Source organism: Bos mutus, chromosome 19 (assembly GCF_027580195.1).
Source record: "Bos mutus isolate GX-2022 chromosome 19, NWIPB_WYAK_1.1, whole genome shotgun sequence".
In the NCBI taxonomy this organism is placed as follows: Eukaryota; Metazoa; Chordata; class Mammalia; order Artiodactyla; family Bovidae; genus Bos; species Bos mutus.
Window position 1 is genome coordinate 7,186,897 of NC_091635.1, and position 110,895 is coordinate 7,297,791.

General features: G+C 56.5%; 4 protein-coding genes across 16 annotated transcripts; 3 read left to right on the forward strand and 1 right to left on the reverse strand.

Annotated features, from left to right (window-relative positions):
• Positions 1-13,013: 13,013 nt before the first annotated feature.
• TMEM94 (transmembrane protein 94) lies at positions 13,014-48,941 on the forward strand. 6 transcript variants are annotated; one of them, XM_070389066.1, is made up of 32 exons: positions 13,014-13,173; positions 26,080-26,212; positions 35,752-35,871; positions 36,579-36,706; positions 36,984-37,120; positions 37,280-37,482; positions 37,848-37,999; positions 38,505-38,607; positions 38,832-38,918; positions 39,125-39,241; positions 39,616-39,672; positions 39,921-40,025; positions 40,121-40,285; positions 40,466-40,681; positions 41,206-41,521; positions 42,077-42,250; positions 42,610-42,712; positions 42,825-43,042; positions 43,968-44,149; positions 44,239-44,407; positions 44,623-44,738; positions 44,849-44,948; positions 45,292-45,400; positions 45,568-45,757; positions 45,986-46,063; positions 46,314-46,399; positions 46,829-46,910; positions 47,128-47,276; positions 47,359-47,453; positions 47,551-47,644; positions 47,803-47,973; positions 48,135-48,941. In XM_070389066.1, the coding sequence occupies exons 2-32, from the start codon at positions 26,189-26,191 to the stop codon at positions 48,205-48,207; spliced, it is 4,119 nt and encodes a 1,372-aa protein (XP_070245167.1). In that variant the 5' UTR covers positions 13,014-13,173; positions 26,080-26,188; the 3' UTR covers positions 48,208-48,941. The 6 variants fall into 6 exon arrangements, with proteins under 6 accessions (XP_070245167.1, XP_070245170.1, XP_070245166.1 ...); XM_070389069.1 differs by having other exon boundaries at positions 44,239-44,377; XM_070389065.1 differs by lacking the exons at positions 13,014-13,173; positions 26,080-26,212 and adding an exon at positions 30,054-30,201 and having other exon boundaries at positions 43,971-44,149.
• Positions 48,942-49,142: 201 nt separating this feature from the next.
• On the reverse strand, positions 49,143-63,279 carry CASKIN2 (CASK interacting protein 2). Its single transcript, XM_070389070.1, is given in 21 exon segments — positions 49,143-50,058; positions 50,444-50,666; positions 50,759-51,419; positions 51,421-52,208; positions 52,347-52,485; positions 52,564-52,665; positions 52,744-52,854; positions 53,052-53,143; positions 53,257-53,317; positions 53,429-53,550; positions 53,679-53,940; positions 54,383-54,477; positions 54,699-54,807; positions 55,126-55,234; positions 55,421-55,551; positions 55,640-55,735; positions 55,838-55,983; positions 56,346-56,443; positions 56,989-57,040; positions 61,455-62,005; positions 63,130-63,279. Coding segments are annotated over 20 exon segments (3,582 nt in total). The 5' UTR covers positions 61,549-62,005; positions 63,130-63,279; the 3' UTR covers positions 49,143-49,967.
• A 614-nt stretch (positions 63,280-63,893) lies between these two features.
• TSEN54 (tRNA splicing endonuclease subunit 54) lies at positions 63,894-70,857 on the forward strand. 5 transcript variants are annotated; one of them, XM_070389075.1, is made up of 11 exons: positions 63,894-64,278; positions 64,623-64,787; positions 64,899-64,962; positions 65,048-65,131; positions 65,484-65,582; positions 66,665-66,717; positions 67,628-67,720; positions 67,915-68,558; positions 69,365-69,425; positions 69,750-69,866; positions 70,348-70,857. In XM_070389075.1, exons 4-11 carry the CDS (start codon positions 65,066-65,068, stop codon positions 70,496-70,498), a joined length of 1,284 nt encoding a protein of 427 aa, XP_070245176.1. In that variant the 5' UTR covers positions 63,894-64,278; positions 64,623-64,787; positions 64,899-64,962; positions 65,048-65,065; the 3' UTR covers positions 70,499-70,857. The 5 variants fall into 5 exon arrangements, with proteins under 5 accessions (XP_070245176.1, XP_070245172.1, XP_070245173.1 ...); XM_070389071.1 differs by lacking the exon at positions 63,894-64,278 and adding an exon at positions 64,364-64,463; XM_070389072.1 differs by lacking the exon at positions 63,894-64,278 and adding an exon at positions 64,364-64,463 and having other exon boundaries at positions 67,915-68,419; positions 69,365-69,437.
• Positions 70,858-71,873: 1,016 nt separating this feature from the next.
• On the forward strand, positions 71,874-108,529 carry LLGL2 (LLGL scribble cell polarity complex component 2). Of its 4 annotated transcripts, none has more exons than XM_070389076.1 (26): positions 71,874-72,015; positions 83,579-83,669; positions 95,429-95,526; positions 96,735-96,816; positions 97,022-97,137; positions 97,425-97,583; positions 99,316-99,478; positions 99,612-99,744; positions 100,071-100,125; positions 100,692-100,846; positions 102,325-102,542; positions 102,621-102,688; positions 102,809-102,962; positions 103,052-103,156; positions 103,770-104,062; positions 104,177-104,327; positions 104,608-104,758; positions 105,402-105,518; positions 105,620-105,786; positions 106,218-106,482; positions 106,743-106,896; positions 107,080-107,108; positions 107,332-107,379; positions 107,593-107,635; positions 107,750-107,811; positions 107,978-108,528. In XM_070389076.1, exons 2-26 carry the CDS (start codon positions 83,595-83,597, stop codon positions 107,983-107,985), a joined length of 3,069 nt encoding a protein of 1,022 aa, XP_070245177.1. In that variant the 5' UTR covers positions 71,874-72,015; positions 83,579-83,594; the 3' UTR covers positions 107,986-108,528. The 4 variants fall into 4 exon arrangements, with proteins under 4 accessions (XP_070245177.1, XP_070245180.1, XP_070245178.1 ...); XM_070389077.1 differs by lacking the exon at positions 71,874-72,015 and adding an exon at positions 81,339-81,390; XM_070389078.1 differs by lacking the exon at positions 71,874-72,015 and adding an exon at positions 82,768-82,885.
• Positions 108,530-110,895: the final 2,366 nt, after the last annotated feature.

Genomic DNA, 110,895 nt, shown 5'->3' on the forward strand with positions numbered 1-110,895 from the left:
AATATAGAAGATAGACATCAGTACTCAAAAAAAATTTTTAAGGAACTTTTCTTATGGTTCAGTGGTTAAGACTGCATTTCCAATGCAGGGGGTGAGGGTTGGATCCCTGGTCCAGTAACTAAGATCTCACATGCCTCAAAGCATGGCCGAAAAGTAAAAATAAATAAATCATTTGAGAATGTGTGTGTTTTTTTTTTAATTGAAAAACTAGTGGGATCTTGACTAGGGGCATGTCAGATTGGGAGTCAGAATCATCCACCCAAGCTGCTCCCAGATTCCTGACTCATATTAATAGAAACTGTCTGAGATAATAGATGCTTACTGTTTTTGAAATACCAAGTTTAGGGGAATTCCCTGGAGCTCCAGTGGTTCGGACTCTGTGCTTTCACTGCCGAGGGCCTGGGTTCAGTCCTTGGTCAGGGAACTAAAATCCCACAAGCTGCATAGCAGCGTGACAAAAATAAAAAACCCACCAAACTGCAGGCAATTTGTTACACAGTAACAAATAGCTAATACATCATAGTGAGCACCTGAGATTTTAGTCTAAGTATGATGGGAAGCCGTGCAAGGATTTCAAGCAGGAAAGTGATGTGATGTGTGTCATGCTATGAAAAGATCCCTCAGGCCACTGTGCAGATTGGATTGGTGGGCTGGGGGGTTGCTGGAGAAGAAAACAGGGTCCTAATTAGGAGTTGTTGCAGTAGTACAGCAGGTGTTGAGAGTGGCCTGGACCAGAGTGGGAGAGTTGGAATGAGAGAAGTGGATGAATTAGGATGGCAGTTTGGAATTAGAGCCCGTAGAGTTTGCTGATAGTCGAATACAGAAAGTGAGGAAAGGGAAGGGATGAGAGACAGGTTTTAGCTGGAGCAGCTGGGTATTGCTAGTGCCACTTACTGTGCAGCGGGGACGTGGAAGAAAGGAGCCGGTAAAGGAAAGGGGCGTGAACTTGGCTTTGAATGCTTTAAATCTGAGATGCCTGTGGGGCTGCCCTGGTGGTCCCGAGGCTAGGGGTTCACATGCCTTGCAGCCAAAAAAAACAGATCGTAAACAACAGAAGCAATACTGTAACGCGTTCAATTAAGACTTGAAAAATGGTCCACATCAAAAATATTAAAAAAAAATAAATTTGAGATGCCTATTAGACATCTAAGTGGAGCTGTTAAGTAAGTGAATCTGGGGTGAAGAGGAAAAATTAAGCCTGATATAAGTGTGGGACTCACCAGCATATACATGGCATTTAGGATGGCAAGACTGAATTTGACCAAGTGATGTGACTTACATGAGACTCGAGCAGAGAGAAGGTCCTCCCTACTCTGATATCTGGGGTGCTGAACAGAGGAGGAGCTAGTAAGGGGGATTGAGAAGGAGTAACCAGTGATGTGGGAGGTGAACCAGAGTGACCCAGAGGCCAGCAGAAAAATGTATTCTTCCGAGAGGGGCGGAGCACACCAAGAGTAGCTGTTTATGTTTCAGGAAGCACGTCTGTTATCCTCTGCAGTCCTAACTGCTCACTGACAAACAGCACTCCTCTGCAGGATGTTTTACTGTTTCTGTAAAGCGCTCCATCCTGTTTGATTAACGTGCGCGCTCTGTAGATAAGCCAGTGTTCTCCTGCACTGGGAGGAAGCTGGTTGCCTCCTCCCGTCGGCATATGCCAGAGTAGAGGACCCCTGTGACAGCTAAGTAAATGTTGTTCAGGATCAGCAGGGATTTCCTTGGTCTTTTTAGATCTAGACAACATTAACTTGAACCCTGTTGGAAAGAATTCTCTGCAGAATCTTGTGTTCTCATGAGCTTTTCTGGTTCCCAGCTGAACTGGTTACCTTCAAGGATTCTCCCACAATTCTACTGGTGGAGTTCCATTGTCCATACCCTGCCCCTTAATTTTCACTAAGCCAGTCACTCACACAGGCATCTTTATGAGTACATCTCTCTGTTGAAGGATTGCAGAGATGCAGGGGTTTATATTGTAGAAATACCAGCAACTGTATTGTATTTATGTACTAGCCGCCTCCCACAGCTTGCTGGATCTTAGTTCCCTGATCAGGGCTGAACCTGTGCTCTTGGCAATAAGACCATGGAGTCTAACCAATGGCTCACCAGGAAATTCCTGAAACACAGGCAATTTTAAATCCATACCAGGGTATATTTTTTCCTAAAAGTGCTTTGCCATTTCCACACTTCAGGCTTCAACCTCCCTTCATATCACTCAGCCTTCCTCTCTGCTCCTTCCTTTCTTTCTCATGCAGCTCCAATTTTGGGGTTCCTTTTGTCATGCAGAGCATTTGGGCTCATTCTCTTACTGCTTTGGCGCTTGCTGACCTAGGCCTTTTCGGTCTTGTCTTTCTTGAAAATATTTATCAAGTATTTTCCTAAACAAAGAGAGTTTCCTTCCTTTTCAGGACTTTTGGTACCACTTTGAGGACATGAAGGTACATGTAAACAGCCAGCACTCTGATTATCTATGAGGGATTACAGAGCAGTAAAGTGCTGTCCACGCTCTCACAGAGCTTAAAAGCTGGTTAATGACATGATATTCATATCTAAGGTGCTAAGAAACAGTGCAAGAAGGAGTCCAGAATGCCAGATGAAGAAGCCTCGAGTTGGTGTTTGGAGATAAAGTGCTGGCAATAGTTCCTGGGGATGGGGTGGGGCATAAGGATGCCGGCTGCCTTGTCACTTGGCACCTGGACCATATCCTATGGCTTCCTGTCTCCACTGGCTCCTCTTTCATCTGCAAATTCATCTTTCTTCCTTCCAAACCTGTCTCATTTCTCTATTTATAAGCATGGGGTGGGCAAGGGAGCATTCTCCTTTTACTTCAGGTAATAATAACTTTCGGAGAAGGCAATGGCAAGCCACTCCAGTACTCTTGCCTAGAAAATCCCATGGACGGAGGAGCCTGGTGGGCTACAGTCCATGGGGTCGCGAAGAGTAGGACCCGACTGAGCAACTTCACTTTCACTTTTCACTTTCACACACTGGAGAAGGAAATGGCAACCCACTCCAGTGTTCTTGCCTGGAGAATCCCAGGGACTGGGAAGCCTGGTGGGCTGCCGTCTATGGGGTCGCACAGAGTTGGACACGACTGAAGCAACTTAGCAGCAGCAATAATAACTTTCATGGGTCCCCAGAAAAATGCCTCTGACCTCCTCTAGCAGGATTCTCTGCCGCAGCCCCTCCATGAAGTGCACCAAACTCTCTGACTACAACAGGCGGAGCACGTGTGTGCTAAGTCGCTTCGGTCGACTCTTTTCGATCCTATGGACCTTAGCCCACCAGGCTCCTCTGTCCACTGAATTCTCTAGGCAAGAATGCTCCCAATCACTGATAAGCGGTGAAATGTGGCTTTCATGCTGGAAGATTACAATGGCTGCTTTGGCGGCACTCAGAAGATCTGGCTGTCAGTGAGCTGCTGTTATTTCTGGAAAGGAAGCAACACAGAAGCCTCTCCTACCTGGAATCCCAAAGATCAGTAAGAGGACACAGTGATGGTGTCTCACCTGAGGCTACACAGGGTTTCTCAACCTTGGTGCCACTGACATTTTGGACCAGGTAACTCTTTGTTGTGGAGGCTGTCCTGGGCCTGTGGCTTGTTCAGCAACAATTCTTTAGCTCTACATATTAGATGCCAATAGTAGTCTTCAATCTGATGACCAAAAATGTCTCCAGATGTTGCTAAATGACCCTGGGGAAAACCTTACCCCGTTGAGAGAGGAGACTGTTTTATACATATGAAAGTGAAAAGTGTTAGTCGCTCAGTCGTGTCTGACTTTTTGTGACCCCCGTGGACTGTAGCCCGCCAGGCTCCTCTGTCCATGGGATTCTCCAGGCAAGAATACTGGAGTGGGTTGACATTCCCTTTGCCAGGGGATCTTCCTGACCCAGAGACTGAACCTGGGTCCCCTGCATTGCAGGCAGATTCTTTACTGTCTGAGCCACCACCTCTCTATATCTGTAATGATATATGCGTATATCTATATATAAATAGCTATTTATGTATGTTTATCTATAGATACATATATATCCTGGACATGAATTTGAGCAAACTCTGGGAGATAGTGAAGGACAGGGAAGCCTGGCGTGCTGTAGTCCATGGGGTCAGAAAGAGCTGGACACAATTTAGTGGCTGAACATATATGCATATATATCCATATATGCGTATATATATATTTAATATTAAATATAGTTCAGTAAGAATATGTGCCTATATATGTATTTCTTACTGAGGTATAATTTAAATACATGAAAACATACAGATTTTAGGCATATAGTTTGATGAGTTTTGACAAATAGATAAACCTATGTAAGTCTCACTCTAATCGATGTAGACAACACTTGCTTCATCCTTCCAAATTTTCCTCATGTCTCTTTTTAAAAACTACTTATTTGGCTGTGCCAAGTCTTAGTTGTGGCGCGTGAGATCTTCGATTGCAGCATGTGGGGTCTAATTGCCTGACCAGGGATTGAACACAGTCCTCTGCATTGGGAGTGCAAAGTTGTAGCTGCTGGACCATCAGAGAAGTCCCCCTCAGGCCCCTTTGATGTCAGTCTTCACCTACACCCCAATCCCTGTCTGAGGCGTTCATATAATGGCATCACGGTGTGTAACCCTCTCTGACTCCCTGCCTTTAGAATAATGTCTGTGAAATTCACTCATGTCGTGATGTGTATCGGCGGTCTGTTTATTTTATTGCTGTGGGGCGCTCCCTTGCATGGATATACCATCATTGTTTGTCCATTCTTCCGTTGATGCACATTTGAGTTGTTTGAGGTCATTATGAACCAAGTCTTTATGGAGATATTCACGTCATCCAGAGATTTAAATTTCAGAAAGAGTGGGAGCTCCCTGGTGGTCCCATGGTTAGGACTCAGCCCTTTGGCCACAAAACAAAGATTCTGGAAATGGAATGTAGCCAGGTGCTTGCATTTTGTTGTAAAGTCGTGCCCTTGTTTCAGGACTGCTCTTCAGGAGAGCAAATGAGTGTTGCCTCATTCTCAGCATCATTTACAACAAAGTTCTCCCAGAAGACCCCTCAAGGGAATCAAAGGGTTCAAGACAAGGCCTTCATCAGTGAGACATGACTACCACTTTCTCCTAAAAATGTCACTTACAGCTTAGAGACAAACGGCTCCTGCCAGCTGAGGGAGGAACATATGAGCTGCCCAGTCAAGAACCAACATCCCAGACCATTTCAGCTGCCTCACCTCCCAGTTATCCTCAGGCCCGATTCCAAATGCCAGGGCCTGTCATCAGTGCCTCTTTCACAGCCTCTGGGCCATTTCCTCCACTTCCATCCCCTCCAAACCTTCCTCCTGAGTTACCTGAAGCCCTTGTTTGTTTGTGAACAAAATCTCCAACAGCCTCAGCATCTTCAGAGGACTCTGGCTACCCACTCCTTCACCCGAGAGTGGCTTTCCCATGAAGGGGCCACTGCTCCTGAAGCTCTTGAGTGGAGGGAGAATTCTCCCAAATCCAAGTTGGGAAGGGAAGCAGCAGCATAGTTTTCTATGCTTTCATGGTTCCTTCCAGACCATTCTGCTTCTTTCATCCTGAAAACTCCCTTTTTTGAGGTGGTCCTCTGGGACCCCACCTTTCACACTTGGCTCCGAGTTCTACTATAAGCCTGAGTGGACACCCCATCCAGGAGCTTAGTTGCTAAGTTGTTGTTGTTGTTTTGTTAAATTGAGAAATCCTTGACATACGACATTGTGTAAGCTTAAAGGGTGAGTTTTCCTGGTGGCTCAGTGGTAAAGAACCTATCTGCAACACAGGAGGAGATGTGGGTTTGACCCCTGGGTCAGGAAGATCCCCTGGAGAAGGAAATGACAACCCACTTCAGTATTCTTCCCTGGGAAATCCCATGGACAGAGGAGCCTGGCAGGCTGCAGTCCATGGGGGTGCAAGAGAGTAGGACATGGCTTAGCGACCAAACAATAACAAGTTTAAAGGGGAGCACATTTTTTTTTCTTTTGACCACACTGTACCACATGTGGAATCTTAGTTCCCAGGCCAGGAATTAAACCCACGCTCCTTGTGTCGGAAGCACAGAGTCTTAACCCCTGGACCACCAGGGAAGTCCAAGGGTAGAACCTGTTGATTTAATAATACATTTTTACGTATTGCAATGATGATCGCCATAGTAGTATTAGCTAATACCTCTAACATGTCTCTTAATTATCATTTCTTTTTTGTGTGTGGAGGACATTTAAGACCTAGTCTTTTAGGGAATTCCCTGGTAGCCCACTGGTTAGGACTCTCCACTCTAGGATCCCACTAGCCAAACGGGTGCAGCAAAAAAAAAAAAAAAGACCTAGTCCCTGGTGGCTCAGCTAGTAAAGAATCCGCCTGCAATGCGGGAGACCTGGGTTTGATCCCCGGGTTGGGAAGATGCCCTGGAGAAGGAAATGGCAACCCACTCTAGTATGCTGACCTGGAGAATTCCATGGACTGTATAGTCCATGGGGTCACAAAGAGTCGGACATGACTGAGCGACTTCACTTAGCAATTGGAAGTATGTAACACAGTATTGCTGACTATGATCATGATGTTGTGTTTTCCATCTCGAACTTAACTTTCTTGTAGTTGCAAGCTGGCTACTAAGTTTCCTGCCCTCTTATGTGATAAGAATCCCTAACAACCAGGTTATTTCAGCCCCTGACTCCCATGCCACCCTCTGGACCTTGTCATCATTTGAATGAACAAAGAAACAAGAAAACAAATATATTTAGTAGTATTTAGAGATATTTAGAGAAATATCAAGCCCCTGCTTATACTACAAGGCCCCACTCGTATCCACCCCACTCTGCTAACAGATTCAAGGAGTGGGTGTTGGCCATCAGATCCTGCAAGAGAACCAACTATGTTAAAACATACACACACACACACACACATTGCTGAGAATAACTTCTAACAAAGTACAGAGGGTTGTACGTGTTATCCAGAGAATTCGCAGGTCGGGGCTGAATTATATTTCCAAAGTCCAGACCAACATCATCCAGAGACCTGCTGTGTATACAATAACACTTACAGATGAGTGCGTGCGTGCACACTAAGGCGTTTCAGTCGTGTCCGACTCTCTGTGACCCCATGGACTGTAGCCCACAGGGCTCCTCTGTCCATGGGATTCTTCAGGCAAGGATACTGGAGTGGGTTGCCATGCCCTAGTGCAAAATGCATTTAATTAGGTGTTTGCTCAAATATATGTTCTCACTGAAGCTTTCTGTGGTCTCCGCATCTCAAACGAACCCAATCCTCGGCATTCTCCATTCACCTCCCCAGCTATTTTTCTGTATATCATTTACCACCATCTGACACACTATTTTACTTACTTTTTTTTTTAATCTGTCAGCAACTCCCCTCATGCCTCCAAACTACAATGGGAGCTCCTAGAGGGGAAGGATTTTTATCTACTTGTTCATTGCTGTATCTGCCACCCCCCCCAACCCCCATACACAAAGGGTTGGAATTATTTCCTAAAGCAGTACTATCATAAAAAGAGATAATCAAGAGTTGATCCTTTTTTGGTTCTTTATCACCTGCTGTCAGATTGCCCAGCACAGATATTATAACAATGTAGATTGCAATAAAAAATTAATGTTTAAACTTACCAGTTTCACTACAGTTTCAGCATTATTAAATTTTATTATTTTATTTAACAGAACAGATGAGAAACGGCTCCTCTGGGTTTGTTTTAATTTAATGTTCTTTGGTTATTAGCGAGATCGAAACTTTCTGCCAAAGTAACAATTCCTGCAACGTGGATGGACCTAGAGATTGTCGCACTAAGTGAAGTAAGGCAGAGAAAGACAAGTATCTGTGATGCCGCTTATATAAGGAATCTTAAAAAAGGGTACAAACAAATTTATCTACAAAACAGAAATAGAGTTACAGGTGTAGAAAACAAATTTATGGTTACCAGGCGAAAAGTGGGGGGAGGGGCAAACTGGGAGGTTAGGACTGACATATATATACACTGCTGTAGATAAAAGAGATAACTTGCAAGGACCTACTGTATAGCTCAGGGGACTCTGCTCAATACTCTGTAATGGTCTATATGGGAAAAGAATGCAAAAAAGAGTGGGCGTATGTGTATGTATAACTGATTTACTTTGCTGTACTCCTGAAACTAATACAACATTGCAAATCAACTATATTCCAATAAAAATTGTAAAAGCCCTAATATGTAGTTTCTTATGTAAACTGTCCACGTCCTTTGATCATTTGGTCCATCCTTTCAAAGAGCCTGTAAGTGTCCATAGCGTGGTCTGAGACTCTGGCAGCAGCTAACCATTTGCAGAAGGTGGATCCCGAAACTGTGATTTCTGGCAAGGGACTCATTCCAATTGTGGTGTTTAGCTCAGACAAGTTAAAGCTTAAACAATTTCACCCTGTCACCTTTAAACACCTGATTAGGCTGAAAGGATGGCGCAAGACGAAGGACGCTCCAGTACGAGCTGGGAGGAGCGCGCTGCCGTGTGGCTGGGATTGGCGCGTCACTCCTTATTCAAAACCCTGAATCAGCCCTGCTGATTTACTCACATTTCCTGACTCACCTCTTGTATCTCCATCTAGATGAAGCGAAGTCATAAATAAATAGAGGAATGTTTTCTGGCTGATGTTTTCAGTACTTTGCTCTAAATTACCCGCTTTGGAGGCAACTGGAGCTGAACAAATACTTCGTCATTACAACTGACACCATATGCGAAACTTCCCTGGCGGTCCAGCGGTTAAGACTTCACCTTCCAATACACGGGGCGCGCTTCAGTCCCTCGTTGGGGAGCTAAGATCGCACGTGCCTTCTGGCCAAAAAAACCAAAACATGAAACAGAAGCAACTCTGTAACAAATTCAATAAAGATTTAAAAAAATAATTGACAGTCATATGAAATCCAGGGTGTAGAAACCTTCTTTCTCCCCAGACCTTCAATTGATCACTAAGTTTTTCCTAGTCTACCTGTAAAGATCTCTTGTCTACTTCTTGCCGCCCAGCTGCCACCACCTTAGCAAGGGGCTGCTCGGGTTAGTGCCATGCCTCCTTTCTGGGCCTCTCAAAGCCACTCTTGCTTCCTTATGACCCATTCTCTACTCAGCAGCCAAACTGAAGATTTTAAAAATGCCAGTCAGATCGTGGACACTCTTTCACTTAAAACCCTCCAACGGGGACTTCCCTGGTGGCACAGTAGATAAGAATCCACCTGCCAATGCAGGGAACATGGGTTCAACTCCTCATCCAGGAAGAATCCGCACACCTCAGAGCACTAAGCCTGTGTACTACAACCACCGAGTGTGTGTTCTAGGGCCCTTGGGTCACAACTACTGAGCCCTGGCACCAAGAGCCTGTGCCCCGCAACAAGAGAAGGCATTGTAATGAGAAGTCTGCATGCCACGGCAAAGAGTAGCCCTCACTCACTGCAACGAGAGAAAGCCCACCAAGACTCAGCACAGCCAAAAATAAAATAAATTTAAAAATTCTAAAAATCCATAAAACACTCCAGTGGCTTTTTGATCTCTCAGAATAAAGCTCAGATTTGTTGAGTGATGTTCATAAAACCTAACAGAAGAGAGAACTAAGTATGGGCAGAGGTGACTGGGGTACAATGTGGAACAGGGCAGGATGACTGTGTCACATTTGCTAACCTTCCAAATGAAACAGAGCAGGACCCTACGGTCCTTGCCCCCCATGTCCTCTGCCTGCCTTTTGTCTGCGGAACACTTTAGTCAAAGAATAAGTTTGTCAGAGAAGTGAGAACATGTAGAAACAAAGGAAAACAGTCAGAGGAGGCCAAATAATAATAGTCTAGTCATTAAGCATAGTCAAGGACCTTTAGTTCCTGCTCAAGGGCTACAGATAATATTCTGAGCCATATCCTGTGACTTGTCTTATAGATGCTGAAACCCTCACCAGGTGGAAAAGTTAACTACATGATGACCAGACTGTAACTGTGGAATAAGCTGTCACAGGTCTGAGATTTGGCCTCAAAGAAATGGAAACAAGCTGCCTCTGAAACCGAAGGTTAACTGCACATATAACAACCAAGATGACGCTGGTCAGACCACCGATGACCAATGTGAAGACGACTGTCAGAGGTGACTGTGTGGTTTCTGCATGTAGCCCCCTCCTTTAGCCTACAAAAGCTTTCGCTCCCTGCTTGTCAGGGTTGGGGAGTCAGCCTTTGGACAGACCTCTCCTCTCCCCAGACCACCTGACCTGCCTCTTGAGAAACCTGTATGTAGGTTAGGAAGCAACTGTTAGAACTGGACGTGGAACAACAGACTGGTTCCAAATAGGAAAAGGAGTACGTCAAGGCTGTATATTGTCACCCTGCTTATTTAATTTCTATGCAGAGTACATCATGAGAAACGCTGGGCTAGAAGAAGCACAAGCTGGAATCAAGATTGCGGGAGAAATATCAATCACCTCAGATATGCTGATGACACCACCCTTATGGCAGAAAGCAAAGAAGAACTAAAGAGCCTCTTGATGAAAGTGAAAGAGGAGAGTGAAAAAGTTGGCTTAAAGCTCAACATTCAGAAAACGAAGATCATGGCATCTGGTCCCATCACTCCATGGCAAATAGATGGGGAAACAGTGGGAACGGTGGCTGACTTTATTTTTCTGGGCTCTAAAATCACTGCAGATGGTGATTGCAGCCATGAAATTAAAAGATGCTTACTCCTTGGAAGGAAAGTTATGACCAACCTAGATAGCATATTAAAAAGCAGAGACATTACTTTGCCAAGAAAGGTCTGTCTAGTCAAGGCTATGGTTTTTCCAGTAGTCATGTATGGATGTGAGAGTTGGACTATAAAGAAAGCTGAGCGCAGAAGAATTGATGCTTTTGAACTGTGGTGTTGGAGAAGACTCTTGAGAGTCCCTTGGACTGCAGGGAGATCCAACCAGTCCATCCTAAAGGAGATCAGTCCTGGGTGTTCATCGGAAGGACTGATGTTAAAGCTGAAACTCCAGTACTTTGGCCACCTGATGCGAAGAGCTGACTCATTTGAAGAGACTCTGATGCTGGGAAAGATTGAGGGCAGGAGGAGAAGGGGACGACAGAGGATGAGATGCTTGGATGGCATCACCGACTTGATGGACATGGGTTTGGGTGGACTCCGGGAGTTGGTGATGGACAGGGAGGCCTGGTGTGCTGCACTTCATGGGGCTGCAAAGAGTCGGACATGACTGAGCAACTGAACTGAACTGAACTGCTCTCCCCACCACTTGCCCGTATCTGAAATAAGCAAATTTTCCTTTCCAGCAACCTGGCTGGTTTATTGGCTTTTTTGAGTGGCAAGCAGCTGAACCCTACATCTTTCAGGTAACACCAATGAGGCTATATAAGCTTACGCTGGAGGGGTGGGGTGGGGGCTTCCCTGGTGGCTCAGTGGTAAAGAATCCACCTGACAATCCAGGAGATGCAGATTCAATCTCTGGGTCGGGAAGATCCCCTGGAGAAGGAAATGGCAACTCACGCAAGTATTCTTGCCTGGGAAATCCCATGAACAGCAAAGCCTGGCAAGTTACAGTCCACAGGGTGGCAAAGAGTTGGACATGACTTAGTGAGTGAACAACAACAAAGCCTTCTAGGATGAAGTAAAAAGAAGTAAGATATAGACAGTGGACTAGTTCAATTCAGCAAACATTTACTGGGTACCAGGCTTCAAGTAAGGTGCTGTGGAGACTGCCAGGATAACCAAGCTGCCTTCAAGGAGCCTCAAGTCCTACAAAAATTATTCTGCGCAAAGCACACTTTTGTAAAGGCAGCGATGCAATGAGGGTACAAAAGCACAAGGCTATAGAGAGAGTTTCAATGACTAAAAGTCTGGGAAGGCTTTTGGGCAGGTAGTGTTTGAGGTAGACTTTTAGGATGGGTGTGTATTTGAACACTGGCTTTATTGGTAGGAAGGAATCTGCAAAGCACAGGAATCCTCTTGGGCAAAGGAGCAGAGGTGGGAGAGTCCCAGAGGCATCTAGGGGATAGCGGTAAATCTGTGGCTGCAGGAATAGTTCAGTTTGTGGGAGTTAAGCCTGGAAATGTATGTCTGAGTCGATTTATGAGGGGCTTTGAACGTCAGGCAGAGAGATTTGGACTTTTTCTATTTGCAGAGATAAACTGCAGATTTTTGTTTGCAGGAAAGTGACACAATTCCACCAGTTTTAAGATTCAAGTCTACCAGTTCTAGACACAGATAAAACAGTTCAAACATACAAGAGTAGGCACCGAAATGGCACCATCTTGTCCAGCTGCAAAGAAAGAGAGATTTTAATTACATAATTAAATTCATTAATAGGGAAAAGGGGCTCTTACTTCCCAGGGCCAGCCATGACTGTCCTTCAATTTTATAAACAGACACAAAACCAAAAAACAAAACCCTAACTCTCCAGACTTAGATCTCTGGGAAAAGAAAAGCAAATACTGACACAGCTTGCTTTGTTTTCCCAAGAGAGGTCTCCCAGGCGATGTCTCTAATTATCTAGAAAAAAAAATTTTTTTAACTTGTTTTTCCCCTTAGAGTTCAGTTAAGCTGAGGAGAAAACTGCAGGATTGCCTTAGATTCTCCAGCTTTGATTGGAAGCAGTAGTGGTCCCCAGGGACTCCCTCCAAGGTCTCTGAGCGTCGAGGTGTCTCTAGGCATTTGTTCCCAGCAACAAGGAGGGTAGTTAGAAGTCGGAGACACAGGCGCTCTGCTCTGCAAAGGGCTTATTTTAAAAAGAAAGGCGGGGGGCGGAAGGTCCTGTCGATCTTCCCAGGATAATTCCGTGGGAAAACGAATCGAGCTGAAAGCCGTGCCCTCCTCCCTGACTGAGACCGCTGGCTCAGAAACCGCCGGAGAACGACGCTCAAGGATGGACAGCGGTTGTGAGCTCTCCCGCCGGCAGCATTTGGCACTCAATTCCGCCAGGCTCCCAGAGGGGCGGTTGTGGCTACAGCCTCGCGCTCCACTCTGCCAATAAGAAGCTGGAAATCTTCCCCGTCTCAGATTTTGACCAATCGGCGCCCAGGACTTTAGCGAGCGAGCTAGCGGTCTCCATTGTCGGAGAAGGAGGCAAACCCCTTTGGAGTTGCCAGTAACGGACATGGCCGCGGCCCCTGGAGGAGGGGACGTGAAGTGAGGAGGGGGCAGGGAGGGGAGAGGACGCGGGCGAGGAAGACCGGTCCCCCGGCCCCGGTAAGTACGAGAAGGCCCGTGGCCCGAAGCAAGGGGAGCACAGGGGCGTGGGGTCCGGCCTTCCGCCTCCTCGGGATTCCTGGCCGAGGGGAGGGGAGTCTGGGGTCTGCACCCAGGGAATGGCCTCGAGGGAATCCCTTTCGGTGGAGGAGTCAAGGAACTGGCTTTTGCCTCCAGCTCTTGGCCATTTCCTTCCTCTCAGGGGCTCACACTTGCCCCTCGGCCCTGGCTTGGCCCCTTGGGGGTCCCGCGTCAAAAATCGAAGCCTCCAGCCAACAAAAGACTCCCTGCCCCGGGAATGACCGTGCCTGGGCCCTGGCCCGGACGGCCTCCAGCGCTGGCGTCCAGTTTATTCATAGGGTCTCTGGGAGTGCCCCCCTCCCGGCCTCAGTTTGGACGGTTGTCTCCCCTGCGCGCGCTCTCAAATGCCGCCCGGGCCGTCGTGCTGATCACGACCCCGATGTCCAGGTGGACGGAGCCGGAGGTTGCTTCTCCGCGCAGAGCGGCGGCGACGTTGCATTTTGGAGCGTGCCTGGCCTCCCCCTCCCCGCCCCTTTCTACCTTTCCCGAAGGTTTCAAGACTCCTTGGAAGCAGCAGGAGTCACTGCCACCCTTTAAACTGCTGCCTCTGCTGTGCTCTGGCTCCTCAGCGGCTCACCGCTGAAGCCAGTACTTAGAGTCCCTCGTGTGCAGCGTGAGCCCCTGCCCGGTGCCAGATACGAGGGAAGCCCTGCTCTTTGACTGGTGTGTAACCACCGGCTGCACTTGGGCGTGCTCATTGATATGGTCACGTGCTGCTCCATCCCACCCTCTGTGTGTGTGTGTGGCTCTTGGGGAAAAAAAAGGCAGGGAGTTCTGTGTCGAATCCTAATTTCCTTCTTGGTGTGTTGTTTTGTCCACCGGGACAACGCTAGTTTTCTCATGCTTTAACCAAGACACTCACTTCAGTTAAGCCTGGGTACTCTTAGAAGATGGAAGTCAAGAGGGAGTTTTAACGTTTTATTTTACAGATGTGGGGACTAACTGTTGTTTAGTCCTTAAGTCGTGTCTTACTCTTTTGCCACCCCATGGACTGTATAGACCGCCAGGCTCCTCTGTCCATGGGATTTCCCAGGCAAGAATACTGGAGTGGGTTGTCATTTCCTTCTCCAGGGCATCTTCCCCACCCAGGGATCGAACCCATGTGTCTTGGAATTGGCAGGTGGATTCTTTACCACTGAGCCACCTGGGAGGCCTGGGACTAACTGTTGAGAGATGCAAAGGGCCAGGGCCAGGGTCACCAGGGTCATCAAGTCCAGATTCTTGAGCTCTTTACCCATTAGAGCATGTCCTTTCCTAGGTGTGATCTGAGAAAACCAAGTTCCGTATTTTTTCTCAGCCTCTTGCAGGGTGGTTGTGAGCCTTAAATGAGGTGGCCTGTATGTATAGGATCCCTTGCATGGGATCTTTGTGTGTATGTGTGTTAGTCACTCAGTCATGTCCGACTCTTTGTGACCCCATGGACTGTAGCCCACCAGGCTTCTCTATCCATGGGATTTTTACAGTCTAGAATATCAGAGTGGTTTGCCATTCCCTTCTCCAGGGTATCTTCCCACCCCAGGAATGGAACCTAGGTCTCCTGCATTGCAGGCAGATTCTTTACCATCTGAGCCGCCAGAGAATCCCTTTTCATGGGGTCTAGCATTTACTTAATATATTTTGCATTTATTAATTTTAAGTAACCAACAAGTAGTTCACTGGCTGATTAATAGTTATTGTGGTATATCTTTGTGGGTGTAAATTAGTGATTCTCAGGGGAGGCGGGGGTGGGGCGGGTGGAGTCAGGGCGAGGTAGCACTTTCTTGGTTTCAGGGAACTTGGCAGTGTAATTAGAGGTGTTATTAAGAGAGTGTGATTGTGTATAAGAGCAGTGTGGAAACAGAAAAAAGTCAAGAAGCACTGAAGAAGAAATATTATGGTGGTATGTCTTTATGGTGATCTGGGCAAAAGAAGAGCAAGCGTGTTCCAGTGAGGTAGTTTTAAATAAGAAAAAAGGGCACCAGGTTCATTATCTAAAAAGTTGGGTAAAAGAAAAAAAAAGAAAAAGGTAAAAGTGATCCATGGAATAGAAAAAAAATCACTATAAAGATCAGAAGACACCAGAATGTAGACTGTCATTAAGTGTGAAACTGGGGCTAGATGTTCACATAAAATCCACATACCCTGGAAGGCTTATTTCAGCTGCAACTTCCTTTCTCACTGATTTTTGTCAGAACGACAAGTAGGGAAACTGGCAGAGACCATGGAGAAGTGCCTTGCCTAGGGAGGTGAAGTACAAACCATCCCGTTGATAACCAGCTGCCAAAGAAGTGAGAGTTAACTGCCCTTGAACCGCCTCCACCCCCTCCTTGTTTGTGGTGACCCGACCGGGAGAGCCAGGGCTGGGCGGTGAGATGGAAGCCAACAGAAAGCCCTTCACATTTCTATTTTGAGAAGTTGCTAGGGAGTACCAGCTCCAAGGGTTGAGAATCAGCCTTTTGGAAAGCTTAACTCCTGCGGAACTCAAGAGAAAGGCAGGTTGCAATCCTTTGGTTCCTCCCACTGGTCCTTCCCTAATGTTGAGCTTGGGAAACGATTTCTGTATAGAGAGGGAAGCATGCTATTGTAAACATGAGCTACCCAGCCGTCCCCAACCGTTTTGGCACCAGGGACCAATTTCATGGAAGACAGTTTTTCCATGGATTATGGGGGGATGGTTTGGTGGTGGTTCAAGTGCATTATGTTTATTGTGCACTTTATTTTTATTATTATTACATCAGCTGTACCTCAGATCATCGAGCATTAGACCCTGGAGGTTGGAGACCATAACCTACGACCCAAGGCGCAACTGAACCTCACCCAACTCAAGTTTGAGTTCTGATCATAGCTTTTCCCAAATCCACTCACTCCTGGTGTTTAAGTGTCAAGGTTCCCAGTCGTAGTTGGCACATCTCTGCTGATCAGTGGGTGCTGATCTTTTAAATCTGATTATTGTGTCAGCGTTTTTGTTTTTATTTACTCATTTATTTTGACTGCACTGGGTCTCTGTTGCAGTTTGAGGGCTTCCTCTAGTTGTGGCAAGCAGGGGCTGCTCTCCAATTGCTGAGTGAGGGCTTCTCAGTGCAGTGGCTCCTTTTGTTCAGAGTGTGGGCTCTTGAGCACTCAGGCTTCAGTGGTTGCAGTCATTGTGATACATGGGCCTAGTTGCCCAGAGGCATGTGGAATCTTCCTGGACCAGGGATCGAACCCGTGTCCCCTGCGTTGGCAGATGGATTCTCAACCACTGGACCACCAGGGAAGTCCTGTTTTTTTTTTTTTTTTAATCCATACATCATAATTTATTTCATTTTTTCCAAAAGTTGCTAAGTGCTTTTTGTTCTCCAAATGAGATTTTTAATTAAAAAACTTTTATTATTGGAGTATAGTTGCTTTACAATGCTGTGTAAGTTTCTGCTGTGTGTCAGCCTTGTTTTCATGAGAGCATCTTTTTCTACCTGAAAGATAGGCTCCTTTAAAAACATTCTTTGAACCCCGGTTTCTGAGCAGGCCCAGATTTGTTTACAGTACACAGGTGAACTAAAGGCTAAGCCGCAGCAGGAATGTTTTTCTTCCGAATGGACCGGCCAGCCAGAATGTGTGGTTTGGTGACCAGCTTAATAATAAGCTTTGCCTGTGGCTGCCGAGCCAGTAGTAAACAGGATCACATGGCATGGCAAGTAGGTTAAGGGCCAGATTAGACCTGAGCTGATGCCTGCATCCAGAGGCCTGAAGTGATGGGGAATGAGGGGTCCCCAAGGGAAGGAGACTTTCAGGGCTCACAGTGGCCTTTGGGAAACTAGAAACATTACAGTTAAGAATATGAATATTATAGTGTGAATAGTATATGAATGAATAGTATGAATATGAATAGTATAATTATATAATATGAACTTAGTTTTCTTAATGTCAGTATCTTCTTTTTTTTTTTAAGCCTTTATTGAATTTGAGCATAAACATCCCTAAAGTCATCATGGAACGCACTGCTTGTAATAAAAGCCAGAGCCAATTGCAAAATCAGAAGTTGCTGACTTTTTTAATATATTGTGGTAAAATATACATAGCACAACACTTAGCATTTTAACCAGTTCGGTGTGTTCAGTACATTCATATTGTTATACAGCCATCACCACCATCCATCTCCAGAGCTGTTTTATTTTCCCAGACTGAAACTCTGTCCCTGTTAAACACTTACCCCCCATTCCCTGCTCCTTAGTCCCCGGAAACCACCATTCTACTTTCTGTCTATAGGAATTTGACTCCTTAGAAACTTCGTGTCAGAAGAAACATATGGTATTTGTCCTTTTGTGACTGGCTTATTTCACTTTGGGCTTCCTTGGTGGCTCAGACAGTAATGAATCTATCTGCAATGTGGGAGACCTGGTTCAATCCCTGGGTCGGGAAGATCCCTTGGAGAAGGGAATGGTAACCCACTCCAGTACTCTTGCCTGAAGAGTTCCACAGACAGAGGATCCTGGTGGGCTACTGTCCACGGAGTCAAACAAAGAGTCGGACGTGACTAAGCGACTTACACTCACTATTTCACATAGTGTAGGCCTTAAAAGTTCTTTGATGTTGCAGCACGTGTCAGAATGTTCTTCCTTTTTAAGATGGACTAATATTCCATTGTATGCATCAGCCACATTTTGTATATCCGTTCGTCTGTTGATGGACGCTTGGGTTGCTTCCACTTTTGCCGTTGTGAATAATGCTGCTGTGAACACGAGTGTACACATACCTGTTTGGATCCCTGATGTCACATCTCGTGGGTATATACCCAGAAGTGAGAGGTTGCTGTTGTTTTTTTTCTTTTTTAAAGATACATGTGCATTCACGAGGTACATTCAAAAGGCACAAAAGTATATACAGTGAAAATTCTTCCTCCCACTCCTGTCATCAGTTACTCAGTTCCAATTTATTAATATCTTTTGTAGGTTGTGCTTTTGGTATTTGGAGAAGGCGATGGCACCCCACTCCAGTACTCTTGCCTGGAAAATCCCATGGACGGAGGAGCCTGGTAGGCTGTAGTCCATGGGGTCGCTAAGAGTTGGACACGACTGAGGGACTTCACTTTCACTTTTCACTTTCATGCATTGGAGAAGGAAATGGCAACCCACTCCAGTGTTCTTGCCTGGAGAATCTCAGGGACAGGGGGGCCTGGTGGCTGCCGTCTATGGGGTCACACAGAGTTGGACATGACTGAAGTGACTTAGCAGCAGTAGCAACAGCAGCTTTTGGTATTGACTCTAAGAAACCCAACCCAAAGTTAGCAAAGGTTTTCCTCTTATTATTTCTTCTTTTTACTTTTCCATTTAGCTCTAGGAGCCATTACTGGTTAATTCTTGTATGTGGTGCAAGCTGTATTTACAAACTTTGGGTTTTTTTTTTTTTAATATCTGATTATTTAGTTCCAGCATGATTTGTTGAAAAGACTGTCTTTTCTCCACTGAGTTGCCTTTGTACCTTTCTCAAAAATCAATCAACCATATTTGTCTGGATCTATTTCTAGATTCTATTACCAGGCCAATACCACACTGCATTGATTAGTGTAGCTTTACAAAACCTTGAAGTCCGGTGGTGAAAATATTCCAGCTTTGTTCCCTTGGGGTAGTCTAATTTGAATGTCTCTTCCTGTGAGTGGAGTTGAGCATCTTTTCATAGGTAAATGCTCCTGGATTTCTTGATTTCATAGTCTCTTGGAATTAGAAGAGACCATAGAAGGTCATGTCTTTCTTATTTGCTGCCTGATGTGTTTATTAGCTCCATAATTTCCCGCCGTTGCTTGGATCCCTCTGGTGATGGGGAGCCCATTGCCTCTCAGGTAGCCTCTTCCGTTTTTTAAATGCAATTTTAACTATGTAATGAAATTGCTCGAGAGTTTCCTGGTGGCCCAGTGGTTAGGATTCCAGGCTTTCACTGTCGTGGCCCGGATTCAGTCCCTGGTTGGGGAACTGAGAATCCCACAAGCCTTGTGGCCAAAAAACAAAAACGAAGAAAAGATATTGTCCATGTTAAGTCCCAGTCTGCCTCCCTGTAGCTTCCTCACCCTAGCCTAGGCCCTGTTGTTGGAGCCTCCCAGAGTGAGCCTGGCCCTTCTTTCCCCTGGCAGCCATCAGGCCCTTCTAGCCCTGCTCAGACCTGAAATGTTTTTGGTATGTGTCCTGGCTAAGGGTGTCTAGCTCCTTCCACTATTTCTCATGTCACAGATTCTCCAACCTGGCAGTTTCTGCCTGGAAACCTTCCGCTTTTGTCGGTGTCCTTCTCAGTGTATGATATACAAATGAGCAAATTATTTCAGGTGTGCTCTGAAATGTGCAAGCAGGAGACTTACTTTTCTCTTTTGGGGTACTTAGCATGTCTATTGGAGAAGGCAACGGCACCCCACTCCAGTACTCTTGCCTGGAAAATCCCATGGACGGAGGAGCCTGGTAGGCTGCAGTCCATGGGGTCGCTAGGAGTCGGACACGACTAAGCGACTTCACTTTGACTTTTCACTTTCATGCATTGGAGGAGGAAATGGCAACCCACTCCAGTGTTCTTGCCTGGAGAATCCCATGGACAGAGGAGCCTGGTGGGCTGCTGTCTATGGGGTCGCAAAGAGTTGGACACGACTGAAGCAACTTAGCAGCAGCAGCAGCATGTCTATTGTTATCGTTGTTCCGTCTCTTAAGTCACACCCGACTCTTTGCAACCCCATGAACTACAGCACACCAAGCTTCCCTGTCTGTCACTAGCTCCCAGAGTTTGCTCAAACTCATGTCCATTGAGTCGGTGATACCATCCAACCATCTCATCCTCTGTTGCCTCTTTCTCCTCTTGCCCTCAGTCTTTCCTAACATCAGGGTCTTTTCCACTGAGTCGGCTCTTCTCATCGGGTGGCCAAAGTATTGGAGCTTCAGCTTTAGCATCAGTCCTTCCAATGAGTATTCAGGGTTGATTTCTTTTAAGATTGACTGGTTTGCTCTCCTTGCTGTCCAAGGTACTCTCAAGAGTTTTCTCCAGCACCACAGTTTGAAAGCATCAGTTCTTTGACCTAAATATGAATGAACTCTGGGTGGCCATGCCATTTATTTTGAAACTGCTTCCCAGGTGGCGCTGGTGGTAAAGAACCTGCCTGCTGGTGCAGGAGGTTCGATCCCTGCGTTGGGAAGATCCCCTGGAGGAGGGCATGGCAACCCACTCCAGTATTCTTGCCTGGAGAATCCCATCTTCCCAGGGAGAGGCCTGGCGGGCTATGGTCTATGGGGTCACAAAGAGTCAGACGCGACCGAAACAACTTAGCACACAAGCCATTTGTAGTAGTTTTATACAGTAGTTTTTTTAAAATTTTTAATTAATTTATTTTTAATTGAAGGATAATTGCTTTACAGTGTTTTCTACAGTAGTGTTTAAAAAGTTTTTTTTTTTTATTTTTAACTGAAGGATAATTGCTTTAGAATGTTTTATACAGTAGTTTTTGAACCTAAGGACAGAAATTAATATTGAATGTCTTACAGTTGAGTTGAATCTATTACATTTGGCCCATCATTTCTGCCTGTTGAGATCTTCTTGGAGCTTGGCTTTGATCTCCTTTCCAGGCTTGTGCTACCCGAGAATTTGATTAGCATACCGTCTGTTTCCTTACCCAAGTCACTGATGAAACTACTGACTAGGATGCCACCAAGGATAGAACTCTGAGACTTGTGATTAAAAGCCTCCCTCCCTCCCGCATCAGTCAGTACACTTTGGGCACCGCTGTTTAGCTGAAGTCCACCAAATTATGCTTTTGATGGGTTGGGTGTGCCTAGAATGCCACCATAGCTAACAGAGAGATATGGACAGCCAGCTCCTCAGCTAGTCCTCAGCCTGAACGCTGGGTACCCACTTAAGCTCTCTTTAAAAAAGGAAACATTTCGTGTACTTGTGGCTGCGCGGCCTTCGCTGCCGTGTGCAGGCTCTTCTGTTTTCTTCTCTAGGCTGGTGCGTGGCTTCTCCTGTTGTGGAACACGGGCTCTAGACGCACTTAGTTGCCCTGAGACCTGCGGGATCTTCCCGGAGCAGGGATTGAACCCGTGTCCCCTGCGTTGTCAGGAGGAATCTTATCCACTGGACCCCCGGAAAGCCCTCATCACTTACTTGGCTCTTTTTGACGCTGGTTCTGAGCCAGGAAGCGTCCACCAGGTCACTCTCTTTGCCTCCTTTGTTGAGACACTCGTTATAGTGAACCAGGGTGACTGTCATTTTCTTCTAACTCTTCTGCCTGTAATTTCTTTCCCTTTCTCCTCTGATCCATTCTCTACCCTCTTAAAATCCCGAGGCCTACTCAGAAACCTCCAGTGACTCCTCAGGGCGCCTTGTTGCAAGAGTTCCCGATTTCCCTGTCCTGTGTGATCCTTCATTTACTTCTTCACTCTGACCTACTCAGGCCTTCTGCTCTAACCGAATAGGTCAGATCTCTGTCTTTCAAAAAGGCTTCTGCATTTCTTCCTCGTGCCTTGGTTGGACTCGTGACCCTTGCTTAGGTAAGTCTTCCTCCTACGCACCTGTTAGCAGTTCTCATTTAGTGTTTCAAGGCCAACTTGAATTTTAGTTATCTTTTTTTCAGAATAGCCCAAACCACTGTATTTTAAATCCCTCTAGGGAAGGGACCTCATCTTACAGTTCTTTGAAAACAGGACCATTCCTTAGACTTACCAAGTATCTGCCATTGTCGGCCCTGGATAAATGCTTCATTAGCCTTCTCTTTTAGATCAGCCACATCTGGCATGTGCTAGGCATTTTAAAGATCGGCTGTACCTCAGATTCCACTGTACTTTCTGAGAATCAGCTCTATGGAAGCACTCTATTTTCATACAATAAAACATACCTGTTTATCAGGTTGGCCAAAAAGTAAGATGTTGCGAAAAACCCGAACAAATATTTTTGCCAACCCATTAAGTATATAGTTCAAAGAATTTTGACAAATGTATACATCCCATAACCACCACTCACAGTCACAATATTAAACAAAAGATCTCTATGTCATTTGTGGTCATTCCCTCTCCCTGACCCCAGACAACTCCTGATCTGCTTGCTGCCATGATTGATTAGTTTTGCCTGTTCTAAAGTTTGTATGGGTTTCCCAGGTGGCTCAGTGGTAAAGAATTCACATGCAATGTAGGAGAGACAGATTCAATCCCTAGGGCTAGAACATCCCCTGGAGAAGAAAATGGCAACCCATTTCAGTATCCTTGCCTGGGAAATCCCATGGACAGAGGAGCCTTGTGGGCTACAGTCCATAGGGTCACAAAGAATCAGACACTAGTTAATGACTAAACAACAACAATAAATTTTATGTAAATTGAGTCATACAGTAGGCACTCTTTTGTGAGTGGCTTCTTTTACTCATCAGATGTTTTTCATATTCAGCCACATTGTTGTACGTATCGGTTGCATGTATGTATTTGTTGCTGGGTAGAATTCCATGATACGCATTAACCATAACACATTCATCCATTCACCTGTGAGTGGTAGTTGTTCATTCACTCGGTCACGTCCGGATCTTTGCGACCCCGTGGACTGCAGCACACTGGGCTTCCCTGTCCATCACCATCTCCCGAGGCTTGCTCAGACTCATGTCCATTGAGTTGGTGATGCCATCCAACCATCTTGTCCTCTGTCAACCTCTAATTCTCCTGCCTCCAACCTTTCCCAGGATCAGGGTCTTTACTAATGTGTTGGCTCTTCACATCAGGTGGCCAGAGTATTAGAGCTTCAGCTTCAGCGTCAATCCTTCCAATGAATATTCAGGATTGATTTCCTTTAGGAGTGACTGGTTTGATCTCCTTGCAGTCCAAGGGACTCTCAAAAGTCTTCTCTAACACTGTGGTGTTTGAAAGCATCCATTCTTCAGTGCTCAGCCTCCTTTATGGTCCAACTCTCACATCCATACATGACTACTGGAAAAACCATAGCTTTGACTATATGGACCTTTGTCAGCAAAGTAATGTCTCTGCTTTTTAATATGCTGTCTAGGTTTGTCATAGCTTTTCTTCCAAGGAGCAAGCATCTTTTAATTTCATGGCTTCAGTCATTGTCAGCAGTGATTTTGGAGCCCAAGAAAATAAAATCTTTCACTGTTTCCATTGTTTCCCCATCTATATGCCATGAAGTAATGGGACTGGATCCCATGATCTTAGTTTTTTCAATGTTGAGTGGACATTTGTCCACCTGTGAGTGAACATTTGCATTATTCCAATCTGGGGCTACTTTGAATGAAATTGCTATGAATATTTGTGAGGGTGTATATTTTGATTACTTGGTCATGTAATAAGTGTTTATAGTTGGCCCTTGAACTGCATGAGTCCACTTATATCTGTATTTCTTTCACTGAATACGAACCAGAGTGCTACATGATCCATGGTGGGTTGAATCCATAACGCAGGACTGTAAATTGGAGGGCTGACTATAAAGTTACATGTGGACTTTCCACTACACTCCGAGGGTGCGGTGGTGCTGTCAGAGGTTGGTGCCTCTAACCCCCGCCTTTTTCAGCAGTCATCTCTACTTTATCAGAGACTGCCAAAACGTTTTCCCAAGTGGTTACACCATGTGATAGTCCCACCAGTGATTTTCCAGTTCGTGTCCTCACAACAGTAGGTACTGTCGGTATTCTTCATTTTAGTCATTTTTGTGGGTGTGTGTTGGGCTTCCCAGGTGGTACTACTGGTAAAGAACCCGCCTGCCAGTGCAGGAGACGTCAGAGACGTGGGTTCAGTCCCTGGGCCAGGACAATCCCCTGGAAGAGGGCACTGCCATCCACTCCAGTATTCTTGCCTGGAGAACCCCATGGACAGAGGAGCCTGGCGGGCTACAGTCCATAGGGTCGCAGAGTTGGACCTGAGTGAAGTGTGTCAATATTAATACTGTGAAATAGGCATCATCACTCCCTTTCATTGAACAGGTACACTGAGGCTCAGAGAGGCAGGTGATTCGCCAAGGTCATTTGGCACTTGGCACATGATGGAGCCAGGATTTGAACCCACCGGTGTTTGGCTTTGAAGCCTGTGGGTTTTTTCACCATGGGCGGGGAGTAGACCTGGCCCTTTAAGGACACAGCTACTGGTTTCAGATTAGGCAGTTAGGGCCGGCTGTCTCCCAGAATCCCATGTATGGAGTGATGGGAACACAGAGACTCACAGAAGAATGTCGTGCTCCTGGCTGCCCTTTCGGAGCTGCTGCGGTTCCAGCTGGCCGCACAGTCGTCTTACCCTGGTAGTGTTGGCGGAGAAGTTGAGCGGAATCTCCGCATGGCTCCTGATGCCTCTCTCTGTGCAGTGACTGTCTCTTCCAGCCCCCGCTGGGATGGGCTGTCATGGGGACCTTGAGCTGTCCTTGTAAACAGGGCCTGGGTGCCCGAGTCAGAGCGGCCTCTGGGAGATGCACACTCAGCCTCCCCGGATCCCATGTCAGCTGGCTGCCTCTGACCTCTGGGACTGTGAGCCCTGCTTGGCAGAGCAGAGGGACGGGCAGACTCAGCCATGCAGGCCCGTGAGGGATCGGATGGGATTGTGGGTCGGATTTAGTGCCTGCCACGCCTGGGCCTCCTGCCTGGGGTCCTCTGGACACAGCTTTTTTTTTTTTTTTTAATTGTTTCTAGACAGTTCTCCTGGGCTTCTGACCAGCTCCTCTTAATAAGGCTGTGCTGTCGGCCCCAAGAGAACTGTTAGAGAGCAGGTTAGTTTGCTCTCTCTGCAGCTAATTGGCCTTCCCAGGTGGCACTAGTCGTAAATAACCCGCCTGCCAATACAGGAGACATAAGAGACACGAGTTCAATCCCTGGGTGGGGAAAATCCTCTGGAGGAGGTTATGGCAACCCACTCCAGTATTCTTGCCTGGAGAATCCCATGGACAGAGGAGCCTGTCGGGCTACAGTCCATAGGGTCGCAGAGTTGGACACGACTGAAGCAACTTAGCCTGCACTCACGCATGCACGCACTCTTCACCCAAACACTCGTCTGAAATTATAAAGTGTGTATGGGTGAGGGTCAGGGGTTATATGGGGAGGGAGTAGGAGGTGGGGAGGTGAGACTAATCTTCATTTTCCGCATTACTGTTGCCTTGGACCCTGCAGCCTGGGGCACCCGCCCAGGTGCCTACTGAGCACTGCCCCATTGACCAGGTGCAAGAGAGGCCCGCGGCCCTGGGCGTGCACGCATTTGCTTACGGTGTGTGTTTCCCACAAGGTGGAGCAAGCATGTCTCTACCCCAATCATCTCTGCTGCTCTCTCCACCATTTGCCTGATTATTCCAGTTGTATCTAGATTCCAGTTTACCTTCACTTTTTGGGGGGAGGGGCTGCACCGTGTGACATGCAGGATTCCTAGTTCCCTGACCAGGGATCGAACCCACACCATCCGCAGTGGACGCGTAGTCTTAAACACTGGACCACCAGGGAAGTCCCATACCTTCTCTTTTAAAGAGCCAAGGAGGGACTCCCCTGGTGGTTCAGTGGTTAAGACTCTGCACTTCCACTGCAGGAGGTGCGGGTTCCATCCTTGGTTGGGGAACTAAGATCTCGCATGCCATGCAGTGCTTCCAAAAATAAAGAACTAATAAGCCATGGCTTTTCCTACTCGCTGAAAGGCAGCAAGTCAAAGAACAAAGTGTACATGCCTCCAAAAATGAAGGTTAAAAGAGGGGAAGCTTACAGCCCTCCAGCATCCCCTCTGTAGCCTTCTCCCTCTTGACTTCACAAAGCTGCCAGCTGCCAGGACAGGCTGGGGCCCAGCGGTCAGGGCACCATCTCCTCCATGTCCTGCTCGACTGTTGAGGTGATCCTCTTGTGTTTCACAGAAACAGCCCCATGGAACCTCTTTCTTCTTTTTCCCCCAGATGTCACGGTGACTGTGACAGAGTCACTGGGGTTCGTACATGTTGCAGAGGAACCTTCCTTTCGGGGGTGACCACCGTCCTCTGGGCATGCCTGCAGTACTCTGGGCCCATGGACCTGAAAGAGAAGCACGAGGTAGGCCGTGATGGTTGCCCTCCTGGGGACTGTGTGTGTTTCTGTTGGACTCTCCCGACTGTGTTTGCCTGGGAGGTCCTCGTGAGGGGGCTTGACACTGAAAGTGAGAGGCGGGGTGTGTGGCTCTGGGGCTTGTAGCACGTGATCTGATCCCTCGATGAGGCCATTGACGGCCGGAACGCACGGATTCCAGGAGCTGTGACTCAAGGGCAGAGGGTGGACCAGTGAACGTGGCCGCATGGAGCCAGTTCTCGATCAGGGGTTGGCTCCCAGCCAGTCTCCACTCCTCGCCCAGGGCTGTGTAATTTCGCTTGTTTGCTCTCTGCCCAAGCCTGCCGAGCCCTGTTGAGTATTGTCCGGCGCCCTCTTTCTGGTTAGGGAAGAGCTCCCCAGTCAAACTCCAGGCACAGCTGCTGAATCAGCTGGGGGTGAGCCCCCCAGGGGTCCAGGTGGCACCCCCCAGCCTGACTTGGGCACCCACAGCCTCCACATATACCATCTTTACGCGGAGGTAGATTTGTCGTCGATCCGAGTACCCCTCTCCTGGGACGAAGATTCCCCTACATCTCTGCCTGGACTCCCATCACACATTCCTAGCAGGTCCCCCTGTCTCTGACTCCCTGTCTCCACTGGGTGGGCAGGGAAAGCTACCCAAAATACAGAGCTGACCTTTTGTTGCTCCTGCTTAAAAGTCATTGTGTCGCCTGCCAAAACCTTTACTATGGGGTCCAGAGCCCTCCACACGCCCACTTCTGCCCATTGGCCCAGCATCCCACACCTCCCCTGCTGTGGTCTTTACCACTGGTAATTCTTTTTCTGGGGGGTGTGCTGTGCGGCCTCTGGGATCTTAGTTCCCTGAACAGGGATCAGATCTGTGCCCCCTGCTGTGGATACACAGAGTCCTAACCACTGGACTGCCAAGGAAGTCCCACCACTGGTAATTCTGAGCGCTTTAGAGTCTGGGTACACACTTCGTGTTTAGGCTGTTACCTAATCCCCTCCCCCTCCTTTTCCTGCCAGACTTCTACTTTTCTTTCATTCAAGATCTGGTTTAAGCATGACCTTCTCCAGATACTTCCTCCTCCCTCCGGAGTCCCTTCTTCCAGCATTCACAGCCCCTCCACCGTCGTCCTTGCTATGCCGTGTTGACACCATCTGTCTGTCCCGCTTTATCTCAGCGTCCCTGGCTCCTTGCATAGAGCCTGGCATGTAGAAAGAGCTTAGTAAATATTTATTGACTTGAACTTATGATAGTGATCTTCCTGCCAAAGAGACCTTGGGAGGTCTGGGGAAGGAGCCGTGGGTCCACACACTGGAACCTGGCTGACTGCTGACATGTTCCGCTCCAGGATTCACGTGCCTCTGGATGGGCTGTGGAGCAGGCTCGTGGACCTGAGCTTAAGGCAGGTGTGTTCAGCCTCCTGCTCACAGAGGCCTCTGGCTGCTGTGCAAGTGTCCATCCTAGCAGGGATTGGCACGCAGGCAAGGCTGCACTTGTCCCACCCCCAGCCTGGGTGCAAGGCTGCTGCGTACAGTTGCAAGGGCCATGCACTGCTCAATTCCAGGGAGCGCCCTCCCTCCGAAGGTTACGATGTGGTGATGAGGTGGCCTGCCTGGGTGAGGTTGAATGTCCCCAAAACAGAGGACAGTATCTTCCTCTGGTTCCAGCCTGTGGCTGAAACATCCATTACTATTGAATCAGGGAAACAGATTTCTGTGGTCTAGGGGCTGGCTTCTCTCTCAAGCCCAAAGAACACTTGTGAACCCAGGCTGGATGCCTTTTGTTGGGGAGGGTTTGTTTTCCTTCATCCTCTTCTTTTTCTTTCTGGATAGATGCTCTCCTGTTCTAGAAAGCACCATCACCACCATCATCAGTTGTATTCATGGAATGCTCCCTGTGGTTGGTAGAACTCTAGGCCCCCAGGGGATGGCCTTTGGCTTACAGACAGACTAGTTGAGGAATTTATAGGGTAAGCAGCTAAGTAATAGATCTGATGACATTTCTACCTGAGGTTCCTTGTGAGTTGTGTAAATGTAGGCTTATAAAGTGGATCCCTGGGGCCTCCAACGGGAGTGGGTGAGCTGACATGCTGGGAGTTGTTGGTGAGGCTGCCTGTCGTTGCCTGGCAACCGTTTGGCTGTTGCCGGTTGATCCTTTGCATCTTGCCTCCCTCCTCTTTGCGACCTACCTGTCCTCAGTGTGCTCTGCAGGCACCGCTGTCCGTCTCCAGCCTGTGGTGGATGTGCCGTTGGCAGTGACGGTCTGGGTCTCTCCTTCTCAGAAGTTCCCCTTGCACTTGCTGCAGCGGACAGTGTTGGAAAGGGGGGACCGGACACCAGAAGGCTGTGCTGGGGGCTGTGGAGCACCTGAGTTAAACCCTATGGGCTGTTGCACAGGAGAGACAGTGCTTGCTTAGTTGTGGTTCCCCCAGAGCAGTGTCTTTTTAGAAAGCTAAAGGGGAGTGTGCCCTGGGAGCCGGGGCTGGGGGTCAGAAGTTTCCTGGGCACTTTGCTAAAGCTGCTGCCCAAAATCAGAGTGACTGCCTCTGAAGCCAACCCCTCCTCCCCCGTCCTCTGGGAGACTTCCTGCCCTTAACCCCTGGACAGCCCAGGCCCTTCCTTTCCTATCCCCACTCAGCTCTGGGTTTGGCGGGGCCTGGGGTGGGCCCCCCCGGGGAACTGTGCTAGAGAATGGGGAGGGGAGAGGCTGGCTGCAGAGGAGATGGTGTTGTCTAGGAAGCAGAGCCCTGGAGAGCCTGTCTCAGGTCCAGCCCGCACTCAGGTTTTCGACCTGTTAGACCGTTTCATCTCCGCCGAGGTGTTCCTGCCCCAGCCTCAGGGTAGCCTGGAGGGAAGCAGAGAACTCTCCTGTCCACTCCCAGGGTCTTTTGCCCCTACATCATCCAGGGGGTCCGTTCTGACAGCTTCCTGTGTGTCAAACTCGGGGTCCCGGAGTGACACCCAGGCCCTGAATGAAGCCCCAGGAGGTCCGCAGCCTCACTTTCTTCTGGGGACGAGGCCCGGTGTCCTGTCCCAGCAGCACCTGGGCAGGAGCGTCTGCATGCAGTCGGCGGACGGCTGCTGGCTGAGCTCTGCATGGCACCGCTGAGTGGCTCTTGGAGGCCCCCCCACCTGGCGGGAAGGAGTTTGGTCCGTTGTTGGGATCCGCAGAGGCTTCCTTTCAGGGGCTCTTCCCTCCCTCTCCGGTCCCCCGGTTTCTGCCCTCCTGGAAGTCACTGCTCCAGTTTTCTCACTTGTCAGTCCTCTCCCCTCCTCTAGGATGTGCTGCTATTAATAACTCTCAAGTCCCCCCTCCCCTCCTTCCTGCAGCTCTAACAGAGGAGAGGGCTGCAGTTGGTGTGGCTCCATGCTGGAGTGTCAGGGATCTGGGGGACTTCCCCTGGTAGGGCCCCTCACCTCGCCCAGTGACACGGGCCCCAGGAAAGGGATTGGGGCGGTGAGAGGCCAGGTCCTCCTTGATGCGGCAGCTGCCTTGGGGGCTGCGGGCCGACAGCAACGATTTCCTGCCCAGCCTCTCCTCTGGTGGGCGCCTCCCGAGCTCCGGGCTCCCCACGGTGCCTCCCCTGCTGAATGGGCCAAGCCCCCGACATCTGGCAGAGCCGCTGCCAGCTTTCCCCTCTCTCCCACCCCTGCCCCGCCCTCCTGCACCGGCAGCCCGGTCTCCTCCTCCGCCTCCTCCCTCCCTCGATCTGCAGCATGACTGGGAACAGGCTGAATTAATCAGCAGATTGAAGCTCCACTCCGCTGCTGCCACCGCTGCGCAGGGTCCTCCTCGCTCACACGCGCTCCAGCCCTCTCCCCTGTTCTCCCCTGCCCTCCCTCACCCTCTCCGTTTCCCCGTCTCCTTCTCGCCCTCCCTGGAGGCAGTGTTGGCAGCCCGGTAGCTGACTCGCTTGTGACCCAGGTGCTGCCCCATGCTCTTTAAGCGGGCAGAGCTGTGGACGGCCCCTCAGGGCAAAGGCGGCAAAGTGAGTATGCCGGCTGGGCTTGACAGCCCCGTCCCGCCCGCCCGGCTTCCCCGCTTTGTGTTGGAGGCTTTGGATTAACGGTGGGGTCGAAGGTGGAGGCTGGACCTGCATTAGAGGGAGCAGGGACTGTGGAAGGAGCCTGGGAGTGGGAACCAGGAAGCCGGGGTGTGGAGCCGCCCACCCAGCCCCTGAGTCACCCATGGTCACCCAGAGCGGGACGGGAGCCCGCGTTTCCCTGTGGGGCACCCTCTCACGGCATGCGGGCACCCAGGTCACCACATACAAGGCTTGGATGCCAGCCCGTCCTCGGGGCCGTGAAGGAGGCGTCTCCCCCTGGACCACATGGGTCTTGAGACAGGAGCCACCAGGGTTTCTTCCTGGGTCTTGTCCGCAGGAGGTGGGTGAAAGTGCCCGGTCCGTATGAGGAAGAGGAGGAGGGGCCCCTGCTTAAAGCTTTGAGTTGCTTGTCGGTGGAGTCGATTCGGGTCTGTCTGGCCCAGCTCAGATGAGATTCGTGGTGATGCTTGTCATCTGTCCTGGAGGACAGTGGCCGAATCTCTGCTCCGGTGATTCCAACATCTTGAAGTCCAGCTTTGGGTCCCCTGCCCGCTGCACCGGCCATGAAGGCTGTGACCCAGGGGACCTGGCAGAGGGTCAGCTGGTTCTGACTAGTGGCTTTGTGCTGTGGCCGAGGCCAGTTCATCGTTGGTCCCCCTGAGTCTAGGGGACCTTGAGTCCACTTTTTCCTGAAACAGGTCAAACAGGAAAGAAGATAGCTGCTTTGCTGAGGGAACCTCAGAGGAGTCCTGACGGGTCTGGGGGCCGGAGAGGGTGGGCGGCTGAGGGCTTCTGCTTCTGGGCCACCGGAGAAGCCTGACCATGGTGGCACAGGGCAGCCCAGGTGTACTGGCTCTTGAAGCCTCATTAGACTGACCCAGATGCTTAGCTCTGGGCCCTGGGGAGCAGATTCGGTTCTGGAGCAGGTTCCTTGGGTTCTGATTGGACCAGACAGAGATCCGTCACCACCTGCTGCTCCCTGAATCCCCGGGCCTGACCCGTCTCCTCCTTTGGTGATGAGATGGAGAGGGAGTGAGGGGTGTGGTGGCAGCCCTCCTGAGCCCACCCCTGCTGGGGCCTCGGGAGTGGAGGCTGAGCAGCTCAGAGAGTGGGACATGGTTGCTTCTGCCCAGAAAACCTCAGTGTCGGGGAAGAAGCAGGGCCGCCCCTCCCCTCTGGCGTGGAGACCTGGCTGCTGACCCCCGAAGCCTCCTGGAGGTGCCTGGGGGCGGGGAGGAGGAGGAGCGTCTGAGCATCCCTCTGGGACAGGTTCTCCTCGCCCTTCTTGGCCTTGGTGGACGGAGAGGAGCAGACCTTAGATGGAGTGCGTGTGACCTGGGTTCTTATCTCTCACACCAGCCCCAGCCTTGCACCGAACCCACTGTGGGTGCCCAGCCTCACTCAGTGCTTTTGAGAAGGGCTGCCAGGAGCCTTTTCTTTCACCAATTTCCTCCGCTTCATTTCTCACACCTCGTGGGTGGAAAGCCTCGGGAAAAGCAGAGAAGCAGTGGTTTTCCCCACACCCGGGCTCTCCTGCTGGAGAGGGGGTTGTCATCAAGCCTCGTGTGCAGCCACAACAGTTGGGTTTGCGGGCCGCGGAGGGTCGACTGAAGGGCGGTGTCGGGCCCTGGGGCCTCTGTGCGGGCAGGTGCTTTCCTCAGGAGGCATATAATTACAATGGCTCATTTTCCCCTTGCTGTGTTGCCTTTAATCGCCAGTCTGGAGTGGGTGCTCCAGACCAGACACAACATGCGGGGGGCTGACTCACGGGGGCTCCGTGCTCACCTCCCGCTGCCCCTGGAGCTTCTGCCGCCCTCTGGCCCCTCCTTCCACCCCGGGAGGGGAGCAGACTCTAGGTTCCAAGAACCTGGAGGCAGAGAAGGAGCTAAACGATCGCTGGGTGGGGGACTCAGGGGGTTTGGGGTGCCTGAAATAAGACAGCGGGTACAGGCCAGCTGCAGGGCAGGCGGAGGGCAGTTGCTGAGTGTCCATGGTCTAAAGGCCCGGCCAGAGGAAGGCTGCGCCCCGGCTGCTCCCTTAGCCTTCCTGAGCCTGGCACCTGTTCCGGCCCAAGCCGCTCTCCGGGTGACCCCGCAGCCCCGTGGGCTTTGTCGCCCTTGCTTTCTCCTGCCCTTTGGCGCACAGCCTGTCCACCTCTGCCAGCCAGCCCTCCCCTGCCCGCAGGAGGTGTACTCACTTTAGTTTCTGGAGACCTGGCCTAGGCAAGTCTACCCTGGGAACTCGCAGTCCCTGCTGGGGAAGGGAGTTCGGAGGGTTGAGCCCGGGGGAGGACGGGGCAGGGGGAGGACAGGCGGGCCTCCCAGACTCTCTTCTTCCGGGGTTTTCCGGGACGAGAGGGGCAGGCATCCCCCTCCGGGGCCAGCCCCTTGGCCCTGGACAGACCCCTGGTCACCCTTTGCTTTTCTCTTCCTCCTTCTTGCCCCTGGAGGCTTTCTTCCCTCCAGCCAGGAGTCTAGGCAGAGGTGCTGGCCTTACCTGGTACTCCTTTGTTCTGGACCATGGGCTCTCGGCCCAGATCCCTGCCAGAGGGAGGTGTTTACCCTTAAGGGGGTGCCAGCTCCCTGCCTGGAGGCCCATTTCTTCCTGAGCTGAAATGACCAGTTCTTCCCTCTTGGAAGAGGCAGCTCTCATCTCATAATCCCCCAGAGCCTCTGTGGAGAGCAGGGATGGGGGGTTGGGGTTCAAGTGAAGGAGCTGGGAGGTCTTTGGGTGGGACCCACTCTGGGGTCCATCCTCACCCCTCAGGCTGAGAGAGCTGGCGACAAGCCCCCGGTGCCCAGTCTGCAGCCAGGGGATGCCACCTCAGGCCATCAACCCCTAGTGGTGGAGATGTGTATCTGGTGAGGGGCTAGGCTGCCATGGAATATGGAGACCCGCAGGGAGGAGGAAATCCAGAAACATTAGTGGACAAAGTCAGGGCAGGACCCCGAGGGTGGGAACGGAGAGGTAGGGCTGTGAACCCGGGCAGCCAGGGCCCCATTGGCTTAGTGACGCTTGGCCGGGACCCAGTGGATAAACCCAGACCCTTTCTTGGCGCCCCAGGGCTAGGCCTTCCCTCTCCTTGCTCAGAACTTTCCCTGGTGAAAGCCCACGTTGGTGCTCTTCAGGTTGCCCTGGGAAAGACTCACTGCTCCCCCAGGCCCTGTCTTTCCCGGGGGCCTTCTTTTCCCCTGGACCGCCAGCTGGGGATCTGTGCCTCAGATCCACCCAGAGTGGGCCTCACCTCCAGAAGCGTCGATTGGGTAGGTCTGGGGTGGGGACCTGGACTTGCACATTTGTAAAAGCTCTAGGCAGTTCTGCCGTAGGTCCTGGGTTGGGCTTGCCAGGTGGCACTAGTGGTAAAGAAACTGCCTGCCAACGCAGGAGATGCAAGAGATGCGGGTTCTATCCCTGGTTCGGAAAGATCCCCAGGAACAGGAAATGGCAACTCACTCCAGTGTTCTTGCCTGGAGAATAATCCCATGGACAGAGGAGCCCCGCAGGCTGCAGTCCATCGGGTCACAGAGTCAGACACGATTGAGTGGCTGAACACTTGACAACCCTCATTAAGGTGTCCTTGATACCCGTGAAGCTACACGTACGTTCGTTCATTCATTCATTCAGCAAGTATTCATTGAGCCGCTGCCCTGTGTCTGGTGGGAGAGTATAGACATGGAAGAATTCACCACCTGTTTTCAAGGAACTGGCTGGCTGTCTGGTGGGGGAGCCAGACAAGCAGACCTATGGCGACAGCGCTCTGCGGCGCCGCCTGTGAGCCAGGGCGCCCTGGGGTGCCTTTGGAATACCAGCCTCCTGCAGTACGTGCAGCCCTGGGCTTTGGGAAATTTGCCAGAGCGGGTGGTGTTTGAGCCGAGTCTCAGAGAAGTAAGAGTTGTCTGGGGCAGGGAGTGTGTTCTTGGCTAGGAAAATGCAGGAAGATGTTGGCACATGAGCTCACGGAGCTGGGCATGTGGCAGGAACAGCAGGAGAAGAGGCTGGAGAAGATCCCAGACCATGCTCAGGAGTCTGGGCTGGATTTTAAAGGGAAACAGGGTCAGTTGATCAGATGCACGCTCCCTGGCTGGGATAGAAGGTAGGCACTGGGAGGCGGGAAGGGGAGGCAGGGGTTGAGGGGAGGGGCTGAAATGCCTGGGTGAGGTGGTAACTTGCAGGAGGGCTACTGGCTCTGGTGGGGAGAGCTGGGCGGCAGTTTCGGGGTTTCGCACGTGTCAACTCACAGATACCTATGAAAGAGCTGTGGATCAGTTCAGAAACAGGTCAGAATTTAGGACAGTGGTCAGGCTACAGGTCAGATTTAGGAGTTGGAAGCTTATTGCTGGCAGGCGAATTCCTGTGGCTGATGTTTCCCTGGAAACGTACACAGTGTTGTGGAGATGTCACAGGAGGGACTGCGGGGTAGGTGGACAGGACAGAGGAAGCGAGAAGCCCAGGAGAGGGGGTCTCGATGGCAGAGGTCAGGCTGTGGGGCCACAGAGGAAAATGTGCCACCAACCACCCTGTCCGTGCCTCGTTCACCCACCCTCAGCGAGCGGGAGTGCGGGGTGTGGTCGGTACAGGCCCTTTCCTGGGAGCGGCTGCTGCAAGGAGCAGCCTGGGAGCAACCTTTTTCTGAGCTTGTGTTCTTCCCGCCATCAGTGTTACAGTAGCTTCCCTTTAATGAACTGGTGATGACAGAAGTTGGTGGGGTTTTCCTCCTTCACGTTTTTACTAAGGAGAACTTTAAGCTAGTACCTCTAGATTAGTTCTCTTCTCCCCACTTAGAAAGCGGAAGTTGGTCTTTGCAACTGACCCCACAGACTGTTCAGTCCATGGAATTCTCCAGTCGAGAATACCAGAGTGGGTAGCCTTTCCCTTCTCCAGGGGGTCTTCCCGACCCAGGGGTCAAACCCAGGTCTCCCACATTGCAGGCGGATTCTTTACCAGCTGAGCCACCAGGGAAGCCCCTCACACTTAAACAATCCACATTTTCCAGCCGGAGAACTGGGAGAGATGGCCCCAGTGAAGTAAGGGGAGCTGGGCGGTGAGCACGGCCCAAGTGGTACTGGGCTGCTGATGGCAGTGGGTCAGGAGTTGAGTGAAAGGAGAGTTAGAAGACGCTAAGCCTAGAAAGGTGTTTCTGGTCCTGTTTATTTTACTTTTTGGCTGCGCCAGGTGGCCTGCGGGATCTTAGTTCCCCGACCAGGGATCAGGCCTGTGCCGTCTGCATTGGGAGCGTGGTGTCCTAACCTCTGGACTGCCAGGGAAGTCCCTCTAGTTTTGTGTTAAACTGGGCTTTGAAGAGCAGGGACTGTGTACCTGCACATCTTTTCACTCGGTGGGGAACATGCTCATGACCCCTACCGGTTGCCAGGGGCTAGTGAAGGGGAGGGAGGGCGAGGCCTTGGGAGGAGGGAGGAAGGTTCTGGTGAGGCCGGAGGGGAGGGGGCCTGGGCCTCCCGTGGGATGCCGAGCGCCACCCCCTCTCCCCTCCAGGGCGAGCCGCCCTTGGCCCTGGGCCTGTCCACCCGGAAGGCCCTCAGCATTCTGAAGGAGCAGCTGGAGGCAGTGCTGGATGGACACCTGAAGGAGCGGAAGAAATGTCTCACGTGGAAGGTGACGCGTCCTCCCGGGAGCCCAGAGCCTAGCTGGTGTCCTGGTCTGTGCGCGGGTGGGAAAGGAATTTGCAGACGTGAGGCAGAATGAGAGGAGAAGAAAGTTTTCTAGAGTGGGAGCTGCTGTTAGCACAGTGGGCCGGCTCGAGGGAGAGCCGAACCCTTTCAAAGGCTGGCAGCCAATTTTTATAGCCTCAAGACAGAGAAAATTCCTACTGGAGTGATGGCGTTAGGTGATGGGACGCCATAGGACTGATAATAGGGTGGGTATTTGACCTAATACAGGGTCAGGGGACTGGCAGGTTTAGATCCGGAGGCTCGTGGCAACAGTTGCTATGGGGCTTGGTCAGTCCCAGAGATTTTTATCCTGTGACCCTGGTCCAGGGCTCCACACCTGTGGCCGTGGTATAGGGCTGTACAGTTGGGGTGGCGGAAAAGCTTGAGAGGCCCATTCTCAGGGCCGGGACTCACCCTGTCCTCCTGGGCAGCATGACCCGACCGAGGCATCCCTAAAAATCAAAAAGGAGTCACGGTTCCTTTCAGAGTGGTGTCCCGATCCCCCAAGCAAGATGACGGAGGCAGCCACGGGGGAAGGATCGGGTAGGCTGGGGAGGAAGGCAGTCAGATCCTAGCAGGTCGGAGAGTCCCGGCCCCTTCCTGCCCCCCGCTTGTCCCCTGGCCTCTCACTCCCCGGCTCCTCCCCTCCAGGAGATGTGGAGAAGCAGCTTCCTGCACCATGGGAACCGCTGCTCCTGTTTCCACTGGCCGGGCGCCTCGCTCATGCTCCTGGCCGTGCTCCTGCTGCTCGCCTGCTGCGGGGGCCAGCCAGCCGGCAGGTACGCAGCCCTCGGCCCTGGGTGGGTGGGGTTTCTTCCTGCCTCTCGCAGCACAGGGTCTGGGCTTGTCCTTCTCCTGTCCCCGTACCCACCCGGGAGACAGGGAACTGCCCCCCGCAGTCAGAGCCTGGGTCAAGAGAGAATCTGCTTGGCCAGCTGCTGTCAGAAGCAGAAGGGAGTGGGGAGGGCAGTGTGGGGCCCTGGGTTGGCTGGGCTGCAGAGCCCCCCAACCCCCGCTGGCCAGGACCCCCAGGACGCCCTCCCCTCTTGCTGCCAGCCGCGGGGTGGAGCTGGTGAACGCCTCAGCGCTCTTCCTCCTGCTGCTCCTCAACCTCGTCCTCATTGGGCGGCAAGATCGGCTGAAGCGTCGGGAGGTAGAACGGAGACTGCGGGGCGTCATTGACCAAATCCAAGGTGAGGCCAGGCAGGGCGCGGACCTACAGAGGGGTCAGTGCTGGAATGAGTGGTGCGGGTTGACACAGGCCTTCTGGGGAAGCGAGGAGAGCATGCTGGATCCGGCTGGTGTGTGCGGAGCTCTGGGTGAGGCTGTGTCTGTCTTTCCACCTTCATCAGATGCCCTCAGGGATGGCAAGGAGGTCAAGTGGCCAGATGCCATGTATCCAGACCTCCACATGCCCTTCGCACCATCTTGGTCTCTGCACTGGGCCTATAGAGATGGACATCTCGTCAACCTGCCGGTTAGCCTGCTGGTAGAAGGCGACATCATAGCTCTGAGGCCAGGCCAGGAATCCTTTGCTTCCCTGCGGGGCATCAAGGTAGCTGGGGGCTCCTCTCCTTCCCTGGAAATTTTGTGGGAACGTCCACCAGCAGTGGTGGGAGGGTCCCAGGGCTTAATCCTGACGCTTGCTGCCCAGCTCACGGGTTTCCTGGCATGTGCTATAGGAAAAATGGAGAAAAGCTGGGACATCTTTCTCTTCATCATGTTCTTCCTTCCCTGTGATCCTTAAGTTGCTAGGAAACCCATCCTCCAGGCTCTGCCCAACCCACCCCAGGTGACTCCTTGCTCACTGATGGTCCTTAACCTGGTGAGATGTCTCTGCTTCGCTGGAATGGTCAAGGAAGAGTGGCTTCCCCGGAACCCACTGATTACCCTCCGCCTGCTCCCCTTCATCTCTGGCAGGACGACGAGCACATCGTCTTGGAGCCGGGAGACCTGTTCCCCCCTTTCTCACCACCCCCGTCCCCCCGGGGAGAAGTGAAGAAGGGGCCGCAGAACCCCCAGCAGCACCGGCTCTTCCGTGTCCTCGAGACCCCCGTGATCGACAACATCAGGTGGGGGCGCTGCGCTGTCCCCCAACCTCTCCCCCCAGAGCCTCCCCCTGTGAGCCGTGAGCCGGCGATGGCGACAGGAAGGAGCCTGGTTCGTACCCGGGCCCCTTAGAGCAGGCATCTGCGGGGCCTTCACTTTAGCTTCTTGTGAGGTTCTTTTTTTTCCAGTTTGTTGGGCTGTGTCAGGTCTCAGTTGTGGCTTGCAGGCTCAGTAGGTGTGATGCGCGGTCTAGTTTCTCCAAGGCATGTGGGATCTTAGTTCCCCATCCAGGGATCGAACCCATGTCCTCTACACTGCAGGGTGGATTGTTAAGGAAGTCCCTTTCGTGAGAATTCTTCGACTGGGTGATTGACCCCTTCTCAGTCTGGACTCTGAAGGGACAGCTTCAGAGGTGGCCATGGGCCACAGTGGCCTGGAGGCCATTCTCCCAGGGCCAGGGCCTGGGAGGGGAGCGGGGAACTGCAGGACCCAAGGCTCGCCCGAGTGTAGGACCATCTCTTTCTGCAGGTGGTGCCTGGACATGGCCCTGTCCCGCCCGGTGACCGCTCTGGACAACGAGAGGTTCACAGTGCAGTCGGTGATGCTGCGCTACGCGGTGCCCGTGGTCCTGGTGTGTGCGGCCGGGCCGTGGCGGGGGCAGCTGGGGGCTGGGGGCTCGGGGACCCTGGGAGCCAGACTCAGGCAAGCCTGTGAGCAAAGACAGGAGGGTCCAGGTGTGAGCCGGCCAGTGCCAGGGGTGGGGGAGTGTGAGTGGTCAGAAGGTGGGGTGCCTTAGAGCCTGAGTCCCCCCTGGGAGGGGTGGCGTTAAGGCAGTGTCTCTCCTGTCCCCAACAGGCCAGCTTCCTCATCACCAACGCCCTGCGCTTCATGCTCAATGCCCCAGGTGTCACCACCTGGCAATACACTCTCCTCCAGCTGCAGGTAAGACTGCCCTCTCCTCTCTTTCCCCAGAGACTGGGTCCCCTCGTGGTGCCCTGACTGCCCCTCCCACCCCCAGCCCAGGGGCCTCCCAGACTTCCGCTTTGGAGCGCCTGCTTTCCTTCCCCACTTCCTGCCTGCTGTCCCCAGCGGTCCTTGTTGCTCAGGGGAGGGCCCCAGGCACCTCAGCGGGGCTCGCTCTTTCCCAGGTGAATGGCGTCCTGCCCATCCTCCCCCTGCTCTTCCCGGTCCTCTGGGTCCTGGCAACCGCCTGTGGAGAAGCCCGTGTCCTGGCCCAGATGAGCAAGGCCTCCCCCAGCTCCCTGGTCAGTAGTTCCCGGGCCTCAGGGAGGGGGTGTGGGAAAGTGCAGAAAGAGCCAAAGACAGGAACAGAAAGACAGAGGGGGCTGTGCCCCCAGCAAAGAGGGCAGAAGTGCAGCCACCCCACCTCCCGCCCTGCGGCCCAGCACACGGCCAGCCCTGGGCAGCTCTCTGAGGGCTCCGCCTCTCTAGCCAGCAGGGTCTCCAGACTAGGCCCCGGGGATGGCCAGGCATCCATCCACCCTTGCTCTCAGCAGACGGGTTCTGGGGCTGCCCGGTGTCCTTCATGGAGAGGTGCGAGGCCCCCACCCGCCGGCTCCAAGGCCTGCGGGACGGTGGCAGTTTCCTTCCCAAGTCTCACGCCCTCTTCTCTGTGCAGCTGGCCAAGTTCTCGGAGGACACTCTCAGCAGCTATACAGAAGCCGTGTCCTCTCAGGTACCCTCACCCGGATGGATGCTGGCCCTGTACCCCCAGCCCGAGCTCCCCAAGGCCCCTTCTGGAGCCCCCAGGTGCCCCTGCATTATGGCCTTGAGCCTCCCTCTCAGAGCCCCTCTGGCCCCCCGTCCCATGTGGGTAACGTGTCACTGCTGGGGGGGCACACACTTCCCCCAGACCGTTTCCTCTGTCGGTCCCCAAGGCCATCTCCAGGGAAATGTGGCCGAGCACCTTGTCTCTGCCCCCAGGAGATGCTGCGCTGCATTTGGGGCCACTTCCTGCGGGTGATCCAGGGGACGTCGCCCACACTGAGCCACAGCTCCAGCCTGCTGCACAGCCTGGGCTCCGTCACGGTGAGGGCGGCCCCGTGGGAGGACCCCGCCTCGGCAGGCGGCTCTCCGGAGCACCCCGGCAGCCTGGGAAATGCCGCACCCCCATCCCCCTGCAGGTCCTGTGCTGTGTGGACAAACAGGGGATCCTGTCGTGGCCCAACCCCAGCCCGGAGACCGTGCTGTTCTTCAGCGGGAAGGTGGAGCCCCCGCACAGCAGCCACGAGGACCTCACAGACGACCTGTCCACCCGCTCCTTCTGCCATCCCGAGGTGGAGGAGGAGGTGCGGCCTGGGCCAGGCTGGCGGCCTCCCGCTGGGCGAGGCGAGGCGGGAGGAGGAGGAGGGCTCAGGCCTCAGGAGCTGCTGTCGAGACGGGCCCCGGGGGGCCGTAACTGCCCGGCCTCCTGGCCCGAGGCAACGTCAGGAGCGGGGTCCGAGGCCTGTGCTCCTTGTTCTCCTCAGCCCCACGAACGCGACGCCCTCCTGGCCGGCTCCCTGAACGCCCCGCTGCACCTTTCCAATGAGCAGGAGCGCGGCGGCCACTGGCCAAGCGACGGTCCCAAGGCGTCCGAGCCCCACCCTCACCACCGGGCACATGGCCGCAGCAAACACCTGTCTGGCTCCAGCGTGAGCTTTAGTAGGGACACCGAGGGCGGCGAAGACGACGACCCCAGCAAGGTGAGGGGAGCCCGGGGAGCGGCCACCTCATCCGTTGTGAGGCACCCTGGCCTCTTCTGCTGGGGGTGCTGCAGAGGCACCGCCCAGCCCGGGTGGGCGGAGCCCGGGGCTCAGACATCCCGGCCCCTGTTCTCAGCTCCAGAGGCCTTGTGCCTGGTTCTCCCGCAGAGTAGACCCCTCCCCCTTTTTCGGGTTTGGTGACAACGGTGGTAATTGGTTGGGGCAAGACCCTTCCTCCTTCCTCCGCCTTCAAGAGACAGAAAGCCAGTAAAGATATCCCTCTAAAAATACTTCCTCTGGCTGAGAGAGAGGCTTCGCCGTTTCTTGCCCAGTCTCGACAGCCTCCTCTGAGCTGGTGACAGTGTGGCTGAGCACAGATGGGTGCAGAGGGGTGTGGGGAGGGTTGGAAGAGCGTGAGCAGGAGCACGCCCTGCTTGGGGGGGTGCCTTCTCTCAGGGGAGCTGCCTGTATCACCCCCTCCAACTTCAGTCTAAGCTCCCTGCCTTCCTCCTCCTCTCCTCCAGACGCAGCACGGGCCGGAGGGCGAGCCCTACGAAGCCGAGGACTTCGTGTGTGACTACCACCTGGAGATGCTCAGCCTGTCCCAGGACCAGCAGAACCCCTCCTGCATCCAGTTTGACGACTCCAACTGGCAGCTGCACCTCACCTCGCTCAAGCCGCTGGGCCTCAACGTGCTGCTGAACCTGTGCGACGCCAGCGTCACCGAGCGGCTCTGCCGGTTCTCAGACCACCTGTGCAACGTCGCCCTGCAGGAGAGCCGCAGCGCCGTGCTGCCCGTGCGTGTGCCCTGGGGCCTCTGTGAGCTCGCCCGCCTCATCGGTATGCAGCCTGGCGACTCTTCCCAGGGGCTGGGCCACCGGGGCCAGGTGTGGCCTCGGTCAAGAGCACCGGCAGCCCTTTGTGTTTCTGATCAGCCTCTTTATCTATTCATCTATGTATTCGTTTATTTACCCATCCATGCATTTATTTATTTGTAGCTGTGCCATGTGGCTTGTGGGATTTTAGTTCCCCCTCCAGGGATTAAACCTGTGCCCTCAGCAATGAGACCCCAGAGTCTAAGCACTGGACCACCAGGGAATTCCCTGATCAGCCCCTTTAACCAGGCGCCATCGCTTGATGGTGCTCCCTTATCTGGGAAGATAACTGCCGGTGGGGTGGACGGACGAAGGGAAGCAGCCTGGCCTGACTGGGGTTCTCTCCCCTCCAGGAAGGGAGGGAGGTGTGTGGGGTGGGGATCCCCCCCAGAGACCCCAGCTCCAAACACACCGGGGCCAGGTGTGGCCTTGGTCAAGAGCACCGGCATCCCTTTGAGCTTCTGATCAGCCCCTTTATCTGCATGTTATCTGTTTATTCATCCATCCACCCATCCTGCAGGCTTCACTCCCGGGGCCAAGGAGCTCTTCAAGCAGGGGAACCACCTCGCACTCTACCGTCTCCCCAGCGCTGAGACCATGAAGGAGACCTCGCTGGGGAGGCTGTCCTGCGTCACCAAGCGGCGGCCCCCGCTTAGCCACATGATCAGCCTCTTCATCAAGGACACCACCACCAGTGAGCCTCCTGGGAGTGTGGTGGGGCGGGGCTCTTTTCAGGGTGTCTTCTCTCTAGGGAGCATTAGCTCTTCGCCGAGACTTCACACGTGGCAGAGATGGGCTTTGGGGACGGGGGCTGGGACGGTGGACGCCGTGGGTCGTGGGACTGTCTGGAGGACCGGTGGCCTCGTGTCCACGTTACGCACTCAGTGGCCTTGCGGATAGGTTTGTTGCCATGATGCCTGGGGGATTCCCATGGCCCGCCCCCCACCCAGGGGCTCCTTTTAGCATCCTTCTCAGGGGTGGCGGTATGTCCTCGGAGGTCGTCGGGAGGGGCGGTGGCTTGGGGCACTCAGGGCTTGGTCCTCCACTGCTCAGGCACAGAGCAGATGCTGTCCCACGGCACGGCTGACGTGGTCTTGGAGGCCTGCACAGACTTCTGGGACGGAGCTGACATCTACCCTCTTTCAGGTTCCGACAGGTAGGTGAGGAGGCACATGGCCAGTGGTGAGAACCATCGGCTCTGGCTGGGTACCCAGAGGTCGGGACACCCTGGGACTGCTCGTTTCACTTCCGCCCTGCTTCCCCGGCAGAAAGAAAGTGCTGGATTTCTACCAGCGAGCCTGCCTGTCTGGCTACTGCTCTGCCTTCGCCTACAAGCCCATGAGCTGTGCCCTGTCCTCCCAGCTCAATGGCAAGTGCATCGAGCTGGTGCAGGCGCCCGGCCAGAACAGCATCTTCACCACGTGCGAGCTGCCCAGCACCATTCCCATCAAGCTGAGCGCCCGCCGCGGCAGCTGGAGCTCAGACGGTACCGTGGGCCCCGTCCCCCGGGGCCAGGGGCCGGGAGAGCTTGCGGGGGCCTGGGTGAGAGCCTAGCAGAGGGGACAGCGGGCACTAGACCTGGAGCGCCGTGGTGGCTCCTGGCGACGTGGGCAGGTTCCTTAGTGTCACCTGTGTCCCGCTCACGGCCGCGGTGCTGCTGCCGCTGGGTGACGTATGGAAAAGCGCTTTCTCTGAAGGCTGGAAAGCAGTAGTGTTGGCTCCCCACTCCAGTGCTCTCGCCTGGAAAATCCCACGGACGGAGGAGCCCTATGGGCTGCAGTCCATGGGGTCTCGAAGAGTTGGACACGACTGAGCGACTTCACTTTCACTTTTCACTTGCATGCATTGGAGAAGGAAATGGCAACCCACTCCAGTGTTCTTGCCTGGAGAATCCCAGGGACGGGGGAGCCTGCTGGGCTGCCGTCTATGGGGTCACACAGAGTCGGACACAACTGAAGTGACTTAGCAGCAGCAGCAGCAGCAGTGTGTATAGAGCCTTAGCCTGATTGGAATCAGACAAAAGACCTGGTCGCAAACACTGCTACAACAGAGGGATTCAGAGCTCCATGCACCCCTCCCCACTCCGTCAGACACACAGCCTTCCGGGGTCTTGTGACCCAAGAGCCCGTGAACTGAAGCCAAAGCTGAGGGTGGGGCCCGCCTCCTGGCCCTAGACCAGGGATGGTCACCTGACTGATGAGTACCTTTCCTTGTCTCTCCCCCACCGTCCCCGTCCGCCCCCGTGTCTGTCGGCTCCTTTTCTGTCTTGGTTGTACATGTGTGTGGTCCCCTGGGGCCCGTGTGCTCGTTGATCTGGGCGTGGCGCCCACGTGTGTGGCCCCGGGCTGCCTCCTGGAACCCGCCGGCTCCTGGGTGTCCTGGCCGGGCTCTGCACCTGCTGCCTCCTGAAGAAGGGATCGGGGAGGTGCTGGAGAAGGAAGACTGCATGCAGGCCCTGAGTGGCCAGATCTTCATGGGCATGGTGTCCTCCCAGTACCAGGCCCGCCTGGACATCGTGCGCCTCATCGACGGGCTGGTCAATGCCTGCATCCGCTTCGTCTACTTCTCATTGGAGGATGAGCTCAAAAGCAAGGTTGGGGAGCCACCGACCCCTGTGCTCCCGCTGCCCCTTTCTCCACGGCTTCTGGGGCCCCTCTTGTCATCACCGTCTGCCTGGTGCAGGTGTTTGCAGAGAAGATGGGCCTGGAGACGGGCTGGAATTGCCACATCTCCCTCACGCCCAATGGTGACATGCCCGGCTCCGAGATCCCCCCCTCCAGCCCCAGCCACGCTGGCTCCCTGCACGACGACCTGAACCAGGGTGAGGGCAGAGGCTTGGTGTGGACACGAGGTGGGTGTGGGCCGTCCCCCTTCCTTGGAGCTACAGCTAGAAAGAACCTCCCGGGATCCCTCCTGGGAACCTGGCTCTGATCCCCTGCAGTAGCTACAGTCTATGGGGTGGGGGGAGAGGAGAGCTCGAGAAGGAAGTTTTGCGCCATCTTCAGGGCTAGGAAAGGCCCCCAGAAGGCTGGCCCCATGATGAGGGACAGGCTTTTGTCCCTGCAGCATCCCGAGACGACGCGGAAGGACTCCTTCTAATGGAGGAGGAGGGTCACTCGGACCTCATTAGCTTCCAGCCCACGGATAGCGACCTCCCCAGCTTCCTGGAAGACTGCAACCGGGTACTACTGTGCCCCTGGAGCCTTGGGGTTGGCAACGGGGCTGGTCCAGGGCAGGGGAGCCAGTGAGGGAGGTGGGGCCCTGAGGCCACACGCATCTCTGCTCCCTGCAGGCCAAGCTGCCCCGGGGCATCCACCAGGTGCGGCCCCACCTGCAGAACATCGACAACGTGCCCCTGCTGGTGCCCCTCTTCACCGACTGTACCCCCGAGAGTGAGTGCTGTGACTGGGCGCTCGTCCAGCCTGGGCCTGGGTGGAGCACTGCCAGCCCCTGGCACCCCACGGGCTCCGGAGGGGTGTTGGTTTCCCATGCAGGGAGCAGAGGAAGCTGGGCTGGGAGGAGCTGGGGAGTCTCGTGGGTAGGAGCCCAGCGTAGCCCATTCTAAGGACTCAGAAGTGACAGCGTTCGTAGAATGTTTATGACATTGGGGGTAGGATGGCTCCAAAGAGGGGCCTGATTTCTGTCGTCTCCTGCCCTGGCCTGTGGGTCTCTGCCCAGCGCCCCAAGTGGGGCTCCACGTGCCTGACCCTTGTGCCCCCAACTCTGCCCCCTCAGCCATGTGTGAGATGATCAAGATCATGCAGGAGTACGGGGAGGTGACCTGCTGCCTGGGCAGCTCCGCCAACCTGCGGAACAGCTGCCTCTTCCTCCAGAGTGACGTCAGGTCAGTGCAACAGCCCAGAGCCAGGACTCCCCATAACCGGCCTGGGCCTGGTGGGGAGAGAAGGAAGCGGGGGAGGGGGGGGGTGCTGGCTCCGTCCCCTGGGAGATGGATGGGGTCTTGGCGGACCCCAGCTGATGGACACCCTTTCCCCTTCCCATGCTGAGCAGCATCGCCCTGGACCCCCTGTACCCGTCTCGCTGCTCCTGGGAGACCTTCGGCTACGCCACCAGCACCAGCATGGCCCAGGCCTCGGATGGCCTTTCCCCCCTGCAGCTCTCGGGGCAGCTCAACAGCCTGCCCTGCTCGCTGACCTTCCGCCAGGAGGAGACCATCAGCATCATCCGGCTCATCGAGCAGGTAGGGGCTCGCGCATGCCGGGGGGCAGAGGTCAGAGCCTGCTAGGGTGGGGAGTCGCTGTGCAGGACCCGCCTGGGCTCCCGGGGGCACTTCACCTCCGGGTGCAGCTCTCCCAGGAGGTTTAGTTTGCCCCGGCCGCTCGCTAACGTGAACATCTGCCACATCTGGCTGAAGCGTATCAGCTGCAGGGTCTGATCGCGGCCACCCCCTGCCCTTCCCACTCCCTAGGCCCGGCACGCCACGTACGGCATCCGCAAGTGCTTCCTCTTCCTGCTGCAGTGCCAGCTGACGCTTGTGGTCATCCAGGTGAGGTGGGGCTGGCGTGGGCATTGGCACCGCACCCCCCTCCCCACCGCCAGCTCCTGTGCCCCGGGACCAGTTGAGAGGCTGGGAGGAGGCAGCACAGCCTGAGGGGCCCCCAGAGCCTCTGAGAACCTCCGCTGGCAGAATCGTGTCCCCTCCAGCCCTCTGGGTACAGGGCGAGGCAGCCCCGGGGCTCCTGGCATCTGACTCTTCGCTGGAATCTAATCGGGCTTCCCGGCTCTTCCTGGCCCAGTTCCTCTCTTGCCTCGTCCAGCTGCCGCCAATCCTGAGCACCACCGACATCCTGTGGCTGTCCTGTTTTTGCTACCCTCTGCTCAGGTGAGAGGCCAGGCCGCCCCCCATGTCCAGGATCAGGATGTCCCCGAGTGTCCCCAGGAGCCCAGGTTCAGGAAGCCATGCTAGTGCCCCCCACCGTGGGGGCCGCCCAGCTCCAGGGGGCTCCCTTCCTTGTTGTAGCCTGTCTGCCCAGCAGAGTTGCCCTCACTCTTGGGACTCCTGAAAAGCTTCTCCTAGGGAAGAATTGGACGACATGGGGACTTCCCTGAAGGTCCAATGGCTAAGACTCCATGCTCCCAACGCAGGGGGCCCAGGTTCAAATTCCAGTTGAGGAACTAGATCAGCTGGTGCAGCCAAGTACATAAATAAAAGTAAATATTAAAAAAAAAAGAAAAACGTAATTAAAAAAAAAAAAGAATTGGGGGACACAGGGTCACAGTCCCTATCCTTCACCGAATCCCTGTTTTTTAGCATTTCTTTACTGGGAAAGCCCCCACATAGCTCCATCATGTCTATGGCAACGGGGAAGAACCTTCAGTCCATTCCTAAGAAGGTAAGCGACACGGAGCCCATGGGCCTGGGCTTTTCCCAAGGAAGGTGAGTGTGGAGGGGGCTGAGCCCTGGGGGAGCGAGGAGGGATTCCATCAGGCCAAGGGGGCGGGAGGTATGGAGTTGGGAAAGCTCCTTGCTCTTATCCCCCCCGGGCCTGCCCACTTCCCGAGGACCCTGTGAACCCAGGCACCTGAGTGACGGGTCTTCGCTTCCCGCAGACCCAGCACTACTTCCTGCTGTGCTTCTTGCTGAAGTTCAGCCTCACCATCAGCTCGTGCCTCATCTGCTTTGCCTTCACACTGCAGAGCTTCTGCGACAGGTCCCGGGCCCGCAACCTCACCAACTGCTCCTCCATCATGCTGCCCAGGTGGGTCCCGCCCCTCACCCTCACCCCTGGGGCCACCTCCCCGGGGCCCCGAGGAGGCTGAGCCCACACATTGCCTTGGCAGCCACGTCGACAAGGCCCCAGCCTGGTTTGACAACTTCGCCAACGGGCTGCTGTCGGCTCAGAAGCTTGCCGCTGCCCTGATCGTCCTACACACTGGTGAGGGGCGCCCTGCAGCTGGGTGTGGGCCGGGGGGACTCCCCGGGGACAGGGCCTCTGGCCGTGGGAGGTCTGACATGCGCCACGATTTCCCCAGTCTTCATCTCCATCACCCATGTGCACCGCACCAAGCCCCTGTGGAGGAAGAGCCCCCTGACGAACCTGTGGTGGGCCGTGACCGTGCCCGTGGTGTGAGTCTCGGGTGGAGGGTGGGAGCCAGGGAGGGGCTGTGATGCGAGGTGGGCTTTGGGCCAGGGGCTGAACGGCACCCTCCGGGTGCGCCTCCTGCCGAGAAGGGCAGGGAAGGAAGCAGGGCCCCCCGGCTGATGTGGGCTGCCGCCTCCTGCAGGCTGCTGGGGCAGGTGGCCCAGACGGCAGTGGACCTGCAGCTGTGGACACACAGGGACAGCCATGTCCACTTCGGCCTGGAGGACGTGCCTCTGCTGACGTGGCTCCTGGGCTGCCTGTCTCTGGTCCTTGTGGTGGTCACCAACGAGGTCGTGAAGCTGCACGAGATCCGGTGAGCCACCGGCCAGGCATGTGTCCCCTCTGGGCTCGGGCGTGTTCCCTGGTCACCTCCTGCCTCACCCCTTCCTGCTGCCCGCGCCCCATCCTCTGCGTCCTGTCCATCCCTGGCCTCGGCGTCTGCGCTAACCTGGTCTTCAATCTCCACCCCACCAGAGTCCGCGTCCGCTACCAGAAGCGACAGAAGCTGCAGTTTGAAACTAAGCTGGGCATGAACTCTCCTTTCTGAGCCGCTGGCCGTGGCGGCCATAGATGCCGTGGTGTCTGGGGCTGAAGCCACACCCATTTCTGTGTCTGGGGAGTTGATATCATGAATGTTTCAGGGTTTGCTCTTGCGCCGCATGGCCCTGGAGTCCCAGCTCCCGGTGTCAGACCCAGCTGTGGTTCCCGCCCCGGGGCTTCCTCAGAGACACGGAGCTGCAGCCTCAGTCCAGGACCGTCTGGCTCTTCCTCGCCAGGGGGAGACCCCCGGGCTCTTGAATGTATGACCTCGTGTGCTTAGCAGAGGGGCCCTAAGCCCCCTCCACCTGTGGGCTGCCCCCCTCCAGGGCCCCCTGGCCTTTAGGCAGAGCCGTGGACCATGGGGCCTCTGGTGGGAGGGCAGTCCTGGGATGTGCCCACGGTCCTCCAGGGCGCCGCTGGAGGCCGGGGCTCCAGCCCCTCCCCGGGCTCCCATCGTCCTGTCTTCCTGGGGCAAAGCCCGCTCCTCCTCTGTGGGGGGCCTCATGCTGGGGCCCGAAGACGGAGCCAAGCCCCCGCCTGGTCCGAGAACCTCCTCCTGGGCCACCCTTAGGCAGGCCGTGGAGCCAGTCCTGGGGGCGCAGCCCGGGACCTCCTTCCAGCCTCAGCCCCAGTTACCCTGTGAGAATGTTTTTACTGGTGTATATTTTTTACTGGAAATGAGCCTTTTGAGAATGAATACAGACTGGTTTGTATTAAAACTTATAAACTCCTGAAGCAAAACCTGTGGCTGATCCCTGAGGCAGCCACGAAAGGGCCCACCCAAGGGTTGGGCCAGTGAGGGAGCCCCTCTCTGAAGGTGAGATGGGGGGGCCCAGGCCTTCTCCCCACCCTGCACATTGGCGGGGGCGCTTGGGTCCGGCTCAGGCGCGACCCCTGGGCTCAGAGGTTCACGGCGCACATCCAAACACACAGAGCACAGTCTGGTGGAATGACACTTTCATTGGTGTTAGTTGGGGGAAGAGGTTAAATGCTTACAGAGCTGGGGCCTGGGCCAGGCAGGTCAGGCTTGCAGCCCCGTGGCGGGCAGTGGGTGCTCTCGCTGTGGTCCGAAGCCCCTCCCCCACTGTGTCCTCACAGGCAGTTATAGATAGAATAAATTCCATTTAAAATATACGCATTTCTCTCTGCTTAAAAAATAACATTTACAGTTGGAAACGTTCGGACTCTGGGGATCTGTTCGAGGGACCGGTTAATCCACCGGCCCCGCTGCAGACAGCTTTGCCTCTCTGAGGGCAGGCAGGGGCGGGCCCGAGGCTGGCTGGGTGCCGCTGACAGTGAGAGCAGACCCCTGGCCCTTGACACGTCCTGTGCGCACCTGTGGGGGCCGGGCCAGACGCACTGCCGCCTCCAGCCTCTCGGTGCCAGGACCGCACGGTGGACGGCCAGGGGACCTTGGCACAGGCACTTGAGACACTGGGAAGGTGGGGGGGTACAGAGAAGGCACCCCAGAAGCCCGGCCACCACTCTTCCAGGACAGGAAGCTCTTACCAGGGTCCCTGTCCGAGAAGCAGGGTCCTCCCCTCAGATGACATGCTGGGGGTGGGGTGGGGGTGCTTTGCTGAGACGTCAGGTTCTGAAAAGTCCCCTCCGCTCTGCACGGGGCTGCTGTGGGGACGGCCGCAGGCTGGGGGCGGCAGAAGGGACCCCGCTCGGGCGGTGGGGGCGTCTTTTGCGCTGAGGGGGAAAGGCAGTGGGCGCTGCGGGAGGTGGCGGTGGGCACCACCGAGGGCCGCTGGCAGGTCCAGATCAGTCCAGCATGGCATCCAGCTGGTCAGCCAGGGCGTCGAACATGGTGCTGATGTCGTCTAGGATGTGCTTGGTGGAGGCGCCGGGGGCGCTGCGGCAGGGAAGGGCCAGGTCAGACGAGCCAGCGGTCTGCACCCTGCTGGCCCTGGGCGTGGGGCCTGGTTGGGGCGAGCACCAGGTGTGCATCTCGTCCCGTTTCTCACAACTTCCCAAGGTCATGGGAGTCACGGACCCTTCCTCCCACAGAGGCGCTGGGGTTCACAGAAAGAAGTGACTGGTCCAAGCTCGCCTGCCTCTTAAGTGCCACTTGCCTGCAGGCCAGATCTGCGTGACCCCTCCCTGTGGGGACCCCCCCCCCCGCCTGAGGATCTGATTGCCATGACACCGATGTCCCCTCGCCATCATGCCCAGACCCTAGGGGAAGGACTCGGGGGTGGGGAAGCTGCCCTTGTTTCCCGTTCTCCCAGCACGCTCACCCCTCTCGCTCCTCAGCGCCAATGCTCTTCTCCGCGGCCCGCAGTGCAGCTGCCAGGGACGAGCTGGTCTGCTCCAGTCTCTGCTGGGCCCGGCCTGGGCCCGCGGCCCCTGTGCTCTCCGGCCTTGGAGGGGGCACCGGGCGGGGGCCGAGCCGGGGAGCCAGCTTAGGGCCGGAAAATGCCAGCTGGGTGCAGGCCACGGACACAGGCTTGGGGGCTGTTCCTGCAGAGACAAAGAGGTTGGCTTGTGACTCAGCTGAGCCGGACACAGGCCCTGCCCACGCCACCCTCTCCCTGCAGGCCCTGGCTTCATACCTGCTCCGGGCACCTTGATGAGGGTGGCGGGGGCAGCCGGGGGCTCCGTCTCCCCGGGCCGCCGATTGTTTTCCAGGGCGGGCCCGAGGGGCTGGGCCGGGGAGCTGGGAGACAGAGGGGCTGGAGCTCCGGGGGTGGGAAGGCTGCTTGGGTCAGGCTGGGGAGGGCTGGGAGAGGCCGCGGGGGGCTCGCTGGGGGTCTGTGAGGGCTGGGGGGCAGGGGCGTTGGGCGTGGTGCCCGCCACTCCGAAGGCCAGGAGTGCTGTCTGCAGTGGCTCCCTCTCCCGGCACTTGGGCCTCCGTTTAACAGTGTCTGACTCTGTGAGGTTGAAGTCGAGGCCGGCAGGCACCGGCGTCTCCCGGGGTGGGGGTCCCGCCGGCTTGGGCCGCTGTTTGATAGTCAGGTTCCCCTCCTCCGCAAAGGGGAGCCCTTCCCCTGAGCTGCCCCGAGACGGGGGTGTCCCCTCGGGCCCCGGGTCCTCCTCCTCTGTGTCCGATGCGGCACCGGCTGGGGTGGGCGGGCCGGAGGGCTCCGAGGGGCCTGTGGGTTCACTCAGTGTTCGCCTCCGGGGCCCCGCGGCCCCCTCCTTGGGCCCCGGGCTTCCATCTGGTGGTGGGGGCTCCGGGGTGGAGCCAGAGACAGAGCTGAGGCGCTTGGGGGGGCGGGGGCGGGGGGCCTTTGCGGCGAGCCCGGAGGGCAAAGGACTGGCTGCGGGGAGCCCCCCGCGTTGGGGTCGGGCTAGGGCTGGTCCGGGCGAGGGTGCTGCGTCCTGGTCGCCGAGTGAGGGTGGCGTAGTTGCCCAGGGCACTATCCACTGGCCCTTCGGCCTCCCCGTCGGCCTCCCCCTCAGCTGGGCCAGGGCGGCTGAGGCTGTGGGACCGGCGCTTGGGCCGCGGGGGGTCCGGAGGAGTGGCCGGGGGGCCGGCCAAGTAGGAGAAGGCCCGGGGAGCGCCCGGAGGCGGCCCAGGGGCTGGGCTGGAGGGTGAGGCCTGGGGGTACATGAAGACATAAGGCGGGGGCCCTTGGCTGGGAAGTGGGGAACAGAGTTTTGGGGGCCGCTCTGTGCCCTCTGGAAGATTCCTCTCCTGTGGGGTGTTGGGGTCCCCGCCACTGGGCTGGGGGGCAGGCTGTTCCTGTGAGTGGCCGGACCCCCGTGAGCGGGCCCCAATGCTCTCTTGGCTGGGGGAGCGGGCAGGGGGCAGGGGGAGTGGCTCGGGGCCACCCCCTGCCATGGCCGCCTGGAGCTCCGGGCTTAGCTCGCTGCCCTGGAAGGTGAGGAGGCGTGGGCTGGCCGCAGGGGGCCCGTCCCCATTCTCCAGCCCCTCGATGGCCATCAGTTCCGGGCCCCTGGCCAGCCGGCGGCCGCCTTCCCCCAAGGACTCCCCCTGCAGTAGGCCCCGCCGGAGCTCAGCCAGCCGCTTCACCCCCAGCATGAGCTTCTTCTGATGACCTGAGAGCAGGCGGATAGAGGCGGTAGGGTGAGCTGGGGCTGGAGACGGTGCCCTTCATCCCTCCTGGACCCCGAAACATCTTGGGGGCCCTCAGAGGCACGCGGAGGCCCAGCCAGAAGGCCCAGGGCGGTCCTCACCGAGCTTGTTGACGCCAATCTCCTGCAGCTCCTCCCAGGTGAGGTCAGCCACCAGCCCCATGGAGTCGTAGCCGCTGCTCACCAGCTGCTTGTGGTACTGAGGCAGCCCCAGGGCGCACAGCCACTCCAGCAGGTCCGCCTGCAAGAGCCGCACCATCAGCCCCCGAGCCAGGAGGGCTCAGCCGGCGGTGGGAGCTCGTGCCTGCCGCCCACTCACCGGGATGTAGTTGGGCAACCACTCGGCGATGCTCAGCTGGGCAATCTCCGAGGCGATCTTCTTCCTGTGCCCAGGCTTGGTCACCCCGATAGCCGTCAGGTCCTGCCACACAAAGTCATGCCGTCAGGCCCCCTCCCCTGGCCACGGGTTCCTGCCCTGCCCTCCCGCTGTGGCACCGACCTCAGGCGTCATGCGGCTGATAGTTGGCACGTCGTAGCCGGCCTGCAGAAAGTGGGCAGTGTAGCACTCCAGCTGGAACTCGCTCAGCCAATTATGAATGGCTTGAGCATCCTACAAGTTGGGGGGAGGGGGTGCTGTTAACGGTACTGAGCCTGCTGTGGGAGGGGGCTGAGTGCCAAGGCCACAGCCCCGCCATCAACCCCAGCCCCACCCCAGGGGCCTGGTCCGAACAGGAACTCAAGTCCATGCTGAGGCCCATCCCGCCCCCTCCTCTGGGCCCATAGCCACCTCCCCAGTGGAGGTCATACCTTCCCCTCCAGCAGCTGCTCAGGCCTCACGTCCTGGGTGAAGTGCTGCTCCCCCGAGCGATAGTTGGCCAGAGGGCGGTGGTTCGGGTTGTCTTTAAGGACAGAGAGAAATGCATTCAGGGTGACAGGATGCAGGGGTGCCAAGTCCTCGGCTGCCCCACCTGCATCTCTCCTGGCCCACCCAGGCCCCCGCCTCCCTTCCTACCTGCCAGGGACGCGGGCTGTAGTCCTGGAGGCACCTGGTCCTCTCCGGCAGAGGGCAGCGGCTGGAGACGGGAAGGCGATGTCTCTTGTTTGGGGAACTGGCAGTGGGAGCAGGGGAAGGGGAGGAGAAGGGGTCCAGCCCTCGTCCCAAGAGCCCCCCACCCCCCACCCACCTGGGCGTTCTCAATAAGGAGGCCGGTGCTGTGGCCGTTGGTGCCCTCGGAGCTCTGCCCGCTGCCAGCGCTGCGGATGCTGCCCACGCTGCCCTCGCTGCCCACGCTGTTCCTGTCACCTGCTGTGGGGGCAGGAGCCAAGCGGTCAGAACCCCGGTGGGCCCCGCCCACAGCTGGCTGGCAGCTGGCCAGAGCCAAACGCTCATGCCGGTGCCTAGCATCGCCCTACCCGCTCCCGGGGAGGACGTACCTGGGCTGTCTGGGCTGAGGCCCACCCGGGGCAGCTGGCCATAGGTGAGGGGGTGCAGGGGCTCCTCGGCAGGGGGCTGCGGCATCCTAGAGAAGCCTGGGCGCAGGGGGGTGGGCACAGAGGGGAGGCGGGGTGCCAAGACACCCACCCGCTTGCTGACCACCTCGACGATGCCCGGGGGAAAGTAGCCCACACGATCGGTGCCCCTCTGGCTCTCGTGGATGTGGCCCTTCCAGCGGCCGTCTGGGTGCTGCTCAAGCACCTGTGGCAGACAGGCAGGGGGGCATGGTCACTTCCTGCGCCAAGTGGCCAGCCTGCAGCCGTGGTCCAGCTCCTCCCCTCCCCCCAGGGAGCGCCCCCTGATGCTCAAGTGGGCCTACAGTCCTGCCCCTGCCAGCATCCAGCCCAACCCCTGGGTTGCCTCCAGAGCAAACAAAGAGTCTGGAGTCAGCCTGGGTTCAGACCCCAGCTCCACTGCAGGCTAGCTTGTGACTCTGGACAAATCACTTTAATTCTTTTAAGCCTCAATTCTGTCAGCCCTAAAAAAGGAAGTGGTTAGAATGCCTACCTTACTTAGAAGGGAAAAAGTTCAATGAGATCGTGCAAATAAAGACCTTAACACCAATCCTGATCCACAGCAGGTGCCCAAGTAAGTGACGGCAACCAATTGTATTCTCAGAGGAATGCCTACATCAGGTCCTCACCGTGATGACATCCCCTGCCCGGACGTTGAGGGCAGTGGGGTCGTGGAGGTTCCAGAAATCCTTGAGCGCCCGGACCTTCAGGATCCCTGAGGCCTCTGAGATAAGGAGGATGACGGGTGTCATCTGAGGGTTCGCAGGGCATCTTCCCACCCCTCCAGGCCCCTTCATGACCCTTCCCCAGGTCCCTGCCCCCTCATCCCCATAGCATCCCCCCGGCCAGCCCCAGGAATGTGACATGTGCTCCTCCTCCACTCCCAGGGACCCTCTGGAGTGGCTCTGAAGCCCTTGGGCTGGGTCTTCTCCCCACCACACGCACCCCGCAGGAGCTGCTTAATCTCCCGGCTGGCCTGGGAGGTGGTGAACTGGTTCACAATGTCCAGCGCCGTCTGGTTATACGTATTCCGAATGTTCACGTCCACCCCGCCCTAGGTGTACAGAGCAGGGCCAGCCTGTGCTGAGCACCGGGTTGGCTGCTTCTCCCAATTCCCACAGCTACCCAGGAAGTAGCTACTATTTTCATATTTTACACGAGGAAATGGAAGCTCAAATTTGTTCTGGGACGAGCTCAAGGTCACTCAGCCAGTGAAAGGCAGAACTGGGGCTCGAACCATGTCTGTCTGCTTTCCAGCTACTTGGGCCCCAACCCATGCAGGACAATCCTCTTGCTTCCCCAGCCAGTCTTGGATCCGGCACCCGGCGGGGATCCGTATACGCCTGCGGGGTGACCAGGGGTCCACACCCACCTCCAGGAGCAGCCGCACCACCTCGGTCTTGCCGTACAGCGCGGCCTCGTGGAGCGCCGTGCCTGTTTTGGTCTGGCGGTTGATTTCAATCCCGGCTCTCAGGAGCTGCCTGCAGACGGGAGGGCGAGTGACTGGCGTGGGGGGCAGCAGGTACGGAAGGAGAGGAAGCTGATCGCTGGGGGCTGGGAGAGCAATCCAGAGCCAGGGTGAAGGGGGCAGCAGGGCAGGGCACTGAGGGGACGTGATCAGTCCCATAGGAAGAGGAGGAGGAAGCCGGGGGGTCCCCGGTGGGTACCTGATGACCTCTCTGTGGCCATTCTTGGCAGCCAAGTGCAGGGGCGTGGTGTAGTTGGGGTCGCACGGGTCCTTGGCCTCCCCCTCCAGCAGCGCCACGCATAAGTGGCTGTTCAACAACAGCTGGGCCACCTGCGGCAACCGGCACTTGGGTAGGGCCTCCCCCCCAGAGACCCCACGCACGCCCAGAACCCAGTACCCCAAGGGCAGCAGGCCTCACCTTGAGCCGTCCAAACTCACAGGCCAGGTCCAAGGGTGTCTTCTTGGCCTTGTTGACCAGGCATGGGTTGGACTGATGCTGGAGGAGCATTTCTGACTGGGGTGGGGGGAGCCGGGTGAGGGGTCTGGTCTGGCCGGGCCCGCTGTGCCGGCCCCTGCCCCCAGCCCCAGCGCCCTGTAGGCTGGCAGGCTCACGTACCACTTCATAGTGTCCGTACTGGGCAGCCAGGTGCAGTGGGATCTGCCCGTCCAGCGAGGCAGTGTTCACGGCCGCAGAGGCGCGCAGCAGCAGCCTCACGGGCTCCAGGCGGCCCTGCCAGGCCGCATAGTGCAGTGGGCGCATGCCTGCAGGAGGGGACGGGTTTCTGAGGGAGGTCCTGGGACGGCCTGGGGTTGGGGGAAAGAACTGAGCCCTGGCTGGAGGGGAGAAGACCCAGAGGAAGCTAGATGTGGCCAGGGAGAGGCCCGGCTGAAGCCAGAAGCCCACCATGCCCACCACAGAGGATCTGGTGGCCTTGTAACCTCAACTTCCCCAGCTGGATAATGGGCTGTCAGTACCACCCATGACCCCAGTAGGCTGTGAAGACTGACGAGGTCCAGCGTCTGCAAGCTCCGAGAAGCCATGCCCACATGCCTTGGCACTGCCGTGATGTGGCAGGGGCACAGTGACCCCAGGGTCTGGGGTAGGGGGTACCCTGGGCTCTCACCGTTGCTGTCCTTGATATCCACGGTGGCCTGAGCCTCCAGCAGCAGGGCGATGAGCTCCAGGCTGCCCCCCAGGGCGGCATGGTGGAGAGCCGAAAAGCTGGCATGGTGGGACACAGGTCAGGGGTGTCAGGGAGCAGTCTCCACCCCCAAAATCCTGGTCTTCCAGGGCAGACTCATCCTGGGGGCTGGCGTGGCTGAGTTACTTGCCCACTGTGGCCGCCCCCCCGCACCCCCCGCCCCCGACACACACACACCCTGCCAGCCATGCCGTGGGAGCGCAGAGCTGCTGGGCTGCGGCATGAAAGGGCTTAGTGTCTGGGCTGAGAGGCCTGTTTGTCTGGCCTCCCCCTCAGCGGGCCCAGGGGAGGGGGCCGTGGGAGCAGGAGCCCCAGGGCTCCTACCCTCCAGGGAGAAAATGGGGCCCAGCAGGAATCAGACCCAAGGAGGCCCCTCAGAGAGGCCCCTTCCCTGCACTCAGGGGCAGCCCCACGGGCAGACACGCAGGCAGACGGGCCAGAGCACTCAGCGAACACGCTTCCAGGGCCGGGTTTGAGAGGGAAAGGGACTCCAGGCCCCTGATCCTTCCCCGCCCCTCCCCCACCACGCGGTTTTCAAGAGGGACTGGGGGGGGCTCTCACTCACCCATCAGCATCCTGGTAGTTGACATTGAGCCTCTTTGTGGAGCCGAGGAGCTCTGGGGGTTAGAGCAGAGGTGTCAGGGTACCCATACCCACCCCTGACCCAGGGTCCCTCTTGCCCACCGCTCGGCTTCCGCTGACCTCTTGGAGTGCAGAAAAGCACCTGTCCCATGGCCTGCCAAGCTGTCTGGTCCCTGTGGCCCTCCACCCCAGCCCATCAGCTGGAGGGCGCTGACTGCAAGGAGCTGCTGCAGCAGTGGCCTGGCTTCCCTGGGTCCCCAGCCCCACGTGTTTATAGTCGAAGGGGGCGGAGATGGGGGCCCCCCGGCCTGCTGTGCCCTCAAAGGACAGGCCCACGAGCGCATGGTTAGCATTCCTGCCTGAATGGGCCGAGGAGCCAGTCTCATTGTTCCACAGGGCCGAGGGGGCTGAGAGAGAAGAGAAAGGGGCCAGAAGCTTGAGGGTGAGAGGGCGGATGCCAGGGCTGGACCCAAGGGCCACGTGCCCGGCCCGGGGGGCATCCCTGAGTGGAGCTAGAGGGGAAGGTGGCATCATGCAGACCTACACCATGCCCCGGCTCTGCCAGGCACTCGCTGTGTGATCTGCGGAGAGTCACTTAACCTCTTCAGTTCAGGGTCCTCATCTGTAAAACGGGCTGATCACAGAAGCCACGTACGAGAGTTGTGAGTACAACGCCTGACCCTCGTGAAAGACGGGAGCTATCAGCATTTAGCGCTCCTTACACGTTAGCCCGTACTCCCGAGATGCGGTGTCTCCAGTGAAAGCTGGTACTGTTCCCCCCACCGGCCCCTGTCAGGGGAGGAACTGCAGACTCTGCACCCCATGAGCTCCTGGCAGACAGCTCCATGCCCCGGGGCAGGGGGTGGCAAGAGGAACAGGGGGCAGGGGTAGGATACCGGATCAGTCCCCTCTCAGGGACAGGGTTCATGCAGGTGTGCTCCACGTGTGAGCCAGGGCGCCGGAGGCGGGGGGCGGCGGTCCTCAGGGAGAGGAGAGTGCTGTCGCAGGCGGCCCCTGCCTCCCGCTGGAACCCACCCCTGCCGGGAAGGAGGAGGAGGAGGAGGCCCGGCTCAACCCAGCCGGGCACAGTGCCAAGCATGCTGGTCCAGGCCTGCCCCCCAGGCCCCGGTGGGCCCCTGAATACCCCAGCAAAAAAGGGCCTCATTCCAATAGGGAGGGACCAAGCCTGCAGCGAGGAGGCGCACAGGACAGGGAGAGGGGGGACAGCTACGTTTAGGGCCGAGCCGAATGGCGCTGCACCAGAAAGGTAAGAGCCGAGGCGTGACGCCGCCGCGAGGGGGTGGAGGCTGCTCCCAGCCATCCTGCAGACCCCTTGGAAAGTCCTCGTCACACAGAACCACTCAGTGCAGTGGACAGAACAGAGGCCCGAGGAGCAGGAAGCGCATGGTTCAGATTCTTCTTCCTCCGCCCGGCTGTGTGACCTTGGCCAGCCCTAGGACCTCTCTGGGCCTCGGTGAGGGCAAGGAGGTCAATACAGGGAAGTCCCTCCACCTGCTGCCCGCCTGGACGGTCCGGGGCGGCCAAGAGGCAGCCCCTCCGGGGAGTGGCAGGACAACATGACGGGGACAAGGGTAGGGCCAGCCTGGGTGGCTCTGTGTGTTTTTTTTTTCCAGAACAATGGCCGGAAAGGCGGTGGGGGAGAGGCTCTGAGTGACTGGGCTGGGGACCTTGGAGGGGAGGGCGGAGGGTCCTAGGTTCCTGGCAGCGGCTCCAGGCACTTCCCCTGCGCCACCACCTTCTTCCCAGGCCCGGGCTCTGGGGGTGGAAGGGTCGCGCTCCTGATTTAGGCTCGGGCGGAGGATGTGAGCTCAGCGGGCCACCCCCAGCCCGCTCCATTTCCTCTGGTCGGAGAAGGGGACAGCTCAGAGCAGGGAGGAGGAAGGAAGGGCGGAGGCCAGGCCCGGGCATCGGTCACCCTCTCCTCCCAGGCACCTGCACCCTGAGGACCCGGGCGGGCAGGGAGGGCCGGCCCCCCAGTGACCTGCTACCCAACGGAGGAGGCTCAGGGAGCACCCCTCTTTGGACAGCCAGGAAGCTCGAGCCAGCCCAGAGGGGAAAGAGGGAGCCCTTGACGCCTCCCTTCCGGCAGTTCCCTTCACCCTTCTGGGCTTCAGAATCACCTGAAGAACTTTCTGGTTCTCCAAAGTCAAGGGCTATCTGTGATGATTCAGTAATTCTGGGGGAGACCAGGGAGTCGGCACTTTCAGAACTACCCCTGGATGATTCTGATGGACAGCCGAGTGCAGTAGCATAGGGAGGGGGGCTCGGGCTTGTGGTATGATCTGCCACGCCACAGCTGTGTGAACTTGGGCAAATCACTAACCCTCTCTGAGTGTCAGTTTCCTTATGTGTAAAGTGGATGTAGAAGTACCTGTCTCACAGGGAATAGAGGCAACTACAATATGGCCCCATGGACAGTAGCCTCCCAGGCTCCTCTGTGGGATTCTCCAGGCAAGAATACAGGGATCTTCCGGACCCAGCGATCAAACCCAGGTCTCCAGCCTTACAGGCAGATACTTTACCAACTGAGCCATGAGGGAAGAGCCCTAGGGTCTGCAAAGGTCACTTTGGGATCTCCTTTTTGTCACCAGCTTTCCCTCTGAGAGGAGGAGACAGGGAGTCCCAGAGAGACAGGGAGTCCCCGGACCCTATGACTCTATGTCTGTGCAAATCCCTTGGGGGTGGGGGTGGGGGAATGGTCATCTTCCCCCACAGACATTCCCCCGAGCACCAGGGACCTTCCCAGAGCCTAGGACCCCAGCTGCAAAGTTCCCGCCCCCAGCCTCCAGCCACTTGCCTCCCTGAGGGCCTCACTTGGAGGCCCCAGGGCTATGAGGCCAAGGCCCCACTGGGCAGATCGCCAAAAACAACACCGAGGTGCAGGGAGGAGGGGAGTGGCTCCCACTCTTGGGTCTCTAGGGCCCTTCTTGGCACCTTCCCCTTATTGGGCTCACCCTGCACCCACTTCCCCAGGGCACAGAGAGCACCCTTTCCATCTCCCGACAACCTGGGTGTCCTGCCCTGGTGTGGAAGCGGGGGCACTCACACATGTGCACAACTCCCAGGCCCTTAAAATCCTTCCTTTGGGCACCCATACTCCCAGGTGTGGGTGGGGATAATCAGACATCTTCGGGTAGCCCGGGGGACTCCTTCCTGTGCAAGGCCCAAGCTGTGTCTTGGGGCTAGAGCCCCAGCACTTGAGAAGGATCCTCCCTCCCCTCCTGTCCCTGTTGGTCGAGGAACTCAGGGGACAAGTCCAGTGTCCTCCTGGGACAGTCCAGGGAGCTTGCCCTGAAGCCCAGAGGTCTACTTTTCTTGGGGGGGGGGGCGGGTCTCATTGCAGGGGTACTCAGGAGCTGGAAGTCAGGTGTGGCCACCTGTACACGGAGCCCTCACAGCCCTATCGACTAGAGACACCAGGCTGCAGAGAGACCTCTCTCTCAGGAAATTAACTTTGAACACACAACCTCCAGTAGGCTTCAGTAACTGGTTAGATAATGTGAACTTTGTTTTAAGCAGAAAGTGAAAGTTGCTCAGTCGTATCCAACTCTTTGCGACCCTATGGACTATACGGTCCACGGAATTCTCCAGGCCAGAATACTGGAGTGGGAAGCCTTCCCCTTCTCCAGGGGATCTTCCCAACCCAGGGATCTGAACCCAGGTCTCCCGCATCGCAGGCGGATTCTTTACCAGCTGAGCCACCAGGGAAGCCCAAGAATACTGGAATGGGTAGCTTATCCCTTCTCCAGCAGATCTTCCCGACCCAAGAATCGAACCGGGGTCTCCTGCATCGCAGGCAGATTCTTTACCAGCTGAGCTACCAGGAAAACCCCTCTTTTAAGCAGAATTCTCTTTTTAAAAAGCTATCTTACACTCAGAGGAGCCCACAATAAATGTGTCCCACTGCTGTGACTAAATAATAATAAAAAAGCTATCTCACAAATGTTGTCATCAAATTGATAAAAACACAGAGATGCTCTGGTTGGACTGAGGGGCCAGGGGTGGAGCGCTACCTATTCAGTCTTTCCCAACCCACTGCCAGAAACCCCATGGCTCCAAAGAACACACTGGAAAAACCACCTGCTGAAGGCAAATCCACAAGGGCAGGAATTTGGGCTGGTTTTGTTCACTGCTAGAGCTCAGAGCATAGAACAGAGCCTGGCACACAGTAGGCACTCCCCCAAAATTAGAATGAATGTACTTCAACCCTTTTACTTTACAGGTGAGGAAACTGAGGCCCAGAGAGGTTAAGAGATTTGCCTAAGGATACACAGCAAGGGGGACCCAACTTCCTCTCTGACGTTCCCACATTGAGGCACTCCCACCCCAAGTACCCAGATCAGAGTGACCACTCCCCCCAGGCCTCTCTCTATAGCCTGGCACTCAGAGGAGGGTCCCAGGTAGACAGTCACCCCACCAAGTACTCACTTGTCTTTGTGGCCTTGACCTTAGCCACCAGTTTCTGCACGCCAGTCACATCTCCATTCTTGACGGCGAGGATCAGGTCCTGTTCTCGACCCATCCTTCCTGGTCCCTGGGCTAGACTCAGGGCTCAGGGGTCCAGGGCAGAGGCAGGGAAACTGGTCTAAGCTGAGGTGTCAGGGTGCCATCCCTTGGCCCTTTGGAGGGCCAGGCGTCCGGTGGTGGGCAGTGTGTCTGGTGTCCCAGGCAGTGGGCTTCTTGGTAGGCGTTGACGGGTACTCCTTCAAGGTGCTTCGTGAGCTGCCGCCACAAGCAGGAAAGCTGATCTCTGAGGGGGTGGAGGCTGTGTGGAAATCTGGACGGATATCAGCTTGCAGCTTCCGACAGCCCAGGAATGGGCCGGGACTGGGGGCGCCAATCTTCCCGACGTGGCTCAGGAGCACCGGTGCTCACCCAGAGAGAAGCCAGCATTCCCTCGTGCCTTGGGCAGCAGGGGCGGCCAGGTCTCGGGGGTCTGGAGAAGGTGTGATCCACTGAGGGTCTGCTGAAGGCTGGGTCTGTAAGGGTTCCAGAAGCAGGGCTCAGAAAAAGAACAGGACAGGGCTTCCAGGGAGCCCCCAAGTTACCCTGGCTGCCCTTCTGAGTCAAGGGAGGGGCTGAGCCACTCTAAGCGGGAGGGAGCCGCCATGCATGAGAGGAGTATTGGGAGGCCGGGAGGGGGTGTTCTGGGAGGGGGAGGCTGAGTCACCGAGGCCCCAGGGCACCTGGCAGCACCTCAACCCGGGGCAGGAGGGGCCCTGGCAGCACGACGCACGGGGGCAGGTCGGGCCAGCAGCCTGTTCTCCACAGCCTGAGGCTCTGACACCCACAGACAAGTGGTGGGCCAGAAGGTGGGGCCTGGGAGGGTCAGGCACAGACGGACTGGTAGGGGTCACCCCTCCCCATCTAGGCTCTGCCCTGATCACCGGAAGCCCTAGCCCCAGGGCTCTTTATGAATTCAGAAGGTGGAGTGGGGAGGTATGGCCCCCCATCTCTGGCGGAGGGTCTGCCTGCAGGACAGTGAGGCTTTACAGCACCTGTTGCTGACCTATCCTCACCCCTAGTGCGGGATGAAGAAACAGCCGGGCAGAGAACAGAGATGAGAGCTGGGGTACCGCTGCTAAATGGGGCTGTCCGCCTCCCAAGCCTGAATCTGAGTCCCACAGTCCCGACTTCACTTTAGAAAAGCTTACGTCAGTTTCTCAGTGGCCGAGAATTTGTTGCCCGAGTCCCGTGGCATGAGACCCGCGGCAGGCCTGGGGCCCTAGCTGGGGTCCTCTTACTCCCCATAAGTCCCAAGCCCAAACCAGATGGCACTCCAGCTCAAAGCCCGCGGCCCGACATTGGGGGAGGGCGCCCCTGGCAGTGCATGGGGTCGGGCTGGCTCCCCCGCCCCCCGGAATGCCAGTCCAGCGCCGCGCAACCCCCCAACCCAGCCCAGCCCAGGCCGACCGGGGAACAAAGCGGCAAGAAGGACCGGGAGGGCCAAGCGCCCGGAGGGATTGATGCGGGGAGACGGTGTACTGGCGCGAGGAGGACAGAAAGACCCGACGGATGAAGGCGCCCGCGGATCCCGCAAGAAAAGTTACTTTGTGCCGGCCCTCAAGAGTGCTGACCCCCAGATCAGGCCCCGCAGTCTCACCTTTCCCAGCCGCCCCGCCGGGGGTCCGGCCGGTCCTGCTCGGTCCCTGGCCCCCTGGACGGCGGCTCCCACTGCCCCCCCCACCCCTTTCTCCTCCTTTTCCAAGGCCGGCTCGGCGCCTCCCGCAGGAAATCCCGCCCCTCCCCCCTCCCTCCCACCGGATCGGGAGCGGAGGGACCGTCCCGGCCGCGCAGCCGGGCTGTCAATCAAAGGCTGCGGCCCCGCCCCGATCCGCGCGGGGCCCCGCCCCGGTCCGCGCGAGGCCCCGCCCCATCTCCCCGGGCTCGAGCGTCCGCGCATGCGTCCAGGTGAAGCGGTGGGGGCGGGGAGGGGGCGGGGACTAGAGAGCGAGCCTCGGTCCAGACTGGAGTCCGGGCGCGACCCGGGGCTCTGGAGTTCAGAAGGACGGGAGAGACACCGTGTGTGTGACGGGGTGCGAGAGAGGACGCGATGTGATGGGCCGGGAATCGAGACCCAGGAATCCCACTTGGGGAGCCCCCCCTTTCTTCTTTCTCGCCCCTCGTCCTTCCCGGGACTCCCGCGGCGACCTCCGCCCGCGACCCGAAGTCACAGGCCGACGGCCCCTGGTCGGAGCGATGGTGCCACCTAGCGGGCCGTGTGGGGACGGCCCGAGGCGGCGGCGGCGAGGACCCCAGGCTCCGGGAGGCGCTAACGACCGGCTGGGGTGGCGCTTCAGCACCGTCGTGGGTCGGACAGCGCCTCCCGCCGCCCCCCCAAGTCCTGGAAGCCCCGCAGGCAGGGACTCAACAGAAGGATCTGAAGGAACTGCGGGCCCCCATAGTCTGCACCTGGCGGCCCGTGGTGGCCCTCAGTGTGCGAAGCCGAATTGGGGAACCCAGCATTCTCCTTTCTCTAACCCCGCCTTCCTCCCGGTCCAGCCTGGGTGGTGCGGACTAGGCAGTCCGGGGTTGCGGAGGGGAGGGTCACGCTTATAACTCTTCATACGACGCTTTCAAACGCCAGCCTTCTCGAGAACTACTAGAGAGGAGCCCCAGAGGCGGGCGGGGGATAGGAGAGGGGGAGCTCCTACAAATCCAGAAACTAGCAAGCTCTCCGCCCCCTAGTAATCGCGGCGCATATTTGTCGGCGGGCGCTAGGACCCAGGACACCCAGGAAGGTGGGAAGCAGGTGGGTGGACAGGAGCCCCGGGGAGCGGCGGTGGAACCCGCGCGCGCTAGGGCCGCGCGGACTCCCGGCGGTGGGCGGGGCGGGAGGGGTGGGGCAGGGCGGTGCGCGCGCAGCGTCCTGCCCCACCCGATGGATCCCGAGCCTGAGTCGGCCTCAGTGGAGGTTCCGGCCGGGCGCGTGCTCAGGTGCGGCTTGGCCGGGCCTCGGGGTTGGGGTGGGGGGCGGGAGCCGTGGCCGCGGGGTGGGCGCGGGAGCGGGCCCGGAACACCCGGGCCGGGGATCCCCAGCCTGGGCTGAGCGGCCCCGACTGCGCGGCGCTAACGCCGCGGCCTTTTCTCCCCCAGTGCCCCGGAGCTCTTCGCCGCACGTTCCCGGTCCCAGAAGCTGCCCCAGCGCTCGCATGGCCCCAAGGACTTCCTCCCCGACGGCTCGGAGGCCCAGGCCGAACGGCTGCGCTTGTGCCGCCAGGAGCTCTGGCAGCTGCTGGCCGAGGAGCGCGTGGAGCGCCTGTGAGAGGGGCGGGCCAGGGCGGGGGCGGAGCCGGGGCGGACTGGGCGGCTGGACCCCGTAAGTCTGATCCGGTGGGCTTGAGACGGACCCCTCTCCCCGCTCCTCGCCAGGGGCAGTTTGGTGGCCGCCGAGTGGAGACCAGAAGAAGGCTTCGTGGAGTTGAAGTCTCCTGCGGTGAGCGGCGGGGCTCAGAGACCGGGGACCCGCCTACTCTGCCTTCCCGGGCTCCTTTGTGACATCTGCTCTGGGTCCCCCGCAGGGTAAATTCTGGCAGACCATGGGCTTCTCAGAGCAGGGCCGGCAGCGGCTTCATCCAGAAGAGGCCTTGTATCTGCTGGAGTGTGTGAGTGGGGCCCCTGGGAGAGTGGAGAGGGGATTGTGACCAAAGAACCGGAAGGGCGTTTCTTCTGGGGGAAAAAGTATCTACAACCGAGTATTCGGATGGGGGTGGGTTGGGGGGGAGTCTTGTAATCTGCTTTCTAGAGCAGGAGACAAGAATGTCACTCAGGGAGCAGGCTTTCCAGTCTGTTAGTAACGATGCTGCCTCCCTCTCCCCCCTCCCCTTCCTGGCCGGCCTGATTCTTGCCTTGATGGGTGGGGGGTGTAGCACGCAGATAGCAGAGTGGGGAAGTTGCTCCCTTGGCCGTGCCACCATAGGGAGGGTTCACAAGCCGAGCTATGGGCTGCACTTTCAGGGCTCCATCCAGCTCTTCCACCAAGACCTTCCGCTGTCTATCCAAGAGGCCTACCAGCTGCTGCTGACTGAGGACACGGTGACTTTCCTGCAGTACCAGGTATCAGCCACCTTTTATAAGTACCTACAAGAGCTTCCCTGGTGGCTCAGTGGTAAAGAACCCACCTGCCAATGCAAGAGACTCTGGTTCGACCCGGTAGGTCACCTGGAGAAGGAAACTGCAACCCACTCCAGTATTCTTGCCTGGGAAATCCCATGGACAGAAGGAGCCTGGCGGGCTGCAGTCCACGGGGTCACAAAAGAGACACAACTTAGTGACTACACAACAAGCCACGTGCTGAGGCTCCAAGACTGACAAGGGCTTACGTCCTAGTGGGGGCGCTTGGGTAATGTATAGGTAAGAAAGCAAATGGATGTTTGACTTCAGAGTTGAGTGCCAAGAAAAACAGAGAGGAGGAGGGGCACAAGGCTAGAGACATAAATGTGGAGATCTTGATGGCATGGATATTTCAGACTCCACTGGGCTGTAGGGAGGTGTGGCCAGAGTAGAAGTCTGTGTCTGAAATCTGGGGCACTCTAACATGAGGAGGTCAGGGGGAAGATAACGGATGTGAGGGGTGTCCAGCAACGGAGAAAACCAGGAGAGGGGGCATCAGAGAGACCACAAGAAGGTCTTTTCAGGAAGAAGGGCTTGGCTACGTTGAATGCTACTGAGAGATCAAGCAAGCTGGGGCATACCTGCGTACATCGCTCATATATGGATGCAGGGCCACATGGAGGAACATGTGGTTCATCCAAAAACCCACCCATCTTTGGAAGTGTTGTGGGGCGGCAGGATGTCCACCCCCTCTGTTGTCTTGTCTGTATTGTAGTCAGGAGCTTCACTTGTGACAACTTTGGTATCAAAATATTCTGGCTTAAGTTTTTTCCCTGGTCCATCAGCTATCAGCTTTTGGGGATTTGCATTTAAATCAAGAAACTGCTGTCATTCGTGCCCAGAGTAAGGCCAGTGAGAGACAGCAACTCAGAGACTTGAGACCTCAGTGTGGGGAGGGTGTTTATGAGAGAGTATGGTCCTGCCGGTAGCAGGGTTTGGAATCTGGGGGTGTGGTGAATGGCTTCTGTCTGGAGAACAGTTTTTTTACATAAGTGGACGTCTGACTTCGGGTTTCTTTTTTTGAGGTCTTCAGCCACCTGAAAAGACTCGGCTATGTGGTTCGACGATTCCAACCAAGGTAAATCCCTGTCTTCGTTCCCTCGAATTTATCCTAGTCCCCAGTGACTAAGCCCAACACTGACTACTAACTGGGTGCTGGCCCTCTGCTGGCTGCTGAGGAAGAGCAGAGAACAAAAGCACTACCCCACAGAACCTGTGTTGAGGGGAGCTTACACAAAACACCATCACTTTGCAAAATCAGTGATCTTGGAAACCTCGTATAAGCCCAACAGGGAAAACATGGTCACACAGATTAGAGTTTATCCCTTAGATCAGCACTATCTGATAGGACTTTCTGTAGTGACAAAAATATTCTGTCTGTGTTGTCCAGTATATGTGGCTTGTGTGGAATTTTTTATTTTAATAGGTTTAAATTTAACTTAAATAGCCCCTTGTATCTAGGGCTACTATAATGGACAGTACAGCCTCACAGCCATAAGAAAACCTCCTGGCAGGGAAGAATGCTGTAATAAAGGGCCATACTATATTGTTGAATATAAAAAGTGTCATTTTTGACAGAGATATGGAGAAAGACAGTCAATATGTGTGTTTGTAGGAAACAAAATGTTACCTTGGTATCCATGGGTTTTATTTTCATTTTTCTTTATTTTCCAAGTTTTCCAGTTCTCCTGACTTTTCTCACCAGTGTTAATTATTTATTGCTGGCTCTGCAGGAGCCCTGGTGTCAGGGAACCTCTGTTCAAAGGTACCACTGATGAGACCCAGAGGCCTGGACAAAGATGCGCAGGGAGGCCCCTGTGTCTTCCCCCATTACTCTGTGTGGGGTCTGCCTGGGGCTCCAGCCCTTGGTTATGGTTCTAGCCCTGGCCCGCTGACTTACTCTGGGCCAGTTCCTCACACATTCCAAGGGGAGCACCAGACTGAGGAGGTGGATCAGTTGCCTGCCCCCCACCCATTCTCACCCACAGCTCTGTCCTGTCCCCTTACGAGCGGCAGCTGAACTTGGACGGTGGTGCCCAGTGCCTGGAGGGCAAGAGGAAGAGGAGGAGCTCCAGCTCTCAGTAATGCTCCCCGCGTGGCCACCCCACAGGGAGAATTCTGTGGAAGTGCTGGTGTTCGGGACCTTGGAGAATGCCTGGGCTTAAAAGTTGGGTTGGGATGGCTCCCGCAGGGGCTCAGGGAGGCAGTAGGGCTTATGGAGGTCATGTGCACCTCAGCAGTCAGGAGCAGATGGGCTGCGTTTCCTCTCCCTCAGGTCCTTTAATAAGAAGCCCAAGGCCCTGCAGAACCCCCTGCAGGGGATGGATGGGACATCCGAGAGCCCAGCAACCTGCAGCCCACCTCCCCAGAACCAGAACAGCTGCCGCCCAGAGGAGAAACCCCAGGAGTCAAGCCCCATAAAGAGCCCCGTGGGCCCCCTTCAGCTGCTGGGGTCCCTGAAACCCTGCCCTGGTCTGGGCAGGGAGGGGGCGCAATGCAGCCCAGAGAATGGCAAAATAGAAGACGGGGTCACGGGGGCTCCTAAGCCCCGCTGGAACTTTGAGCAGATCTCCTTCCCTAACATGGCTGCAGACAGCCGCCATACCCTCCTGCTCGCCCCCGCTCCTGAGCTGCTCCCGGCCAACGTGGCTGGACGGGAGACGGACGCCGAGTCCTGGTGCCAGAGGCTCAACCAGCGGAAGGAGAAGCTCTCTCGGCGGGAACGGGAGCGGCAGGCAGAGGCCCAGCACTTCCGCGAGGATGTGAACGCCGACCCCCAGGTACAGCGCTGCTCCAGCTGGCGGGAGTACAAGCAGCTGCTGCAGAGGCGGCACCTGCAGAAGACCCAGAGCCGCCCCCCACACCTGTGGGACCAGCCTGTCACCCCCTTGCTGAGTCCCGATCGCGCCGACTCCCCAGGTACCACATCACCCTGCCATAGGCCACGGGCAGCTGAGGGATTACATGCCTTTAAAAGCGGCGTGCATTGACTGCAGCTGATGGAGGCTTAAGGAAGATGGGGGAGGAGAGAGCGGTAGGTGGAGTGGAACCCACAGGATTGTCCACTGCAGGAAGCAGCGAAGAGGCTCCTGGGAAGGTTTAGAAACAGCCTGGTCGGTGCCTGAGGAGAGGCGAGGAGGAATGTAAACTACAACCGCATCCTTAAAATCATAAACAAGATGCATGTGGATGGCTGTGGTCCTGTGCTCTCCCACCTCTGTTAGAGGGGAACAAGGGGGCGATATGTTGGCCGAATGAAAGGAAGATCTCCTATATACCCTACATGTTAAGAGTAGAGAATAAGACAAGAACAGTGCTAATATATTCAGGACTACAATCCTTATGGGAATGTGGTGTGTTGTAAGGAACTAGAGTGAGATTGCCAGAGCAGTTAAATTTGAATTTCAGATAAATAACTTTTTTTTTTTAAAGTATAAGTATGTTTCAGATATTGCATGAGACGTGTGTGTTGGTCGCCTGGTTGTATCCAACTCTTTGTGACCCCATGACTGGAGCTCGCCAGACTCCTCTGTCCATGGAATTCTCCAGGCAAGAATACTGGAGTGGGTTGCTATTTCCTTCTCCATGCATGAGACATACCTATACTTTAAAAAAAAAAATCTGCTAAATCTGGCAACCCCAAACAAGATGGCAGATTCAGAGATGTCAGGGAGTCTGGATGGTCGACTCTCCTCACGAGCGCCTTGTTTTCACCGTCCTTGTAGCCTCAGTCCTTCAGCAGATCTCTGTGCTGCAGACAACACACCTTGCTGAAGGAGGTGCCCGGTGAGTCTCCAGGTAGTGCCCACCTCTATAGTACTTGGGGCGCCAGCAGGAGTTGGCAGCTGGGATTTGACTCCTGAGGTTGGGCATGAGCTGGGGGATCATTTCAGGGGCCCCTACCCTGGTAATAATACTCCTGTATATCCGCAGGAGTAAGAGCCAAGTAGATTGATGATTTATCCCACCGGTTCTGAGATAGGGTCACTGCTCCTCCTTAGTCTCCCTGGAGGAGGCTGCTCCCTGAAACGGGGAGGAAAAAGGTGGTATGGAAAGAAAAGGTGGGAGAGGAGTGCCCCTGTCTCCTAAGGTTTCTCACTCTGTCCTCAGGCTGTTGGAGAAGCCCGGGGGCTTGGAGATCAGTTTTGATGTCTACCAGGCTGACGCCGTGGCCACCTTCCGAAAGAATAACCCTGGCAAGCCCTATGTCCGGCTGTGCATTAGCGGGTACGAGACCAGTGAGCGTGGCTGCGAGTCCTCTTGTAAACCACGTGGATGCCCCCTCCATGCCCCCCGCTAATCTGTCAGTCCCTGAGAAGAACCAGTGGTCCAGAGAGGTCACACAGCCAGTTAGTGCTACGGGAACCCAAGCGTCCTCATCCTCAGTTCTCCTGTCCTTTTCGAGTAGCTTCTCTCCTGGGCCATTTCAGTTCCAGGCTCAGCCAGCAGAAGGATGTGAATGAGGGGTTTCCGGGCTAAAAGAGAGGCAAGACCCTCACTATTCCCAGTCTCCTTACCCTACCAGGGCCCTGGGTGTTACTTGGAAAATCAGAGCCATGTGGTTTGCAGACAGGAGAGCCCAGGGCCAGACTTCTCGTCCCCCCAACTCCTGTCATACATCGGCCTTCCCTGGGAGCTTAGGAGGGTTGGCTTCCCAAACTTATGGGTGGGCTCTGGCCAGGTCTCAGTCTAACCTTGATTCTTGCAGATCTGATGAGCTGGTCCCAGACCTCTGCACCCTCAAGCGGTTGTCCTACCAGAGTGGGGATGTCCCTCTGATTTTTGCCCTGGTGGATCATGGAGACATCTCCTTCTACAGCTTCAGGGACTTCACGCTGCCCAGGGATCTGGAACACTGACCACCCAGCTGGGGTCTGCCCTGGGGGACCTGGACTGTCCACTCTCAGGGACCATCGCAGTTGCCTCCTACACCCAGACTCTGATCTGTAGCTTCAGAGGCTAGTCTGGGCCTTGGCCTTGGGTGTCTGATGCCCACAGGAGAGCAAAGCCTTGCCCCGCTACCTGGCCGCTGCAGCGCTTCTAAGTCCCAGGTCTGAGACTGCTGCCTTGCAGTAATCCCCTTGGAATTCAGGACTAGATTCCAAGAGGCCAGCGAGGTGGGGCAGAAGAGAAGACTCTGTGCCTTTAAATGAGAGTGTGCCTGCTTCATGCGATAAAGCCAAAGCCATTAAAATATATATATATATATATCCTTTTACTGCTGTAGCTGGATTTACTGGAAGAGTCCTCCCTACCCCACCATCCTTCGGAATTGGGCCCCAGGCGCTCCCCACCCACAGCGCTGCTTTCTCCGGTGCAAGAGCTAGGAGCAGCCTGTGGGAGGGCAGAAATGCGACCCCAAGCCTTTCTCCGGGAAGTCACTGACCTCTAGTTAGTTTAGCTTTCTGAAAGGTAGTCCGAAGTGGGAGGTTGGCACTACACCACGCAGACGGCTCCGGGTAGAGGGGCGGCGGAGAGGCGCCACGTCAGCGTGGCTCGAACGCTAGTCGTTTCAAACTGTGCGGTGGAGCGTGCCATCCACGGCCCAGGCCTCTGGCCTGGCCTCCACCCCCCGTTCTTCTCCCCTCTCGTCGTTCCAATTGCCCTCCCTCGTTGTGCTAAAAACCCCGGTTGCTGCTGCTGCCGCTGTCGACGACTCGGAGGAGGGCTCAGGCTTGGGGCCCGCCCGGAGAGGAGGTGCTTCGGCGACGCCCGATCCCAAAGCACCTAGCTCTCGGTCCCGAAACTTGGCCCTGTGTCCACCGGCCCCCCTCCCTGATAGGGTTGGGCGCATGCAGGAAGAGCAGGCAGGGCTTTGCTCCTCCCTCCGGGGCAGCCCGGGGCCGGGTCGTGGGAGGGACCGCTCCCCTCTGCAGCCGGTCCTGGGAGGTAGCCCGGGGCAGGCGCGCGTTCCGGGAACTATTTCCTCCTCCGGGAGGCGGCGGGACACTGGGCGCGGCGCGGAGGTCCTGCGGTCCAAGGTGCGCGCAGGTGAGGCTGGGGGCGGGCCGACAGCGCCTCGTGCATATTCACGCGGGCTGGGGCCCCGCCCCCGGGCGGGACGGAGCCGCGGATTGGCCCGAGCGCGGCCCCGCCCCCCCGAGGGCGCCGGCGCGGGGACCCCGCCTCGACGGCCGTGGACTCCCGGAGGCGGGGCCAGGCCCGGGGGGCGGGGCCGCTGGGGCCCGGCGCTCAGGGCCGGCTCGCCCTTTATGTAAATAGTGGCGGCCCCGCCCCCTGCTCGCCGCTCCGGAGGTGAGCAGGAAGGAGACTGCCGCCTAGCAGCCTGCGGGCCCGCGGCGGAGCGTGCGGAGCCGGTGGCTGGGGCTGAAGGAGGACTCGGAGGCCTCGGGCGGGGGCCGGCCTGGGGTTCCAGGTGAGTGCGGGCCGGGGCCCACCTGGCCGAGGCTTCCCCTCGGGGCGCCCGCCGGCCGGAGCGGGAAGGCCGGGGAGGGCCGGGACCCCTGGCTTCCCCGGGCGGGGAGGGCTGCGCGCGGGTCCGCTCGCCTCGCCCCGGATCCCGTCGCTCCGCTCGTCTGGGAGACAGACACCTGTAGAAAGTGCGGCTGGGAACTTTTCCGTGCCCGATCCGCCGGCGATCACAGACAGAACTTGGGTTTCGGGCTTGCACAATCGTGTTGGCTTGGTAGAGCCGAGGAACAGGTGCTCGGCCCGGCAGAGTGCGAGGGTCACCGCGGGCGGAGACGGAGCCCCGGGACCCCGGGCCCCACGTGTAAGGCGCCTGGCCGGAGAGGCCGGCGACGCGCACCCCCAGCGGCCCTCTCTCCGCCCGCGGGGGCCGGAGCGCGTTACGTCGGCGGCTTAGCCCCTGCCCCTGCCATCTGGGCCCTCTGCCTGCCGGCCCTTTGTGCCTCCTAATCCCCGGACGCAGGAAGCCCGCGGGAGGGACTTGGGTCTTGGGGCCTTTCTCCGCCCCAGGCAGCTTTGTATCCCTTTGGGGGACGTGATGGAGACCCAGCCTCTTTTCCACAGCCACGGTGGTGGGATTGCGCAGCGGGACGCTGGGACTTGGCGAGAAGTGAGAAATTCTGTTGTGTCAAAGAAAGTGCAGTTTGCTCTTGGTTTTCTCGGGGCTGGACGGTTCCCAGGCACCCTGAGCTTGGGCTGCGAGGAGAACTGACGGTTACCAGGAGAGCTGTGGTAGTGGCCCCCTGAGGCTCTCACCTGAGACAGGTGAGCTTTGGGTGAGGTGGGCGGGGCGTAGACTCAGCGCCCTTCCCTTGGGGATCCTTGTGCCAGATGCAGGGCATCTTAACCTAGGCTCTAGGCACCCTTCCCGGAGTTTACAACTCAGGGTCTTTTCAATCTGGGGAGGGGATTCTGAGCAGAGAGGGGAAGAAGAAGGGGTTGTGTGTCATGGAGACAGGAAACCCCAGGTGGGAGACTCAGAGCAGCAGTACTGAAGAGCCCTGGCCCAGCTGAGCGGGGAGCCAAGGGCAGAAGTGGCTTCTGAGGAAGACCGTCTGGGTTTTGTGAGCTGAAGCGTGGGAATGGTCCTGGAAGAGATGGGCCAGCTTCTTTATGTTATGCACAGGGCATTCAGATTTGGTTTTCTTCAACCATCTGCACACAGTGCTCACTTTCATCAGTGAGGAGTCAAACCAAACTTGGTGCTTCGAGTGCCTGCTGCTGTTCTCTAAAGTTTAGACGGGGCCAGTCTCGGTGGGAGCCCCTGGGCAGTTGTTTAAAAGGTCTGGGTCATCCTGCATCCCTAACCTTCTCTGAGTCAAAGAAGCATCCCCTTTAGCAGCAGATTAATATAGTTTTATTCATTTAGTAACTTAGTCCTTTGTTATTGTTTAGTCGCTAAGTCCTGTTGGATTCTTTTCCCACCCCATGGACTGTAACCCGCCAGACTCCTCTGTCCATGGGATTTCCCAGGCAAAAATACAGGAGTGCGTTGCCATTTCCTTTTCCAAGGGATCTTCCAGACCCTGGGATCGAACCCATGTGTTCTGCATTAGCTGGTGGATTCTTTATCGCTGAGCCACAAGGGAAACCCAACTTCTTAGTAGCATTTAAAAAGTGTCTTAATCCCAGATAACCCGTAATAGGTTCAAAAATTTAAAAGGTAATAGGAGCTCCCTGGGGCAAATGAAGCATTTTAGAAAGAGTAAAATAAGAGGGAAAAAACTTCCCTCTTGCTTCATAGTCTTGCCTCAGGTGTAGTGCTTGCTTTTTCTTTTTTTTTTTGGTTGTGCTAGGTCTTCTCTGCTGCATGGGCTTTTCTCTAGTCGTGGCGAGTGGAGGCTACTCTCTAGCTGTGGTGTGCAGACTTCTTGTTGCAGTGACTTTTTGTTGTGGAGCACGGGCTCTAGGGTGCATGGGCTTCAGTAGTTGCAGTACGTGGGCTCAGTAATTGCAGCTCCTGAGGTCAAGAGCACACGCTCAATAGTTGCGGCAAATGGGCTTAGTTGCCGTGCATCATGTGGGATCTTCCCAGACCAGGGATTGAACCTGTGTCTCCGTCAGGTGGATTCTTTACCACTGAACAACCAGGAAGCCCTCAGTAAGATTTTTAGTGTCTTTCCAGACTCAGGTATAGTTTTGAATTGTGCCATGCTGATTTTTCACTACATGACCTTGACTCTGTTACTTAACTATGCCAAACCTTGGCGAGCCTTGTTTTTACAGATGTTGACAAGAGGATGAAAAATATCATAGATACCTGGTCCTGGCCGGCACCAGGTGAGGGTGGGCTGCTCAGCCTCCCCACGAAGCATAAAAGTCATATGATCACTTGCAGCAAGCCTTAGGGCAGATGCCGGGGCCTTTTGAGCCCTGACGGGTCATGAGGGCAGTTGGCTTCTCTGTCCAGAAATCCCAATTTTTGAAAACCTCTGGAGAATGAGAACTTTGAGAATGAGGCTGTTGCTTCTTGGAGGGCTGAGGTCTCTCCTAACTTCACTTCGGTTCCAGCGGCCCTCGGTATTTCTGCTGCTGCTTAGAAAAGCCGGGAGTGAGGCCTGATGGCCAGACCCCAGCTGGGGCAGCCTTTCCTGGGGGGAGTGTGTGTGTGTGTGTGTACAATCTAATCTCCTCTGCTCTGTGCTCTGGGGAGGGCTTGACTGTTACAGATTCTGCACCCTGGTGGGTGGGTGGGTGGGTGGCGGGGTCAGTGGGTAGGGGAAGCGTGTTCCTGGGCTGCTCTGTTACCATTAAGGAGATTTTTCTCTGAACTCCGTCGTGCATTCCGTCAACCTCATTCAGGGAAGAGATATCTCCTGCCAGGACTTCCTGGCCCCGGGACCCTCCCTCCCACAGAGAAGCTGGTGTGCAGAGCTGCGAAGGGTGGGATCCTCTGCCATCAGCCTGCGCCCCACCGTCTACCCCACTGGAGACATTGAGCATCCCTGGCGGGAGTCAGGGGCAATGTGGTGTCCGCAGAAGGGCCCTCCCAGACATGTCAGCCGCAGCTTTTGAGACACCCGAATCAGGGGCCCGGCGAAGGCCCCGGAGGCCCATGGCCTCTGCCCCTGGGTTGGCTGCTTTGAGCGGCACTGGCCGGCTGGACCCACTTATCCTGAGTACTCAGCCCGGAGAGGCCTTCTTATCTCACTCGGGTGATAGCACTATCAGGGCTCCTTCTGGCTCGAGGCTCGGCAGGTCTCTGGCAGCGTTGTTTTCCCTGGCCCTGGAGTCCTTTGCAGAGAGAAGTGGGGTGTGGGACAGAAGATGGGGTCCCCGTGGGGCCACCGGTACTGTTTGCCCTTCTCCAGCCCCAGCTCCCCAGGGTTCCCTGGGAGAGCCTCCCCTCCCTGTGGGCTGTCCCTGTGGGCCTTTGTCCACCTCCCTTGGGGGTGGCCTTCTCTCCCCCTTACCCCCTGCGTCTCAGAGGAAACTGGTCCTCAGAGGAGTCACCCCATTCCTTCCCCTCCCCAGGAGCCACAGTGAATTCTTGAGCTAGGAGAGGCTCCTCTGGGCGTGGGGACAGGGAAGCAGCTAGGCACCTGACTCTACCCTTCAGGAATCCAGCAGAGACTGGATACTTTCTCTAGACACCTGACTCAGTGTTCCCAGGGTTTGATGAGAGGGACATCTGGGCGCAGGACTGTTTGATTCTAGTAAATAATGTTGGCTCTCCCTGCCAAGGAGCCGGGTCTTCTGGAACATCAGGCTAAGACAGGGTCCATAAGGGTATCCCCAGCCCCATGTCAGGTGTGGTATGCACATGGCCCGGCCTTGGCCAGAGACGAGAACAGGAAGTTCCCCTGCGGCCCCATCCTTGTGCTCTTTGGGATCAGTGGCTCCTACCTGGAGAAGATGTTTGCCTACTTGATCCCCATTCAGTCCCAGCTGTTCATTTATTCAACAGGTATTTGTTAGTGTCTTTGTATGTGCGGTGTGGTTTAGACACCAGGCATAATCCTTGCACCAAGCAAAGATCTCGGCTGTCACAGGACTCCTGTTCTAAAGGATGGGAATCTTGAGTGGCCAGGAATAAGTGTAGGTAATAAATAATCTGCTAAAAGGCAATATGAGCTATAGAGGAAGAACTGAGGTGGAGGCAGGGGTTGAGACCCCTTGGGAGGGAGGCAGGTTGCAACTTTAAAAAGGGGTCAGGATGGGCTTCATCAAAAAGGTCACACGTGAGCACAGGCTTACAGAAGGTGCCTTGCCTTGCTCAGTCAGTCGTGTCTGACTCTTTGGGACCCTATGGACTGCATCCCGCCAGGCTCCTCTGTCCAAGGGGATTCTCCAGGCAAGAATACTGGAGTGGGTTGCCATGCGCTCCTCCAGGGGAATCTTCCTGACCCAGGGATGGAACCCGCATCTCCTTTGTTGCAGGTAGATTCTTTACTGGTGAGCTACTGGGGAAGCCCTACAGGAAGTGAGGGAGTTCTTTAAATAAAATTCGGTGCCTCTCATGTGTCAGGGAGGCTTCCCTGGTGGCTCAGAGGTTAAAGCGTCTGCCTGCAATGTGGGAGACCTGGGTTTGATCCCTAGGTTTGGAAGATCCCCTGGAGAAGGAAATGGCACCCCACTCCAGTATTCTTGCCTGGAGAATCCCATGGACGGAGGAGCCTGGTAGGCTACAGTTCACGGGGTCGCAAAGAGTCGGACACAACTGAGCGACTTCACTTTCACTTTCATGTCTCAGGGCTCTAAGCACTGGAGATACGACCATGGAAGGTGAGGCATGTCCGTCCTGGGGCTGACATATCCTGAAAGCTCCACGGGTTGGCCTTCCAAGTTTTAGGCAAGTCGGAGGTCATGTTATGGAGCTTGACGGGATGAACCAGGCAGCTTACCCACCCCCACCCCAGGCGAGTCGTAGTCTGTCTTCTCCCCAGAATGCTTTGCTTTTCCCCATGCTTGGCCAGTCCCAATCTGTCACTTCCCTGGAGGGAGGCTGGGGTTAGATTGCAGATGAGGACTGAGTCCCCCAGAATGGGGGTGTGGAGAGACGCAGGCATTCTGACTTCCCACCCCCGCACCCGGCAGGAGGGCCCGCCCAGGGCTGGAGGACTGGCCTGTGGCTCCGTTGGGATGTGACTGACCTGGATCCAGCCAGGGAGGGTGAGGGCTCTTGGGGAGCCCCATTGTCCTGGGAGTGAGGCTTGAACTGAGCAGACGCTGTGCAGTCTGGTTGGAGTTCAGGTTGGGACTTGGACTCCTCTCAGGCTTGCTAGCGCTCAGAATTAGCAGTTTCATAAGTAGCTGGGAGAATTACATGAGGCGATGCTTGTCGAGTGCTTCAAGCAGTATCTGGCCACAGCTCCCTCCGTCGCTTTTATTACCTAACAGCAGCAGTGACGACAGTACCGTGGTTGCCGCCTCCTCTCTGTTTTAGTCCCACCTCCACAGAGGTGCCCTTTGAGCCAAGGTTTGGTTGCTAAGCTGCTGGCCAGGGGCTGCCTGGTGCCTCTGGGGGATTGGGTTTCCCAGGACAACTCAGGCGCCAGCAAAGCAGCCGTGGGCATCTGAGTTGGCACAGGCAGATGCCGGAGGGGTCAGCAGCTGCCCCGGGCGCTTAGAGCCCTGCCTTACCATTCCCCCAGGGTGGGAGGTGCAGGGGCGTGTTCACACCCTGCAGACGGAGGCCAAAGCCACACGCGGGCCTCACACAGGATGTTGGGGAAGGGAGGGCGGTTTCAGCAGCAGCAGGCTGTGGGGAGCTGGCTTGAGCCGGGGCTGTGCCGCACGCCAGACGTGCACCCAGCGATTGTGAACAGGGGAATCATGCTCCCGGGGCTCCAGGAGCCTTCCCTCCCGTGGGCCCCGGGTGTCCAGAGCGCTGCTTCCAGATGTAGCCTCTCCCAGCAGCCCAGGCCATGGAGGGACCTTCCAGGGGGGGCTGGCCCATCACACACCTCCAGGACAGGCTGGCACGGCTTGGTCAAGCCTTTGTTTCCTGGGGATAAATGAGCCCAGGTGCCCCAAACCATGCCAGCGTGGGCCGAGCCGTCTGTTATGAGAACCAACCCCCTGTGACACAATCAGAAGTGCTGCTTCGGGCAGGGAGCCAAGACAAGCCCACTCCCATGCGTGTGTTTCTTCTCTGCCTTCAGCAGGTATGTGTGGGTCCCCCACCCATGTGGGGTCTGAGCAGAGGATGGGAAGGGAAGACCAGGTGTGATTTTACTAGCCTGTGGCCAAGTAGGCGGGCTTCCCAGGTGGCTAGTGGTACACACACACACGTACACACACACACGTATACACACACACACACACACACACCTGCCAATGCAGGAGAGGCAGGTTCGATCCCTGGATTGGGATGATCCCCCAGAAAAGGAAATGTAAGTCACTCCAGTACTCTTGCCTGGAGAATTCCTTGGACAGAGGAGACTGGCGGGCCACGGTCCCTGGGGTCGCAAAAGAGACGCCACTCAGCCACTAAACAACAAACATCTGGCCAAGTAGGCAGCTCTCCTATTTTTTTTTTCCCAGGGTGGGCATCAGGGTGAGGGGAGACCAATTTTAAGCCAGAAGTAGTGTTGGACGATTGGGGCAGTGAAAGGGAGGGGATTGCCAGGCCAGCGGCCTGCGGGGGCCTCTCAGGCCAGCTCCAGGCATGAGGCACAGACCTGCAGGGCAGAGCGAGTACAAATGAGCCCCAGGTCGGCAAGCCTCGTGGCCCGGCAGACCCTAAGCCCTGAGCGGCCACCCTCGAGCGGCCAGAGAGCTGGGCAGAGCAGGGAGGGTGACCCACAGGTGTGTCGGTGACAGACAGAAGGTGTGGTGGGCAGGATTGGAGACCGAGCGCCGTACGCTTCAGAGCTGCTTCTACCATGAGGGATGTGGGAGAAGAAGTCGAGGCCCCTAAATGCTAAGGCGCCCCCCACGTCTGATGCCTAGAAGAAGGTGTTAGTCACTCAGTCGTTTCTGACTCTTTGCCACCCATGGACTGTAGCCCACCAGGCTCCTCTTGGGAGCCTTCAGAAAGTTCTATTGGGCAGTCTTCAGAAAGTTCAGGGGATGGAGAAGGTGTTTCTTCTCAGGAAGCTGCTCCCCACCACGCCCCCGCCAGGGATCATGCTCTAGCCAGGTAGCTCCCCCAATGCAGGAAGCCAGGACCCTCAGAGCTCTTCCATCTCCAGTGAGTTGGTAAAGAATCTGCCTGCAATGCAGGAGACCTGGGTTCGATTCCTGGGTTGGGAATATCCCCTGGAGAAGGGCATGGCAACCTACTCCAGTATTCTTCCTTGGAGAGTTCCGTGGATAGAGGAGCCTGACAGGCTACAATCCATGGGTTGCAAAGAGTCGGACACGACTGAGTGACTTTCTTCTTTGCATCAGATGTGGCAGGGGGCTCCTTAGCTTAGAGTAGCCCCGACTTCCTCTCCCACCTCCCTTGCGGGAGAAGCGGCATTAATGTATGCAGCACCTGAGAGCTCGCCAGTCCCCTCCCAGGCCTTCCTGCTGAAGCTCACGGCCGCCCCCACCCTTGATCATGGCCCGAAAAGTAGTAACATCCTTTCACCCCAGGCCTGGGCCCCTGAAGCCTGAGGTCACACAGCTGGTTCCACCCACCTGTCTGCTCCCTGCCTCTGCTCTCAATTCGGGGTCCAGAGTGGCGGGGGGATGGGAGGCGGCAGGGGCAATTGTCCTCCAACAGGACCAAGTGCCTGCTGTGAGCACAGGGTTGTCCTCACACCTGACCACTGCCTGGGCCCCCACTCCGTGTGATCTTCTTATCGCCCTTCCTGGGAGGTAGATAATCAGAAAGGAGGAAAAACATCACTGGTAATCCTATAACCCCTCCAGTGTGTTGTCAACTTATGTAAATATTTTCAGTAGATTCTTCCCGACTCCCGGATACACTGGACACATGTTTCCACAGCCATCATCTCCTGCCCTTTTCGTGACCGTCTGCCTCCTGTCGTGGGGCTGAGCACCCCTCACCTGTCCCCTGCTTTTGGCCGCTTAGGTGGCCTCTGATTTTTCCTAGTAGCTTAACGACCAGCATGACAAGGTGGGGGAGGGCATCCATGGAGCTCAATGGGTGCCTGAGTCCCCGGTGGTTTTAGACATCATTTGAGCCTAAGGTGCGGTCCAGCGCTGAGGGAGCACAGTGAGCGAGCATGGTCAAGATGGGTTCAAATACAGATGCTTTCAGAAGGCGATTTAAAAAAAAAGTTTTTCTTTTATATTGGGGGGTAGCTGATTAACAACCTTGTGATAGTTTCAGGTGAACAGCGATGGGACTCAGTGGTACAGATACATGTATCCATTTTCCCCAAAACTCCTCTCCCAGCCAGGCTGCCCCATGACATTGAGCAGAGTTCCCTGTGCTGTACGGAAGGTGATTTTTTTAATATGCTGCCTGAGGGGCAAGAAGGTTATTTCAGAGAGAATCGTGAAGACAAAAGCATGGAAACCAGAGTGAATGGGACTCATGTTGGGGTGCCTAGCAGATAGATGGTCAGAGGGCCAAGCAGAGGGGGACACAGTTGGGGAGGAGAGGGCGGACCCTGTCAGGCCCCTGCCCAGGACTGTCAGGGAGTTCCCAGTGGGCACAAACTGAAGCTGTTTGCTGTGGCCCACCAGGACCCCCTTTCGACCCATGGCATCCCTCCTGTTGCCTGTACCCGGCCCCCGCAGGCACACGCAAGCTTGTTCTGGCTGGCTGACACGCCCTGCCCCGAATCCTCCCATGGCTGACTGCTTCCCGCCATCCAGGACGGGGTGGAGATATTGTCACCTCCATTCATTCATTCATTCAGCGAGCTCCACGGGGAAGGAGGCGAGGGTGGGAGGCGCTAGAGCATCTGGAGGAAAAGCGTCCCAGGCAGAAGGAACGGCAGACACAGAGACCCAGACCCGGGAAGGTTGACCGGGTCCTGCTGACCACCCTGGTCCCTCCATCGAAGCGTCTTCCCCTATTTTCCTGGAGGCTCTGATCTCTACCTGAAACCAGCCTGCCGACTGATTTCGTGTACCTGTGAGTCACCACACCCCCCTGCCAGGGTGTAAGCTTGGCGAGCTAGAGGATCTCGTCTGGCTGTCAGAGGATCTTGTACGCGCAGTCCTAGGACCGGGTTTGCTCCGTGCCAGGCCCTGGAGTTTGGCGCTGCGCCCACTGCTCACAGCAGACCAGCGCTCTCGGCCTCCAGGAACTGCCTGAGGGCCACCTAGCTCTGCGTCCCCAGCCCTGGGCTTTTTCCCTGACGTCTTTTTCTCCCGCTCAGGACTCGGTTGAGTCGATAGCATCTGTTCCACCCCCGGAAGCTCCAGGCAGGCCCAGGTTCCTGAAGCTTCTCCGCAGAGAACCTGCTTGTCTGGGGTGAGTGGAGCCGAGGCTTTGCCTGGAGCTGAGTCCAGCCCGTCCCAGAGCTGTCCTCCTTCGAGATGGGAAGGCTCTTTTTAGGCCTCGTCTTGAGCGGTGCTTCTGTATTGGGAGCTCCTCTGAAGGGTGGGTTGGAGTGAGGAGCACATGCAGTGTGTACCTACTGAGGTCCTGACTCCGTCCCCCGAGGCCACGGGTGTCCCAGCCCACGGTGGAGTGAGTGACAGGGGCAGGCAAGGCCACCCAGCCCGGCCCAGCCACAGCGCGCTGGCGGCCACGCCGCTGCCTGGTTGGCCCCGAGCTGAAGGCATGTGGGAGTGTGTCTACATGCATCTGTGCCTTTGATCCTGGGGCTGTAACCAGACATCCTCTGTCCTGTCGTATACCTCCTTGGCTGCCTCCCAGAGCCCCAAGAGTTGGGAATCCACCACTCCTGGGGGCAATCTGCATTCTGTCCATCCCTTCCCAGTGATTTGATGAGTTGCCCAGCCTCTGTGGTCTTCCTTTCCTTGTCTGCCAAGTGGGGATATTCCACTCATCTTCCAAGGAGTCCTCTGGAAGGTGAACACCCAGGATGAGGTTCGGGTACACCTTGTTCTAACTCACAAAAGTGTGTTTCAGTGCTAGTAGGCAGCTGGGGCCCCGAGGGGCAGCTGGGTGGATGGAGCGTCCGTCCTCCCTTCCCAGGTAGGGCTGCCCACCCCCCCCACCCCCGCACGTCTTCCCCGGGCTGTGCAGCGTCACCCTTGCACTGTGTGGGTCCTCGGTACAGACGGCCCCGTGCCCACTTGACCCCAGCCCCTACAAGAGTCTCCAGGCAGCCTCCTCCAGGGCGACCCTCCTGGCTTCCTCTGACTTCTGACTCAGTGACCAGGGCCGGGGGAGGGGGCGTGCCACCCCCAGGAGCCCGGGGCAGCCGGCTGATGAGCTGGTGCACCCTCCCCCACGGCTGGAATGCCTGGCCACCAGCTCAGCTGTTTGTCCAGGAGGTTGCTGCAGCCCGGCACCCGGTCTGTTGTCACTCCCAGAAGCCTGCGGGACTTTCCCATGTTTGTTCCCCAAACCTGCTGCAGGGCCTCGGGTCAAGCAGGCACCTGGGAGTTTCCCGACTGCCTGCTGGTCCTTGGAGGAGTGGGGCCTTCTCTGGCTCCCCCCAGATGGGAAGCCGTTTCCAGGGTGGGCCTGAGCCCCTGTGTTTCCAAGGACAGGCCCTGGCGTCCTGTGGTCAGTGGGAGGTTGTGCTCTTGGAAGCCGGAAGCGGGAGCCCATGTGATCCCACCCTCTTCCCCAAGGATGAGCCAGAAATAGTTCCCCTTGGACTGGGGAATGCGTTCTGTGGTGGGCGGGCGGTTTGGGGGCTTTGAGCTGGTTTCTTTATTGGGAGCAGGTTTCTTCTCCTGATTAGCCTCCACTTGGGCCCGTGCGAAAACCAGCGCACCCCATCGGAGCCCAGGGGCGCTGGACCTGGGAGAGCCAGAGATGAGACAGGGAGGTGGGGCGGAAGCCTGGGGCTACGCAGGCCCCGGCAGCTGTGGGGGTGGACCCAGCTCCGCGTGGGTCCCCGGTGTAGGGTGGGATGGTGGGAGCAGCCTCAGCCCAGAGCCCCCGGACAGCCTTCCCTGAAGTCGGAAGGAAGAGTCTGCAGGGGTGCTGACCCGCCGCGGGAGTTCCCCTGGGCCTTTCCCTTCTCCCATCTGGGTTCTGATCTGTGAGCCCAGGTGGACCGCCTTTGCATTCCCACTTCCCCCTGGTTCTGGAGACAGAGGCTTGTGAAGTTTCCCTTTCTGGGTAGCCAGAGTTTTATGGTTCTCCAGAAAACAGGTTAACAATTAAGCTTAATTAACCTCGGGGCCTCTGGCCCTTCTTGTTGCTATAAAGCTGGGCTAAATGGCTTCCTCCCCCAGCTTCTCCCGTTGGCTTTACAAGGGCCGCAGGTGGCCGGGAGCAAGCGTCAGAGTGTTAACTGGCTGTGGGCCTCCGGGTACAGGGCTCCCTCCCTCCAGTCTCCTGTTAGGGAGGCGCACTCCAGGGATGGGCCATGGGGAAGCCCAGGGTGAAGTGAAGCAGGCCCGGCTCGGGGCTCAGCCACCTGCAGGCTCGGGGAGAGAGGCTGCCCGCACTGGGCGCTGGGCCCGGCTCTGGGGCCTCCCTCGCCGGGCACTCAGCTGTTCCCTGCTTTCCCCAGGGGACCGCACAACAAGATGAGGAGGTTCCTGAGGCCGGGACACGACCCTGCGAGGGAGAGGCTCAAGAGGGACCTCTTCCAGTTTAACAAGGTAAGGGGAGCCGGGGGCCGGCTGGGTGTGAATGGCGGGCATGAAAGTATCCCTCCCCCAGGAACTGCCCTGGTGGTCCAGTGGTTAGGACTCCGTGCTCTCACTGCCAAGGGTGCGGGTTTGATCCCTGGTTGGGGAACTAAGTGCAACGCAGCCAAACAAACGAACAAAAGGTGTCACCCTCCCCCCAGGCAGAGGCTGGCACTGGGGTCGCCTTTACCTGGACTAGAGTGCTTACTTGGCGCCACCCACCGTGCCCCCGGGATCTAGGTTTTGGAAATGGGGTCTGGGTGGCAGCTTTCCTGGGCGAGGAGAACAGGATGCCCAGCAGTGGGCTCTCCTTGCCCCTCATCTCTCTCTGACCTCGGCAAGTCTCTCCATCTCTCCCAGCCTCAGTTTCCCCACCTGTAACATGGGGATAAAACCATGCACCCCACCTACCTCCCCCGGGGTTATAGGGGAGGCTTAGGGCTAGGGAGGATGAGATGTCAGTGAGTCCTGCAGAGTGTAGTCCTGTTCCCATGATGCCAGCTTCCTTGGAGCCCTGGGGTCACAGGCTACAGCTGTCCCCTCCCTCCTCAAATCATCCCCAAAGGAAAACACGGTGTTCCCTGCAGGGGGGAGGCATGGTTCCTTCTGGCAGGTTCTAGGCCTGGGCGGGTGGGGAGAGGCATCTGTGAGAAGGTGCGGGTTGACATATGACTGTCCCCACCCTAACCTGCTCCTAAGCCCCCCGCCCCCCAAAGTGAGTGTCCTTTTCCCAAGATCACAGGGCTTCCTTGAAGGCTGGGCCTGGGAAGGCTGGAGCCGGGCTGTAAAGGGGAAGGAGCACAGCGTGGTTTATTAGCTCCAAGGCCACCTAGCAATCTGCAGCCAATCCGGGGTAATTAGCCCCTCTCACTTCTACTTTGATCTAGGCCCCGGCCTCCCCTCCAGAAGGCAGACGGCAGGAAAGGGAGCAGCAAGGTGCTCCTCCCCTCAGAGGGGCACCCAGGATCCCTCCAGGCCATGCTGACGGGTGGGCTTCCAATCCAGCTTAGCCTCTTAGAAGTGGGGGGAGCCAGTGCCCATCACACACTGCATAGGCCCATCATGTGGACCATATGGAATTAGATCGTTTAAGGGCTGGGTACAGTGGCCCGAGAGTGCCAGCTGCTGTTTTCTGGGGCTGTGTGCCTCCCAGGGAGAGGGAGCTCCCAGGGGCGTGTTTAAGGCTGGTCAGGGTCCCATTGTGCTCTGTCGTTTTCCTCTAATTTTCTTGACCTGTGGCTCTGAGGGTACCTGCCTCTGGGATCAGGGCTTCCCCAAAGGAACACCTCCTCCCACTGGGGTAAGGAAGCCGTGGGTGGGGCTTTTAGGCCTTGGGGTGGGTGTGTGTGTGCACATGCAGGTGTTATGAACGGGGGAGCTGCCATTCTCGTTCCCAAGGGAACAGCTCATGGGTGTTGAGTGCGGGTCTCAGAACCTCAGCACCCACCACGGGGCCTGGGTGTGATCTCTGTTGCCTTCCATTGCCCCTGATGACGCTGGGATCTTACACCCCAAAAAGGTGGCTGATTCCGGTGCAAACCGGATAGACAGGCTCAGCGAAGAGGGATGAACCCCCGCCCCAAGTTCCAACTGTGGAGCAACAGGGTGGAGCTGGGGTGGGGCCAAGGTAGAGGAATCGGCCCCCCACCGTGCCCCCAAATTCGGCTGCCCCACCCCCAGGCCTGGCTGGGGAGAGGGAGGGGAGGCTCCTGGAATTCCTTCTTACTTCCATTCACTTCTGAGAAACATGCTTTGAGTACCTACTGTATACACAGCCCAGGGCTGAGGCTTTGAGAATCTCAGATAAGAGCTTTGCCCTCCAGGATGTTTATAATCTGGTGGAAAGAAGAGGGCTGATGGTCTGAAGTGGGGGAAGTCTTGGGAGATCTTTGGGGAAGGTGAGGGCCTTAGACTCATCTAGGCTCTGGGTGAGCGGTGGAGCCTGGAGGGTCAGGATTGGAGGGTGAGGTTGGATCCTCGGCGATGGGGGAGCCCAAGCCCCGCCCCCAGCCGTGAGGTCCAGAGAGGGTGGAACCTCGGAGTCTGGGTCTGCTACACAGAGCCTGGTGGGTTTTGAGCAGGGGTGTGAGCGATCTCATTTATGACTTATTAGCTAAGGTGCTTCTGGGACTTTTTTCAACCTTTCACTCTGAAGCAGGTAACCCTTAGGAGATGTTGCATTGACTGGGTGGGGCCCAGCAGTGGCGGTGGGGCGCCAGGCTTGGCACTGTTGACATTTGGGGCCTTCAGGAGCAGCAGCATGCCCGGCCCTGCCTCCCTGACATGACAACCAGAAACGTCTCCAGACGTGGTGCCAGTCAGGTACCTTCCTGGGTTCATTCACCAGCCAGGTGACCTTGGACAAGTTCTTGTTCAGTCACTCAGTCATGTCTGATTCTTTGCAACTTTGTGGACTGCAGCATGCCAGGCTTCCCTGTCCTTCACCATCTCCTGGAGTTTGCTCAAACCCCTGTCCATCGAGTTGGTGATGCCATCCAGCCATCTCATCTCTTCTGTCGCCCCCTTGGACAAGTTCCTCATCCGTAAATGGAGAGGCTGGTAGAAACTACCCCACAGTGTTGGTGTGCGGATTAAATGAGTTAGTGTGTAAGTCGAGGGGCCTAAGTGGCCGGTGGTTCCAGTATTAGCACAGCTGTGAATGTTATCTGGCTCAAGGTTGAATTTGGAGGGTCTTGGCACCCTCCAGCAGAGGTGTGTGACCAGGTCCCAGCAGGCAGTGGGATGCACAGAGCTGGAGCTCAGAGCCTCACATCTGGGGAAGCAGGCAATGTCGGCCCTGGAAGGGCTGGTCTGCAGGGCACCAAGCTGGGAAGTGGGACTTGGCACCATCATCGGCCAGTCCCAGGCGGCTTGCAGATGCCCACTTCTAAACCAGCACTGGGTCTCTCCCTCCAGCATCTTCTGGCGAAACTCTTTGACACTCGCTGCCAGGGAGGTGCCTCAGAGAGAGCAGCATGTCCTGTGTATTTGGGAAGGAGCTCTGTCTGTGGACAGATGCTCGAAAGCCCCTGCTGGGGGCTGATTGTCTGAAGGGTAGCTCCGGTTCACCGGGGGCTCGGGGCCAGGCAGCACAGGGGCCAGGACTCTGGAGACAGGTGGTCTGGGTCTAGATGCCAGCTCACTGAGTGACTGCAGAAACGTCACTCTCTCTGCTCCTCAGTTTCCTCATCTGTAAAGTGGGTATTATTGGAGAAGGCAATGGCACCCCACTCCAGTACTCTTGCCTGGAAAATCCCATGGACGGAGCAGCCTGGTAGGCTGCAGTCCATGGGGTTGCTAAGAGTTGGACACGACTAGGCGACTTCACTTTCACTTTTCACTTTAATGCATCGGAGAAGGAAATGGCAACCCACTCCAGTGTTCTTGCCTGGAGAATCCCAGGGACAGGGGAGCCTGGTAGACTACCATCTATGGGGTCACACAGAGTCGGACACGACTGAAGTAGCATAGCATAGCATAGCATAGCAAAGTGGGTATTATAGTAACCCCTCCACCCTGGGTGGTATGCTGAGTGAGTTAAATTGCTTTGAATGGCGCCCACGTATGGCTGATGCCCTACAGAGTCAGCCTCGTCTTCGCCTCCTCCTGACGACTCAGGTGGTAGTGTTCCCGCTTCTGCAGGTGAAACTGAGGGCTCCATGCTTGCATGGCCTGAGCACCTGGAGGGGCACCAACTCGGAACACAGCACCCAGTTCCATCTGCCCACAGCCGAGGCCTCAGGGTGCTGGCCCTGACTCTCACCTGTGCCTTGTGCTGTGTCCTCGGGCCAGTCAGGAGGACAGAGGAGTCAGCTGGCTATGCCAGCAGGGCCGCCGGGGACCACATGTAGGGACTGTGGGACCCACAGGAGGGAGGAAGGGACCCCGAGGGCACGTCACTCAAGTAAAATCTCTTCCTTGAAAAATCCCTCGAGGCCCGGCCTCCCTAGTGAGACCTGCCAGCCGGCTGATAAGGGCACCCGGGCCCTTCCTGCCTGGGACCACCCTCCCCCACCCCAGGCCCTGAACAAACAGTGTGTTCCTGACCAGCTGCCCCTGTCCAGGGCGGTCTGGTCCTGGCTTTTGCATGGCTGGGCCCCTGGTGTCAGGTGACAGGCTCCCAGGGAGGGCCAGGTTGCTGCCAGCGCCAGGAATCTGGGCTGACCACACCCAGTCTGGGCCAGTGCCTCCCTGTCCCCCACTCCACCCCCCAGCACACCCCCAGGCGCCCCTGGGCAGCCTTCCTCCCCGCCCCCGGCAAGTGCTAGGGGCTCCTCAGCCCTCGATCTTAGATGGGGTCCCCGCTTTCTGGGGGCAGCGGGGACCTCTGCTCTCTCCCTCCCTCTGCTCTCTCCCTTCCGGGGAACCCGAATGAGACAGACAGGCTTTCTCTCTGCACCAGGCTTATGTTGCAGTCTGGCAGCTCCTACAAATCTCTCCTTTCCCAACTCCCTGTCAAAAGCGTTCATTGTTCTCCCTTCTCTTGGCAGAGGTCACCTGAGCCAGGTAGCAGGGCGGGGACAGTGCCAGGTAGGCTGGATGTTGGGCCTGGGAGGTAGGGGAGGACAGCCCACGGCTGCCAGGCTCTGGTCAGCCTCTGCTTTGAACTGGAGCTGGAGGCGGCTGGGAGGGCTGGGCCTGCGTCCTGGGCGGAGGGCTGATGGGGGTTGCTCTGTGCCTTAGAAGTCCACACAGGGGCCCCCAACCCCAGGGCTGAGCCCCTCCCGTACCCGGGGGCTGCTTCCTTTAAGGGAGGTCTGATACCTGCCGTGCCTGGGGGAAAGCTGCCCACCTGGGCCCAGTGCTCCAGGCGGGGGAATCGAGTCTTCAAAGGCTGAGAGGAGTTGGAGGGAGGGGCACCTGAGCATGAGGGGCAGCCAGAGTGCAGGCCACAGTGCCTCGTGGAAGCCTCTGCTTCTCTCAGTGTCTCTGGCCCTGAGGGTCCACCTCCTCCCTATTCCCCTCCAGGCTTTCACTGACCTCTCTTCTCTCCCCATATCCAAACCCCAGCAAGACCACCGGGGCCCCTCATAACTGGCCTGGGGTCCCCACGGCTCCTTGTTCTGCTGGGTCCCCGAGCACATATTCCTCATGTCGCTTTGCCTCAGTCAGGGGTTCGTGGGTCATATTTGCCTGTGGAAGCAGGGCCACTGTGCCCACTCCCAGACCTGGGGAAGCCCCCGTCTCCACACTGATTACACTCGAATCCACTCTCTTGGCCCCAACCAGTTAGTTGTTGCTCAGTCTGACTCTGCAACCCCATGGACTGCAGCACGCCAGGCTTCCCTGTCCTTCACCATCTCCCAGAGTTCGCTCAAACTCATGTCCATCGCGTTGGTGATGCCATCCAACCATCTCATACTCTGTCGTCCCCTTCTCCTCCTGCCTTCAGTCTTTCCCAGCATCAGGGTCTTTTCCAATGAGTTGGCTCTTCACATCAGGTGGCCAAAGTATTGGAGCTTCAGCATCAGTCCTTCCAATGACTGTTCAGGATTGATTTCCTTTAGGATTGACTGAGCCAGTTAGGGTCACCATTAAATTCTCTCCCATTTTGTTTTGTTTCAGCCACATTGTGAGGCATGTGGGGTCTTGTTTCCCCGACCAGGGATCAAACCCACACCCTCCACACTGGAAGCATGGGGTGTTAACCACTGGACCACCAGGGAATTCCTCCATTAATTTGTTTTTGAGGGAGCTTTGGTCCCTCCCAAGTTGTCAACTTGGAGAAGACGCCTTGAGGGATATGAGGGAATGAGAGAGAATCTTTGAAGGAGGCAGTGGCCTTAAGGAGCAGGCCTCTGCCCTGTGAGGCCAGCTGAGCCCTAAGGCTCATCTTGTCCAAGCCAAAGGCAGCCATGCTCAATGCAGTCTTTAGGGTCGTCTTGTGGACCACCCATGAGATGAGGCAACGTAGCCCGCGCAGCTGCAAACACCTTTTAAGTGGTAGCTGAGGATTCTAAGTTTCGTGGGCCTGACTCAGTTCCTGTTCTTTCTAAACCAGCCTATGAGAAAGAATGTGGTTTGGGAGGGAAGGGTGGCATAGTGTCCTCAGGACCCGAAAGGAAATGAGCTATGAGTACAAGAGATTGAACCGTAGACCTGACCTTTATCTCCCGCTGCGTTGGAGGAAAGAGTGACCTGCAGCAGGAGTGACTCGGGTGAGATATTAGAACTTCCTGCTGATGCATTGCTAGGATAATGTGTGGCCTGAGCCCCTGACAGAAAGCTGTTTTCTCTTTGGCTTGACTTTCCTACCGATACCCCGAGATAGACATGTCTAAGGCAGCACCCTGGTCTGATGGGAATATGAGACGTACACAATTTAAAATGTTGTCGGAGCCACATTACAGTTTTTTAAACAAGTGAATTTAATTTTGACGAGGTATTCAACCCAATATATCCAAAATGTTATTGTTTCAACATGTAGTCAACAGATACTAGATTTTCTTAAATTATTTTTTAAAATAAAAAGGATTATTCTATATTTACCACTCATCTCAATTTGGCCATTACGTTTTCTTTTGGAATATGTGATCTATATTTAGCATTTGGAAGATTTACAGTTGAAAAAGGAAATTCAAGGCTCTGGTCTGCCTGACTCCAGCCCCTGCTGCTCTGGAACCCAAGAACATAACCTGGCAAGTTTTCTAATTACTGAATTGTGAGGGCCCATCCTTGAACTGAAGTTAAATACAATTAGAAGTTCAGTTCCTTAGTGGCGGTAGCCACACTGCGAGGGCGCAGGATCTACTCGTGGCTTGTGCGTATTTTACAGGGCGTTAGGGCTTGGGCCCCCCACCAGGCTCCTGCTGGGTGCTTCCTCCAGAGTCCTCCAAATTCCAGAGGCTTTGGCCTTGAGCTGCTGCTGCTGGTGGTGATGGGAAAATGCTGTCAGCCCAGGGAGGCCCCAGCAACCTGGGGCCGGCCGAGGGGGGCTCCTGGGGCAGCTTGTCCCACACACCGCATCACCCTCCTTTTCCTGGGAAATGTTTACATTCCAGATACCCTGATATCTCCCCAAGGCTTTTCCAGGCTCTGCATTTTTTACATAGCTGAACAGGAACCTGGACTGGAGCGGGTGGGGGTTCCTGCCGTCCCACTGCTGCCCCCTTCCAGGTACAGCCACTTAGAGGGCAGATTGTGTCCCTGGCAGAGAACCAGGCCTGCGGGGGCCCACACCTATGTATCCCAGAATAGCCACTCTTTGGAGCTCTCGTCCCCTGGTCGACCCCAACACAGGGCCTCCTTCCTGGATCCACTGGTCAGGGCGGGCAGGCAGGCAGCAGTTGGGTTTGCTAAGCTATTGCCCCAGCTGTCACCAGGACTTATCTCTTTCTGCTCCTTGGAGGCCAAGTGAAGCCCAGAGCAGAGCCTTGGGGCTACAGAGAGCTGCCTCACTGGGGAAGCCTTTTTCTGCAGGACAGTCTCCATGGTTTAAAAGAAAAAAAAATCTTCAAATTAGCTGGCTGACATCCTGTGTCCCACTCTAACCTAGCTCTACAGGTTCAGTATCCCCTGGGGTGGGGACCAGGGGTTGAGGTTTGCTGACTAAGAAACAGGTGAAAACCCTCCTGAAGATGGTTTGTCAATCTCAGTCTCTAGTGTTTACATCCATACGTTTTTAACCTGTAATTCCACCCCAGGACATCTGCCTAAGGAAATACTTAGTTACAGCAGAGATAAGAGAGCAAGAATAGTCATCAGTTGCAAAACCTCGGGTAACAAAGTAAATACTCAATAATAGAGGCCTAGTGAGTTAGGGTTCCTCCTCCTGAAGACTATTCTTCAACCATTTAAAAGTCATTTTAGGAGTTCCCTGGTGGTCTAATGGTTGGGACTTGGCACTGCCATGGCCTGGGTTCAATCCCTGGTTGAAAAACTAAGATCCCACAAGCTGCAAAGTGCAGCAAAAATTTAAATAAAATAATAATTTTTTTAAAAGTCATTTGGGTGCTTTGAACAGCTTGGGCTGGCTTCAGGTAGGAAGACCGAATACAGAGCTGTGTGTGTGTGCATATATCCGTGTGGTGTGGTCCCACCTAAGTCTCTGCTTTTTTTGTTTGTTTTTTTAATTTATACTTTATATTTTTATTAAAAATTTTAAACTTATATGTATACATACGTATTCTCTAACCAGGGGCCAAACCTGTACCCCCTGCAGTGGAAGTACAGCGTCTTAACCACTGGGCCTCCAGGGAAACCCCAAAGTTAAACAAAAATTTTTTAGAACGGTTACTTCCATTTACAGTCCGAAATCAGATTGATTATATTCTTTGCAGCCAAAGATGGAGAAGCTCTATACAGTCAACAAAAATAAGACCAGGAGCTGACTGTGTCTCAGAGCATGAACTCCTTATTACCAAATTCTGACTGAAATTGAAGAAAGGGAAAACCACTAGACCATTCAGGTATGACCTAAATCAAATCCCTTATGATTATACAGTGGAAGTGAGAAATAGATTTAAGGGACTAGATCTGATAGACAGAGTGCCTGATGAACTATGGAATGAGGTTCGTGACATTGTACAGGAGACAGGGATCAAGACCATCCCCATGGAAAAGAAATGCAAAAAAGCAAAATGGCTGTCTGGGGAGGCCTTACAAATAGCTGTGAAAAGAAGAAAAGCAAAAAGCAAAGGAGAAAAGGAAAGATACAAGCATCTAAATGCAGAGTTCCAAAGAATAGCAAGAAGAGATAAGAAAGCCTTCTTCAGCGATCAATGCAAAGAAATAGAGGAAAACAACAGAATGGGAAAGACTAGAGATCTCTTCAAGAAAATTAGAGATACCAAGGGGACATTTCATGCAAAGATAGGCTCGATAAAGGACAGAAATGGTATGGACCTAACAGAAGCACAAGATATTAAGAAGAGATGGCAAGAATACACAGAAGAACTATACAAAAAAGATCTTCATGACCCAGATAATCACAATGATGTGATCACTGACCTAGAGCCAGACATCCTGGAATGTGAAGTCTAGTGGGCCTTAGAAAGCATCACTATGAACAAAGCTAGTGGAGGTGATGGAATTCCAGTTGAGCTATTTCAAATCCTGAAAGACGATGCTGTGAAAGCGTTGCACTCAATATGCCAGCAAATTTGGAAAACTCAGCAGTGGCCACAGGACTGGAAAAGGTCAGTTTTCATTCCAATCCCAAAGAATGGCAATGCCAAAGAATGCTCAAACTACCACACAATTGCACTCATCTCACATGCTAGTAAAGTAATGCTCAAAATTCTCCAGGCCAGGCTTCAGCAATATGTGAACCGTGAACTTCCTGATGTTCAAGCTGGTTTTAGAAAAGGCAGAGGAACCAGAGATCAAATTGCCAACATCTGCTGGATCATGGAAAAAGCAAGAGAGTTTCAGAAAAACATCTATTTCTGCTTTATTGACTATGCCAAAGCTTTTGACTGTGTGGATCACAATAAACTGTGGAAAATTCTGAAAGAGATGGGAATACCAGACCACCTGACCTGCCTCTTGAGAAACCTGTATGCAGGTCAGGAAGCAACAGTTAGAACTGGACATGGAACAACAGACTGGTTCCAAATAGGAAAAGGAGTTCGTCAAGGCTGTATATTATCACCCTGCTTATTTAACTTATATGCAGAGTACATCATGAGAAACGCTGGGCTGGAAGAAGCACAAGCTGGAATCAAGATTGCCGGGAGAAATATCAATAACCTCAGATATGCAGATGACACCACCCTTATGGCAGAAAGTGAAGAGGAACTCAAAAGCCTCTTGATGAAAGTGGAGAGAGAAAAAGTTGGCTTAAAGCTCAACATTCAGAAAACGAAGATCATGGCATCCAGTCCCATCACTTCATGGGAAATAGATGGGGAAACAGTGTCAGACTTTATTTTTTGGGGCTCCAAAATCACTGCAGATGGTGACTGCAGCCATGAAATTAAAAGACGCTTACTCCTTGGAAGGAAAGTTATGACCAACCTAGATAGCATATTCAAAAGCAGAGACATTACTTTGCCAACAAAGTTCCGTCTAGTCAAGGCTATGGTTTTTCCTGTGGTCATGTATGGATGTGAGAGTTGGACTGTGAAGAAGGCTGAGCGCTGAAGAATTGATGCTTTTGAACTGTGGTGTCGGAGAAGACTCTTGAGAGTCCCTTGGACTGCAGGGAGATCCAACCAGTCCATTCTGAAGGAGATCAGCCCTGGGATTTCTTTGGACGGAATGATGCTGAAGCTGAAACTCCAGAACTTTGGCCACCTCATGCGAAGAGTGGACTCATTGGAAAAGACTCTGATGCTGGGAGGGATTGGGGGCAGGAGGAGAAGGGGATGACAGAGGATGAGATGGCTGGATGGCATCACTGACTCGATGGACGTGGGTCTGGGTGAACTCCGGGAGTTGGTGATGGACAGGGAGGCCTGGCGTGCTGCGATTCATGGGGTCGCAAAGAGTCGGACACGACTGAGCGACTGAACTGAACTGAACAAAGTATTGAAGTTGCTCAGTTGTGTCCTACTCTTTGGACTGTACAGTCCATGGAATTCGCCAGGCCAGCATACTTTCCCTTCTCGAGGGGCTCTTCCCAACCGAGGGATCAAACCCAGGTCTTCCTCATTGTGGGCAGATTGTTTACCAGCTGAGCCACAAAGGAAGCCTAAGAATACTAGAGTGGGTAGCCTATTCCTTCTCCAGCAGATCTTCCTGACCCAGGAACCAAACTGGGGTCTCCTGCATTATAGGCAGGTTCTTTACCCACTGAGCTATCGGGGAAGCCACAGTTATTACAAAGTGTTGGCTCTATTCCCTATGTTGTACGATACGTCCTTGAGCCTGTCTTAGACTCAGTCATTTGTACTGCGCACTGCCCACCTCTGAATGCCCTTCCTGACCCCTTCCCACTGGTAACCTCTAGTTTGTTCTCTATATCTGTGAGTCTACTTCTTTTGGTTATATTCGCTGGTTGGTTGTATTTTTTTGGATTCCACATATAAGTGACAACATAGAGTGTTTGCCTTCCTCTGAGGTCGCTATCTGCAAGTATAGAGCCACACACATCTTCAGTGGGACACACGGCCTTGCTAGCAAGGGTTGCTCGGTCATGAGAGTGTGGGTGACTTTTGTTCTCTTTCTCAGGTTCCTTTGTATGTTCCAGGTTTTCTACCACATGTATTATTTCTAGAAAGAGAAATGAGCAAAGGCATGTGTCTGTGACAAGCACTCCAGAAGCTTCCACCGGGGGAAGATGGTGGAAGAGAGCTCACAGTGGCAGGTGTTCAGCCCCGGAGGAGCCTTGGGTCGCCCAGAGTCAGGAAGGGCGGCTGTGGGTTCTGTCGGACCCCACACGCCCACCTGGAGCTGTGATGCAGCCAGGCTTCCAACCCGCCTGGTGCCTGCCCTGTGCCGGCCCCACAGACTTGCCCCACACCCTGGCAGGAGGGCTGGGTGGGCTCCCCACAGTGTAGGCGGTGGAGTAACCGTGTCAGAGTTCCTGGAGAGCAGGGGGCCCCTGAGGCGTCTGGGGAGAATGAGCTCCCAGTGAGGGCCACGTGGCCAAGGACCAGGTCAGGAATGGACAGAGGGTGTGGCCCAGGTGAGTCCAGCTAGGGACCCGGATGCGATTGAATTCCTCCTTCCTGCTACGGGTGGCTCTGTCCTGCAGCTCCACCCTCCGGCGCTGACCCCTGCCCCCAGCTGTGGAGGGGCAGAGGGGACGTGTCTGCAGGCCCGTGCATGCCTGGTTCTCGTTGCAGACGGTGGAGCATGGCTTCCCCCACCAGCCCAGCGCCCTCGGCTACAGCCCCTCCCTGCGCATCCTGGCCATCGGCACCCGCTCAGGAGCTGTCAAGCTGTATCCTTTCTGTCCTCCCGGCTCCCACCCAGGGAGGCCCTGGAAAGGCTGGGGGCCTTGGCCTTGGTGAGATTCGAGAAAAGACTCCTCCACTGTCCATATAAAAAGAAGTTGCAGATGACCCCTCTCGTTCCAGGGACGTTCCAAGTACCCTCTTAGGAGTCAGCCCTGAATGCAGCGAGTGCAGGCCAGGGATGGGCCAAGCAGTGGTGCTGTGGTTGTTTTTCTTTCCCCACCCCCACCCCAGAAGAATCAATCGACTGGCCCCAAACTAGAGACAGGGTGGCCTTGGGTCAGAGGAGCTGTGCTAAGGGAGCTGCTCTTCCAGTTTCTACCCCTGATCATGTGCACTCCCTCATACACACACACACACACACACACACACTGGCAGGGACAGTCTACACAGACACACACACGCATGCACACAGGTTGGTTGTCCCTACAGTCTTTCCCTGGCCTGAGGGTCGACATGGTCCAGTGGGTCTATTTCAGAAGCCAGGACCGGGGATCACTGCTCAGGCCGTCTGGCCTGGGCTGGGCTACAAGTCTGGAAGTCCCACCCCTGGATCTGACCTGAGGCCCCAGGGTGGGACCCAGGGGGACTGGGAAGTGGGGGTAGGGGTCACATGGGGAGAGCCCAGCTGGCACCTCCTTCGGCGAAGCTGAAACTCCCTCCTGCTCCTCTGCTGCCGGATGGGGGCGGGGAGCTAGGCAGGGGCTGGTGTATGAACAGGGGGGCAGAAGCCAGGTCCCACAGGGCTCAGCCCTCCCTCAGCTGGTTAATCATTGCCGCCCCACGGCCATATCCTGGTTGCAGCTCTCAGTGCTAAGACTCGCACTCCCCGGTTGCCGTGGGTGGGCCCACAGGTGCCCGCTGTGTGTCTCCTCACGGGTGCCACCATGCGGTGGCTGATGGTCTCCTACAGGTCAGGTTTTGGGATTCAGGGAGGCCAGGGGCTGCAGTGGGCAGGCTGACAGTTGCCAAGGCAGCCCTCCCTGATTGGCTGACTTGCCCCTCGGGGGTCAGGTTGCTGGACCTTGTCCTTGGCTGGCCTACTGCTGCCTCCTCCCCACCTGACCCCCCACACAGAGGGGTCCCGCTGCCTGGGGGAGGGAGCCCTCCTCTGCTGAGGACTTGCACTCCGAGGGCAGGCCGGGGGTTGGGGGTCCTGCCTTTTGGAGCTGTTTCCTGAGCCCTCTCCTCCTAGCTATGGTGCCCCAGGTGTGGAGTTCATGGGCCTACACCGTGAGAACAACACTGTGGTGCAGATTCACTTCCTGCCTGGCCAGGTGAGCCACCCCACACCTTTCTTACTGGGTTTGGTGCTAATGAGAGGACCCGGGACAAACCTGCCCTTCCCCAGCCGCAGTTCATGACCCGCATCTCTGACACCCTGGGCAGCCCCAGTGTGTCGGTGTGTTGTGTTGAGGCCACGGGAACGCTGCCCTGCCCTGGTTAACGAGACCGGCCACTCCCACCCCGTTTCCTCCCCAGTGCCAGCTGGTCACCCTGCTGGATGACAACAGCCTGCACCTGTGGAGCCTGAAGGTCAAAGGCGGGGTGTCGGAGCTGCAGGAAGATGAGACGTTCACGCTGCGCGGCCCCCCAGGGTGAGAACTCGTCTTGTTGCTCCCAGCCAGGAAGCGGGCTGGGCTTCAGGCCACCTCCCCCCATCCTCTCTGAGCCCCAGCTCTCTGCCATCGGTCTGCAGCCTTGGCAGAAAAGAGTAAATATGTTTATCCGGTCTGAATCGCCGTGAACGCCATTAAAGGGCACCCCAGGCCTGGGCATCCCTGGCTCCACTGAGGGAGTCAGGGGATTCCACCCCCTGCCCCCACTGTGGGTCCCCCTTTGCCTGGGCAGCAGCCGGCTCACAGGCTGTCCTTCCCATCTTCAGGGCTGCCCCCAGCGCCACGCAGATCACTGTGGTCCTGCCACACTCCTCCCACCAGCTGCTCTACCTGGGCACCGAGAGCGGCAACGTCTTTGCGGTGCGGCTGCCAGCCTTCCGCACGCTGGAGGACCGGGCCATCAGCTCGGACGCCGTGCTGCAGTGGTGAGCCCCAGGCCCCTCGTGCCCTCGGGGTGGACGCGGCCCCCTCCCTTCCGCCCCAGTGATGCCTCAGGAGCTTATCATTTCTCTCCTGGAAAGTCTGTGGGGACAGGAGGGCAGACTCTGAGCACCCCCCAACCTGTCCCCCAAACTGAGAATCTTGCCCTCCAAAGTATTAGCACCCCAGCACCAAAAGCGGTCTTGGGAGTACTTGTCATCCCATTTAATGGGGAGGAAAAGGAGGCTCACAAAGACCGTGTAACGATGCCGCTCTCAGCCCGGTGTTCCTGGCACCGGTACCGCCCCTTTCAAAGCCTGGGGGCTCTGCTGCAGGGCAGACAAGGCCCAGACTTCCCTGGTCAAATGGGCAGTTTCCGCTGATGCTCACGTTTTGGAGTCTCGGCTACTTGTTCACTCGCAGGCAGGCTCCACGGCCCCAGGCGCCTGACGGCCACAACCTGTAGGATTTTTGGGATCATTTCAGAATCTTTGCTCCTGGACAGTGGTGTCTGAAGTAGAGAGGAGTTCAGATCAGGTCTGGGGGTGGGGAGGGGGTGCCAGGTCCCAAAGGGAGGCAATGGAGGAGTCCAGCAGGAGCCCGTGGAGACGGCAGGGCTGGGATTTGCAGCCCCTTCAGGCTCAAGCTTCCTTAGGGCTCTGGCCCAGGCCTGTCGTACTCGCAGTCCTCAGGCCCCAGGTGATGGTCAAGCCGAGCTGGGTGTTGCTGGGCTGGGAAGATTCCTGCTTGGGGCTGGGTCCGGGTCCCTCTGAGCACTGGGCAGGGTAGACTCACACTGGGCAGTGTGACCATGGTTGGAGCAGGACTGTTTGCAGGGGGCCAGGCATAGCTGGTGCTCACCAGGGCCTCCTGGTTTGCAGGCAGGACAGTGGAAGGACCTGCTCCTCAGTGTGGCCAAGCCAGCGCCCACCTCACCCACACCAGTGGGCATTTAGTCGGTCAGGGAGGAGCCCTTGCTGGGCTTTCCTAGCCTGAGTGCCCTGGGAATCCCTCCTATGAGTCTAAATCCTTGTTTTAAATGTAGCAAGTTAGGTTTGGGTTTGAGCATAGAAGCGCCCTCAGGATTCGGGCTGTTTCCATTTCATCCTTGCTGTTGGCTTTTGGTCCCGTGCCTGCTGCCTCATAGGCTTCTGTTGGCTGCAGCACCTCCAGACTTCACATCAGCATTCCAGGCCCAGAAAAGGAGGGGCTCAAGGCCACGAGAACTGATAACAGAGTTTTGTTTTGTGGGGCTCAAAAACTACTTTTATGGAATGCCACTGCCTTACAGAAATGCACTAAATTTGAATGTACGTTTTAACAGATTCTTGTTAAGCAAGTGTCCATGCAGCCAACTCTGGGAAAAGACAGAACTTTGCCAGCCCCGCCCCCCTCCCCCAGGATCCCCCTCCTGCCCCTCTCAGTCACAGCTCCCTCCCTCCCCCAGAGGTAACCACCCCATGGACTTTCCTAGAAACCACGTCCTTGCCTTTCCTGGTGGTCGTACCCGCTGTGTCTGCATCCTTGGAGGGTTTTCTCCATCTCTGTGCATTACTGTCCCTCTCTATGCATTACTTCTCTCTCCCCTTGATGATGCGTCCTAGCAGCCTTTCCACGCTTGACACATTCAGCGCCCACTGCTTTGCAGGTGCCGTGTATGTAGTTAATGGATGGCCGACACTCTCAGCCATGCTGCGTCGGTGCCGGTGACCTGGCTCACACTGTCCCTTTGCCCAGGTTGCCAGAGGAGGCCCGCCAGCGGCGGGTGTTTGAGATGGTGGAGGCTCTGCAGGAGCATCCCCGGGACCCCAACCAGATCCTTATCGGCTACAGCCGGGGCCTCGTCGTCATCTGGGACCTGCAGGGCAGCCGCGTGCTCTCTCATTTCCTCAGCAGCCAGGTAGGGGTGCCACCTGGTTCTCCCCAACGCCCACCTGACACATCCAGCCCCTGTCTGAAGCAGGGGGCGCAGGCGATGGGACCACCCCCCGACCCCAGCCCACGCACGCTGTTTCTTCTTTCCCGCCATGAAGCAACTGGAAAACGTCTTCTGGCAGCGGGACAGCCGTCTGATCGTCAGCTGCCATTCTGACGGCAGCTACTGCCAATGGCGCATGACCAGCAACAGCCCGAAGCCGGAGCCCCTGCGCAGCTGTGTGCCTTATGGTCAGTGCTCTGCCTGCCGCCGGGGACCTCCCGCCAGTGAGCGGGGCAGTATCCTCTCCAGTCCCCAGGCGACCTCCTGCTTTCCAGGTGTAGGTGCCCAACTCAGAGGAGCAAAAGCCGGGGCCCGGAGAGGGTGGAGAGGGTGAAGGCAGTGATGACAGCCACACAGCGGGTTTTCTGACACCCACTCTGTGGCTTTCTCTGGGAACTGCTCCGGCCAAGACTCCTAAGCCTAGATGTGCTCCGTGGGTGCGCGGGGGTCGGTGCTGTGGCCCACGGGCCTCTGAAAGCGGGAGGAGCGTTCGAGCTCGTTCCTTCTCTTTTAGGTCCTTTTCCTTGCAAAGCTATTACCAAAATCTTCTGGCTGACCACCAAGCAGGGGTAGGTGTCAGTGCCCTGTCCTATTCCCTTGCTAGAGTCTTCCTAGGGAGCTAAAAAGGCTGCTTAGGCCTCTTCCTGGGGAAGGTGGTGCATAAATGATGCCTTTGGGTCCCACATCTGGGCCTCCAGGCAACAGAGAGGGGGCCATTCATATCTCTCTCTGGCAAATTCCTGAAAAAAAATATTCCCTTTCTTTCCCTTTGACCCTCCTGGAGAGAGAATTCAGATCAGCAGCTTCCAAACTCTGTCTTACCAAACAGAATCATACAGGGAAACTTGATACAGAAGCATAAAGGGTGATGGGATCTGATTGAAGTGGGCCTGGTGGCAGAGACTCAGCCCACAGTCTGCGTGCCCTGCTGCTCACCCCCACGTTCTCCCGGGCTATTGAGTTGGGACAAGATAGGGGTCCGCCCCAGCCCCTCCCGGGAACCTTGAGTGCACACTCGCCTGGAGACTGGCCGCCCTCCCAGGCCCTGCCCTGGAGGCCAGTCACAGGACTGTCCCTCGGCCGGCTCAGCCGTGAGGTGAGCCCCAGCCCACCCCTGCTCTTCTGTGCCTGCCAGGTTGCCCTTCACCATCTTCCAGGGCGGCATGCCGCGGGCCAGCTACGGGGACCGCCACTGCATCTCGGTGGTCCACAGCGGCCAGCAGACAGCCTTCGACTTCACCTCCCGCGTCATTGACTTCACTGTCCTCATCGAGGTGGACCCTGCGGCTGGTAGGCGGGCAGGAGTGGGTGTGGAGGACGGGTCCCCACCTGTAAACAAAGAGGGGGGGCCTGCAGGTGATGCCAGCGCTGCCGCCCTTGAGTCCCTCAGCCCCACCGGGGGCTGCTCCCTCTCTTTCCCTGCTGGCCTGGGGCTTGTCCTTGTTGGCCACACCTCCTACCCACCCTAAAGCTCTCCTTGTCCTTCAGTGGCTCACCTGGGACTTAGCCCAAAGAGGGCCAGATCTGCACTATTGGCTTTAACACTCACTTGGACATAGTGAAGCCCTCCTTGTGGGGTGGGGCAGATAGCAGTGTGGGGCCATTCGAGCTGGCCTCCTGGAGCTCAGCCAGGCCAACAGAGCGCTGAGTCAGCTTCCTAAATTGGGTGACAAGCAAGACCAGAAAGGGCCGGTGTCGAAATCTGGAGAGGAGGCCTGGCGGGAGATCTCCTGATGACTCCTCCCTGGACAGCTCTGACCCGACAGGCCCAAGGCCTCCGGGTGAGGGGGGCTGTGGGATGGCTCCGGTCACCCTGGGCTGTGCTCTCCAGGCCTTGCCGGCAGCTCTTTGGAGGGAGACTGTGAACCTGCTTTTCTTCTTTTTCTCAGCCCCTTCCATCCTCACATCTGACAGCGTGCTGGCAGCCAGGGCCAGTTTTGGGTCAGTTCTTTTAGATTTCCTATACTGATGATCTGTGAACAAAACCAGTTTTCCTTCTTCCTTCCCAATCATCTGCATAGCTTTTATGTCCTTTTCTTGTCCTACTGCGTTAGCTAGTGCTTGAATAGGAGTGGTGAGAGGAGGCCTCCTTGCCTTGCTCCTGATCTCAGTGGGAAAGCTTCAAGTTTCTCACCATCGATTATTACATCAGCTGTAGGTTTTTTCCTAGATATTCTTCCTCAAGTTGAGGAAGTCTCCTCTATTCTTCTCTTTACTGAGAGGTTTTTTTTTTTTTTTTTTTATCATAAGTGGGTATTAGGTTTTGTTAAACACTTTCTCTGCACCCAGTGTTATACTCATGTGATTTTCCTTTTTGAGCCTGTTGACACAATATATTACATTAATTGATTTTCAAATATTGATATACCTGGGATACCTTACATACCTGGGATGAAACCCACTTAGTCGTGGCATATAGTTCTTTTTATGCATTGTTGGATTTGGAGCCTGTTTTAAATAATTTATTATTTTTAAATATTTATTTAAATTTATGTATTTTTCTGTGCCCAGTCTTAGTTGTGGCATGCAGGATCCTTGGATGCAACATTCAGGATTTAGTTCAATCCCTGGCTAGGGATTGAACCCAGGCTCGCTGTCTTGGGAGCATGGAGTCTTAGCCACTGGACCACCAAGGAAGTCCCTGAGCCTGTTTGTAAAATGCAGATTCCCTGGCTACAGCCCCTGAGCCTCAGATTCCACCGGGCCAGGCCGGGCACACTGCTTCCTTGTGGGTCCTGCAGCCCCTGACCCTTGGCCTGTCCCCACAGCCTTCGATGACCCCTATGCCCTGGTGGTGCTGGCCGAGGAGGAGCTGGTGGTGATTGACCTGCAGACGGCTGGTTGGCCTCCAGTCCAGCCTCCCTACCTGGCCTCCCTGCACTGCTCTGCCATCACCTGCTCCCACCACGTCTCCAACATCCCGCTGAAGCTCTGGGAACGCATCATAGCAGCTGGCAGCCGACAGAGCACACACTTCTCCACCATGGTAGGTGCGGCTCGGCCCGGCCCCGCCCCGCCCCACCGCAGGCTCCGCCCCGCCCATGAACTTCATCATCTCCTCCAGGAGTGGCCCATTGACGGCGGCACCAGCCTGGCCCCGGCCCCGCCACAGAGGGACCTGCTGCTAACAGGGTAGGTGATGCCAATGGCACTCTTCTGCCAGATGGGACGTGCGGGGTGGGAGCAGAGCCTAGAGGGCTGCGTGCCGGCCCGGCAGCCCTCTGACGGGCGGCAGGCGGGTTCCGCCCACAGGCATGAGGATGGCACGGTGCGGTTCTGGGACGCCTCGGGCGTCTGCCTGCGGCTGCTCTACAAACTCAGCACCGTGCGGGTGTTCCTCACCGACACAGAACCCAACGAGAGCCTCAGTGCCCAGGGCGAGGAAGAGTGGCCACCCCTCCGCAAGGTGAGGCCCTGAGCTTGGGCACCAGGGAGTGTGGGGGCGGGTCAGGCCCAGAGCTGAAGGCCACTCACGGGCCTCCTCTCCCTTGGCAGGTGGGCTCCTTTGACCCCTATAGTGACGATCCTCGGCTGGGCATCCAGAAGATTTTCCTCTGCAAATACAGCGGCTACCTGGCTGTGGCTGGCACAGCAGGGCAGGTAGCATCCCGGGCTGGGTGTGGGGAGCAGCGGGGAGGAGTGGTCAGAGGGTCCAGGGCCAGGAGCTTCCTTCTCAGCTTTGTGTGGGGGCGTTGGGGACAGCAGGGCCAGGAGCCTGGGCTTCCCAGGTGACTCGGTGGTTAAAAAAAACCCGTCTGCCCATGCAGGAGGCATGAGACCAGGTTCGATCCCTGGGTCGGGAAGATCCCCTGGAGGAGGGCATGGCAACCCATGCCAGTATTCTTGCCTGGAGAATCCCCATGGACAAAGGACCCTGGTGGGCTACAGTCCATGGGGTCTAAAGAGTCAGACACAACTGAAGTGACTTAGCATGCACACACTGTGCCAGGAGCTAGTCTCCTGAGTGCCCACTGATGGTGTCGACAGGAACATCACCTGCCCTTGACTTTTCCCAGTGAATAGGAGTTCCCAGATCCCATTAGAAGGAGGCCTTTGGGATGGTGACTTCTCCAGAAGCCAGAATTAAGGGCCAGAGGTTGGGCACTTGTGACCCTGGGCCTTGGTGTGTGTCTTGGGTCCCCTGCCATCGGGGTCCTCGGGCCCAGCTGTCCCTTGGAGCCGGGCTGGCTCAGCCCATCTGCCATCTGCCCAGGTGCTCGTGCTGGAGCTGAATGATGAGGAGGCGGAGCACGCAGTGGAGCAGGTGGAGGCCGACCTGCTGCGGGACCAGGAGGGCTACCGCTGGAAGGGCCACGAGCGCCTGTGTGCCCGCCCGGGGCCCGTGCACTTCGAGCCCGGCTTCCAGCCCTTCGTGCTGGTGCAGTGCCAGCCCCCGGCCGTGGTCACCTCCTTGGCCCTGCACTCCGAGTGGCGGCTCGTGGCCTTCGGCACCAGCCATGGCTTCGGCCTCTTTGACCACCAGCAGCGGCGGCAGGTCTTTGTCAAGTGAGCAGCCCACCCAGGGCGGCCGGGACCGGGTCTGGGATCGGCGCCTGAATTGGCAGGGAGTGCCCCAGAGCGTGACGGTGCTGACGGCCCCACGTCCCCCCCGGCCCCCAGGTGCACGCTGCACCCCAGCGACCAGCTCGCCCTGGAGGGCCCACTGTCCCGCGTGAAGTCCCTGAAGAAGTCCCTGCGTCAGTCCTTCCGCCGGATCCGCCGCAGCCGGGCGTCCAGCAGGAAGCGGCGGCCCGCCGGCCCTCCTGGAGAGGTGAGGCCGGGGCCGGCCGTGCCTGCTTCGGCCACGGGCTCCGGCTCATCTACCCCCGCCTGACCCCGTGACCTCGGATCTATCGCCCTGCCTCTCTGTCCCCAAGTGTGAACGGCAGTCTCTGTAACACCTCGGGGTCACATCCTCCGGTCCATGAGACCAGGCAGATGGTGGGGGGGCGCGGTGGACAGTCCTCCCTGGAAGGGAAGCATGGAGCAATCCGATGCCCCCTGGGAAGGAAGGCCCTTGCCCACCCTCAGGCCACGCCCACCCGCTGCAGGTGCAGGAGGGGAGCAGCAGGGCAGAGCGGACCGGCCTGCAGAACATGGAGCTGGCGCCCGTGCAGCGCAAGATCGAGGCGCGGTCGGCAGAGGACTCCTTCACAGGCTTCGTCCGGACCCTCTACTTCGCCGACACCTACCTGAGGGACAGTGAGTGGCTGGTCTGAGATGGGGGAGCCCGGGCAAGCATCCTCTGGCTTGAGGGTGTGTTGGAAACTGCTGGCTGATTTGCCCTTAAGAGGGTTGCCCCTTCGTGAGCTCGGGCAGAGCTGGAGCCCCCGCACCTGCCTCTTTCTCTATGCGGCCTGAGTCTGGTCGCCCTGGCTTCATACCCAGGCCCCACTGCGCTCTAGAAGCGTGACCTTGGATGTGTCACTTAGCCTTTCTGGGTCTTGCTTCTCCCCCATAACATGGTGGCGTGGCTTCCTCCTAGAGTGGTTGCATGCATTGGGAAATGCATGAGGTCCTCTGGAAGCTGTCTGACTGTGTCTCTTCTCCTGCCAGGGTAAGGGTGGGCCGAGGGCTCTTTGCTGCTGTATCTCGAGGGCTGAGCCGTCCTGGGCTTGGGATCATCTGCTCAGGGCCCTTGGTTGTCAGGGAGCCTTGCAGGCCCTTCCTGTCTACACCAGGACGTAGGCAGGGCCCACAGCAGCTCCATTTCACAGAGGAAGAAAGTGAGGCTTGTGAAGTTCGCGGGCTTGAACTTGGAGTCACACGGGTAGTGAGCCAGGTCTCCCAGCTCCCCTTGAGCCCCAGAGCCAGGGGTTAAATGTAAACCTCGGCCTCCTGGCAGGTTCCCGCCACTGCCCCTCGCTGTGGGCTGGCACCAATGGCGGTACTGTCTACGCCTTTGCCCTGCGCGTGCCCCCTGCCGAGCGGAGAATGGATGAGCCAGTGCGGGCAGAGCAGGGTGAGTGCTGGGCAGGGGGAGGGTGCTTGTCTGCCTAGGCTGGGGGCAGGGTGGCATCTCCAACCTCACCTCCATCCCTACCACCTACCTCCATCCTGCAGCCAAGGAGATCCAGCTAATGCACCGAGCGCCCGTGGTGGGCATCCTGGTGCTGGACGGACACAGCGTGCCCCTTCCAGAGCCCCTGGAAGTGGCCCACGATCTGTCAAAGAGCCCGGACATGCAGGGAAGCCACCAGCTGCTCGTCGTGTCGGAGGAGCAGTTCAAGGTGCCTTACGGGAGGAGGCGGGGCCCCCAGGGATCCCTCCACAAAGGACAACCACTGGGACTCCTTTAAAGTTGTGTATGTAGTTGTGTGAGGGCTGCAGAGGCACCAGAGAGAAGCGAGGTCTTGGTGGAGTCCGCAGGGTCAGTGGTAGGGACACTGAAGCGGGACTTGTGTCTGTGGAAGGGAGAGAAGATGCAGACAGGGAACTAAGAGACCCTGGCATCCTCACAGTCCAAGCACAGTAACCACACGTCTGAGTGCCGAGGGCAGGAGCACTGGGGCTGAGCAGGCCTCGCCAGGAAGCTGGGCAGGCGGCAGAGGGCCAGGCCCAGCAGCGACACCGGGCAGGGACTCGAGAAGTCCTCGCTTGGCCGGATGAAGCACTGCGAACTGGTCCGGCCACCGATGTGACTGGCTGCCCTGCGCCCTAGGTGTTCACGCTGCCCAAGGTCAGTGCCCGGCTGAAGCTGAAGCTGACTGCCCTGGAGGGCTCGCGGGTGCGGCGGGTCAGCGCAGCCCGCTTCGGCAGCTGTCGGGCTGAGGACTATGGGGAGCATCACCTGGCCGTCCTCACCAACCTGGGCGACGTCCAGGTGGTCTCGCTGCCCCTGCTCAAGCCCCAGGTGCGGTACAGCTGCATCCGCCGGGAGGACGTCAGCGGCATCGCCTCATGCGTCTTCACCAAATACGGCCAAGGTGTGTGGGGGGCGGGCCCGGCGGGGCCTCCACCCCCTGGGCCAGGTTTGGGGCTCCCACTGCGTCGTGGGGGCTGCTGGGAAGGACAGCCTGGGGTATTTCGGCCAAAGCCAGGCTCCTCAGGCAGAGAACTTTTGGAGGCTCTGATCCCTAATGACCCCCCAGTGTGGGGATTGGGGGTGGGTAGTGCAGTGCTGTTGGCAGCCGCAGGGCCAACTTGGGCTGCCCTCACCTGCCAGCCTTCTCCACCCCACCCCCAGGTTTCTACCTGATCTCACCCTCCGAGTTTGAGCGCTTCTCTCTTTCCACCAAGTGGCTAGTTGAGCCCCGATGTCTGGTGGATTCAGCAGAATCAAAGAAGCGCAGCCGCCCACGCAACGGATCAGGCCCCGAGAAGTCCTTGGGCCGAGCCAGGTGGGTGGAAGGGCAGGTGGCCTTTGCTCCACCCGTTCCTCGCCCCGCCTTCCCTGGGGTGCCCGCTCTGGGGCTGCTCAGAGTCCCTTTCCCCCGAAACTCAGCCAGCCACCCCACCCACCCTTTCCCAGCCAGAATGGGAAGCCTCATGGCCTCCTGATCCTTACGGTCTCTTCCCCACAGGAACTCAGGGAGCCAGAGTGATGGAGAGGGTAAGACAGGTCTCTCTGGGGCCGGGGGCATGTGGGGGCAGAGGTGCGGCGAGGGCAGCTGGGGAGGGTCGGGGAGCCCAGGTGGTCATGCGGCGTTCGGGCTGGGGGTCACACAGTTTCCCTTGCGGTCCTGGGCTCCGGCTCCAGCACCCCCGCCCCCACAGAGAGGGAGCCAGGGCAGCAGAGGGCCGACGGCTCACGTGGCCTGGCCTCTGCCTTTCAGAGCGGAGGTCGGGCCCTGTGATGGAGCACGCTCTGCTCAATGACGAGAGTGAGTCGGGGCAGGAGTTGTGGGCTGGCAGGAGGGATGTTCGGGGTGGGGGTGGGGGTGGGGGTTACTTGGAAGGCCAGGGTGGAAACGCGAGCTGGTTTCCTGAAGAGGGCAGGCCGGTTCACCGGGTCAGCAGAAGGGGGAGCGAGGCGGGCATCCGGCCCTACCCGCACCGGCCTCACCGGGCCTCTGCTCCCCGCCTCTGCCCTGCAGGGGTGTTGAAGGAGATCCAGAGCACGCTGGAGGGAGACCGAGGGTGAGTGACTGTCCGCCTCGCCGGGGCGGGCCCCAGGTGCCAGGAGAGCTGTGGGCGTGAGGGTTCTCGTCCAGAGTCCCATGGACGGTGACAGCCCCGACTTTGCCCACGCAGGAGCTGTGGCGATTGGCGTTCTCAGCGAGTGGCTGTGGGGTACAGCCTCAGCAACGGGGGAGGTAGGGGCCCTGGGCGCTGCTGCGGGCTTGGGGGGTGTGGGAGAAGGAGGAGGCCCCGTCCCCACCCTCCTGGACCCTTAGGCTCATCCCAGCCCTGACACGTGCCCCCGCTTGCCGGAAAGCCTCCGTGTCTGGGCTCACACTCTGGTGTTCCTGTCTCCTGCAGCGGAGTGAACGGGACGTGTGTGCAGCCTGCACAGTGATCACACTACTGAGGGCTCCTCCACGGGGCCCCGCCTACCTGAAGAAGCCCAGCACCGGGCCGTGCAGGGGCTGGGGCACCCCAGGGTCCAGCCTGCCGCTGCTCCTGGCCTCAGGAGAGTGGGGACCCCCACGGCCCAGGGCTGTCCCTCCCCGGGCCCTGACTCTCCTGGTTCCTTTGTTAATGTTGCACAATTTTGAACCCCCCTTCCCCCCCTCCCCTTTTGTAGTGGGTTGGGTTTTAAATTATAAATGTTAATTGCCTCTGGATGAAAAAGTTTTTAATAAACACCTTATTACCTCTTCGCCAGACTGGTCCAAAGATTTTAATTTTTTTTTTAACTTGTGCAGAGATTTTTCCATGTAAATAGAAACGATGGTTAGCTGGTTCCCTGCCTTTGCCCCCTGGGGTCCATCCCTTGGACCAGGTTGGTGCTCAGGAGAACCTGTCGGTTCTTTTATGCTATTTGGAATCAGATACATGAACTGTACATGGTTGTATCTGAATACCACATGCCTTCTCTCTTTGGGAATAAATGATAACAAGTTAACCGAATTGAGTCTGTCTGACTGCATCCCTGGGTGGGGGGCCGTAGGAGGGCCCTGGCCACTCCTGGCTGGCCTTTCTCTGCTGTCAGGAGGAGAAGATGCTCACAGGATGTTGACCTGATGGCTTCTCCTGGACTTTGGGGAAGGACTATGGGGTGCCACCCAGGTGGGGTCAGTGCCTGGAGGTTAAGGTCTCGACAAGCCAGGGACTTGATTCTTCTTGGCCTACATCTTTACCCACCTGGTATCTTGTTTTTTAAATTACTTTTGGCTGTGCTGGGTGTTGATTGAGGCACACAGGCTCTTTGTTGCCGTGCACGGGCTTTCTCTAGTTGCAGAGCGAAGGCTTATTACAGTGGCCTCTCTCGTTGCAGAGGCACAGGCTCTAGAGCGTGGCTCAGTGGTTGTGGCACACAGGCTTAGTTGCCGGACCAGGGATTGAACCCGTGTCTTCCTGCACTGGCAGGCGGATTCTTAACCACTGGACCACCATGAAGTTCCCCACCCATCTTCATCGAGCACCTACTCTATGCTGGGTGCTTGAGGTTCAGAGGTGGCCAAGACAAGGTGGCCTTGCCCTTGTGGGACTCATGGTTCCTACAAGTGCAGGAAGTGTTAGGATGAGGGAAATCCGGGGGCCTGGGAGAAATGTGCCTGGGGAGGTGACATTAAGCTGTGACTAGAGGGACCTCCCTGGTTAACACTTTGAGCTTCCAGTGCAAGGGCCACAGATTTGATCCCTGCTCGAGGAACTAAGATCCCACATTTTGTGGAGTAGCCAAAAAAAAAAAAGGCATACGCTGGGACAGGAGAGGTGACCAGGAGTTGGCTGGGGGGCAGGGAGGCACAGCAGCACACGAGGAAATGGTCTCCTTGCAGCGGAACGAGTGAAGAGCCAAGGGTGGTTGGCAGGAAGTGAGTGAAAATGCCGGGGCCAGTCAGGGAGCCCTGGGAGCCTTGTGGGGGCAAGGGCACTGCCCTGAGTCACAGGAGACCCCCTGGCCTGAGCTGGAAAAGGGCCTGTTGGAAGGACACCAATTAGCATGGGGAGCAGAGAAGGAGCTGAGTTCCAGGTTCAAGGACAGACACCCCGGGGGAGCATCCTCTGTACCTGCCCTCCAGCATGTCCCGCTACAGACACGCTCTGAATTTGGGAACTTGGACCACTCAAGCTCCCTTGTTTCTCCTTGGAGGAATAGTAGGGGCTTACCCAGATGGAAGAATTGATGCTTTTGAATTGTGGTGTTGGAGAAGACTCTTGAGAGTCCCTTGGACTGCAAGGAGATCCAACCAGTCAATCCTAAAGGAAATCAACCCTGAATATTCACTGGAAAGGCTGAGGCTGAAGCTGAAGCTCCAGTACTTTGGCCACCTGAAGTGAAGAACTGATTCATTAGGAAAGACCTGATGCTTGGAAAGATTGAGGGCAGGAGAATGGGGGACAGAGGATGAGATGGTTGGATGGCATCACTGACCCAATGGAGATGAGTTCTAAAGTAACTCTTCTAGAGACCACTGTAGCTTCAACCCCAGCAAGTCGCACTTGGACAAATTACTTACCTGCTCTGCTTCAGTTTCTCCTGGCAACTGGGTGATAATAGTATTCCTTCTTGATCTGTTGCGAGGTTTCTGAGTCCATGTGGTTAATGGGTTAATGATGGTGCTGACCCTGTTAGGATCAGGGAAAACATCTTAAGAGTTTGATGCACAGGATGTCTTTATCCTTTTTTCTCTGGCTGCTCCGGGTCTTAGTTGCAGCATGTGGGATCTTCACGTGTGTCATGCGAACTGTTAGTTGTGGCCTGTGGGCTCTAGTTCCCCGACCAAGGATCAAACCCGGACCCCCTGCACTGAGAGTGCAGAGTCTTAGCCACTGGACCACAGGTAATTCCAAGACATCTTTATCTTTTATCACAAATTAAGCTTTGCTGTTTTGAACTTGGGTTGGCACTGGGATCTTCAGTCTGTGGGTCAGGATCCTGCACCAAAAGTGGGTGCCAAGGGAGGAGTGGGAACGTCACATCAGGGGGGCTGGGCAGCCCTTCCCCTGCCTAGGAAGAAGGCATGCTTTTGTGACTGCCCGTTTAGGGGGGCTTCTGCGTGTTTTATCCGTTTAGCTAAGTTAACTCCCACAAATGGACAAGTGACATGAAGTTTCCTGCCAAGTAACTAAGGATTGGAGATACTGCTAATAATGCAAACACCAATAAACCAGAAGAAAATGGCAGAGCCAACACTTCCATGGCTCAGAGGGGCTTTGTGGCTGCAGCAATGATCCAGTTAATCAGCTCAAACAGGAAGTCAACAGCAAGCACACACACTGAAAATACCTAG

What these genes read in the sequence shown, in the direction of transcription:
- TMEM94 (XM_070389064.1), top strand. Translation starts at nt 30,148, where the DNA reads ATGCTCTTTAAGCGGGCAGAGCTGTGGACGGCCCCTCAGGGCAAAGGC. An exon ending in CACCGACTGTACCCCCGAGA is followed by an intron (nt 44,949 to 45,291) that starts GTGAGTGCTGTG and finishes CTGCCCCCTCAG; the next exon opens with CCATGTGTGAGATGATCAAG. An exon ending in TCCTCCATCATGCTGCCCAG is followed by an intron (nt 47,277 to 47,358) that starts GTGGGTCCCGCC and finishes TTGCCTTGGCAG; the next exon opens with CCACGTCGACAAGGCCCCAG.
- TSEN54 (XM_070389071.1), top strand. Translation starts at nt 64,408, where the DNA reads ATGGATCCCGAGCCTGAGTCGGCCTCAGTGGAGGTTCCGGCCGGGCGC. An exon ending in GAGGAGCGCGTGGAGCGCCT is followed by an intron (nt 64,788 to 64,898) that starts GTGAGAGGGGCG and finishes GCTCCTCGCCAG; the next exon opens with GGGCAGTTTGGTGGCCGCCG. An exon ending in TGACTTTCCTGCAGTACCAG is followed by an intron (nt 65,583 to 66,664) that starts GTATCAGCCACC and finishes TCTTTTTTTGAG; the next exon opens with GTCTTCAGCCACCTGAAAAG.
- LLGL2 (XM_070389076.1), top strand. Translation starts at nt 83,595, where the DNA reads ATGAGGAGGTTCCTGAGGCCGGGACACGACCCTGCGAGGGAGAGGCTC. An exon ending in TCGGACGCCGTGCTGCAGTG is followed by an intron (nt 97,584 to 99,315) that starts GTGAGCCCCAGG and finishes CCCTTTGCCCAG; the next exon opens with GTTGCCAGAGGAGGCCCGCC. An exon ending in CCGCCGGCCCTCCTGGAGAG is followed by an intron (nt 104,328 to 104,607) that starts GTGAGGCCGGGG and finishes CACCCGCTGCAG; the next exon opens with GTGCAGGAGGGGAGCAGCAG.